General features: G+C 50.2%; 4 protein-coding genes and 1 long non-coding RNA gene across 17 annotated transcripts; 3 read left to right on the forward strand and 2 right to left on the reverse strand.

Annotated features, from left to right (window-relative positions):
• Positions 1-1830: 1830 nt before the first annotated feature.
• Positions 1831-14938, forward strand: BCL2L11 (BCL2 like 11). Of its 3 annotated transcripts, none has more exons than XM_054195448.1 (4): positions 1831-1952; positions 2191-2566; positions 7509-7621; positions 7857-14938. In XM_054195448.1, the coding sequence occupies exons 2-4, from the start codon at positions 2200-2202 to the stop codon at positions 7905-7907; spliced, it is 531 nt and encodes a 176-aa protein (XP_054051423.1). In that variant the 5' UTR covers positions 1831-1952; positions 2191-2199; the 3' UTR covers positions 7908-14938. The 3 variants fall into 3 exon arrangements, with proteins under 3 accessions (XP_054051423.1, XP_054051421.1, XP_054051422.1); XM_054195446.1 differs by having other exon boundaries at positions 11262-14938; XM_054195447.1 differs by having other exon boundaries at positions 1844-1964; positions 11262-14938.
• On the reverse strand, positions 13286-36889 carry LOC128907063 (uncharacterized). 4 transcript variants are annotated; one of them, XR_008465452.1, is made up of 4 exons: positions 36777-36889; positions 30388-30526; positions 30132-30172; positions 13286-13425 (listed from the first exon to the last, which is right to left on the reverse strand). It is a non-coding gene; the product is annotated as an uncharacterized LOC128907063 (long non-coding RNA). The 4 variants fall into 4 exon arrangements; XR_008465453.1 differs by lacking the exon at positions 36777-36889 and adding an exon at positions 32015-32036; XR_008465450.1 differs by lacking the exon at positions 36777-36889 and adding an exon at positions 31236-31308.
• Positions 36890-39455: 2566 nt separating this feature from the next.
• On the reverse strand, positions 39456-74732 carry ANAPC1 (anaphase promoting complex subunit 1). 5 transcript variants are annotated; one of them, XM_054195512.1, is made up of 47 exons: positions 74348-74732; positions 74031-74192; positions 73806-73857; positions 73495-73604; positions 73014-73096; positions 71776-71849; positions 71361-71506; positions 70622-70842; positions 69774-69983; positions 69109-69204; positions 68559-68649; positions 68377-68442; positions 67514-67651; positions 67041-67181; positions 66610-66670; positions 65878-66065; positions 64972-65046; positions 63686-63951; positions 62624-62715; positions 61519-61667; positions 59778-59856; positions 59645-59681; positions 59468-59538; positions 59162-59340; positions 55174-55400; positions 53820-53938; positions 53008-53279; positions 52450-52684; positions 51168-51259; positions 50860-50994; positions 50599-50681; positions 50365-50443; positions 49693-49767; positions 48916-48992; positions 48591-48681; positions 48446-48499; positions 47949-48142; positions 47489-47575; positions 46856-46973; positions 45908-45985; positions 45408-45475; positions 43645-43783; positions 43166-43252; positions 42496-42591; positions 41956-42154; positions 40864-40998; positions 39456-39812 (listed from the first exon to the last, which is right to left on the reverse strand). In XM_054195512.1, exons 1-47 carry the CDS (start codon positions 74558-74560, stop codon positions 39697-39699), a joined length of 5856 nt encoding a protein of 1951 aa, XP_054051487.1. In that variant the 5' UTR covers positions 74561-74732; the 3' UTR covers positions 39456-39696. The 5 variants fall into 5 exon arrangements, 3 of the variants coding, with proteins under 3 accessions (XP_054051487.1, XP_054051488.1, XP_054051486.1); XM_054195513.1 differs by having other exon boundaries at positions 61519-61658; positions 71361-71509; XM_054195511.1 differs by having other exon boundaries at positions 71361-71509.
• Positions 74733-85392: 10660 nt separating this feature from the next.
• Positions 85393-107545, forward strand: MERTK (MER proto-oncogene, tyrosine kinase). Of its 4 annotated transcripts, none has more exons than XM_054196914.1 (19): positions 85393-85519; positions 89131-89494; positions 89793-89893; positions 90666-90839; positions 92523-92609; positions 93321-93436; positions 96256-96439; positions 96746-96897; positions 100037-100190; positions 100544-100697; positions 102099-102184; positions 102291-102386; positions 102690-102770; positions 103086-103178; positions 103322-103440; positions 104344-104453; positions 104655-104814; positions 105205-105341; positions 107005-107545. In XM_054196914.1, exons 1-19 carry the CDS (start codon positions 85450-85452, stop codon positions 107471-107473), a joined length of 2907 nt encoding a protein of 968 aa, XP_054052889.1. In that variant the 5' UTR covers positions 85393-85449; the 3' UTR covers positions 107474-107545. The 4 variants fall into 4 exon arrangements, with proteins under 4 accessions (XP_054052889.1, XP_054052892.1, XP_054052891.1 ...); XM_054196917.1 differs by having other exon boundaries at positions 100577-100697; XM_054196916.1 differs by having other exon boundaries at positions 100040-100190.
• Positions 107546-109174: 1629 nt separating this feature from the next.
• Positions 109175-115522, forward strand: FBLN7 (fibulin 7). Its single transcript, XM_054195641.1, has 8 exons — positions 109175-109351; positions 110675-110834; positions 111392-111562; positions 112086-112211; positions 112343-112480; positions 112583-112720; positions 113704-113842; positions 114021-115522. Exons 1-8 carry the CDS (start codon positions 109265-109267, stop codon positions 114391-114393), a joined length of 1332 nt encoding a protein of 443 aa, XP_054051616.1. The 5' UTR covers positions 109175-109264; the 3' UTR covers positions 114394-115522.
• Positions 115523-115902: the final 380 nt, after the last annotated feature.

Consider the following 115902-nt stretch of genomic DNA (forward strand, 5'->3'; position numbering starts at 1 on the left):
GCGGCTGTGCCCAGTCCCCCTCCTCTGCGCTGCGGTGGGTCCAGCTGGTGATGCTGCTGCTCGAAGGATGCCCCAGCTCCCATCCCCGCACCAGGCTGGGGTGTTCCGGGGTGCTACCCCTGCACCATCCCCCTCTCCAGCCAGTGCCTTTATTTGAAGCCTCGTGTCCCATGCCACCTGCCAGCGTGATGGACCCACGGAAGGAGAGGTAGAAGATGGAGTGGCGTGGCCCCGATCACCTCCCGACGCGGGCGATGGGGCTGGAGGAAGCTGTGGTCGGTAGCTCCCGGCTGCCAGGGCGCAGGTTTGAGTTAGTCACCACAAAATAATATTGTGATTGTTCATGCAAAACATATCGTAAATGAGGCTTCTGGGTGGTGGTGGTTTGTTGTGTGTTTTTTTTTTTTCTTTCTATTTTTTTTTTTTTTTTTCTTCCATGGTAAAATCAGGCTCCGCTGGGTGACACTGATTGCCGGGGCTGCTGGCCTCCCTCCTGCCCCGGGAACGCTGGCACCGTGTGGGAGCCGAGGCGGATGCCATGCGCCCACAGCCTGGACGAGGTGGGGAGCAGGGGGGTGCACACACGTCCGTGTGTGTGTGTGTGCGCGCAGTGCAAAGGGGGGCAGTGGGAAGGGGGCGCGGTGCAGGGGGTGCACCAGGCAGCGTACGGAGCTGGGTGTTTGCAGGGTGCAAGAAGGGCGCACCTTCAAGGCTGGGGGGGGGGTGTGTGTGTGTTTGTGTGTGTGCACAGTGCTGGGGAGTCGTCCACGGGCTGTGTGTGTGCGTGGGGCTGTGTGCGGGTGTTACACGTGTGTGTGCACGGGGCTGTGTGTCTTCAAGGAGCTGCCTACAGGCACGCGTAATGCATGCGCGTGCCAGGGGCCGCGTGTGTGCACAGGGCTGTGGGCAGGCGTGTGTAATGTGTGTGTGTGTGCGTGCGTGCAAGGGTCTGTGGGCAGGCGTGTGTAATGTGTGTGTGTGTGCAAGGGGCTGTGGGCAGGCGTGTGTAACGCTTGTGTGTGCACGGGCAGCGTGTGTGTGAGGGGCTGCAGGCAGGTATGCGTAAGACGTGCGTGTGCCCTGGGCTGCGTGCGTGCACGGGGCTGTGGACGCCCATGTGTAACGTGTGCGTGCAAGGGGCTGTGTGTGTCTGCGGTGTGTGGGGGGGCCGTGTACAGGTGTGTGCGCAGAGCACACAGCGTGCGGCGCCGGGTGTGCACACGCAGCGGGGGGGGTGCGCGACAAGGCGCGCCTGGGGGCGCGTGCGGTGCGTATGTACAGAGCGAGCCCGCGTAAGGGGCGCGCACACGGCGCGTGCCAAGGGGCTGCGAGCGCGCGGTGCGAGGCCGGGGGGTGTCCCTGGATGTACGTGTGCACAGTGCAAGGCGGGGGGGGGGGGTGTGGGGGTGCGAGTGGACGAGAGGGGTGTCGAGGCGCGCGTTCCCCAGCGCAAGGGGGGTTGTGTAGAGATGGGGGCGCGCAGTGCAAGGGGGGGTGTGTGTGTGTGTGTGTGTGAATGGACGTTCGCACAGTGCGAGGGGGGACACGTGAAGGTGCGAGCGCGCTGCACAGCGGGGGGTGTAAGGGTGCGAGTGCACGAGGGGTGCGTGAACGCTGCAAGGCGGCGGGGGCGGGGGGGGTGCGGTGTGAGCGCACACGGCGGGGTGCGGGGCTGCGAGCGCACGGGGCCCGGGGGGGGGGGGACAGGGCGGAGGGCAGCGCCGGGGCAGCCGGCCGCTCGGTCGGTGGGTCTGTCGGTCGGCGGGGCGGGGCGGGGCGGGGCGGGGCGCGGCGGCGCTGTAAACACGGGGCGGGGCGGCGGCGGTGGAGGCGGTGCAGGGCCCGGGGCAGCGCCGGGGCAGGCCCGCCGCGCACACCGCCGCTAGCCCGCGGCCGGGCGCCCCGCTCCGCCGCTGCCGGGGAGTACCGTGAAGAGAGGAGGAGGAGAGGGGGTGTGTGCGCGGGTGAGGCGAGGCGGGGGGCGGTGGCGGCGGGAACGGCGGCGGCGGGGGGCGGCGCGGCGCGGTGCGGCGCGGAGCTGCCGCCTCAGCACTTTCGGCAGAACAATGGGGCCGGGCGGGGGGGGCGGGAGGGGCCGGGACGGGGCCGCCGGCGGCGGCGGCGGCGGCGGCTCCGCTCCTCCTTGCCTCACGCCGCTCCTTGCCTCACGCCGTCCCGCTCCGCCCGCAGGCAGCCCCGATGGCCAAGCAGCCCCCTGAAGTGAAGGCGCAACGCGACGGCGAGGGCGGGCGGCTGCCGCCGGCGGCGGCGGAGGGGCCGGGCCCGGCCGCGCAGCTGCGCCCCGGAGCTCCCGCCGCCTTGCCCGGCTCCGCTGCCGCCGCCACGGCGGGGCCTCCGCCGCGGGGCCCGCCCGCCAGCCCCGGGCCCTTCGCCACCCGCTCACCCCTCTTCATCTTCGTGCGGAGATCGCCGCTGCTGTCGCGCTCCTCCAGCGGGTACTTCTCCTTCGACGCCGAGCGCAGCCCCGCACCCCTCAGCTGCGACAAGGCCACGCAGACCCCCAGCCCGCCCTGCCAGGCCCTCAGCCACTGCCTCAGCGCCATGGGTAAGATGCCTGGGGTGAGGGGGCTATCGGAGGGCATGAAACCGTCCCGCCGGGCTCCCATCATCATCCTTCTTCATGAGCAACGCCTTTCCCCTCCTCGCCATGTACGTTTCCCCTTCCAAAGATGCAGAATGCAGCTTTTTGTAGCTGTGCACCTGCAGCAACACCTCCTCCATCCCGCCGTCTTGGTTTTTTTTGGGATGCCGTCCGCAATCGAGCGCCCTGCTGCCATGCTGGAGGGGCACCCTGCCCCGCTGCCGCCCTGCCTGAGCGCCCGCTGGACGGTCGCGAAAGGCCTTGAGCCCCCGCCAGGGCAAGGCAGGGGGTGTACGGGGGGCTGGCGGCGGGCAGCCCAGCCGATTGAGGGCTGGCGGTGGGCTGGATGCTCGCCCAGCCAGCCAGGGTGTGGGATTTTTGCAAGCTGGCTGGGCCCGCTGAGCAAACGTGCTGCTGGGGAACACCCGCTTGTCTAGCACTTTTTTTTAATTATTATTACTTGTATTCTTTTCCGGGATGGGTCAGTCACTGCCTGGGGAGGAGGGGATAAAGTTGTTTAATCCAGCTTCCTAGTCAGGGCTTGCTTCTTGTGAGGCTTTACGTGCTGCTTTTTGCCAGGGTTTCTGTGGTGCTGCGAGGTAAGTGACTTGTCACTCGTTTTTTTTCCTCCCATTTCTTTCTCAACAAGCTATGCGGTGTCATAGGTGCTAGGGTCACAAAACTCCCGCTTGTTTTGGTGAAACCTGAAATTGGTGCTTTAAAGCAGCATGGCGGCAGGCGGGCGTGTGTTTACATGTGGCTTACCAGGTAAGGCTGGGTTGAAGCCTCTAGTGGTGGGGAAAACATGCCTGCTGGAGCTGCTTAAGCCATCCAGTGATGCTTTTCCCCTCTCATGATTAATTCCCCTTAATTGGAGGAAACCTTTTTAACTTCCGCCATCTGAAACTGGGAAAGGTGGGAGCGAGACAGGTACCACATCGGTAGCCCTCCTTGGGGGATAACAAACACCCAACTCCAAGCTTTACATGATCAAAACATCTTTTTTTTTTGTTGTTTTTTTTTCCTCCCTGGTTAATGGCTGTGGTTACAGCTGCAGAGGACTTACTGTAATATGCCCTTAGGAAAGATTTTCTGACATTATTGCAGTAATTACAGCTTAATGCAAGTTTCACAACCTTGCATAGCGCAAACACACGTGGCACAGGCAAGGATGCTGGGGTTCCTCAGCAGGGAGAGCTGTAGCCAAGGTTTTAGCGGCATGTGACTTTTTTTTTTTTTTTGGTGCTCCAGGAAGAAATTGAAGTTTTCCCTGATTTTTCTGAGCTCCTGCTTTTTCATTGCCATAGAAAAGCTGTTGAAATGCTGGTTTTACTGGAGCCTTTGTTCTGTTATTGTTGCTAGGGGCATCATCCTAAACAACTATAAGCAAATGGAAAATACTCGAGCAATTTAAATGGGACCCTTGGCTCCTGTCAAGCACGATTAAGCTGGGATTGCGGAGCTGTTTTATCCCTGGTCAGGGACTGCAGCTCCCAGACTGTCATTTATATGCAGCTTGCCTCGACAAAGGGCTGTGGGCTTGCTCTGCACACCTCTTCCTCGGTCCCCTTGCCTTGGCTGTGTCCCGCCGGATGCGTGCCATTAAGTTTTCCGCACGGAAACGGGTCAGTCCCTCTGCAAGGAAGCAAAGGGTATAATTTTTTTGTTGTGTTTTTATGTGCTGATTTTTATCTCGTAAGGCACTGACTGCGGGCAGAGAGATGGAGAGCTTCTCTAGGAAGCATAAGCATGTGGTCTATAATAATAATAATAATAAACAGGCGTTTCCTGTAAGCAAGAGCAGTTTGTGTGTGATAGGTGCTCTCAGCCTCTCCCGTGGGCAGCGCTGGACTGTTTCCGAGGCTGGTTGAGCAAAGCAAGCTCATGCTCTGCCCTGAAGCTGCCTCTTCTAAATATTGTAAAACCTTCCCCGAAGTTTCTGGTAATGATGTCCCAAATAATAATAAAGTGCTGAAAGTGCCCCTGGTAGACAAAAAAGGTGGAGGTGGCCCTGGGGAATTACGGGGTGCCTTTGGTTGTGTGCGAGTGAGCGCTAATTGCTGGAGGAAGACTTGTTCCTGGCATAGGGCAATGCTTTTGAGCTGTCTCACTTCTCTGGCAGTGCAAGGGGGTACAGATGCCTCCAAACTCATGTTGTTTTGTTTTGGTTTTTTTTGGGGGGGGAAATGAGATGAAAGTGCTGAGGGGATGCTCTTGGATGGGGAGTAGGAAGGGTTGCGGCGCTGGCTCGGCATATCCGGGAAGATGCGTTTGGAGATGAGTAGGAGAGGAGCAGGGATGAGTTTATTTGACCGTGTCAGGGAAGATACGGAGGAAAAAAGATGAGCCTGCTTTTTGCAGAAGAGTATGGCAGGGGTGGTGGTTGCCCTGCTGGGAGTGCTTGCCATGAGGTCACCCAAGACAAGAAGCCCACCCTTTGTTAGGGTTGTGTGAATTTTAGACTGGTACTTCAAGTCTTTGGCTCTTAGCAGGAGCTGATAGTTTTCTTTTGTTGTGTTTTTTGTTCAAAGAGCAGCTCTGTCTAAAGGCACAGGAGTGCAGGCTTTGCATGCGCGTTTTGGGGATGTATTTGGAGCAGGTGCATGCAAGTGCCCTGTAAATGGGTTTTCACGGTGCTGTTTTGATCCTGGTCTGTTTCTCTGCACTGTGGAAGAGGGGAGAGAAGCAGCATGAACCTCTCATAGCCTGCAAAGGTAGATCCTCTGGGTGTAGTAGGTGAATTTAAGGGGGAAACCTTGAGCTAAGAAGCTGGCGGCGTTGGTCCTGTTGCGCTCGTTTTGGAGCTGCTGCTGTTCTCTCCCTGAGCTTTGTGTGCAGTTCATCTGAAGCCATCCTCCAAGGAGGTTTTCTCTGGGGGGTTTGGGTCACCAAGCCTGGGAGGTGGAGGTGCAATTCGGGGTTGGTTTGGGGTTTTTTGGGGGGTTTTTTGTTTGTTTGTTTTTATTGTTGTTTTTTTTTTTTACTTCTAAGCAAGATCGCAGCACCACCGTGGCAGTCCCCGTCTCTAGCATCTTCTGGGCTAGAGAGAGACGCAGTCATCGCGGGGGTGCCTCTCGGTTTGTCCCCATCCCCACGGCAGCTGTCTCGCCATCAGTGGCGGGCGCCAGCTTGTGGTATGACTGGGGGCCCCCCGAAAGCACTTCTGACTGGTTTTGGGACCGGTTATGACTGGACCCTTTTGACACCACTGTTTAGCAGCGCCACAGAAAGTCCTTTCTGAAAACCTCAGCCCAATTTCACTCTCAGCCACCAACCCCAGCCTTCCTATCTTGAGCGGATGAGCTCTTGGGTGCAATGCTGGGGCAGGGGGAAAGGATGGAGAAGGAGCGGTACCTTTCTCCCATGCAGTTTTCTCTGCATCCCTGGGTCTCTTTGCATGCTTTTGTCCTATCTTCTTTTTTTTTTTTGGTGGCTTTTTTTTTTTTTTTCCCTAGATTATCTCTTGCTGGGGAAGGCAGTCCGGGGCCGGCTCTGGTGACGGTGGTGGGATTTTTGGATGGTTGCCCCGCCCCAGCTGAGATCCTGTTTGCATTCCCGGAGCATTGGGGTGGAGTATCGCGAGGGCTCCGCTGCGTTTCATTCACCAGTGAGGAAAATAAATATGCCAGGGCCGTCCCTGGGCAGGCAGCGGGTACTACTGCGCTACTACAGCATGAAAACAAAACAGATCCTCGAGCCAAGAAGTGCTAGTTTGGCTCAGAAATACATTTTCCAGTCAGGTTGGAGCCAGACTTTTATTTAAACTTTTTTTTTTTTACTGCCCCACTAATCCTTTGAATATTTTGAGATTGGAAGCTATGTCTATTCCCTTGTGATTCCTTCTAAGCTGTTGTGCCAAAATGCTCTGTTTTGTTTTGTGTGGGGTTGTTTTGGTTTTTTTGTTTGGGTTGTTGTTTTGGTTGTTGGTTTTTTTTTCCCCTTAAGGCTCTGATTTGTGCTCAGATCCTACACTTGGGTTTGCAGGAAGGGAAAGAGGTGGTGCAGGTACCACACAGGGTCTTGCGTGGGTCACAGGCTGCTCCTTTCTCCCCCAGCTATTTAGGGGATTGTACGGTGGCTTTATCACATGTCTGATGACCTCTTAAAATGGAGACTAAACTAGCTATCTATAGTAGAGTATAATTGGTGCACTAGCTCTTTTTTTTTCTTTTATAAGCCAGCACTGTTTTCTTGCATTGGGTTTGTTTTCTGCTGAAGTGCAAGAAGATGCTGTTTGAGAGGTGAGCGCCGCAGTTCCCTCCTGCAGATGGAAAGTCCCTCACATTGCTGGAAGCATCATTTCTTGGCGTACAAATCCAATTGTGGCTTTCTTCTCAGTACGACAAAACCGATCGTTTGCCTTTTCTCATTGAGCACTTCAGAACTGTTTGGGGAAGAAATGTGAGAATTCAGTTTAACTGTCCAGACAGAGGTTTTTTAAGGTTAGAGAAGCAATTGCTGCTATGCCTGCAAGAAAAGAAAATTGTTTAGAAAGAGGGGGAACAGAAGGTTTTGCTAGGGAAAGAAATCGGAGAGTAGCATCTCAGCATTCCTCCCTATTTAAGAGTGGACCAAGGCTTGGATATGCCAGAGGAGGTGCTCCTAAGGGAAGCCTATAATTAAAAAATGAACGAATAAAAGCCTAATAATGTAAAAATAATAAGGAATAAAAGCCTCTCCTGCAATACACATCTTAAGCAACAAGTCCCATTTGCACTGCATAGCGTGTGCAGGCCCTAAGCAGCCTGGCATCTGCATAACTCCTATGGACTGTATTTAAAAAACTTAAAAAATAGTAACAATAAAAAAAACAGTACTAGTCTATTGACTCTTGCCAAGTTGAATAGAGTATTTATTTTTTTGTTGTTCCTGTATTTCAACTGCTCCGTTTTCTTATTCCGTGCAGCTTCCCGGTGGCAGTCTCACTCGCTAGCAGAAGACGTACAGCCCGAAATCTGGATTGCACAGGAGCTGCGGCGAATCGGAGATGAGTTCAATGCCTCCTATTGTCCAAGAAGGGTAACTTTCATCTTTTTACTTTCCATTTCTTTATGCACGGTCTCTAAAAGGGAAAAGCTTAATCATCTCTGAAAACTAGTTCTGCGGTGAATGTTTCGTTCACTCAAATGTAGAAAAGGATGCGCGGGTGGCTGTGTTTGCCTGGACGCAGGGGTGTGCTGCCTGCGCCAGCAAGTCGTCTGCTGCTGCAGCGTCATTAAATCAATTAAAAATAACCTTTCAACTGGGACTTGAGGTTTTCAGGTACGAAGTTCGCAGTATCTTTCGTAGCACCCAGGGCCCATAAAGCGTGTTGCTGGATTGGGACTGGACCTGACAGTAATGAGGAAGAAACTTCTAAAAAGTAAGAGGCAGAGAAAGTCTGTGTGTGTTGGGGTATTTTTGGGGTGGTGTTGGGAAGAACCTCTCTGGAAGCGGTGCCCAGCTGGGAGCTGGGGAGCAGTCAGATGCCCACTAGAGCGTTTTTAGAAAAATGGGCAGGGAGTGAATGTAGTGGGTTTCTGTGCCCAGCTCCCACGTTCCTGCTGACAAGGATTGCATGCATGGAAGTGTAGTTGCAAATAAGAAACAGGGAATTACTTGGTCTGATGACTTTTTTTTTTCTTACAAAAGAATCAGCCAGAGCTGTTTTGAAACTCGTGTATTTATAAGGCTGTAAACTCTCTCACCTTTGAGTGTTGCAAGAAAAATAGGTGGCACTAATGCAAAAAAAAAAAAACCCAACCAAAAAAAACCCAAAACAAACCAACCCAGAGAGATGAAGTAACAGTAGTTTTCAGCAGAGCATCGTTAGCCAAATGTTCTTGATGGCTGCATGTCTGTGCATGTGGCTTCTGATCCATCAACTCGCACTTGTGCTTGTCTGTGGGAAGAAGAGTCAGAAGCACGTTAGGTAGCAACGTTGGTGATGAAGTGCTGACTGTCCGGATCTTTATCCGTCTTCCCCAGCTGATGAGTCACTCCTGCAGCGTGTTTCCTTGCCGCTCCCAGGGTCCGTTTCGCAGATGCCTGTAGGCAGGGTCTCTCCCCCGAAACAGTTGCCAGGCTGCTGTGGTCTGGTTTCTTCTGCACAGCTCTTTGCCTTATCTTGCTGGAGACTTCTTCATTGTCTCCATTTTCTTTCCCAACGCTCTGGTGTCTTTCCTTACCCGCAACAAACTGGAGATAAGCTGTGTTTTATCCTGAATCCAGAACATGTATCTTCTGACCTCACCCATCCAGACTGATCCCTCATGATGCGAAATACCTGCTTTTTTTTTTTGGTTGGTTTGTTTGTTTAAAGGACATTTTTTCAATGAAAGGTAGGGACTAAGCTAATCCTATCAGTGTTCAGAAAGCTGAAGGCACCTGGTAGTGGTGAGCTGATCCAGAAGGGCTGGCAGAAGCACGGAGTGCCATGCCATCCCTTCTCTTTGCTGCCTCTTGGAGCAGTGCCTTAAACTTGGAGTGCAGGCAAGCCCTTTGAGTGCCTTCTGGGAACTGGTTTGTGATGAGCAGGAATGTCCTCCCGGCCTGATCTCGTGGGGAGCAGCTCCCTCAGTGCTGCCCCTGGTGGGACCTTGCACACTGGAAATCTGTGCCAGGCACGTCGCGCTGCCCCATACAAAACCACAGTGCATACTGCCTGGTGGGCAGCATAAGAGGGCGTGAATTTAATGGGGGGCTGAGAAGGGGTGGGAAAAGATTTTCCCCAGGCGTCCGAGAGGGTGAGTGTGAGCAGTATGGGACACAGGTGGCCTGGTCAAATCGCACAGGTTTGCACAAGGTGGTTTCCAGCACCACGGCTGAGCTTCCACCTTTCTGCCCAGGCGAAAGAACTGAAACGCGGAGGACCACGTCCTCCTTGCCAGGTGACATGAGCAGAGGCTGTCATGTGTGACCCAAAAACACTTTGTACCTGGCTTAATTAGTGTCTGCCAAATTCTCACTAGTTGTACCTAGCCAGAAACAAGGGGATTTTCAGAGCACTTGAGCAATTGCAGTAGAATTATTGTCCCTGATGTGCTGCTTTGTAGAAAGGTGTCTTTTCTTTCTGCAAGCGGTCTGGCTGCTGTGGAGGAATGGTGGTCTCTGCAGAGCTGGAGCCCTTCGGCAGGAGGGGTAGGTAGGATGCTTTACCGGCACGCCTGGCTCTGCTGCTCGCTGGGGTTTGCCCTTTAAGAGCGAGGTTAGAAATGGGGAACTGAGAGCCCTGCCAAAACGGCACTTGCCGGGCAGGTCGGAGCTGTCGGACGGGTCGGAGCCTCCTGTTCTCCATCATGTTCCCCATCAGTTCGCCCTGCACATCACACCCTGGGGACCATCTGTTGGTCAAGAAAATGGGGAATCGGACAACTTGCCATCCAGCCCCGCTTTGCCCTGACGAAGCTTATGGATCCAGCGAGCAGAGGTGGGCATAGGACTCTCCAGCCATAGAGACCAGCTCCACGCCAAGGCTTTTGTTGGCAGAGGGTGCATCGCTTGGCCAATGTCGCGTGCCCCAAGCTTGCTGCCCACACCCAAGCTGCCTGTAGAGGTGGAAAATGTCTTGTTTCAACTCCTTAATTTTTATTTTTTTTTATACCTAGAAAACTTAATTTTGGCATTGCTCTTCCATCCTTCTCTAAGCCTGTTCGGGTTTTTTGTTTATTTTTTTCCTTGCTCTCTGCTTCATTGGCAGTCAGGCAGTACAGTGGGCTTAGCGTTGTGCTGGTGGGGGGCAGCTCCCGGGTGGGTAAATCCCACTCGTGTGGGGACCCCATGCCCTGCCAGGGGATGCTCGAGCATCGTCTCTCCATGGCGACAGCATCCTGCTGCAGGACTGCCTGTGTTACACCCCGTAGAGGGGAGGGCAGTTTGCATATCAGTGTAAACAGCGTAATTTCCCTCTCTGGGGCACGCACAGGCACGATTTTACTGTACTAAATATAGCCCAAATTGGATTGCTTTGGGATGGTATAGAGAGGGCGGGATGTTTGGGCTGTTCTTTCGCCCTAAAAAAGGCTTTGCTCCCCTCTCTTTTCGTTGTATGCTATTACGATCTCTTGCTCCAGGGAGGAGTGTTCCGCTGCTGTGTGCGGCTTGTCGTGTTTTGTGAATGAGGTGGTGGTGGTTACGCCTGGAGTGATCTGAACTAAAATCCATGCGTCGTTGCCGCAGGCGGGCGACCTGTCTGTGCAGAGACCGGTGCTGCTCTCCCTGCTGAGGGATTCTTATTATTTTTTTAAATTATTTTTATTTTTTTCCTCTCAACCTTCCCACCCTGTGGTTTTTAAACCACCCTGACTCTGCTAGCAGGGCTTACTGCTCCTTTGCCATGTTTCAAACCCCCCGGCAGCATCATGTGCCTCCTGTGCCCACGCACAGGGACTTGCACGTGACCTCCCTGTTGACCGGCACTGCGGCAGTCACCTTTAAGGCAAACATGGCTGGGAGCACGCAGCTTCAACCATTTGAGTATTGTAAAGCTTTTTATTGAAGGAAAACATGAAAGGTTGTGGAGTTTACTTTCATTCTTCATAAAATGCGTGATTTCACACCTCTGAATTATTTGTGTGGCACCGCACAAGGTGTTTGTAGCACAGGGGCTTTGCACTGGAAATTAAAGTCACAGTCTTGTTTGTTTTTCTTTTATTATTTTTTTTCTCACCTTTCATTTTAGGGTTTCTTGGATAACCAGGTGGGAAACCCCCAGATCGTCATTTTGCGCCTCCTGCGTTACATCATCCGTCTCATCTGGAGGATGCAGTGAGCGCCGGCTGCATCCCAATGTGCAGGAACTTGCTTACTCGTTGGGAAATCCCAGGGAGGACGGACAGACACGGGGCTCCCTGTGCTGACCAGCTCTTACCCTGCCTCTCCCCCAGGATGTGTGGTGGGGGCCGTCAGATGAGGGTGGACATTCCACGCTGACCTGCTGGGAATCTCCGATGCAGGATTTTGTCAGAGAGTGGTGTTTACTGCGTTTCTCTCAACTCTTTTATTATTTTTCACTTTTCCAATAGAGTCTCAGAGAAAATATTCAATGGCAGTGGAATAATTTTTGTGTCATCATTTCTGGAAACCTGTCGGCTCATCTGGGATAAACCCTCCAGCGAGGAAAAGGAAAACCTGAGCCAGCTGATGGGCAGAGCTGCCTTAGTTTGCCTTGCAGACCTTATTGCAGAGACTCGTGGAGCCTTCCCCTCTCCCGTTGCCTCCTGGGCATTTGCCCACAAAAAAAAGATGGCAATGATGGAAGAAGGGCAGAGGGATTTCAATCAGCACTTCTTTTACCTGTAAATACCTATTGCTACCCCAAATCCACCTTCATTTGCATCATGCAAATAGCCTATTTCCTGCTGACTGATTTTTTTTTTTATTTTTTTTAATTTTTTTTCCTACACTCTGAATTTCAAGACTTAGCTGTCAGACTCCCAGGGTCCAAAATATCACAACCAACCAACCAAACAAAAAACCAATCCACCAGGTTGCCTTTTTTTAGAAATTCTTTCTATAAAATGTGTGAAAACGCTTACATATTGTATAATATTATATATAATATATAATGATGGTGACTGAGTAATTCAGCAATAAAACGTTCTCGGAGGCAGGTAGAAACAGTTCCCAGCACACTGCAGCTTTGCACCCGGACACAACAGCTCCTGCTGCGTAACTTCAGGAACTGTTTTAAGGTGTGGCTTCTACCTTGCTGTTGAAGGTTTTTAAGGTGCTGGATTTTTTTTTTTTTTCCTGGGATTCTCTCTGTGTTCGGACAGGACAGTCTGGAGCAGGGGGATGAGCGGGACAGGGCCAGCGGCATGAAGACCCCAGATGCTGGCGTGCAGGGATGCAGCTGGAAGAGGCGCCAAAGGATGCCAACCTGCTATGGATCTGCCCAGGGATTTGCTGCGTGGGGCTCTCTCACCACGGACTGCCATGTCTCCTTCCAACCTGTCCCTGTTCCCCGGGAAGATCTGACCAGGTGCTCGATGCTGTCCCAGGGCATCTCCCCTTTCACCTGGAGACCCCACAGCCTTGCTGGAGGAGCCCCGAGAGCTTGTCGGAAGAAGCAGGTCTGTCTCCTCGGAGGCCCCCCATTGTTTCCGGTTCATCTCACGGGTGGGCGGCTGCTGCACAGCGGGCGCTTTCAGGGGGGTGGCTGCTCTGGCCACCTCTGTATCTATGCACAAATGTACCCCTCCCTGCCTCCGGACCTGTCCCTTTCCTCTGGCTGGTGCCGGTGGTCCTCAAACCCACTTCCAAAAGCTGCGGTTTTATTTCTGGTTTCACCAGCACCGGGGGGGGGGGGGGGAATAAAGACAAGAAAAAACAAACCCAAGCCCATGATAGGGTTTTTTCCTGCAATACGCACGCAGGGAGAAGCTGTTGAGTGCCATGTATGATCGTGAGTGTTTTCAATGATGGACAAACTGTACAATCTGACCTCTGTGCACTGGCTGGCTGCGCCTGCCAGGCAGGCGAAGAGCTGCGGTGTCGGTGCAGGGCTGCATGCCTCCAGTTGCCCTCCTCTGGAGGATTATGGAGCGATTTTAAATTTTTATTTTAAAACTTTTTATAATATTTTTTTTTTTTGGACCTGCAAGATGAGCATCGGTTGCAGGAGTTGGCCTCAGCTGTAGGAGCAGGGGATGGTTTGGAAAAGGTATTTTGGAGAAGGTGCTGCGAGAACTTTTGCACTGGTGGAGACTGAGTGGTTAAAATACCTGGTGAGCTTGGCCAGGGCAGGTTCCTGCTCCTCATCCCCTTGGTTTTGGCTCCCTGTAGCTGTGCTTTTTCTTCGGTAGGGTTTATATAGAAAACCCCAGCAGGCTGGAATTGCAGGGCTGTTGATTAAAAAAAATTTAAAAAAAAAAAAAAATAAAATAGTATTTGGCAGCAGAGGTGGAAACCAAATGAGCTTTTTTTTTTTTTCCCCATTTGAGTTTCATCTGTCTTTGATGGATGAAATGGTGCTTCCGGGTCTCGCAGCCTTACAGCATCCTGGCACTGCACTGCCCAGAATGTGTCCCTTGGAGTACGCCAAAGAAATGCTGAGCACTTTACTCTGTCCTCCCCACCAGGCCACCCCAGCCAACCATGGAGACAAAAATTGTATTGATTTTAAGGGGGGGAAAAAAAAAATCCAAGTATTGGCACCATCTGCCTGGAACTTCTCCACAGGAGGTGTGTTCCTGGCCAAAAGGTAGACATAGGAAAACTATCCCCCAAAAAAGCAGGTTTTGCCCCTGTAGAGTTGTGAGGTTTGGGGGGGGAAGCCAAGCAAAAAGCATCTAAACCAGAAGAATGATGTTTTTAAATAGGGATTACGATGATTTTAGCTGTGTTGGCTGACTGCTGTGGCTCATTTTAAGCATAACCTGTGGTCTCTGTTCTAACAAAAGAATGTGATGAAGAGTTTTCCTTGGTTGCGGGGAAACCAGATTTATTCCCGGGCGATCTCCCACAGCGTGTTAAAGCTTCTCCTCTTTTCTGTAACTGTAAATACCCAAATATTTATTAGAATAGGGCGCCATATTATTTTCATCATCTGAGCCAAATATCTGTGTGCAATGTATTTCCTTTCCTTTCTCTCATGTAAGTTTTGTACAGCTTATAAATAGTAAAAAAAAAAAAAAAAACTTCTAAACTTTTTTAGAGTTGAACTTGGTAAATACTGTAGATTCTTTTCCCCCCACCCCGTGTAATTAATGCACTCTACTGTTCCATAATGCTGTAACTTGTAGAAATGTTGTATATTTATTTTCTGCTTATTTAAGTTCCTGTAAAGATTTTGTTTACCCCTTCACTCCTCCCTGCCCCTGCAATAAGTGATGGATCACCTTCCAAAGCACTGTCTTCTCCTGGCAGTGCAGCCAATGTGGTTTGGATAATGAAATTTATAATTTTTTTTTTTCCTCAAAGTGCCTAAGTCCCACTTTCCAGTAGTGATTTAGGCACATCAGAGACTTCAGCATTAGTGACATTCAGTGGGAATTTGGCTTTTACATCCCTGTGATTTTTGATTTTTTTTTTTTTTTTGCCACCCTCCTTTTAAAGCCACGTTTTCCTCCATCTCAGCCACTTTCCCTGGACCAGCTTTAACATCAGGTACCGCCCAGCGCACAGGGATGTGCTGATGAATCACTAACTCGTTTCACAGGACCCAGCGTATGTAGCATTTTTACTGCAATTTCCCTGGCTTACTTGTGTTTTGCACTGATGAATTTTGGACAGGGTAATTGCCACTTTACTTGTGCAATACTGCTGTAAATAATTGCAGATCTTTTTTTTTTTTTTAAGATGCAATCTTTTATGTTCTTAATATGAGTTTTATATGAATAAAAACTTTCAACTATTTGTTATGAATGCTGTTTTCTTTGGGGGCTCGAGGATCAACTGAGGAAGGGCTGGGGAGGGAATGTTTGCTGCTTTATCACCCTTCCTCCCTGTTTTATCACCTGTTCTCCCCTGGGTCCAGGATGCGGGGGCGTACCCTGCGTTTCCTTCTGCTCCAAGGTGCTCTGAAGTTCCCGGGACGCTAAACTGCATCTGTTCAGTGAAACAAACTGGTTTATAAAATGTTGTCTTGAGTGTTTCCAAATCCAAATGCAGCGTTTCTGCCACCCCGGCTGGGCCTGGTTTGGGTTTTGGTTGCCTTTGGGGTTTTTGTTTTTGTTTTTTTTTTTCTTTTCCCCCCATTTATGGAGCTCTGCAGACATGGGCTGCATCAATGGGCTCAAAACCAACTGCTGGGCCCCTTCCTGCTCCATCAGGGCACTCCCTGTCCCCAGTCGCTTTTCATAGGTATTGCACCAAGGTTGGGGAAAAAGGGGGGTTTATTTTATTATTTGTGTATTAACTTATTATTTTTCACTTTAATCATTCTATGTTATTCTTTTGTATTTCGTTATTTTAAAGTTGAATCAAAACCGGCTCCTAAAAACTGCCCTCCCACCTTCCTTCTGCCTTGACTCTCCATCCCATTTCTGCACCCCTTCTGCTGGCCGGGTGCTTGGGGGAGGAGGGAGGGGATGCTTCCAGCCCTGCCTACCCCTCCACTTCTCTTGCTTTTATTTCCCTGTAGGTAATAGGTGTAGGTAATTTAGGTCCCTAAATTAAGTGTGGGGGGGGTGGGGGTGGCAGGAAGGAGCCTGGGCTTGAGCTGGGCCAGCTAGGGCACGCAGGGATGGCTTGCGTCGCTCCCCTTGGACCAGGGAAGACCCCGATAAGTTGTTTTGAAGGCAAGTAAGAGGATCGATACGGTTGTCACAGGTGGAAGGAGAGCGTTGTGTGCCAAAAATGGGGCAGCAGGGGGAAGGCGGGACCTGCAGAAACATCCTATATTTTATGAGATGCTGAGCGCCTGCATCCCTGGGCTGATGCTGCTTTCCCCCCTCCTTGCCTGGCATCCCAATTAATTTCCATTTCAAAGGTCTGCGGTGATGCCGCAGACACAAAGCGAGCTGTTAAGCAATGGTTGCCGGGTCCGTGTTTGATTTTTATTATTTTTTTTTTTTTCCTTTTGCTCAAAGGTGACCGGCCCACCCTGTGCACCAGGCGCAGGGCAGGGGGATATTTTTAGCCGCTTTCTTCCGAAATATCAGCTGGGCGGCTGGGGTTTGGGTTGCATGACGCAACGCAGTGGGACCGTGCGTCAGCTGGAAAGGCTGAAAGGCAGGAAGAATTTGGGGGGGAAAAGCAGACTGAGAAGTCCCCAGGAAGCCGCAGCCTGGGCCGGGTGCCACTGTGCCGATCACTCCTTGCACCCACCAGCTGAAATGTATTGAAAAACAAACCCAAAAGTCCTACTTGACAAACAACTTAAAAAAAAAAATTCTGGATATTTTTTTTGTTCTTGTGTGTGTTTCAAATTACAGAAGTTCCTGAAAGGGAAGTTTATTGGTTTCAGGTGCTATTTTGGGGGCTTCTTTAACTCAAAAAAAAAAAAGGCTTTATTGCCCAGACGAGCCTCTGGCATCTGCCGGCCCTGCTCTGCCCGTGGCATTTTGGTCCCATCGGCATTTGGGAGCCCACTGGCCCATGCAGGCAAGTTGTCACACACTGTGCTCTCCATTTATCTTTGCCGTGACTCATGTTGGAAGGAGCTCATCATCTGCCTGAACTCGGTGACCTTGGCAAGACAATAGGGAAGAGAAACACTGCCCCGCTGGCAACGTGCAGTGGTGCAGAACGCTGGTGGGATCTCTGGGCACATGCTTGGCCATCTCCGGGTCTAGGTTGGCCATGGCCAAGCCAAAGATGGGCATGGCCCAGGTTGGCCATGCCCAAGATCACAGGTGGGCATGGTCCAGGTTGGCATCCATGGCTAAGAGCAAAGGTAGTCATGGCCCAGGTTGGTCGTGGCCAAGATGAAGGTGGGCATGGCCCAGGTTGGCCATGGTGAGGTTCAGGTTGGCCATTGTCCAGGCTGGCCATGGATAAGTCCAAGGTGGTCATGGCTCAGGTCCACCAAAGACACATCATCTGGGTCCTCCTCCTTTCTTTCTGTGGTCTTAAATTTTTGCTTTAGTAACTAATTAAAACCACGTGTGATTTTTGTTTTAAGGATGACAAACTTCCTTTATGCCTTGAAAAAGAAAAAAGAAATAAAAATCGGCTCACGGAAAAAGCCGCCCAAAGGTCTCACTGACACAGAGCCTGCATCCATTGGAAGGAAGCCTTCCTGCGCTCGCCCCCTCGCTCATGACTGCCTTGTGCACACACTGTTGAGGGCACAGAAGACCTCAGCCCCGCCAGACCACTTCCAAGCCAACCCAGGATGTTCTCACATCCCTTAATCCCTGCCTATCTCGGGAATGACGAGCAACCAAAGCCAACGATGAGATCTGTGGTTGGGTGCTAACATTGTCTGTTGCAATTGCTGGGGAGCAGTCGGGGCCGGCGGGTGGGGGCACACAAGCCAAAGCACCCATCAGATGTGGGCTGAACATTTCGGCTTTAGCAGAGCCGAACAGCCGACAGCTGCCACACCATGGCCATCCAGTGCCACAGGAGCGCCAACGCCATGCTGCCAGGCGCTCGCTCTCTCTATATATATTTTATTTTTTTTTTTTCCAATGACTCGCATCTGACCTTTCAAACACCTGTTCAGCCTTAAACAGCTAAAAATACCCACCGAGCTTTGCATCTGATTTTCATATTGCAACAAAGCTCACTGTTTCCAGCGTGTTTTCTCGTGTTTCTGGCAGGTTCTAGGATGGTCAACCTCTCCTCTGGTCAAACTCAGCATAGACGGGCATGAGAGATGGCTGGCTGCAGGCAGGGTTGCGCGGTCTGCCCCGGCGCATGGCCAGAGAGGTCCTTAGAAGCAATAAAGGGGCATTATGGATGGTATAATGGGGCTGGGCATATTATTTATATGGTGTACGACAATCCCAAGGATGGTAGGACCAAGGGGACCTTCCCACCGCCCTCTCGGAGGCCTCTGCAATGTCCCTACAAGCCACTACCACTACCCAGCCTCCGCTGCCCTTCCTGAGCATCCCAAACCTATTCTGGGTCATTTCTTGGGGAATTTGAAAATTAAGACCTACAGCGTTTAAGCTGTCATGTAAAAGCAAGGCTCTTGGGTTCTTCCTGCTGGGGACACCACTGTACCTACAAAGGCTTGTCCTGTGGCGCCAAGAAGACCTCAGATGTTGCAGCAACGTCTTGCTTGGTGTTGCATGGCTCGTTGGGGCCGGGGCTGGGTGAGGGCAGGGACCCTCGTGGGGATACAGGGCCTTTTCTTCCCTGATTTGATGAATTTCTCCTCGCTGGCCGTTTGACAGGCTCGTCCATTAATTTTCCCGGGAGGGCATGTGGGAAGCCTTCGCTTCCTGGCCTGGTGGGGCTGCTGCTAATTAAAACACACTTCATCTCTGCACGATTATGGATGTTGCGCGCCCAGTGAAAAATTTTTTTGACAAAGACATAATTATCTTGGATATTAATTAGGGGAAATAAAGTTGGAAGATGGCACGATAGCCCTTCCCTAAGCGGGCAAACGCGCACAGCAGCAAACCGCATCTTCCCTGAGCATCCTCTCCGCTGCCCGGGCTGGCAGGCGGCTCCGGCACTAATTGGCTCTAATTGGCATCTCTGTAACAGCGCGGGCTGGAGGATGGCATGCAAGGAAATATGGGAAGAGCTGAGGAGCAAGGGCGAAGGAAAAGGGCAGTGAGAGCCGCAGCTCTGCCTCACCGCAGCCCAGCCCGTCCCCGTGCCACCGCCGCGACTCATGGGATGGCTGCAGGTGGCCCCATATTAAAAAAAAAATATAGGATTTTCTGATTTTTTTTTAGTGGTTTTTTTTTTTTTTCCTGAAACACACAAATAAACCCCCTGACCGTCGGAGGAGGACACATGGGGGTGCTGGGTCCCCCCCTTCCCCCGCCCCAGACCTCGGCGTGTGCTGATGGCGCAGCATCCCGGCGCCCATCCCTCCCAGGGCCGGCAGCGGCAGCAGAGCCCTCTCGTCAGCCAGGGAGGGGGGAACAGCCACGAGCACCTGACATTAAACATTCAAATTACTTTTTGGCAGAAATAGGTTTAAAAATAGGTTTTTTTATGATAAACAAACTAACCTCATACAGGAAGTGAGCTGCAAATACTAAAAACTAGTATGTTGTAAGAGAGCTGGTAACAGAGCTGCCCCGCAGAACCAAAAAAAACAACAACAAAAAAAAGAAGCAGTCAGGGTTTTTTAAATATTTTCTTGGGGTTTTTTTTGTGTTTTTCTTTTTTTTTTTATGTTTTCCCTCCCGGCACGGGGAACAGGGCAGAATTGTGGGGAGGAAAGGCAGGAGGACCCTGTGCTGCTGGGGGATGAGGTGATTTCTTCTCTCCTCGTGGCCCCTAAATTAAAGGTAAAGCCCGGCGACGCGCAACCAGATTCACGATGTGAACCCCAGGTTTTAGCACGCCTGGACTTCAAAAAGCGTTTACTTCTGCTGCTGAAAAGGTTAAGCAGTTTTCCTACCGAAACCCCGAGTGTGGGCTGTGAAAGAACATGTTAATGAAGAAAATTTCCCCAGGGCTGCTCTTTTATTATCACCAAAGCCATCGAGTTTCAGTTTGAGTTATTTGTATTTATTTATAAAAACAAAGATTAAATAAGTAGAACAAAAACAAAAACCTCATCCTAATTTCTGAGCTAAGCCTGATTTATTCAAACAAAGAATTCCCCACACACACCACCACCACCACCCCCCCCCGCCCCAGGCAGGTAGCTGAAGGCTGTTTTCCCCTTCGCTTTGAGAACCAAAAAGAAAAAAAAAAAAAACACCAAAAAAACCCCCAACGCTGAGTTACCGGTGTGCTGCATGTGAAATATATTTCAGGTTTTAAAAAAAAAACAAAAACAAAAACAAAAACAAAAAAAAAAAAACAAAACAAAACCCAAACCAGCCCTCGTTGGCTGCAAAAATGAAGATTTCAAAGTCACCGGGGGGGTGGGGGGGAGGCTGGGGGCCGACGGTGCAGACGGCCGGGGCAGGTGCCCCCAGGAGGTGCCGGCAGCGCGGCCCCCAGCCCGGCCACCGGCTTCAGCCATGGTTTGGGGAGGGAGCATCTGATTGAAGAGAGAAAAAAGAAAAAAAGGCATTTCTCTTTTCATGTGTTTTCCCATCCATCGCGAAAGAACTGGTTAAAAAACACATAAAAAAAGGCGCCCTTCAGTGGTCTTGTAGCCTTTAACGTGTTGTTTTTCTACATATTTTATGTTGTTGGCTTTTGTTATCAGCCTCATCTGCAATTTGTGGCCAATTCTGTCATGCTTTAGGCAGACATCTTGTTCCCAAAACTGTTTGCAACCTTTCAGCGACGGTACAGCCTCGAATACAGGCAGAGAAAAGCCACAGCGCAACGAGAAAAAGGGCAGATTTAACCCCAAAATGATCATTTGGCCAAATTGTTGTTCCAAAGGCAGGGACGAGCCCCAAGGCACTGACAGGCGGTGCTGAGCCAGCCCCAGCCCACCCTTCTGCCCTGCCCGAGCATCCTCGCTTTAATTTGAATTATTTGCATTTCCCCATCCCAGGAGAAGCCAAATCCATCCCTACGTAACCCGTCGGATTTTTTTTTTTCCCCCCATCCCGAACAGCGTTTTCCGCCGTATTTTCCCAGCCGTGGGCACGAAGCCATCCCGGCCATCCCGGCTGAGCCCTCCTTTTCTAAGCACGGCGTGAATTAAATCAGTTGAGCTGTTATTCACCACCGAAAACGAACGCAGCCAATCTAGCACCTATTTGATATTAATAGCGAAACCAAAAAAGCAAATTAATACCGCAGGATGAAGGCATTTTAAAAAAATAAAATGAAAGTCATTCAAGTGCCCGATGGACTCAGAGAGCAAAGCTGGAGCGTGGGAGCCGATTTCGGCCACCGCCAGCCCACGTGGACCAAGGTGGCTGAAATGTGGCAGTTTTGGGGGAGTAGTTAAACTGAAAGGAAAGGCTCGTGGCCGTGCGCCCCCCCCCTCCACCCCAGGTTTGGCAGGGTTTATGGCCGGGGCAGCGCAATGCTCTCCCGGCAGCCCGGAGAGGGAAGTGATGCGCTGCATCCCCGGCGAACCCCCGGCTTTGAAATAACCAATTTTGGGGTTTTTCAAAGAATTAGCACGCCCGGCGGGGCAGCCCGGCTGGGGGAGGAATGAGACATTGTGAAACCCAGCTCCTTTTCCTGAGGCTGCCGCTGCCGTCAGCGCCGGAGCCCAAGCCCTGCCCGAAAAAAAGCTTAAACGGTTTCCCAAAGCAGAGGCGCCAAAGGGGAACTCGCCCCTCGCCGGGAGCTGGCCACAATTTTGGCCTCCCCAAAGCGGGGCACGGTTGCCGGCTGCCCCCCCAGGAAGGGCTGCCTTCCCTTGCCGGACCACCGCAGCCCCGAGCCTCCCGTTCCCCCGGGATGCTTGGGGAAGGGGGGTCCCCTCGCCCCACTTCCCCCCCTCCAAATTTACCCCCTATTTACGCCAGACACAAATAACATCGTATTTTTTCAGCCAGAATATATAGCTATAGATACAGATATATTTTAAAGTCAATCTCTCAGGGCTCTCCCAATGCTCTCTCCACTTCCTGTGACAAAACAAAAACACGCTTCGTTTGAAACTTATCCTTCCTCTATTAAGCACCGAGAAATAATGACCAAAGGCACCCAAAAAAAATCCCCCCACACTGCACCCCACTCATGCTCTGCAGCCGCTGCCCCCTTCCCACGCCTTCACCCTCCGGGCAGAGGAGGGACCCGGGCACGCCGGGCTGAAACAGCATCACCCAGGCGAAGAATAGAACCACTTATCAAAATATTTAATTCAAAATCTCGCCCGCGGAGGGGCTGGATCTCGAGCCGAAGGTGAATTTCCACTTCGCTATTTTCGTCCCGCTGCTGTTCAAGTCAAACGCTCCCCCTCTCCACGTCATCATTTTAAAACCGGAGTCAAAAAAGCAGCTAAAATAGGTAGGGTTCGGTAAATTCATATTTTGACTCATCCATTTCTCTTCGGCACGATTAAACACCCCGTCGGTCGCAGTAATATTTGCCACTCGGCGAAGGGGAGCACAAACCCCACTTGCAAGATTGAGAAAAAAAAAAAAATCATTTTAGTTTGACTCATGTGGAAAGAGTGAAACACAGAGAGTGCCCTGAAATTGGGCTACGCACCAGGCTTTTACTACACCATTTACCACAAGGGAAGAAACCAGAATATTGGACAATTTCAGCCACTAATTCAAGAGCATTTCGAGGCGGCCGTGGGCTGCAGGCTCCCCCTCGGCAAACACACCCGGTTTTGCTGCTGTTTGAGCATCCTTTTGGGCAGACGGATGAAAGAAGACGGGGCGGGGGGGGGGGAAAAACCTGAATTTGTGGTTGAGCTGATTTTGCTCCATCATAATTTTGCCAAACGATGCTCAGTCTGGTCGGCGGGGATCGCCTCCTACCTCGGCGAGAGAGGGGTTTTACCCGAAGCCGATAAAATGGTAACAGCTGGCTTGAAAACGAAACCCACCTGGAAAATCATAGGGGGACTTTCAGGCGGGTTTGGCAATTTGCCTCGCTGAGAATTAATCTGAAAAAAATAAATAATTAATAAACGAGCCCCAGGAGGAATTTTGGAGGCTGGTCGCCGCGATGTGCTGGGTGAAACCTAAGCCTGGATAGCATAAAATGGGGGTTTTCTCTGCCCCGGCCCCCAGCAAGGAGGGCTCCTGAGGGAAATCCCGACCCCGCTCCAGCAGGATGGTCGGGCGGGAGCACCGATTCCCTTCCGTGCTGCATCCCGCCTGGATGCTCCTGGTATCCCCAGCTCATCCCCCGGCTCAGCCTCTCACCACCACCTGAGCCGGGCGATGCCAATCTTTTCATCAAAGCTCGCTGAAAACAAAACTGAGAAACAGCCTTGTGGTTTGACAAGAATGTATTTACATAAAAATATATATTTTAAAAAAAACCTTTGGGGATGGTGAGAGAAGGCACTCGCCGTGTTTGTGAGGTCCCTGACATTTAAGCGAGGCTCGCCGAGCGTGGCGGCCTCACGTGTTACCCACGCCGAACCCCACATGGGAGCCAAAGCTCCTCCTCGGGCCCGGCTTAAATTTAGAAAGGCTTTTTATTATCTCCCCATCACTTCCCTCAGCCCTCGCCAGACGGGACAAACAGGGGCCATTCAGGAGGAGCAAGGAATTAAAGCCCAGGCATGCATAAGATAAGGGAGCTGCATCCATTTCTTTGCATTCCGGCCCAAAAAGCCGGGCACAGCCGAAGAAAAAAAAAAAAACAACCCCCAAAAAACAGCCCAAAAGTCATGTTTTTGGCAGCTCCCCTGCTGCCAGCCAGCCACGGTGCTTTCCTCGTTTGCTTCGGCACCGCGACGGTACGCATCAAACCCAAGCGCGCTTGCATTTAGCCGCACGGCTTGCCTTCGCTTGCAAGGCTCGGATTTGTTGGCACTGTTGTGTTTCTTCGCCGCGCTTGTATTTAGTCGCCGCGCTTCTATTTGTTTGCGACGTCTGCATTCCTTTGCAAGCTTTGTGCTTGTTTGCGACGTGTGCTATTTGCTGGCAAGCCCCGAATTCTTTGCTTTCCAAAAATTAATTAATTAATTAATTAATTAAATAAAAAATAGGGTGAGAAGGTGTTGCCCGCCCCCGGCGAGGCAACCGGAGGGACACGCCAGCCAGGGCCACTGCCCGTGCTGTGCCTGCTGGCCCTCGAGTGGCGGGGAGCCGCTGGCAAGCGCCCTGCCCTGGCTGTACGGACCGGTGGTTTCTTTCAGCACGCCTATTCCCTCTTTTCTGAGTCATTCTGAGATCGCTCGACATCTCTAGCTCGCAGGCAGCGAAAATACGCTTTTAGTGCGCAATTTGGCAGAGTGAGTCGGTCCCGCGTAGCGGCACGTGCCGGGCGCGCCTCGCCGTCTGCCGGCGCGGGCTCCCCGCCAAGCAGGCGCTTGGGGCTCCCCGCGTCCCGGCAAACGCCTGACGTAGGGCGGCGAGCGCCGGCGAGCCCTCAGGAACAGCACCGAGCGCAAGGAAACACAAAGTCGGCTTTGAAACCCTCCCATCAAGCAACATCTCCGAGGGCCTCATGCGCCAAAAACCCTCGAGACGTGCGGCCACAGCATCCCTCCCACACCCCCGGCATCCCTCCCGCACTCTGTCCCCGTGCGGGGACGTGCTCCCCATCCCAGAGGGCTCGCAGACTGCCCCGGTGAGAGCTTTTGGGAAAGGGCAACAACGCTCCCGGGAGATGCCAGGCCCAGGCCCTTTGTGGGCCGGGGAGGGGGGCGGTGGAGGACCCCGGCGCTGCCAGCCCTGCCGAGACCTCTGGCCTCGGTGGGCACAGCTGTTGGCAATGCCCAGCGGTGACTTGGCTCTGGTGGGCGTTTGGGATGCCGAGCCCAGGGAAACCGGCCAAAAACACTCATTTCAGGCAAGGCTATGCAAATAAATGGTGTATCAGGCTAAACCCTCCCACTTGGGGTCAAACCACAGCCCATTATAGAGCATCGCCACCCCGGGGCCCTGCTCCCAAAACCCCGGCGCCTTCCCCGTCTCGTAGCCCAAAGGGGAGCAGGGTGATCCCCAGCGCAGGGGCTGCCTTCAGACCTAAGGAGAGCTGGCGGGAAGGGCCCGGAAAGTTCAACCTCCCCAAAAAAACCCCAGTGCCCACGCTGGGCTGGAGCCCTCCCTCGCTTCAGCTCCCATGAAAAAGCATTTGCTCAGCACTTCTGCTGCGCCGGTTTCGCTGCTGGAAGCTACAAATCACGTCTGTCAGGTGGGGAACGGGGCTCACTGGCCTCTTCCCACCCATTTTTATTTTTTTTTTTTATTATTATCATCGCAGGAGAACATCCTCGCCAGCAGGAAAAACCTCGCAGCAAGCCGCCCAAACTCTCTGCCTCAAGCAGGTGCCGAGCCTTCAGCCTCCTGCTTCACCCCTGAGCCGTGCCGCCACCGCCTTTCCCGGCGGAGCGTCGCTTAGGCGCGTAACGCCCAGCACAGCCCACGCGGGCCGAGCAAACGCCGGCCCGCGTTTCCATTGCCGCAGCTCCCGTCCCCGCAAAACCCAGTGGGGCCGGTGACCCCTTCAGCACTCGCACTTAATAAAGGGCTTTTATTCAGGGCATCGAGAGAGACACCAACCCCCCCCCACCCCCAGCCCAGGCAGTCCCAGAGGGATGCAGTGGCGAGAGGGGCGTATATTTTGGGATCCCAGCTGGGCGTTTGGACCCAAGGAGCCCTGAGCCACTCGGCTACCAAAAAAGCTCAAGCATAGAAAATATTTACGCGTAGGAAGGAGGAACGACGGGTGGCAGCTACCTCGAAAGCATCCATTTGGCCTCACCAGGGTGCCAAGCGAGCCGGCGACACCCCCGTCCTCCCCCCCTTCCCTCTCTCGCAGGTCTTCGAAAAAAGCACGGGGGCTCGAGAAAGATCAGTACCAGAAACCAGCGCGTCTCCATCGTGACCCGCAGGAGGCCGGCGGGGACAGCACCGTCCCCGCGAGCCCCAAACCTCCTTCCCTTGCCCACACCCCCCGAAACCCCCAACCACGCCACCACGTCAAAGCCTTGGGGCGCTGCGGGCACGCCAGGATCGGGGCGCGGGTAAGGGCGAAACCAGTGCGAAGCTCTGAATGGGATGGCCCTGGGGGTGGGATGGGGGCACTGGCCCTCCCGGTTCCTATTTTAATAGCCACAGCGGTGAAGCTGAGGGTCAACCCGGGCTGGGGCCGAGCCGCCGCGGCTCCATCCTGCCGCCGCTAAGGGGGCAAATTAACGAAACCGCTGAAAAACGCTATGAAAAAAATATCAAAGATGTTGAAGGTGTTGCCGAGATTAAAAATATTTTTTTAAACCCTGAGAAACGGTCGAAAACGTTTAAAAAAGATTTTTTTTTTCCAGTCTTGAAAAGCACCTTAAAAAAAAAAAAAAAAATATTTGGAAAGCCTTTTAAATGTTGAAAACGGGGAGGGGGGGGGAAATAGGGAGGATATTGAGGCTACCGGGGCGGGCCGGAGGAGCCGCTGGTGCGCGGGAGAGCCGGCGGGGAGGCGCGGAGCCGGCGCGGAGCCTCCCCCCGGCCCTGCGCCCCCGCGGGCCCCGCATTTCCTTCTAACCAACCCCCCCTGCAGCCCTCGGCGGGAACTGCCCCGCGCAGAAAGTGCTGGAAGACGGGTTGGTTTTTTGGTTTTGGGTTGTTTTTTTTGTTTTTTTTGTTTTTTTTTTCACAAAAACAGACCCCCAAACCCCACCGAATAAAGGCAAAGCGGCTTCCCCCCCTCCCTCCGGCCCCCCCCCCCCTTTTTTTCCCTGTTGTCAAAATATTTTTTTTTCCGTTAGCAAAATAATATTTATTTTTTTCCCCCTGTTGTCAAAATATTTTTTTTCTGTCATCAAAAAATTTTTTTTTTTTTTTTTTTTTTTACGTTAAAACCCCAGCTGGCTTAATTTATACCTCTATTTATCAGGACACGCGCTACCTTTGCCCATGAAAAACGCCCAATTGTCTGAATTAACGACTGGATTTGGAGCGGAGGTTGCCACACAAGCCAGGACTGACGGAGCGCGACATTAAACGGGAATAACTGAAACTTTCTCACCTCTAAGCTGCTGCTGCACTTTTTTTTTTCTTTTTTTTTCTTTTTTTTTTTTTTTCCCCCGAGCACGCCAGCGCGCTGCCCAAAGCCCCTCATTTCGAGACTTTTATTGGGAGAAAACGGAGTGGCTGTGTGTCATCAAAACTAATGGGGGAAAGAAAAGGAAAAAAAAAAAAAAAAAAAAAATCCGACAGTCTGGTGATAAGTGAGGCGAACCAGGAAAATGCATCCGAAGAAGATTCTTTGCATTCCCGTATCATTTTAAAATGTATGTTATCAGAAAATAACGTGTGTTAGAAGACGCTTATCAGAAAATGAAGGGAATAACCCGGCAGGGGTTATAACACCACCAGTAAACAACATATAAATATATTAATTATATAAACAACACCGTTTCAAACAGGTTTCACAGCCTCTGTAAATTCCTAAAAGAGCCATAAATCTCCCGCGGGGGAAAAAAAAACAGATTCGATGCTCTGAGTTCCTCTGTCTTTCCCCGTTTCAGGATTACGGAGTGTGGGGGGCGCAGGACCCCTCTCTGGCTCACCAGAGGACGAGCAGCCGGGGCCGGACGGGCTTTGCTGAATTGTATACATCGCGTGCCTTGTTTTATTTTATGAGTGATAACGAAAGTAAGAAAAGTGCTTTGGGGGTTTTGCAAAGTTCTGCCACTGACATGCTTTGGGAATGACTTGCTGTGACGCTTTGGGAATTCCTTTCCATTTGGGGGGAGCGCTGCAGCACAGCCAGCGTGGGAAAGTGCACTCATCTCCCCTGCCTAAACCTGCCAGCAGCAAAAAACAAAACAAAACAAAAAACCCAGCGTATTTTGTACTTCGCTTTACCAGGAATCTCTGAAAACCCCCACCCCTGCTCACGAACAACAATTTCTCCTGTTGCTGAAGACGAAGCGTGCTTGAGCAGTTCGGTTTTTCCTGGGACCCACGCTTTTACACAAGCCGCCGCGCCTTGGATGTCCCGATTTTTCTAGCGACCGAATTCTTGATGCAAACAAGAGGGGACGCCAGCTGCCCACCACCGGCCGCAGGGACTGGCCTTCCTGCAGGTGTGAATTTTGTTACACCTGGAAATGAGTACTCTGCGTAGGAACGAAATGATCGCTGCCCCTGAGACGGCAGACCATCAAATCTGTCACGTGCGCGGTTGGTAAATGTGAGTTTTTTGAAAATACGGCATAAAATACTATTACGAAGGTAGGGGAAATATTCTCCATGGGTAGAAAAAAAAATATATATTTAGGGATTTCTCAAAGCAGCGCAACGGTCAGAGGAAAGACCTGCTTGTCTGTGCGTGCAGTTGAGGAGCCCAGCAAGTACAGGGAGGGGCGCCTTCATGCCAGGTTTTTTGTCCCAAACGGCGAATCTTTTTTAAAAACCGTAACCCTCTAAAATCTGCAAGGCCCCAAACTTCTGGAAAGCTGCACACTGTGCCCTTTCCCAGCCGGAGCCTTCCCGGGAAGCCCAGCCCGGCTGGCGGAGAGCGGCTGGGTGGGCGGCGGGGCCACAGCCACCCACCTCCCCACCTGGCCACCTCCTGCCTACCGGCTGGCTTGCGGGCAGGGGCGCAGGCAGCACGTTGGCGGGGGCCAGGCTGGAAGGCTGCTTTGCCGCTCAGAGAGAAATCCCCACCTACGGAGAGCATGGGTTTCAGTTTCGAGGCGTGACAAACGGCGTGGTACGAGCTCTTTCCTCCGCCGCCACCGCCGCCGCCTTCATCGTCGTGCTGTGGGGCTGCAGGGGAGGGGACGGGCGGGCAGCTGCCATCTCGGGGGGGTGCATGGTGGAACGTGCCAGGGATGGGACCGTGACACGCGCGCGGTGGCACGGGCGGGAGGTTTCCAGCCGAAATCGGCTCCCTGCATCCCTTCACGGCTCCCGGCAACGCCATCTGGCACGGCGAGCCAAAGTGATGCTGATGCCTTTACTCATGGTTTCCAATCCCAAACGAGAGGGGAGCAGGGCGAGCTGTCACCCGGCACTGGGAATGGCAATATAAACCCAGTCGTAGAAAATACGGACTTGGCATCCCTGGAGGTATCCAGACCAGGGCTGGATACGGCCCCGAGCCCCTCAGGTCTGCTTGGAGCGGGCAGGGAGGCAGTCGCGGCCGGGGCTACCCACGTCTTCATCTCAAGACTCGATACCCTGCCTGGGTTTAATCCTTTGCCTCATCTCAGTTCTTCAAACCCATTTCCCTGTAAGTTCTCACGAAGGAACAGTTCCTGTTTCTCCGCCTCGGCCGCGACCACGCTTTTTTCTGCCCAGCCCCAGGCACAGCCCTCATCCCACAGCTCCGCCAGGAGCCTTCGCTACAGCCCCACGGGAAAACCAGGGATTTAAAAGATACTCAGCTTTGCTCTAATTCAGAGCTTGCCAGTGGTTTTGGTGGGTTTTTTTTTTTGTTTTTTTTTTTTTAAATCTCCGTGAGCTGAAATTCCATGGGGATGTTGGGTTTGGAAACCCGTCCCCCACCAACCTGCACCCAGCCCCAGGGCTGCGGCGTGACTCCGGCGATGGAGACCCCTGTCAGAGCCGTACCGCCCCCCTCCCGCTGCCACCCCTGCAAGCCGGACACATCGCTTTAGTCTTTAGTCCCGCAGACACCATTAACCCCTTTTGTCAGCACAACGCAACTGCGCGCTCAAGCTTAAAAGTGGGTTTTGTGGTTGATGTAAGGATGCTGTGATTAACATGCGCCTGGGTTCAAAAAAAAATCATTTTTCTTCCTCTGCCATGCAGGCATGGGGACACCCAGGCGCTTCCCCAGAGAAAACCGGGGCTACCCTAAAGGCTACAGGGACGGGCAGCCCCACTTGCATCCACGCGGGTGTCTTCAGCCCCCGGGGCTGCCTCTCTGCAGGAGGATGAGGAGAGGGCGGCAGAGGCGAAAGCTGATGCCTGGGCGAGACGCTGCATCCCTGCGTGGCCCCAGGCGGCACAAGCAGCATCACCAGCACCACCAGCACCAGCACCAGCATCACCACCAGCAGCAGAGGGGGAAGAGTTATCCCAGGAGCGCTGCTCTCCCCTCTCCTTCAGCAGCCGCGCTCGCTGCTGATTCATTTTTGGCCGGTGAGCCCACGCGAGGCGCAGCGCCTCCCGCCACTCCGTGGGGTTTTGCCTTTCTTCTTTTTCGTCAAACGGGCGCCAAGTTACCAAAAAAACCCTCGTCACGTGGCTGCGATACGGCAGCCCCGCTTTCATTTACTGGAACTGCACAGCCTCGAAAAAACACAAGTTTCCAGCAGCCCGGACGAGCCACTGATGCTCTTAGAGGGCCCCCCCAGGCACCCAGGGCTTTGAAGGTAAGGAGCTGCTGCGCGGGTGCTTTCCCCGTCCGGGCGGTCCTCCTCAGCTCAGTGCCTTGCAGGGTGCGCTGGGTACCCCAAACCACCGTCCCAAAGCCGTGCCGCCCATCCCGTGGAGACACTCACCCGAACCGTGGCTGCTTCCCCGCATCCTCCAGAGCCAGCGTCTGCGATGGGGAGAGAAAACATCAGAGCTGGGTATGTTTTCATGGGAACGGGTTAAAAAAAAAAAACAAAACCCCAAAGTGCTGGCTGCAGGGGCGCAAATGTCACTTATTTCCCACCATTAAGGGATGCCCAAGATAATTAGGAGGGGAAAAAGAACCCGGACCCCGCCTTGGTCCCTTCTCCAAGCAGGACAGCTGTGCTCCTGCTGACTCACCCGCTGTTGCCTCCTCCAGTGACACCGGATGGCCCGGCAGGGTCTGCTGCCCTGCAGAAAAATAGGCTTTTTTTCATTTAGGCTGCTTGAAAAAAACCTCTTCTGCTTCTTGCGTTTCAGCAAAGGGGCAGGGAATCACCTATGGAGGAACGAGACCTTCATGAGTGGTAAGGGGAACACTGGATGCAGGACCACAGCCGGACCCCGCGCGTGGAGGTTTCGCCCTGTTGCCTCCAAGTTTCCACCGGCGTGGTTTTGTGCCACAGGGTGGAAATCGGCCGGAGTTTCGTGCCAGCTTGGATGCCGGCGGTGTGTGCCTAGGGCAGGATGCTCAACCACAGGGGCTTTGCCCCAGGGATTCATCCCTGCGCTTCCCCCGCTTCCCCTTTCACAGGCATGTAGTGACAAGGGTTTAATATCAGCTTCTCTGGGGAAAGCTCACAGCCCAAACCTGCATGGTTTCTGCTTGGATGGCGTTAATGCTTAAATATTAAGCATTAATGGAAATAATGGGGGGAATGTCAGGGAAACAGAGGAAAGCTAGGCTTTAGCATCCTTCCCCGGGCTGCGAGAGCGGTCCACACATGTGAAGGACAGCGCGTGTCCTCAGGGCAGGTAAAAATTCCATCAGCCAGGGCAAATTGTAGCCCATCAAGTGCAGAGTCTCCGCTTTACCCTGCTGTCCGGGTACCAGCATCCCCTCTCGGCGCAGAGCCCCCCGCTTCCCAGGTGCAGGCATATCCTCCCGTAGCAAACCCCACGCGCGGCAGTTTCCGACGCCAGCACTGAGAGCCGCGCGCGGATCCCCTGTACCTCTCGGACCATAACAAATCTGTCTGACGTCCTACCTGGCTTCTCCTCGCTGCAGCTCCCAGCCCGGGATGTGCCGATGGGTTTATACGGCCCCCCCATCACCCCCCCGCTGAGATGTGGGGAAGGGAGAGTTTCCCACGGCCGATGGCTGCTCCTGCTTCCCCCGAAGCAGTTGGCTGCACCCATTGGGAAAGGCTCAGGGGTTTTTCCCATCGGAAAGGGCCTTTGCTGGGAAAAGTCTCATTTCCCAGGGCTTTCAGCCAAACCCACGGGGACCATGGCAGCAGCAGGGGGCTGGGGAGGGGATGACATACAGGCACCAAAATCCACTATCCCAGGGGGTGGCGGGAGGCTCTGCCGAGTGGCCCCCAACCCTCCAGGCTTTTAGCCAGGTGATGCATCCCCAAACTTTTGGGCTCCTGGTTGCTCTTCCAGCCTGTCCGCTGGGAAGCACTCTGCTTTTTCCCCTACTTCCATCAGCCGGGCTAAAAAAAGCTGTGACCTCCCTGCAGACCTCATGGGAAAGGCTGTTGGCTGCCACCCGGGTGATGGAAACCATCCCTGTTCCCCCGGGAACAGCTCAGGCAAACAACCATCCGAGTTGCTCACCCCACTCCAAGCCCTTTCCCCCGCCGCTGAGGGACCCTTTCCCTCTCTCCTGCTGTGGGGGGGGGGGAGGGGGCGGCTGGCACCCTGCTCGTGTCCCACCCCCTGCTTTTTCACACAATTTCTGTTTTTCGCGATTTCAGCGTGGCCAGCAGCGCGGTTCTTATGTGTGTCAAGAAAACGAACCAACCCGAAAAAGGCGGCTTACCGGCAGGTTTGTGCTCCCTGATTCAGCTGGAGTTCAGAGATGAGTCAGGCAGCGGTGAACAGCCCCAGAAGGGAATAAAACGAGGGCTGCTTTCATCAGCCTTTCGCAAATTCATGCTATTTTAAAAAAAACAGGTTTGTGACACTGGAGTGGCTGCGGCGGCAGCTTGGATCTGGTGGGGTTTGGTGACCCCGGGTGCCCTTGTGGCTGTGGCTCCCCATCGGTGCCCCAGCCTCGCTGAGGCTCTGCCCGAGCATCCCAGGGACCATCCACGAAGTCGGTCCCTCCACACCTCCAGCCAGTGCTCCCCGGCATCCCCAACACTCTAGCGGTGGCTTTAACCCTTCCAGCGCCACCACTGCCAGCTCCTAACCTCAGGTTCGCCACGGTCGCCTCAGTGACAACCCGTGCGGCCGCAGCGCCGGGCAGAACCGGCTGCTCAACCATCCCTTGTTGAGGACAGCCGGGCCGCAGACGGTGCTCTGGCTTATCTGATGAGCGTGATTGCCCACAGGCCAGGGAAAAAACACCAAAACACCAGCACCCTTCGTGTTCTCATATGTGGCTTTCACCGATTTCTCATACGAGAAGCAAAAGTCACCCGCACCGAGATGTCGGCAGCCACCCTTGCGGTGGCAGCCCGTAAGAGAGGCCGGCTGCGGTGATGACGCTTTTTCTAACATGTAAAGGGAAAACCAAGGGTTAATGATATATTTCTGCGCATCGCCCCGTGTGGCTTTTTGAACTGCTCCATCCCTGCAGAACCCTCAGGCTCTTTCACGACCCATTACTGAGTCTCGTGCCGTTTAGAGGTGAATTCCTCTCTGCTAAAGCGTGGCTCCTGCGCACTGCCAGCTCCTGCTCTCCCTTTCGACTTTTCCCTGGGGCAGCAGAAAGGGAAGCGGGGCGAGGGACCGGCGCACGATCCCTCCTCCCTAATTATTTCAGTATGCGGCCGCAGGAGCCTGGCGCTGGAAGCGGCGTGTCGTTCCGTGGCCAACTTGGCTGGGACTCGAGGGATTGCAAGCCCCCGGGTGAACCCAGGAGGTGTGGAGGTCTGGAGGCATTGGAGCCCAGCGGCAGCTACCCGGCAGCAGCATCAACCGCTCGCTGTGCCATGGTCCCTAATGCTTGGATATTGCCCCAAAAAGCAAGGGGATGGGTGATCCTCTCGATCCAGCGCTCCCTCCTCGGGGACGATGCTGGACCTCGCCCCAGCAGAGCACGAGCCAGTGGGAAATGCCCTCCCTGGAGGGACAGCAGAAGAAACGACCCTATGAGCATCCCACAGGCAGGAGGAGGAGGAGAAGGAAGAGGGCTGGCATGCGCGCATGTGGTTGGAAAACACTCGTCCTGCTCCCCTCCCGCTCCCCTCCCCTCCCCCCCCCCCCCAAAATATTGCAACAAAAACGGAAAATGTGCTGGCAGTGATTAGCAGCTCCCTGGAAAAAGCTGGTTTGCTGGCCCGGCTTCAAAATCCAGTTTGCCAGAAACCCCCGGGCTTCTCCAACATGCGACTGCGAGTTTTATGGAAAGCCAGAGTTTTCTGCAGAAAGGGGGTTGTGGGCTTTTTTTTTCTTTTTTTTTTTTTTGGTGAATTTTTGTCATTGTCAAAAATCCAATTTTCCTTCTAAAAAGAAAATAAGAAGCTGGGCCCAGGGCAGCGCAGGGAACAGGGCGGGGGGGACCACTGGATTCACAGAGCGTCAGCCCTCACAGCGCCACGGGACGGTGATGGAAGAAAAAAACAGGTAGGGAAGAAAATTCGCAAAAAAAAAAAAAGAGGAAAATAAACCTGGAAATGCTGCCCTGGCTTCATTTTTCTGCCAAACCCTGCTGCCAGGGAGCACGGGGTAAAGACGCCTTTGAGGAAGCAGCAGCGGCAAGAGGTTTGGGTTCGTCTTTTGTTTTGGCACTGGTGGCGTGTGTGTTCTTGGAGCACAAAGCCCTGCGGAGAAATCCTTTGCAGTTGGATTTTCATGGTGGGACCAAGCACCCGGCCATGCCCTGGGGGATGCTTGGTCCCTGCTGCTGCTGTCGCCGCTGCACCCCGGGGAGATGTGGGTCCCATGGGACCACACAGCACCACCCGTGGGGTTCAGCTGCACAAATCAGTACAGGCAAAAATAATCACCCCCCGGAGACATCCCAGCAGCCGGCCGGGATGGCCGGGATCCCGTGGGATGACCGATTTTGCTGGGCATGCCGGCACCTGCCTTCCCGCAGAGCAAAAAAACAACTTGCTAAGTCACAGCAAAACCATGAAAGCAAAACCACAGAGCCCCAAAGCGCCTCTGAGTCACTCCCCCGGCCGCCGCCACGGCCCCACAGCCCTCCAAAACTCGCCGCCACCTGCAGCCGGCCCCCAAGCCGCTGAGCCACGCCGGCATGGCACGGCACCCCACGGATCAGACTGCCATATGGGTGCTGGCAACAGCTTGCAGGTGGCAAAGCCCCTCTGCCTGAGCAGGCAGGGGCACAGGCAGCAATTGCCATCTCACGGACAGAGGAGCTTACAGCAAAGAGGAGCGACAGCGACCATTCCCGCCGGCTCAGCAGCCTCTGCTGAGCCAAAACCAACCCAGCAGCCCCTGCTCGCCGGCACCGCTTCGCAGCCAAAACACTTCCTTCCCCTCTTTCCTGTAAAATCGCCCGTATGTTTTATTATTATTATTTTAAAATTGTGAAAAATACTCATTTGAAATGTGAATGGAGATGAAACATTCACAGAAAGTGCTACTGGGATTAGTCACCAGTTGTAACATCTCTATTTACATGAGTCACGGAGGTTGGCCGCACAGCTCTTAAATTAAATCCCCGCCGGGTTTTCAGGTTTTGGGCTGTCCTCGGGAGACCTTTCGGTAACTTTTCTCCGGTTCTGAGCAGAGCTGGTAGCTGCCTTCCAGCACGCGTGCTTACCGAAACACCGGCAGTAGCTGCAAGGGCTTTGCCGTGCCATCGCATGGCAGCCAGGGCTGGGAGGCGATGCTCGGTGGGCGGGATTTGTCCCTGCTAACCAAGTTATTTCCCCGTTTGTGCCAAAGATGGGAAGAGTGAGAGAGGCAGCAGGCGCTGGGGACGGTGATGGACGGGTGGGATGCAGCCGGGTGACGGCGGGGGCCAAGCCGGTGGCACCGGGCCCCGGCGGTGATGCCGACAGAGGTCACTGTTGCCAAAAAACTGCGTGCCCCAGCCGAAAAAGGGAACTCGGCGGGTAGAAGGCGGCGATGGGGCAGGCCCAGTTTTGAAGAGGCGCCGCGCTCCAGCGGCCACGAGGCCACCGAGCCGGGGACCTCCGGGGCAGTGGCAAAGGGCCAGGGCAACGCACGGGGTGACAGAGCTGGCATGGTGGTCTGCGGGATGGCCTGGAGAAGCCGTGCTCTCCCCCACAGCCACACTGGGGACTATACCAAGGGTACCAACCGAGTGAGATTAAAAGAAAAAAAAATATCAACGAGGAAAGGAAACAGCCTCGGCGTGGAGCTGGAGAGGGAAGAACAGCCTCTGCGTGGAGCTGGAGGGGGAACGCGCTGCCGTGGGCCGCCTCTGAGGTTGAAAGCTGAGCGAGGGAAGGGGGACCCTGGGCTTCCACAGGCATTCCTCGGGCTGCTAAACTCCTCACAGAGTCACTCGGTTCCAGGACGGCCATAGGGAAAGATGAGCAGACCTCAAGGAAGCGTGGTTTGGGATGCACTGGATGGATGCGTTTGCTTTCCATGGCAAAAAATGGCAGGTCCTGCGTGGCAGGACCCTGGGAGGTGCAGGAGGACACTTCTCTGCTGCCTCTCCTCGCCCAAAGCCCAAGGGAGGGCATGCAAACAGCTTGTGAACACACAGCATAAAAATAAAACCCCAGAAAGGTGACTAAGCACTCTGGGTACCGAGGCATGACGCCAGAGGAGCCCAGCCTCCATCCCCAGCTGCACCAGGCTCGCGCCGGGAGCTGCCGCCTGCGGTTATCGGGGCCACAGGACCCCAGCGTGGGCGGAGGAGCCGCAGGGGCGCCGCTGATGGGTGGCAGGGAGCTTCCATGTCCCATCTCCCCCATCACCATGCCGTGGCCGAGGGGAGCTGCTGCTGGCCGCAAAGCCCTCCAAGGGGCTGAGCAGCCTGACTCGCACCCGCAACCAGAGCAGGTCCCAGGGCTACCCCGAGGACCTCCCCTCCCCACCCTCCCGCCCCCAGACTGGGGCTTGCCGGGGCTTGCTGGGGCTTGCCAGGGGCAGGCTGGGTGCGTCCCCTTTGCCAGCAGGGTGCTCGCCCATCCACGGCAGGGGCAAGCTGGGGCAGGCTTGGAGGTGCCGGGATGCTGGGCACAGGGCATCCTGCCAGGAGAGGCTGGGGGGGACGCTGCAGGGGCGCCCCTCTTAGCCAGGCAGAGAGGGCGGGGGTCCCCCATGTGCTAAGACTGTCCCTGCCTCGCCCCCCCGCACCTCCCAGGGCACCCCCCACACCAAGCAGAGCACCCCCCCTTCACTGCCCAGGGGTGGCACACGCTCCATGGGCGCTCTGGGACCCGCAGGGGGATGAGGCAAAGCCCAAAACCCAACCAGCCGCCAGCGCTCAGTTTAAATGTGCAATATTTAAAACAGTCACCCTGTGAGAGCCCGGCACCAAGCAACACAAAGCAGCGCGAGGACCGTGAGGTGTCGCAAAAGCTATCGCATAGATGTATTTTTTGCAATTCGCAGCCAGCAGCTAAAGCAACCGGCATCTTAAACAACTCACAAAGCCTTGCCCGCAGCAGTAAATAGCACCTTACCCTGGCAGGCCGGGGGGAGCCCGGCGCTGAGGCAGCTCCCCAGGGCCGGAGGGAGCGCGGGGGCCCCGTGTGAGGCCGGGAGAGCGAAGCTGGCATTCGTAACGGGCGCCAGGCACCCCGAGACACAACTCCTCCGCCGCTCTGCCCAGATCATTGGTCCAGGTCGTGGCGGCGGCTGCTTTCAAATTCTGTTAAACCTTAAAAAGGAAACAGGAAGCCTCTCGGCTCTTGACTTCATGCAGCTCTAGAGGTTTGCACACCCACACGCCCTCCTTCCTACCCCCCCAGGCTAAAGCAATGGCAGGCAGGGCACTGGGGAGGTGGCAGAGCCGTGACCTGGGCACGTTGCACTCCAGGCATCAAGCTGGACCCGCGAGCATCCCAACCCCAGCTGCACGGGGAGACGCTTCCTCCAACCCCAGGGAAGCTGCACTTTGCACCTCCTTGCAAGGGGCTTGCTTAGAGCCTGCTTCGGTTTTTCGTTTTGTTCTTGGTTCCTTCATCGTCATCTTCCAGCTTCCCAAGCCACCAGGCAGCATGAGGCCGATGCCAGCGGGAGCGTGGACCCCGGGCGCCAGGCTGCTGTCCAAAACTCCTCGGAACATAGGGCAAACCCCCGCTTATCCAGCAGGAGAGCACATCTTCGGTTCAGGTTCCTCAGCTCCTCGCTCAACATCCAGCATTTGCATTTTCTGCTCTTCCTCCCGCGAGCGTGCACAGGGCAAAAAAGTAACCGCGCAACTTGTCCTCTTCATGGTTTTGGGTTCTGTTTGGGGCTTTCAGTGGCTAAAAATCATTCCTCCGCAGAAAAGTCAGGGATGGGGAAAGCAGTTTCATTAGCTTCGGGAAGCGAATGTTTAACGCTTCACATTTCTCCAATTTAGGAGGAAGAAAATGACTTCCCCAAACTGCAGCCAAGGGAGGAGGTATGCACACCCCCAAGCCTGGCACGAACCCCTGTCCCAAGGGAAGGAACAGCCAGGATCTCCCAGTGGCAGGAGCAGGGTTTTCCATACCTGGTAACAGGTTTATTTAATTCACACAAAAAAGAAGGTACCCTTTGGGGTAGGTGTTTTTTGTTTTGTTTTTTTTAAAAGACCGAACCCCACTGCCTGCAGGCTCCAGCTGTGTGAGAGGCACCACTTGGTGCTCCCTCTCCTTTCCAAAATCTCCAACACAAACCCACGGCCCCCAGGAGCGAGGCACAGGAGTTCCTGCGAACGCTGCGCAGGAACTTTCCTCAGGACACGTCCGATTTCCCCTTGCCCTCGCTGCTCCACCCATGAGCATGTTGCCTGCAGGGCTCCTCCTTTTTTGCAACCCGTGTCCTCAGCCAGAGCCAGCAGCAGGACAGACACAGGAGATCTTCAGGCCCAGGTCACTCGACCGAGCTCGAGCTTGCAATGAAAACCCCATCTGCTCACTTGCTATCATCGAGGCGGGGAGCCACACAACCCCCCCACAGGATAGCCCAGGGGGCTAGCGTCAGAGCTACAGCTCCAAAGCAGCAGCCTTTGAGGTCTTTGTCCATTAATTTGGGTAAAGATTTCACCTCCCCTGAGACAGAACACCCTATGTGGGTGCTCAAGGAAATGAGATCAACTTCGGAGCAGCTTCAAAAACAGGGATGAGGGTTGGGATTTGTTACAGGCCCCACATGGTTGGGACTCAGGTCCTTCCTTCAGGACATTAGGTTAATACACATTAAATGCACTCATTTTAATAACAGTTAGAAGGTTTGTAAGTGTTCTACTTTTGCTTTCTTCGTAATCACTCTCTGTTGTCTTCCTCTGTCCGTTCATCCCCTCCCTAAAAATCCTTTGGCTCCTCTACTTGAGGGCTTGGAAAAAGAAAAGGGGACCAGGATTAGGACAAGTCCCATAGAACAAGATCAAATTTGAAATTTCAGAATAAGCGCAGTCCAACAGCTTGGCTCTAGGCTGCTTTGCTAGTAGTAATCATTCAACCCCTGGCGGCTGCTTTTGTTGGAGTAACTCCACCTGTTTTATGAAAAATTAAGTGCCTGGCCTGCCCAGAACAAATATGGAACCAGCCACGCTCCAAGTTCAGTGCTCTGGGGAAATACATGAGGCAGCACAGCAGAGATGAAGGAAACACAAACGAATGCCCAATTATTTAAATTGCCTGTAAGTAGTTTCAGTTCTTGCCCAGACATAACGTAACGTAGTGGAGGCAGGTGTTTTCTCAGCAGCCACTGACTAATTGCAGAACAAAGATGAGAAAAGAAAAAAAAAAATCAACAAAAAGACGTAAACAGTGCAGTAGTGAGTATATCGTGGATAAGTCGGAGCAGGGCAATTTATACTCACAGAGCATGTATGCTTATGGAGGAGAAATACAGTAGTCTTTATGAAACAAAAAAAAAAAAAATAAATACTGCACGAATGAGACTGAAAGATCCTGCCAGTTCTTGAAAAGCATACTTGGCCCGATGTGAGTGGCGCAGCAGGTGGCTTGCTTTCCCTTCCAGCCTGAGACCCAAGAGGAAAAGCAAGTTTGGCATCTTCTGGGCTGCCTATCTCCTAAAATCTACAGTACCTCTTGGAAGTGGATTAAGATACATCACAAGCAAAGAAGTTTGAAAACCAAGGAAATCGTACAGTTCCCAGCCAAGGTCTTTTCAGAATTCACCACAGAAGACATATTTGTAAACAATCCTTAGTTACAAAAGTAAATTTATTATTAGTTCACTTTTACAATTTATTTTTTTAATTCATTGTAACAATTTATAAATAACTCCTGGCCATAGCCACCACAGCCAGGGACAAGCCTGAAGTTTTACGTTGTTCGAGAAGTTACAAAATCCAGTACATTTTACCTGTACGTTTTTGAGAAGCATGAAACAAGATACAGCGGGCTCTGTCATTCCGTAATCACATGCAGAACGAATGCCACAGACCTACAGCACCATAGACTGCGGATTTCTAAGCAACAGAGGAGCCAGCCTTAGCAACGCACGAACTGGCATATTCAACTGCTTGAACTTCAAAAGCAGCTCAGAGAAGCTGGCGGTTCCTAAAGAGATTAAAGAAAGAAAGAGAATGAGCACATATTGGTGTAACACTTGCCCAATAAAAGAACTGTCAATAGAGGAAGGACAGCCTGTCAGTGTGCAGGGTGTATCTCTGGAGATGTGCTTCCTGCTACTCGTTTTGCTGCAACGCTGGTTAAAAAGTAAATTTTTATATTAGACTTTTAAGAAACCCCAAATTCAGCTCATGTGGCAGGAGCTGTCAGAATAGAGGGGTGTAACAGGTAAAGAGGACACAGAAAACCAGGATTTCCATAAAGGTCTTTTGACCTGAACAGATACCCAGGCACCTGACTGGAAAACATCCAAGACGAGACACATAAGCTTATACGTTGAGGGTGTCATCACCGGCAGAGGACTCCTGTGCCGGGACTGCGGCCTCTGCAGAGCTTTCAGCAACAGATTCCTCTCATCACTGAGGTGGTAACGTTCATGCCCGTCACACCCCTAAGTAATCCACAGAGTCCCTTAAATCAAAGCCCAGCTGCATTTCTCTTGCAACCCGAGATACCTTAGGCAAACAGAGGAGCCCCGGCATATCCCCAGCCTGAGCTGATGGAGAGCAAGAGAAAAAGCTGCTGAGTGAAAGGGCCCAGAATTTCCCTGGATCCCAAATCAGATTACCACTGGAAGACTAGAAGAGCAGGTGATCACTCTAAGTAGGTACTTATAGGAAACAGATTTAAGGACATTCAGGATACTGCTAACCCAAGAAAAAAAAAACACTTTCCCCTGTCACAGCTCATCTTACATGGTCTTAATGCCTGCGAGAACATCATTACCTGCAGATCAGAAAAGACCTAAGACTTTTTTTATAAAGGCCAATTCTGGCTTCTTTAGTCCTGCGTAAAGCTTCTACCGTTTCTGTCCAGACTCAAGAGAATTAACACAGAATAAAAATCGATGAAACAGCTTTCAGAGGAAATACAGGCTGTCACATAATTTACAGGATATACTTCTTTTAGTATTCAAGGCCAAATCCAGAAGCGTCTGTCCATGCAAGTCTGGAGCGCTGTCCTGCACTCCAGGTCTTACCTTCCAAGCCTCCAGCTGCCAGCTGACCTGGCATTGGGACAGAGTGGTAAATAAGGAAGCAAGCCAGCATGCTCAGCTGAGATTCCTCCGCGGGCTGCCCACTTAGGTAGGAATGCAGAGAGACATCCCCTCCAGCTGTAATATACAGGAGACACTGATGAAATTTAGGGAGCATTTGTGGGAGGAAACAGAAAGGCAAGACAACAGCATTTCCACAGAAGCAGCCCACTGAAAAGAGTCTCCATCTCCCCACAGAAGGTGGGCTAGGGGTTTGCTTGCAAACCTTATTCCTTCTGCCACAGCCACCCTACAACCTGTTCTCTCCTGTGGTCACCTCTCGCTTTTGCTCCTAGAAAATTCTCCCAGTGTGATATTAGGAAAGCATTTCCTCTGGGAAACACAACCTTCCACGTTGGCCTTCCAGGGCCACAAAGATGATCCGAGGGCTGGAGCACCTCTGCTATGAGGACAGGCTGAGAGAGTTGGGGTTGTTAAGCCTGGAGAAGAGAAAGCTCCGGGGAGACCTTATAGCAGCCTTCCGGTACCTGGAGGGGGCCTACAGGAAAGCTGGGGAGGGGCTGTTTGCAAGGGCATGTAGCGATAGGACGAGGGGCAATGGCTTTAAACTAGAGCAGGGCAGGTTTAGATTAGACATTCGGAAGAAGTTCTTTACAGTGAGGGTGGTGAGGCACTGGCCCAGGTTGCCCAGAGAGGTGGTGGAGGCCCCATCCCTGGAGACATTCAAGGCCAGGGTTGATGAGGCTCTGAGGAACCTGGTCTATTCCCTGCTTACTGCCGGGGGGTTGGACTAGATGACCTTCAAAGGTCCCTTCCAACCCAACGGATTCTATCATTCTACGATTCTACGTTACCTAAACTTCCCACCAATATAGCCAATCGTAATTCTTCAGTGAATGTTTCACACCAAAGACGCTAAACTGAAAGCAAGTCGTTTTGTGCTAACATGCATGTGCTTTCCCTTCTGTTACCATTTTCCAGTAATTTTGAGGCAAAAGTCAAGCCAGATCAGTAAGAACACAAGAACGCTAAACTGCGATCATGGCTCTAGGATTAAAGGTATCTTCTCTGTACCTTGAAGCCACTGGTCCAAAGTATTATCAATAGTGCACTTCATCACAGGCAAAAATTCAGAGTTCATGAAGAGTCCTCGGTTTGGATTCCTGCTCATCCTCTCCTGGTGACTTCTGGAACTGAAAAATTCTAACACCAGCTTTATCTGCCACAGCTCAAATGTCTCAGACATTTCTCTTCTTTCTAATCTCCTGACAGCCTAGCAGAGGGGAAATACAAAGTGACTGTGAGAATGTGAACTGGAGGAGGAAAGAAACATTGCTGCCATAAACATGAAGTAAATGAATCCTAAACCCCACCTTGCCAAGGGCTGCCCTTCTGAGCACCTACTGAGAAAATCTGCCAGCTAATGCTTCTGGTGTAATTTTAGTCTTCATTAACTTAGGTTACTTTCCAATTTGCTTTTAAAATCTCTGCTATCTCCCTGTAAGCTCGCTAATATCCCCTTCTTCCTTTCTGTCTTTACAAAAATCACACACAAGGAACAACATTCTTATGCCAAAGTGTAGCTTTAAAAAAGGAAAAAAGTGTTTACTCCACCTGATCTATCGCTATGTACGTGGGCAGCATCTCTGGATTTTCTTGGGTAACGCACTCATAAAGGATTGAGGAGAAAAGATCCAGGATTTCCTGTTTCTGATAAAAGACACATGTTTAACAAAGCACACATGCTAGATACAATTTCTTTCAGGTTCTCGCATTGCTCACATTTCCTTCCATTAAAGTTAACCCATGCACTGACATTACATAAATTAGTGATAGCTAACCATGCTACACAGCTTCCTTTCATTCTTGGGCTTATTAAAACTAGGCATAACGCAGCTATATTTTCTCCCTCCCTTAAGTCATTTAGTGCAGAGAAATATAGTGCAAAACACCCCAACCCTTCTGCAGCGACTTCACCTAAATGCTTCAGGACACTGAACAGGGGTCTCAGTATTTGCTAAACACATTCTGCAATAAATACCACCAGTGTCGACAACTAGCAGCAACTGTGATGTAACCAATGGTTAAAAAACAAAACAAAACCAACAAAAACTACAGGTCAACACTGTTTTACACCTCTGCATTACAAAACATCCCTTAGAATATTCCCTGTTCCCACTACTTGAAGGACCGAATTCTGTTCCTCAGTTTAATGTAGGTTTTTTCCCCCACCTTTTATTCACGTAAGCAAGAAACCATGCTAGTTCACATCTAGACATCATACCTGGCCCATGTTCACAGTTGGTTTGCAGAAGTAATCAGCGAATGAAAACAGAGCAGGATCAGAAGTGAAAGCTGAAATTGCTTCTGGCTAAAAAACAGATTAAAACACCCTCTTAAAATGATCTTACTGGTTTTACTGCACAAACGTACTAGCGATTTATACCCAACCCTTCCTTCCCCGGCACAGAAACAAGAAAATTGTAACCTACATAAAGCACATCATGGGCAAAACGTGTCCCAACGCTTCTGTCTGCCCACGACAAACGTACATTCACATAGCTGCTCTTAGCTTAAGCTCATTGCATGCCCTGTGAAAGCCACTAGACTTCCTTTCCCTCAAGCAAAGCAAGTCACTTCAGTACTCATAACCATGTGGCAGAGCTAGGTGCTGGAAATAAATAACACAACACAACCTGCTGTGCTTCCCTCAGCCTTTCTAGAGACAGCATTCCTGGCAGGAACCCAGTTTGGGAGCGATACCTTGAATGCCCGAGCTTCAGAGTTTCGGTGAGTAACAGTTTGTGCTAAGAGACTGCGCCAGCCCATCGGGTCCTCCTTGTAGGAGAGCTGCCCAGCTCTTAGCTTCACATACAAGACACCACCTTTGGAAAGAATTGATCTGAAACAACAACAACAGTGCTTACTTTAGATTGACACATATACACAATGAGGCAGATCTGTAAAGGAAATGTGAACTCCAACAGCTCATGTGCAATAATATGCCTGTTTAAGGCTTTGTCCTGATTATTTAAACCCTGCCTCACTTGCATATGCATAGAAATCTTGGTATCTTCAGGGCAGGCTGCTACCAAAACGTGATGTGATGGCAGGCAATGGTGATGAAAGAGGGCTGAGCCCTAGTAATACAAGGAATCTAACTTCCTGAAGCCACTGCGGGTTCTTGTTAGACTCTCTAGGATGAGCTCCCAGCACCAAGGAAAACCATGCAAGTTGGTATCCACAGTTTTAAAGGCATGCTGTGATGGTCCTTCCTCCATGTAAAAAAATCCCCAAGCCACCACAAAACAAAAAAAAAAAAACCCCAAACCACCACAAAACCCCACTATTCCTGACCCAGCCTACAAACAGAAGTATGCAGCAGTTCAGAGTTACACCACTGCAAAGCAGCTGTATGTTTACCTGATTCAGAGTATCAGTTGCACTATTAACTGTAGGCATTGCGCATCTTTAAAATAATTAAGTTATCTGTACTGAAACTAACTGCTTAGCATAGCAATATTGCAGCAATTCACATGCAGTAAGTAAGATAGGGAAAATTATTTCTCACACATGCATTTATCTCCAAAACACTGCCACCCAGATCTCTATCATCTTAAAGGTCTGAGGACAAGATGTTGTGACATGAGAGCTGGCAGATTCAAAGCATCTGGAGACCCAGATAACAGGTAAGTCCCAAAGGCAGCAAGCTCCTCAGTCACCCACGCTGGTTTCTGCTGCAGCAGCACAGGAAGGCTCTTTTGGACAAACAAGTGCTCAAGTGTGGTAAAGGCTCAACCCAGGAGAACAAAGCTGGCTTCTGCCAGCGCTGGTGCAGCAGTTACATCAGTACGTGCCTCCTGATCTGGAGGAATCTGCGCTAGATGCTGCATTGTGGTGCCTAATTTAATCTCAATAGTGGCATTTAAATTAACTAGAAAAAACACGCTACTGATGAAAGATGCAGCTGGCTTCTTCTATGCTGCTCACAGCAACAAGTTACACTGTAGGCTGTTAAGTGCAAAGATGAGAATGATTTTGCCCACAGATACTGTATTCCGGTAAGATTTCTGTTTTTCACAGTTGCCTGACGGAGAGTTAAAATGCAGTAAGCAGCACCTTGTATACTTCACGTAACATGAGAAAAATAGTATTTCACAAAACAGTAACAGTTAGCTACAGTCTGGGAAACATGACATCACATCAACTCAAAACTAAACTAAAACCATGAGTTTAAGATGGTTTCTGGTACTGCTCAATCCTGCTGCCAATATCTGCGGTTTTTACTATCAGGTTTTCCCCTGCCCTGTTTTTGCATGAATTATTCACATCAATAGGTGAAACCAACTACGCAGTTTCTTTCTTCACCCTAAAGTGCTATCAAGTGCACAACAGCGAACCGATCAAAACCAGACTTCTTTCCAAACTGTAGGTGTTACAAGTACAGGAGGTTTTAAAAAAAAAAAAAATTAAAAAAATATTACTACAATGTTATTATTCAGTTAGGCACTATAAAGAATACTTACTTTAGATGATTCGTTCCCTTGCTTAAATCTATTAATAATTCCCAGTACCGTGGTCCCTTCACTCTGATCTGTCAATGTAAGCATTTTTATTACTAGATATAAACAAAACCATAAAATTAAGTTTTCTACATAAGTTAAGTTCTTTCTGGGCTCTTACAAGGGCATGTGCCCTTTTGCAGTGTTACCCACCCTGAACACCAAGGAAGAGCACCTAGCTTTGTCTCTCCTACAGTGAAGCTTTCTGGCACAGGGAACTCCCTACTACACCAGATCTTGAAAGCATTATGATCAAGACTGAAGAGAACGGTGTTGCATAATTTAACAAGTGCTCCATAGTGACAGAATTGCCTTCAGAACCATTACTATGAGACAGCATTGTCCAGAGTCTGGCCAAGGTAGGACAGGGAAACAAAGAAAAGTCACTAAATCTCTGTTCTGACACTGTTTTGTGACACAAACTGGGCGATTAAATTCCCCATTAAAATGGAGACTTCCTTTACCTGCTTCAATAAGTGAAGCTCTGGAAGAAGCGTGGGTGCCATCAGTTCCTCGGTGGCTTCTGTATACCACTGTGTGCCCTTCAAAATGCCAGCAGTATTCATGTATTAGTAAAGGTCATTTTCATGCGAAAAGACAGACAACGTGCATCTCATTTATAACAACTCCATTGGTAGAAGTCAGTCAGTTTCTGTTCCTGAGTTCTGAGTAAATACATGACTTAGCATTGCCTTTAATGTCAGGAAACATAAGCCTAAATTGAAGGTATATTTCCCCCATGGACGAAGCAACACATAACATTGTGCAAGTCGGGCATCCTTCAACTGAAATCTGAAGATTGAGAAGTAAACTATATTATGAACATGCAGAACTCTCTGCCAGAACCACAAGGCATCCATGCTGCACCTCTTCTCTCCCGAAATCCCAACAACCCTTTCTTTAGTCCTTTCATGAGCACCACCTGTCTCACCTAAGCCTGTACAAAATAAATCCTGCAGAAAGGACTCTTCCCCAAAGGACACACAATACAGGCACCAAGGACAAACATCAGTTTGCTTATTTCAGCAGATTTAGGAGAAGGCTTTTAAAAGCACGGATGGTTCCAACCACCTCTGTGTCTTTGAAAGCTCTTCCTCTTTAGAAAGAGGAGAATTATGACCCTGGGTCAGTCATGACACTCTCGACTGTTTGAAGACTTTGTGGTGTCTTTTACTTGTCCTGTATTCTGCTCACGTGTGCTTTGATGTCACCTTGAAAGGTGTGAGTGGGCTGAGCACAACCCTTCAATTATTTGCGTAGAATTTGTCTTGTCTCCACCACAACTTGAAAACAAACCCAAGTCTGCTGGCCACAACAATGAAAATAGTGTGCCTTTGGTATATCAGAGTCTTCAGTTGTCTCCCACACTTTCTCGAAGGCCTTTGCTCCTTACTGACTCCCAGACACATTACCTTGTATGTAACCTCTATCAGTGCGTAACAGGGAGTGTTTGTATCCACATCAACGGGTGTTAAGAGCCTTGGTTCTGCCGCCAGCACGTACAGGTGACGCAAAGCCTGAAGATGGTACCTGTGTGTGGGAATAAAGAATTCAGCACTGTGCAGTACAGGCAGGGAATAACCCCTAAATACCAAACCACACACAGCCCAATACCCAAATACAGATGTTAATTAAACTAAATAGAAATTTGTAGTAATGTTGTAGGTTTCATATTTTTTTTTAACACGTACGGGTTAGCTAACAGAACAGGGCTTAATGAATTGTAACCAAAACTGATTAAGAATCATAGATGGACAGATCTTCCATGAAAATCTTTACAGCTGAGTAAACTGGAACAGTCACGTCATAGGAGTACAACGTGGAGCCTCAGGAAACCTGCTTGCATTTTCTCACTGATCAAAGGTCACTACCATCATCTTGTATCTTTACTTATTTCTTCTGCTTTCCGTTTTTTTTTTTTTTAAACCTTCAAAAATTTATTTACAGAGTGCCTAGGTAGAAATTCTAGATCATTTGTCTCTAGATAACCTCTGTTGTAAGAAGATGATTTAGCTTAAGGAAATATGAACCTAGTAAACGCTTACCGATTGTCTGTGCTGTGAACAGGGAAGTGAGGGTACAGAGCACAAAGGAGAGCAGCAATCGAAGAATTTGAAGTGCTCAGTGAATATCTGTAGAAAAACATTATCTGTTAGTTTCAGTGCTAACAAAGGCTGACCACTAGCAAAGGTGTTCAAAATATTCCGGTGTTCCAGGGAAGGGAAAGACAAAGTGCATACAAGCAAGGAATTTAACAATGTGTTCCCACAGCAGTCAAAATAAACACGTAGCAGTAGGAGATAAACACAAGCCAGAAACATTCCTATGGCATTCAAGTAACACAGTATCCAGGAAACAGAACTTTCATTTGCAATAGAAGACGTCTTTATGCATCCGTACGTTATTTAAAAAAAAAAATAAAAATCGAGTAAATTGCACACTGCTCCGGCTTTTGCAAGACAGGTGAACAAAGAAAAAAACCTGCCTTTGGAAACGGCAAGTTACCTTCCTCCTCCCAGAAAGAGAAGTCCCAAAGCCATGTGGTGAGCCAAGTGGAACCCATAGTTCATCTCTCCACCTGTCTTCTTGTGCATGAAACGGCAAAGCTGAAGGACTTTGAGGTTTCCAGAGCCAGCCATCACCATTGCGAGAGACAGCAGCAAGACGCTCAAGCACGTTTCGAGATTATAGTGACCTGTCTTCAAGTAGAATAGGAAAGGCATTATTACACTTCTGTGGTCAAACGCACGCCTCTGGTCGGCCTAATGCGCTGCTTTCTACCCCGGAGTTTGAAAACCACATTCCACAGAAAGAGGGAGAGCGGAGAATCAGTGAAGTCCTAAGCAAAAATGATTCACAGCCCTGCCACTTTCTATAAATAGTCTGTAGTATAGAAAAGTAAAAGGGATGTTTTTGTATCCATTATGGTTTTGGTGACGGTAATCACAGCACGTTACACACAAAGCCTCTTTTTCATTGAGGGAAAACTAGAAAGAACTTACTATTGAAGCTGTTGGTGCTGACAAACATTTCAGAAAATCTGTTGCATATTTGTACTGGAAAGAAAAGAAATGCATACTAAATACAGATACAAAAGATACGTTACAGCTCTATGGAAATTGAAAGGAAAAAATAAAAACCTCTTACCAAGCACTTAAATGCTGCCAGATTTTCTGAACCAGCAAATCGAAATCCCAGTGACAAACACGCTCCAGCAATGATGTAAACATGAGCTTGCCTAATAAGCAACATAAACAGGAAATGACTAAATGTTTCTCTTTTCCTCATCTGAATACGCATCACAAACTCCTTTATAATTAAAGAAAGGGAAAACTGGAAAGAAAGACTTATCCTTTACTGAAAACAGAGAATAAAATTTCCTAAATATCAAGGGAGAGATTTTTTTGCATACTGGTATCTCCATAAAGAGTTCAGCTGCATTTTTCAGAAGAATTTTTTACATGTTACTTACGCCAATGTTTCTAAACTCAGGTCTTCAGATGAAGGCAGCTCCGTTGCATGAAGAGATATACTGTTCTCTCTTATGATCTACAAAAAAAACCATAAGAGATTGCAAAATTCACCTGGGGAAACTGATTAATCAATTGAAACTCTGGGCATTGAGCGTTCATTAAGTGATACAAAACAGGCCTGTTTCACATGCATATAAAAGCTGGGCTTTTTTCCACATGCTATTGCTCCTTTGTACTTCTGATCCAAAAGGGACACCTTTCAATACTCCTGGATCTGGATCCCTTAAAGATTTCTAAAACAATGTCAAGACTGTGTCAGAAGCACGACGTTATCGCATCTACCCAAATATGAGAGAAAACAGAACAGGATGAGACCTCAAGAGGCTCTGTAGTCCATCAACATCCTGTATTTCTGATAGATATTTATCTAAGTTACTCATAATGCCCAACTGAAACCTCCTTGCAGCAATTTTGCACCTGGTTTCAAGCTTGGGCAATCTGGAGGAAAGTCTAATCCCTATCTCTCTCTGGCACCATTTTACGTCTTCAACAGTTGTATCCCTCCTCAGTCTTCTCTCTAGCATGACGGGATGGGAGTCTCCAGTGCTCCTACGTAACAGTCCAGGAATCCAATGTACACATCATCTCTGTCACGTGAACACAATTAACAGATTGTCTTGTGCAGCTCACGTGACTAAGGAAACATTCGCAGGCAGAACAATCCGGCGAGATGTATAAAACCGGGAAGTATAAACACATTAAGTGTAAATACTTACTTGAGGCACGTTGCTATTAACCCACTTGGAATTGGGCAAGATGTCATCCCACAAAATCAGGCATCGAGCCAAGGTCTAAAAGAGTGAGAAAGCCAAAACATAAGGAAGTAAAACAACCCAACACAAACGGTATTTTTAGTGTGCTAAATGCATCCAGAAATGCAGACAATCCAACTACACACTAGCAGCTTCTTCACTATTTCTCAGCCTTCAAAACAGAAATTACAAAATCGCTTTTATTTTAAGAGATGCAAATTCTGCTTGCAGAAAAAAAGAACTACAGAATAAATCCTTGCAAGGTATGTATCTTTAGCTGGTAAACAGATGAAAATTCACTATGTACTTGTAACAGCTGCTGAGACTTAACTTATTTTTTATCTGTGAAATTAATTTGGGAAAAGCTATAAATATTTACCTAAACATTTAACATTCCCCATAAAACGTATCATTCAAATATTTCTCAATAAATTCTGTCTCTAGTGCTGAAGGACAAGCAAGCTGCCTTACTACAAGCAGAAATTGTTTGAAATTATGAGTTTGGCTGGCAAGCAACAGGGTTACCAGCTTTCTAAAGGATTCTACCTGATAGACATCTAGGCTGGATTAAAAACTAAAAAAAGATTAAAAAAAATTTAAATAGACTGAGAAATGAAACAAACAAACAAATCTTACCCTCAATAAAAGGAACTCTGGTTTTACAAAGTCCAGCAAATACATGGTATCTGGTGCTTGAAGCCAGTCAGCAATTGATCTGTAGGAAACAGTAAAGGAACAGGGTTTCCAGATCATATTTCAGCAACGCACAAAATTGAGCAAGCCACACAGAACAGAGGCAACATTACGGCAGTTTCAACCACCGCTACTGCAAGTTACTGCAAAATGTCTGAGCAATTACAAGGTTAATACCTGTTATTAGTCTTTAGGTAGATCATAGCAAGTGCAAGCGTGGCACCCGGGCAAGTAACATCCACATTTATGGTGTCTCCCTCCTGTGAAAACACAACGCATACTTTCAGGCCAGCTGACTAAGAAGGCAACAGCCTGTAGTGATGTGTATGTAGTGTAGCGATGCGTTCAAAGTCAGCAGGTGCATAGAGACACACACTTGTCAGACTTCCAGCTATTGCTATTTTCAGCTTAAATGAGCAAAAAATCATGAAGACGTACCTTGATTTGATAACTGGGAGACTTGTGCTTCTCTCTGTGCATTCCTGCCTGGAATCGCCTGTGACCCCCAACCATGTACTGGTAAAGCTGCTCGGGAACATTGAGGTCTGACATGCCTATCAAGTTACTGCCATGCTACGGAATGAAGAAGAGAAGAAATAATATGGAAGTGCCTTCCTATATGAGAAAAAAAAATGCTTTCAGCCAAAGGCAGTTGGGAGTCAAGGATGAAACAGCTCTTATTACCCCCACCCCAATATAGAATGATTCTTCTACTAGTTGCAGTTGAAACGAAGAGAGGCACTTACCCCTAGGCAAACCATGCCTAAGGCTAGCCCAGATGCAAGTGAATAGGACTCTCTGTCTGTGCAGTACTCCATTTCTGGTCCAGGGGGTCGTCCTGCAGAAAATAAAAATCAGTGAAATTAATCTTTTAAAATTCCAACTAAGTAAATGTTGTTTAATTAAGTACTACATTCCTAATGAAATGAGAAAAAAAAAAATCCGCCCCTTCTCAACAGAGTCAGGAAAGTTCTGAGTGGAATTACAAATATTTGTCACTTAACCCATTCATCACCAAACGGTGAATCCCTCCAGGAGCAGTACATATTGCTAAATGATATGTTTGGAGTTCAGAGAGACAGCGAAAATGCCGTGTTACAACTGTGTATACTTTAAGACCTCTCAATCTATTCAAATGTTTTCAGCAGAATTCAAAAGCTGTTACGAGAAAAGCTCGCACACATCAAATTCCCAGAAACAGATACAATTTCCCCCTTAAAATTTATACCAATTTTCTAATAAATTATACAGTCTCTTTTAACTAAAGTTACATATAAATGTGAATAAGAACCTACCTGTTACAACTAAAATCAGAAGAACTATGCACAGAACGAGGACACAATTCAGGTAAGAAATTTACCATTCAGAAACATCTCTTAAAGACTGCTCTTTAGGAGGACTTAAATAAAATTCGCAACAGAATTTAGGACACAGCCGCTGTACTTCCAGCAACGTAGTGAGTCAAGAAGACTGTCCTTGCAAGCGGAAAACATTTTTTCCCCTATCCCTTGTCTCCATATCTGGTTTCTACAGTGGCAGCTACCTCACGGACAGACATGAGAAACAACAAATGTCTGGGAATCATCAGATGCGCTGGGAATACAAGTGTGCAATGGATCTGCTCAAAAGCTATAGAGGGTCAAGATCTCTGCAGATACAGCAGATACGGTCAGGAGGAACGTGTAGTTCCTGCAGTCCTTTTACCAAGCACCTGGCAACCCCAGAAATCCCAGAACAGCTCTCATCAAACAAAATTTCCAGACGGGAAGTATGTGGGTCCAGCAACAATGCTGCCACATTTCTACTAAATTAAACAGTTGTTCTACGCTATGCAAACACACAGTCCACAGTAACTTCTGCTCCTCTGAAAACAGAAGACGGGGTTTGGAAAATGAGGGGTGAATATTGTGGTGGCAGATATATAGTTAAAAATGTTAAAATTCTCAGCTCCACGATGCATTGTGCAAATCATTCACATGTTGCGATTCTCCCAGTCCTCATCCCAGTTTTTTCCGTGTTGGCACCTACCTATTTCAGCCAGCAGAACCTCAGCTGTGTGCCTGTGAGCAGTGCCCTGATAGACAAGGCCTATTCCTATCACAGCAGCCACCTGCACATTGTGGGGGACATCCAGCTCTGTTGAAGTTGGTGGCAGGAGGGCAGGTATGTGGATACTCAGGAGGCGCGTAATGGCCATATCCATTGTGCCCAGCTTGGCGGCAGAAACGCCAAGCAACAGCCCAATACTTGTCATTTCATGGCCCTAAGAAACGAAACAAATATCAACAACCAAAGAAAGCAGACCTGTTCAGAAAGGGAAAAACGCTTGTCCCAGTGTTCCATTTACCTCTCCCAATGAGCTGTGCACAATATGGAAACATTAAGTGATAATACTGCTGGAAATCTTTCAAACAGAAAAAAAGTCCTGCGCTACTAACATTAATGAATAACAGTGATATTCTTTCACACCAGGCAACTTCCAATTCAGTGTTTCAAAGAAATATTCTGACTTTTCTTTCTTGTTTTGTCTAAAGAATTCAAGTCCTGTAGATATTTCTCTCTGTTGCTTATGAAAAAACATCTCACCTTTGTTAGGTAGTCATGTATATTGAGCGTGGCAAGTTTTGTGAGGTGCCCGTTGAGACCCAGAGCCATGAGGAAGCCTGCATATTCATTTGCTAGTTCAGCAATTTTGGGCTTGTTGTAGACAATCCAAGCAGAGTCGATCTGTGAAGCAGGTGCTATCTTCAGGCCGGCGGCTACCCCGTTGTGAAAGCTGGCCCAGCAAGCCATGTTAGGAGGCACATCGATGTTCCCACTGTTCAGATCAACAGTGGTGTTCCTAGGAGGAGCACGGCCTGCCCATGACAAAAATCATGAAAAGCACTTAGGTGAATCCAAACCACTTCAGAAACACCTCTCAGCTTCAGTTAGGTGCCATGTGAATAAACACTGACAGCACACTAGGTAACACTTCTGATCTGAGACAGCCTCCAGCATCTTCACGCATGTCAGAAGACAGACGCACAGTATACTAGATAAACAAGCGATGTGGACTTGTATGGGTCATACCCAACACAGACCAGCTGTGTGTCCTTAGGCAATTTATGTCACTTTTCTCTGCTTCTCAGAATACACCTGATATAAAGTCTCAGCGTTAGATAGTAACACTGGCCTTGACCATTCCAGGACAAGAAACTAGTAGGTGGCAGATTCAAAACCAGAGTCACTTCTCCACAAGAAACACACTTCAGCTATGAAACTCTGCGCAGAAAGACACAGAAGATACTACAAACATTATAAGAGGTTCAGAAAGAAATAGAATAACAATTGAAAGAAACTCCATCATGTTCTGTTGAACACTGAATTTATTTGGAATAAAACAATGACCAACGTACCAGTTAGATTCAGCTTAGGGATAGGTAACTGCTCCGTTGGAACAGGATGATATGAGAACAAAGTGAACATTCCTCGTCCAACAGGCAGTGCCATGGTTCGCTGGCACAGCTGTAACAACCTGTCGGGGAGATGAAACAAACCAAGCCAATTGCTTAATACAGGAAATTTTTCCAAATACTTGACAAAAAACAAACCTACAGACAACAGGCACTGGCATTTTTTTCCCCGACTACAAGATAGCACGCTGTCTTTCATTTTTTAGTAGGCCAAACTTTGGTCCTTAAAAGATTAATCATAAAGATATACTTTAGCTGACATCATGGTGAAACTTGCCACTATTTTTCCCTGGTTTTGCTGGTTAGACAAATCTGCGCTACGGACAATTTAGCAGCCATATCAGAAACAAGGTGAAAGGAGAAAGCAAAACAAAGCTGATTGCCGTATGGGATCTTGCTATGACTAGTGATCACATCTAGTAATAACCTGTGTGTCAGAATTAATAATGTGCTTCCAAGAATGCTGACCACAATTCTCTATGATTTACTCTGGAAACACTTTCTAGACTTGTTAGATTACTCAGCTTGTTAGTTCAGACAATAATTTGATGCATTCCTTTAGCTTTTTAGCTTCCTACTTCTGCAGAGCGTTCTGCATGTTAATGATGCTCTGAAGTGTTTTGGTTTTTTTTTTGGTTTGTTTTTTAAAGCAGATACTTTTAACACCCTCAAAATAAGTGAGCAAAGAAGCAGGAAGGGAGCAATTGTGAGGCCACTGGGCATATAACAGCTCTGATAGGAGATTTCAAAATAGAGAGGGATGGGACTGTGAATTTGCTTTCTGTAGAATTAATTAGGTCCCCTGACCCAAGCCTTACTTAGACCTAAGATCAGACCTGAACAAAGGGCTCTCCAGTTTTAGGCAGGGGATGGACGACGCTTTGTTCTCTACAGAGGCATTTTCTCTAGAGAGTAAATCCTCCTTATATTTCTTACTTTTTAGGTGGGATAAAAAAAATGTTACAATCTGCTTTCAAACCCTAACTGATCTCAACATGCTGTTTGGGATTCACACTAACAGTCTTTCCCATACACTGCTCCAACGTGGAGAGCCCTCCAACTCAAATACAGCAGAGTTTTTACGTACACTGAGCTTCAAAGACTTGGATTATGAAGACCAACACCCTTCTATGTGTCCTTCACTCAGGCCTGAGTACGTTAGTGCTCAGGTCGGACTAAAATAAATTGCACTGTTTGGTTAGACATACTTAACTTTAAGCCACTAAAAATACTCAAACAATTTTTCACCCGAGTGAAACACTAACAAAATACTGCTAGAAATGGAGACAGTGTTTACCGGTTTTCTTTCTCTTCTATGTATTCATGGTCACTGGCTTCTGGCATCTGCACTACATTGACACGTACAGGACGGGCACTCTGAAGGAGCCTGCGTACTTCCTGCACTCTCAAATCCTCGCTCCATATTAGTGACATCACTTCCTCATTCATGTCATTCATGCCATCCTCATCCTCTTCTGATTCGGTTCCGGAGGGAATATCAGAGGACAGCACTTGACCCACAGACTGCAAGGGAAAGAGAAAGGAAAGAAGTAGTTTCCAGTAGTGCACATGGATATTGATAACTGTCAGAAAGCCAGCAAATACCAGCACCACAATTAATTGCACCAAGATGTGTCTGTAAATAGACTCAGATTTATGCAATTATGAATGATGGTGTTCATCCACTCCTTACGCTAATTTAGAAGGACACAAGGATTTCTGAACATTTTACTCAACTTTTTTTGCACATTTAAATTAGATAAATAACTATCAAGACAAGAGGAGATGACACCTCAAATGCATCAAAGATGTAGCAAAGGCTGTTGAGCAAGGACTGACAAGCGGGAGCTTACAGAGGTGACATATGAAATAAGAGAATCATAGAATGGTTTGGGTTGGAAGGGACCTTAAAGATTATCTAGTTCCAACCCCCCTGCCAAGGGCAGGGACACCTCCCACTAGACCAGGCTGCTCAAAGCCCCATCCAGCCTGGCCTTGAACACTTCCAGGGATGGGGCATCCACAACTTCTCTGGGCAACCTGTTCCAGTGCCTCACCACCCTCACAGTAAAGAATTTCTTCCTGATATCTAATCTAAATCTCCCCTCTTTCAGTTTGAAACCATTGCCCCTTGTCCTATCGCTACATACCCTTGCAAACAGCCCCTCCCCATCCTTCCTCTAGGCCCCCTTTAGGTACTGGAAGGCTGCTATAAGGTTTCCCTGGAGCCTTCTCTTCTCCAGGCTGAACAAGCCCAACTCTCTCACTCTGTCCTCATAGCAGAGGTGCTCCAGCCCTCGCATCATCTTCATGACCTTCTGCTGGACCCGTTCCAACAGGTCCATGTCTTTATTGCGCTGAGGGCTCCAGAGCTGCATGCAGTACTCCAGGTGGGGTCTCACCAGAGCACAGTAGAGGGGCAGAATCACCTCCCTGGACCTGCTGGCCAGGCCACACTTCTTTTGATGCAGCCCAGGATGCGGTTGGCTTTCTGGGCTGCAAGCGCACGTTGCTGGCTCATGTGGAGCTTCTCGTCCACCAGCACCCCCAAGTCCTTCTCCTCAGGGCTGCTCTCAAGCCGTTCTCTGCCCAACCTGTATTTGTGCCTGGGATTGCCATGACCCAGGTGCAGGACCTTGCACTTGGCCTGGTTGAATTTCATGAGGTTCACACAGGCCCACCTCTCAAGCCTGTCCAGGTCCCTCTGGATGGCATCCCTTCCCTCCAGTGTGTCGACTGCGCCACACAGCTTGGTGTCATCGGCAAACTTGCTGAGGGTGCGCTCAATCCCACTGTCCATGTCTCCGACAAAGATGTTAAACAGCACTGGTCCCAGTACTGACCCCTGAGGAATGCCACTTGTCACTGGTCTCCACTTGGACATTGAGCCATTGACCCCAACCCTTTGAGTGCGGCTGTCTAGCCAGTTCCTTATCCACCAAGTGGTCCATCCGTCAAATCCATGCCTTTCCAATTTAGAGACCCGGATGTCATGCGGGACAGTGTCTAAATGCTTTGCATGAGTCCAGGTAGATGATGTTGGTCTCTCTCCCCTTATCTACCAATGCTGTGGCAACAAAACCAAATTTGTTGAGCATCATTTGCCTTTGGTGAAGCATTTCAATGTATATTAAAACAGAGGTTAAACTCCAGAAGGCACAGAGTCTCCTGGTGAAAACCTGCTTTTAGAAGCGCCAAGACCTACTGACCCTCAACCCAATCAGGGCTGCTGTTCCGTGTATTCTGTTCATAAACCTGTGTTATTTTTCTAAACATTGATGTTTTGATGAATCACGGCTATAATTCGGATTCCCCCTTCCCAAAAACCTTGGAAAAACCAAGATATATGTTAAAATAAACAGTCAGCCTGAATGGTAGTAAATTCCAAATGTTTGTTGCTGTCAGCCAACCTGGTTTTCACCACAGCACCAGAACGTTTTTTGAACTTCCACACCAGAGCTACATGACCAGAAAAATACTGAAGCATTTAATTGCTTAGAAGCACTGTGGAAAAGCCCTCTTCCTAGGCAAGATTTATGAAATCCTCGTTTAAGACCCTGTCCTCCCCTGTTGGTTCACATCACAGAAGGGATGCACAGGACCACCGACAAGAACGGTAGGGATATCATAGGTCGGGATGCAAGAGAATACGTCCACAATCTGCTTGCTCTACACTTGTTTCAGAAAGGCTGTCACTCTATCTGAAGCATGGTTCATTTTATTTTTAAAGGGTTCTTCAGAAATAAGCTTTCCTGCAGAATATACAGGTTCCTTATGGTCTGACAAAATAATCTGGATGTTGACCCTAAGGTGGGCCAGTATATTCTTCTTTCTGTTCCATCTTTCACAGATGAGAGATTAATTTAAAAAATAACAAGGCAAGTGATGACAAATATTGTTATGATAAATCTAGGAACAAAAAAATCCCACACCTCTTTCTGAACTGGTCATTTTTCCTGTTCTATACCTCAGAATTTCAGCAAGCTGAAAGATACAGAATCACACAAACTAGATCAAACACAGGGTCTTCCTAAGGCTCACCGGTTATACATGACACCAGGCAAGTAAATTAACAGCTGATGAATGAAACCCAATTTCTTCTGATAAATATGCAGTAAAATCTCAATACATAACTGCACCACCCATATAGCCAGCGTCCGTTTTGAAACAGGAAACTCCACCCTACCCTCCTCAGAAATGACAAACAATTTGGTGTTTGAAGATCACTTTATCCTTTTAAGGCAACATATATTCGAGGCATTGTTATAAAGTAAGTGATAAAATCAAATTTATCATCATTTTAGGATTCAGTACTGTTACAGTTGGGCAAAAGTTCACCAGCAGAAAATAAAATGGATTTTTAATGAGTGGTGAGACATGGGATTTGAACATGTTGAACATTTTTCTGCTAAATGAATTAACTTTTTTTCATACGTAGTTAGTCGTGAAGCCTCTGTTAAAAAATTGGACTAATTTTAATATCTCTCCCAAACTTCAGACAGCAAAAAGGATCTTGACCAAGATGTGCTTGAGACTACAAACCCCTCTTCCTGACTTCTGAAAAGGCTACAGACAATCTGGTACTATTAGGTGTTTTATGCATGCCACTAGCCAGCTTTCAAGAAGAATTCTGGCTTCCAGAGTGTTCTCAATAAAAAACACTTACATGAGCTACAACTCTATTGCTAGTGACTCCCACCATCAGAAGAAAATAATTAAGAGAAACACACTTTTTCATTTTACTTCAGGATACAAATAACTAAACCCTTTTTGAGATAAAAGAGAAATATGAAAAGCTTATTTCAGAAAGCAATGCAGTTCTTCCAGAGGAGAGGGAGGTGCCAGCCATGCCAACCCAAGAAGCAGCCAGACTAATGAATACCCTCTTCCTCTCCCTGTGCCTCTGCTGTTTTGATGGCAGAGCTTCTGGACAGAATACCTCTCTAACACCTCTCAAAGGTACAGCCATTCTGGAGAGAAGGAGAACTTACAATTACAACAGGCAATCGAATAGCTCTGTAGGCAAACCAATTGAGCACCATGCCTAAATTAAGTTTAAAATCTGTTTTATATTGACAGTTTGCACAGCTATGCATGTGCTCTTTCAGTGCCAGATGGTGTTTTTTATACCGATACCCTCGCATACATGTAAGCCCTGTGTTGCCCTCAATCTTGAATTCTGCGCTTTCTGATGCCCTGAGCATCAGTAGATGGTGGGGAAGTTTCTGAACAGAGTGCTCTGTGCAATACCCAGTATCGTGAAATCCACTTATGCCCATACTCACAGATTTACCCTTTTGCAGGTTCCCTTCACACGCCTGTTTGGACAGATCCTGGCGCCCAATCAAGAGACAAACTGCTTCTGGCCAGTCTGAGGCAGGCTGCTCTCGGCAATAATATATTGCATCTCTAATAGGAAGAGCTACACCAAAGGGGAGAGACTCCAGATCTCTTAAGGTGAAACCTTAAAATTAACGAGAAAAAAAACCCTGTTTTATCAAAACTAGATAAAGTGTATTTCATATTATGCAAGCACAAGACTATTACATATGATTGTTAACATTTTGCACAATGATAAAAGCTGCTCTTACCAACATTAGTCATCCAAATAACTAACTTTTCAGCCAGGCTGGAAACAGATGTGCTCTGTCTGAAACTGCATCTGTAAAATAAAAAGGAATAAAGGAGAAGCCAATAAAAGCTAGCCCAAAAGTCAGCAGAAAGTCAAAAGCTCTCGAGTTTAAAATAATACTAAAAAAACTCCATACCGATTGTCATCCGGTTCTATTTGCTGTTTTCGTTGCCCTAGGAAAGACAAGGCCACATTACTTCCACATTCTCCAAACAACAGAATAGCACAAGACACTAGAAGATACTATGATGGCATCAAAGCATCATTACCTGATGTAATCTTGTACAAATAATGGGAGGCTTCATTAGATACAGCACTCTCATCACCAAGTATATACAGAGCCACACTCTGGATAGGAAAGAGACACCATAATAAATAGTCACTTAGTGTGCAGCTACTGCCATACTGCCTAGCAAAGCAGGCAGAAGATAACTTCAATAACTTAAACAGTGAGACAGGTTTATTAAGAAAACATTATTAGTAAAAGGAGACTGAAACAACTGCAGCAAGTAACAAACTCTTCACTTTATATTTTTATCCTGGAGTTTGGAAAAAATAAATCCTGAAACAATTAATTCAATTTTCCCTAATAATTGTTTCAAAGGTAAAAAGAAAAAGATCTTCTGAACACAAAAACATGTTCCTAGTGTATTTCCCATGCTTCTCATTTCATTTTATTTCTCTTGCAAAACACACACACCTTCTACAGACACCATTTTTTCCACTTAGTTTTCTCCACATCTTGTATACTGGCTACTTTGTGAAGGCTTTGAGTGAAAAGTTGTTCCCGATTCAAAGCAGGGTCCGCTTCAGCTATATAGCCAGCAAAATCAAAGTGATCTGTCATCCTATTTACTTTTTTGATACTGACAGACAAGCTGGCATGCCAAAGGTAAAAAACACAAGTAAAAATCTTTCGTGTTTTTCATTAAGATTTTCGGCTAAGATACACTGCTAACATGCCAGCTCTGACCTCCGTATAGGCAAGTCACGCAGAGGTAGGAAAAAAGACGGAGCTGGATGGACAGACACAGGTGACATCCCGAGGAAAAGTCTACAGTTCTTTAGAGCTTGAATGCAGAAGCAAATTTTAAGTGAAAGCATCAGCACTTTAACCAGTCTCAGTGCTGCTGCTTCAACCCTCCACACTCTGAGGCAGAGGACAGGCTGACTCCTAGCAGCTCATACTAGAGACTCTGTAACTCATCTTGGACGCTTGGGTCAGAGCAGAGTCTCTCCTCCCTGTTTTGCTCTTCAACCACCCCAGGCTCAAGGCCTCCGCTCTGAACCCTGTATTGGCATGTTTTCTCCGTAAGCGCTTTGTGAATAAGCGAGCAAGGCTGACCAGGAGATAACATCAGCACTTATAACTACTCATGCGACTAAATGCTTATGTTGATACATGCCCAAGAAGAAAGCCGGGAAATTCTCACTCACAAAATACAGTTAGCTTTGAGTTACATTATTACTTCGCACATGCCACTACTGCAAACCACAAAAAAAAACATAAGCAGTGAAGCATAGGATACTCACTCTGCACTCATGAGCTCTCCTTCCCAACCTCAAATACCTCCTCCCACCTGCTAAAACCCATCCACACCCTTCAGTAATATTAAAGTAATAAAAGAGAAGAGGTGATTCACAGGGATTTCTCTCTGCTAAATACATATTATTCTCCATGTGGAGAGGCTGACACTGCACAGTTTACTATACTTCAGGGATACTCAAGAGAATTTCATGCAGACCGATGAGGTCTACTTCGTATGGAGCATCAACGCTTGGAGATGCTTAAGTCTCCAAACAGCACAGTTACAGCAAAGCTATTTATCGCAGGCTTAATAACCCTCCAGTATGCCCCTGTGGCTCCACACAGTACAATTAAACCCTCTGTTATTTGACTTCACATTGGGGACGCTTCACTCCCAGGAAATTAAGAAGCTGAGGCAAACCCTGGCCACAGTACTGCTATACTGACAGAATAAAGCATATTCTTTTTACCAAAGTACATACCACTACTACTAGTTTGCTCCTTTCACAAATTCCTGGTAAGTAAGGATAAGGCTGCACTGCTTCTCCCTTCAGACAGGAACTCAGCCACTGAAAGATACTTGGAGGCTCAGCAGAAAAAAATGAGGGCTGGTGCATGAAACCTGTTTGGACTTAATCATATGAACAGCAATGACACTGAGTTCATGGCAAACACAAAAATTCTCCACTATTCCCAAAGCAAGCCCTACAGTACTTCTATTTTACTACAAACCCACAGCATTTCCCCAAAACGTTACAGATCACATCTCCCTCCTATTAGATGGAAGTTTATAGCTAGACAGTAATGACAACATGAGACACTTATTTGTCTTTCAAGAACAAAAACTATCTCAGCCCACACTGAAAAGGAAAACATATAAAATTAGTAATTCTCCAAAACCTCACTGGAACAGTCTTGTAATTAAACAACAATAAATTGCTTAAGTGAGAGGACAACCTAACTATAACGTCTTTGCCTTCCCTGATCAGAACATGAGTAGCAAAGCCTGGCCAATCATATGAGATTATTTTTTTTTTGTCAGGAGGAACTACTAGTAGTTTGTGTTGCGTGATTAGCAAATTTCAGCTGGTAGCACATTAAACAGGTGCACAGATGACACAGGACCTTATTTTAACTTTAAGTTTTGTGGTTTTAGCTCTGATTTAGTTTTTATGAACTTTAAACTGAGAGCCTGCCAGTCTAGCAATGCTTTCCTCAAGAGAGGCACGTCTCACTACCAAGCTTTTCCACAGTTGTCTGCTAACATTTCTTAGCCAGCCTGAGCTGGGAGTTTGCCAAGGTGAAACCATCATTCCCTCCCAAGTTCTTGTTCTGTGGAGTGTCCCATGAGGCGCTGGACTGAAGGCACCAGCTCATGACTATACTATGCTAACGTCACTCCAGTCTTCTTAGGAGGCTATTAAAAACAAAGGAACAAGGCAACTTCGGCACTATGAACGCAGCTTTGCATATTGAGATTAAGTCCTGACCAGCTTCAAATGGAACAGTTACCAACGTGCTCAGTATTAGAGATAATTTGCACATCATTATCACTGAATATCCAGCTTTGCAAAGCCTTAAACTCACCTTGATCAATTACGCATGTCTGTCTTGAGGTTTTTACAAGGGCTGGATAGTCTCTGTAGTAATAATCTATATAAGCTTCAAGTTTTAAGTCCCTAGAACGAGAGACAGGTGAATCACATTAGAGGGGAAAAAAACCCAACACTTCACCTTCCTGCATTTCTGTGTCATTTTTTGTTGAGTTTTTTTTTTGTTTAATGTTTGTGTCCACACCAGATATAAGGAGGGAAGTTTTGACTTCCTTAACTAAGGCTGCCCGTGGGCACTGCCCATTCCCTCAGCAGAGAATCTGCATGTTTAATTTTTCCCCAGTGCATTTCTCTTCAGTTGTCATTCTGCTTTGTCCCACACCTCCACCACGGCCTAAAGCGTGACCACTGTCACTACAGTTTCCTCCAAATTCCAATTGTTAAAGCTAGATAACCTGCTGGGTTATCTGCAATACATGAATGCATATAACAGCTGCCACCTCAAAAGACACCGTCTTTCATTCCAGGCCAACATTTTCAGCATGAAGGACCGGATGCCACTTCTGGGAACCATTTAGCCAGCCGGCTATAGTACGTGCCACTGGGGAAGAATCTATAGCCATGTAAAAAAATTGGTAGAAATAGCAAATACAACTCAGGGAGATGTTAGTGGATCTTTTACTTAAACACGTACCTGTATCTATCTATCTATATGCATGCAATGCAACTTGAAGGCGGCTGTGGAAGACGTGAAGATGCAGTCACTGGCTGCAGGGAAGATGCCATAACAAACAAGAATATTTGACAGATCTCATGAGCTGAGCTGTGACAATACAGTAGAAAAAACACAAGCTGCAGCATCTAAGGTTTGTGAATCACGCTGATTTTGGGATGTGGCCAGAACCATACAAGAGATTTGCTACAGCAAATATCTTTAAGCACAATGAGGTTTTAAAGATTCATTCATTTCCTTCAAACACATGAAAAGTTTGCTCCACGTTGGACAACCCCCAAAGTTCCCATAAAAATAATACGTACCCATCACCAAGACACACTGCACAATACACAAAATCTGTGATTTGTCAGTTGGGCTTACCTGGCCAGCTGAACCAGAAGAACAACAAGCGAACGAATTCCTTCTCCCATTAGACTATTCAGCTTGAGCTCCTCATAGATCAGATGAAGAACAAAGAAAACAGCAGGAATATGGGTGAACAGGAGGGTTGAGGAATCCAAACTAAGGCTATGTGAAAAGTCATCCTTCGGAGCTGAAGCTTCCAGAGGGTCCAGTCGCAAAGCTTTGGCTACAGGATGAGACTCAAAATTCCTATGGTAATCAGAGCCCAAGAGATATTCCCAGTCCTAGACCAAACAAAACAGGAAAGAGAGGCAGAGGTTCCACAGTGAACATGACCTTCCAGCAAGAGAACTCCAGAGTACTGCTACAGAGGAGTTTTTTTCCTTATAGACCAATACAAACGTGATTGTTGTATGGTAAATGCACTGCACAAACCCTGAAAGCCAGAGACTCAATTGTTAAGTTGAATCCTTTTTTTTTTCCCCCGCATGTTGTGCATAAAAGAGTCAATGCCTTATATTTAAGAGAACAAGACAAAAGAAAGCCAAGAGTGACTTCTTTGCACCAATATTCTGTACATAAGACCTCACTGAGTATTTATGCAATTCACCTAGTGCTCTCAGCCTTCTTTGTACCTCCCTTATCGCAGCACATCAGGAATTAGATCCTGACCTTTGTTCCATGTAGACTGTAGTCCATAACCCCATGGGCTCACTGAGCTGTCAACCCACAAAAAACTAATAGCGCGACCGGACCATCATAGCTTGTAAGCGTCTTGTGATAGGATGACAGTAAGCCTCATCGACTTCACTGTTCGACCATGTGAAAGCTTCCTGTCCCTGTCTAGGCAAAACCCAGTAAACCAATCTTAAACGCTCCCCTAAATTTGGAGAAAATCAGTGCATTCAGTGAGGTATATAATTTGATGGTCCTAACTTCCTAACTAAAGGTGCTGAGTAGCCATGAGAGTGAGACAACCTCATTTTAAAGGGATGAAACTAGGAGTGAAATCTAGGAGACATTTCACTTTGTCAGAAGACTCTCTGGGATTGCTTTGTGATCCTTCTTAAATTCATTCCTGAGTCTAATCTACTCCTCTGGAAGTGAGAACCCTGACAGGCAAGGTCATGTGATGCCACTACACAGGACAAAATAAATGCACTAATCAGAGGATTTCTCCTCTGGTTTGCCTTTAAAAAAAAAAACAAAAACCAAAAACCACCCAAAACAAAACACAAACCAACCTAGCCCCTCCAAGGCGGGGGGGGGCTGTCTTTTATTTATAAAAGAAAAGCATTTCTTACTTCATCTGACCCTGTTTCTGATGGTCTAGCCTTCTTCGGAGCAATAACTGGTGAAAGTGATCCTTCAAAATCAAGCTGCAAGAAATAAAAAGATCAGAAGTAGCTCAGTATTGAAATTCCAAAGTTTGCATAAGCGAATCACCAATCGTAACGTCTGAATTCAAACCAAGCACCACATGACATTGCTTTAGGTACTTCTATACTTCGCTTTCATATAAGACAAATACTGCAATTAGATTTTTCTATACACACCTAGTTATTCTAGTGCATGGTGCGTAATTTCAGTTCGACTGCCTAACATCTGTTATTTACTAGGGCAGAGGAAATACTGTGGATGAGCTAATGCTAGTAATGTAGATACACTGTAATTGCTTTCATTTCAGTTGTATGCATATCCATGCTGTTTGTTTTTTTTTCCTTCAAGTACCACAGGAAATCCACTTACAGAAAACTCCAAATACATTCAGTAAAACAGTTGAGGGGGGGTGGGGTGGGTGGAAGAACTTTAAACACTATAATTCAAAATCTACATGGAAATCCTCATTAGGAAACAGGAATCTGAGCCGTGAACTGTGTTTCTAGTGAAAACAGGCTTAATATGGATTAGGTGAATCAAATCCTTAATGCATCAGTGTTAGTCATTAAATGTAGTAAAATCGTCATAATCTATTTTTATTTGACCAAGATAGTTGGTGGCAAGTATCTTATAAATAGATTTTATGATAAACACAGGGTAAAGTGTACACCTTAAATTTAGAAATATAGAATTGACTCGATGGCATCTTGTGATTTAAGACAAGATACAACCTATTTCTTACTTCAGTGCCTCTCTAACCATTTTGAACCTTGAAGAATTATCAGTAGTGTTAATGTAAGCTAGGAAAACAAACATATGAGATTGCTCACATTACGGGTCCAAGACAGTCTCTCTGTGTTGTAACCCATCATATTCATGAGACACGTTACAAACAAATTCCATTCTGAGTGATAGCTTGGTCCTCCTGGAGCATTATAAGCATTGTACCACTTGACAAGCATCTGTACCGCTATCTCCTTGGGCAGGATAGCTTTGATGCCTTGCAGGCATCTTTTCACTGTTGGAAAAGAAAAAAAAATTAAAAAATAAAAAAAAAAAAAGTGAGTTTTCCATCTTACCTCCTGGTACTTCTTCCAGTCAGTGCTATAAATCTCTACAGTTCTTGGACCTCCTTTTGACTCTCCAGCAACTCTTCCAATAAAAGCCACACCACACAAACTCCAACAACTGTTCCTTTAGTTCTGGTTTAAGCACAGCCCCTCTAAATCACCACACAAAGTGGAAAAAAGTTCCTTTTTTGCTCATTACTGAAACTAGCTTGTGTCTTAACTGGCATCTCAGCCCTTCTTCAATCAAGAGCAAACATAACAGTAGAGAGCAAACCAATTTAAAGGACAAAGGAAATTTTAAGAGCGCGGCAGGTAAAGCACTAAAAGCAAGAGCGCACACCTAAATAAATGGCAGCACCTCTAGAAGGTAAGTTAATAGAGCCTGGAATATGTGATACTGAATCATTACGTCTAAGCTACGCATAAGCTACTTCAAAAATGAACCCTCAAAAATCAGGAAACATATTTCACGTGATGGATTCTGAATCATACCTAGTTCCGAAGTTGCGATTTCAGGAATTGTAATCCGAATCATTGTATTATTGCTGAGTTCCTGAAAAATGAAAGAGGAAAATTATGAAATGCATAAAATAAAGCCAGGGTCCTTTTCTATGAACTCAGAACTCATTATGTATTAAGCACATTCCTAATTCCTGGCTATTTGCTACACTAAAGATTTGCAACCTCAGACGCTAGTTCCATGAAACACTTGAAATAGATCTTGAACTGAATCACTTGAGGGAATCAATTAAATTCGGTGACTTCCTACAGAGAGAAAGATATGGAGCCACCAACGCACAGATGTGATATTTTGCTGTTGATCAGGAGCTGCCAGCAACATCTCACTATCCAGTAGAAGTAAACTTGACCCTCACTTTGCTTTGCTAACAAAGCATTGACTCAAATTACAGGATAATACCTACTAAAGTTACTCTGTTGTGGACAGGATCTCTCAGAGCATGAATGAAAGTCCCATGCTGCTGGAAAGTACAGTCTTCAACATAAGTTGAGTCATGAAGTTTGGAAGAATCCCTTAGCTCTGGAACTGGTGACAAAAGCACACCCTGAAAAGTGGTAAAAACGATTGCTTAGAATTGTTGAAATAAAAGGATCTGAGCAAAGGACAGCTAAAATTACCATTCTTAATGTACTAATAAGTATTTTGAAAACAACCGTAAATATCTTTCCGATCTCTGCCTCAGGCTTTTTACAGAAATCACAAATAAATGACTAGGACAGCACTAAATAGATCTTATTTAAACACTGTTTATATTCAGGGGCTTTACAGAAGAAAAATAAGACTTAGCTGCAAAAGATATCTTTAAAGTTAAAATCAAACAATCATTTGAAGCTGTTACAACTAAACCCTTTCCGAGGCAGACTTCTTTCTTCTTACCTCTTCTAGGGGCCCCAGGTGCTTATTCAAAGGCTTGGATGGAGTGCTGACACTGTCCAAGGGAGTACTTGGCCGAGGCATTTGGTTGGACATCGTCAGGGATGGAGCAGGCAGCCCAGGAATAAAAACCTTCCCTACCTTTTTGTGAACAATATAAAGGAAAACAAATAGCTGGTTTTCATGCCTGTGCTTCCAGGAGCTTGCTTACGTATACAGACATTATCAGATTTTAACACCTTAAAGGAAAATTTTTAAGAAAAGTGGATAGGTATTTAAACTAAAGTCTCTGAAGAGATTAAAGATTACTTCATGTAATTACTTTCCTCAGGTGATGACACAGTGAAAAACCTACCATACAAATTGCAGTGTCTAAGGTTTCTGCGTACACACAGAGAACATAGAGCATCTCCATAGAATTTAAGAAGTTTTAATTATTTTGGATGAATCACGTCTATCCTAATAGCCCTTTGTAAAGCAAAATAATTTGACATTTAAAACTATCTGGCATGCTACAGAGAAGTTTAAGTTTTTTGTTCTGGAACAATTCTTATTTTCCATATTCCTGAAGTTTTCTTTCTTTGAAAGCATTATATTATTTCAGTATTTTACTATCGCTGAAAATAAAGTCAAGAGATTGTTTAAGTGTACAACAAGGTGCCACTCATTTTTCAGAGCTACCTTTCCAGCACTGCACGTAAACTACACTTGGTATGTGAGCACAGCCACCTTCCCAAGCAAGCAGCAGTCTACAGTACCTTACAATGATACCTTGTAAGTACGAGGCACACAGGATCCCTCTGTACAGCCCAGCTTGTAACCAAAGATTCAAACACTTATTTTGGGATAGAAAAACTGTTACTCACCCGAACCACTCCAGAATAAAGCACTAGATTTCCACTGCCTTCCAGAACCAGCAGTGTATCAATGCCCTACAAGAATCAAGCAGCATACTCAGCTTCTTGTATTTAAGTAAACTTACCACAGTTGGATGACGAGTGACAAAGCAGGATACTCCACGGTTAATAGTCCATACAGAGGTACATACCTGCACCGGAGCTGCATCCTTTGCTTGAATATTGGTAACAGAACCAAAGATCAGCTGCGACTTATCATTGCTCTCTTGAAATTTTACACACCTAGAGATTTGAGAAAACAACAGGAAACATAAAAGGACTGTCCTATCTGCTGTTACAGAAAGAAGACAGAAAAGTAAAACTATGTTGCATGGCGCAGCTACTCTTATTGTGGTACACCTGGTTCCTTCCTCCTTCCTTTGCTCGTTTTGCCCTGCTAGGCAACTTATTTTCACTCTGCTAGTTTAATTAAACACCCCAATGTACTTCTAAAGGGTAAAGATAAGAATAAATAAGGATACCATTCAAATTAGAGTAAACATTCTCTCACAACTTCCGTTTTATTTAAACAGCTCAAATCATCTATGCCACCACAGTTAAAAACACGTCACTAAAGCCACATGTCACATGACATAACAGATTCCACTAGCTGGAGTAATAAGTATGTTAAAACCCGCATCTAGCTGGTAATTTCTGGAGCGCTCCTCTTTGTTCACCTGCCCCCAAGACAGGGATGCTCACCGCAGCTGGAGCTGGGATTCCACTAAAAAGCACAAGAACTTCTGCCCACAAAGGTCAGTGGTAATAAACACTTTTGATGCTTGGGAATTCTTCTCTCTGTAAGAGAGACACAACCATCAGTTCACCATTTGGTCTACTACAAAAATTTTAACGAAGGAAAACACAGTGCCCACAAGCTGTAGGATCACACTAGACTTCAATTAGAAATGCATCGAGTTACTAGAATGCACCAGTCTCAGCTTCAGTCATTACTCTTGAAATTGATTTTCTAGCACTTCAATCTCCACATTCCCCACTTTTTGGCATGCAGAGCACATGCTATTTGGCTTGGTTCTCCTGCTCAATCTTAGGTTTTATGCTGCGTTTTGCTCCTTTTGATGGTAACACAGAAAGAGATACTCCCCCTAGAAGACCAAAAAAATCCCCAAAGCAATGACCAGGTTAGAACCTACTTTGCTTTAGAGATCTCATTAAACCATTCCCCAGCTCAGAGGGCTACAAATAACTCAGCAGGTTAAACTGTTACAAGTGTCCAATTGCCTTTTCAAGCGCTGCACCATCAGTGAGCATCACACTAAAATAACCTGTTATTTTACTTTATTTCCACCCCCACCTCCCCACAACCGACATCCAGAACTACTCACATCCCAGTACAAGCACCTAACCTCATGTTTGTGACTGTTTCTGTCCACAGATGATCTATACACAGCTCAGGAACAATTGGTTCAGTTTCTGGTATAAGGAAGGAATCGCTGGAAGTGCTGTTTGGCGAATGGGTAATACTGTGCCTCTTCGGTGACTGAGCATTACTGGAAAAGTTGAACCTCTGCACTCCTGAGAAAGAATGCACTCCCAGGGCAGGGGAATGAGAGCGACTGCAGAGACATAAGACATTATTGAAAGGCGGATTTTCAAAATCAGGTATAGAATCCCAGGCAGCTTCTACAGTGGTAGAGACTTTAAAAACAAACCCAAACCATCCTAAACCAGTAGCTAGTTCCGTATTAGTTTCCTTTAGTAATACAATCCAGCATAGAAAAACAATTCTCTAATTGATTTCCAATCATCTCTTGTCAGAATTCAAGAGATGAGATTTCAAAAGGAAGAAAACCAACACTTCAATGGACATTGCATGGTCCATGCCATCAAAAATTTCTCCCAATGTGTTCCCGCTAAACACGGCTTTCTTTAGAAAAGCTAACTGAAAACACTCCTGGGACTGAAAAGACCTGCAGACAGTCCCTGACTCCACTACAGACTGGCTGTATGATGACAGAAGAGCCTCTTTGGCTTCTACCCCAGTTACCCTCTTGTGCTATAGGGATAATAGCACACCAAGTGTCACAAAGGCATTCGAAGAGGGCTTTCAGATGCCGTAACACAGGAGGCACCTGCACCTTAGATTGTCCCTACCGTTACAAGTCTGTCTGAGACAGCAATTCCAGATGTACATCCTATTCTATAGCTTGCATTCTTTGATATTGTTTGTCTATGCATCATGTTCAGCACCCACCTCAAAGCAGCCATGTTGGAGATAGACGGTGAGCGGGACTGCATGCTGGGCGATGACACTGATCTGCTCTGGCTATGGATAGATGAGTAGTTCTGGAAAGGGGAGCCGACAGGAGAGTCTCCTTTTGAGAAGCTTCTGAGATGAGCGGTCAAAGAGCTGCTAGTGGCCACGTGCTGCGGTGTGCCCATCTGCTCCGAGAACTTCAGCACTGTGTTCTGCTCCTGGGAGAGAAAACACAGCTGTCTACGCACAAACAGCACATGGGTAATAACAGCTGGGAAGACGCTCAAATAGCTTGTTTCATCAGTTAGGTGTTAAAAATTTATGCCTAGCTAGGTGCTTAGCATTAAAAGTCATTCCTACTGACCATACTCTCTCACTCCCAGGCATAGTCACACTCCTGTGGTTTTCAGGGCACTAAGTTGTCTGTCACTTTTCTTACAGAACACAACAGTTTAAGCAGAGTCAAAACCTCCTGGTACAATATAAGGAATATCATGATAAGCACAGCATACTTTGTGACCATCACCATCGTGTGATCTCCCCTGACTCTGGTACATGCAAATACATGAAAGAAACTACTTTTAAAAAACAACAAAACATACCAACAAACATCTTACTCTTTTATAAGTGAAATAAATCACAAATATCTGGCATTTGTAACACGCACAGCCATAAGGGCACATAAACACACACAAAAAATTTTGATAATGATATTTAGTCGACAATGAATTCGTACCTCCGGCTTTACTCTCCGAAGAGCCCAAACAGTATGTAAACTCTGCACAGTATCGTATGTCATCACAATGGAAGGTTCAGCATTGAGAAACACGATCCTCAAGGTGTAATCAGCAACATACTGCACTCTAGCAGAACCAAACACACCTGCTAAAGAAGCAGTTAACTTCAGTTAAGGCAAATGGATCATTTGTACAGCCATTGTTATCTGTTACACGGTTAGCATTTTTCATACCCTCTTTCTTCTGCAATTCCCAAGTTTCCCTGTTCATGAAGCAGCTAAAACACCCCGCTTCTGAATTACTGAAAGTGACCATTTGCAAGTTTTGTAATACCGAAAACTCTGAAGTGACACATTAAGCATTTGATGCCATACTGATGGACTTCAAGTGACACACCTAAAGATGTAAACCTACCTCCAGACTTACAGACGAGAGGTGTTATCTCATCTAATGGATGTAGCATGCTGAACATGGTAGGCAAAGGTTCCCTAGAAAGAAACCAAACAAAGCATGTTCAAAAACCAAAGGCTAGCAAGCGTAATTGTTCTCTCTTGTAGCTGGTACATGTGCTGCCATCCCAAAACAGCTCCTCAGACCTTAAAAAAAAAAATAAATAATCAGAGCCTGAAATCTAACAGTAGTGACATATATTCCATTCACAGAAGTTTTTGGATTAACCGAGTAGAATCAAACAAAGGCTCGTGTATCAAACAGGAAGATTAGGTCTTGTTTTTACGTTTTTCCAGAGCGCTTGAGAATGACACCCCCTGGTGGCCCCGCGACAGACTTTGGCTGGCACGAGTGAACAGAGCTGGCACCAGCTAAATCAGGAGGAGGAGTAGGAAGGGGAGAGAGCCCTTAACCCAGACTCAGTTTAGGTTCCACAGGTCCCAGATAAGCAGAGAGCCATCAGGTCATTCGTATCCATCACAGAGAAGCAATCAAGCCACCCATCTGTGGTGGCAGTAGCAAAAGGAAGAATTTTCATAGTAGGCCAGCTTCAGTAGGGTCAATCATGACTTTTGCAACGTACCCTCTCAAACATTTTCAGGACCTCTATTTCTAATCCCAACTCTTCTGAGGACTAGAGAATCACAAGTGCCTGGAATGCACATATAAAGCCCAAGAGAGAGCAAGTGGCTCTATTAAAGCTGCTCATCAGCATACCATCCATCTCCTTACACTGCTTCTCAGCTGTACGCCCAGCCACAGAGCACAGGGTCTAGGATCCACATGAAATAGGTAACAAGATACTCCATACTTTTAAAGCTGAGAGATACATCCTGCAGCTGAGAGAAAACGTCTCAATGACAATCCCAACCCTACCATTCTGTGAAATCCCTCAGTGAACCTCCCAGTCGTCCATCACAGCCTGGAACCAATTCCCAGGACAAACCTTAATGAAATCAGGCTAGTAACACCCATATCGTGCCTTCCATGTCCTATCCAGAATCACCACTCCCAACCATTTCTTAACAGAGGAATATAATAGACTAACAGTAACCATCCCCTTCCTGCTATTTCCTGATGTTTCACCTGATTTCACTCATCCCTGTCACAAAAACACAGCTCCTTTCATTATTGCTCTTGCATCCCTGTATTAGATTAGCAAACAGTCTATAATGAAACAAACAAAGCCACTCATTACATACCTGGGTGGACTTGGCGGTACTTCATGTGAAGAACTGCTGCGCTCAAATAACAAACCATATTTTGTTGGCCAGACGTTTGCAACCTATAAAAATTACAAATAGATTTATGACCAAAAAATCCCCAAAACAACAAGTACTTACTATGTTGATTATGCTTCATGTTTGAGTATTTCATTGTAGCAAAATAAGATATTTAGGCCTTTTCTTGAGAGAAGGGTAATGTAAATCAGAGCAAGTTCTCAGACTACGAAGTGGTCATACCCATACCATCACGCATCTTACAACTGGCTGCTACTACTTTCAAAAGTATTCAATGTCCTGATCGCACAGCTGCACTTTCATCAGCTTTGTCCCTTTCACCCATAGAGTGAAGAACTCAGGCAGCCACCGTCAGCAGTGTTTTATGCATACCTCCCCACACCAACACAGCGTGCAAACAGATAACAAGCCCATTTGTGGACAAAAAAAGGACAGCACTTACCTGAAAAGGTAAAGCAGCAATGTAATCCTTTCCCTCTATGCTATGCACATTTATACATGAATTCTGCAATATGCAGATACATTTCTCTACTACTTCATCACTGCCTGAAACTAGGGAAAGAAAAAAAAAAACAAACAAAGTAAACACACAGTGAAGGTTCTTTCTTTCCTTAGACATCCCCTATACACAAAATGTAAATTTGAAAGGAGGATGGCTGTCTTAACACAGCAAGTCTCGATGACTAAACTTCTCATGACAGTAGAGCTGAACTCAAAGCATTCGTTTGACATTACAGTAAGCAGGAAACTTACCATCAGATTTTTCAGATTTTTCTTGGGGTATAGTGAAGTCGCACCATAAGGCCTAAAACCAAACACGGTATAATTATTTCTGAAGATCCAGCTGATGCCACTACACAGTATCATCTTTCTGTATTTCCCAAAATAACCCCACCTCAGAACACTGTTTGAAAACAGCAAGTATTTTTTATAGCTAACGTGCATTCATTCAGTTGCCACCTCTTCACATTTTCATACCTGCAGAACAGGGCTGTCGACAGTGAAAGCCTTATAAACAGTAGATGCTTGGTTTTTGCTTCCTTTGCTCCAGATGACCATATTGCTGGCCACATACAGCTCTTCATCGTAGTCCACCTCTTCCCCGACATCACTGATACCTTTCCTCAACTGCCAACTTTCCTGAAAGCCAAGATTTTTTTTAAGGAAAAGTTACAAGACCTGCTAGTGCAGTCACAACAGCCAGTCATAGCTCAGCGGTCACGGTTTGGCCAATTTATTTAGGAAGCCAGAAAGCCAGGCCAGGGCCCCCCTTGCCCTCGCCGCCACGATCGTACCCGCTGCCGCTCGTGGATGGTCACCTCCCGGAGGGACCCCACCAGGCCGGCCGCCCCGTCGGAGGAGCAGAGCTCGGAGGCGGGCTGCAGCCGCCGCAGCTGGAGGGTGAGGGCGCTAGGATGGCGCCGGCAGTGCTCGCGTCCCCGGGGGGCGAACTCCTGCAGGTCGCCGGCCGCAATCATCGTCGCCCTCTCGTCAGAGTGGTCCGACATGGGGGCCCGATATCCTCATTATTTCTGGGACGGACACACACCCGCCACGACCGGGCTGCGGCTCCCGCGCCACCCGGGGGGCCACGCGGGAAGCGGCAGCGCGGCTGAGGCGAGCACGGACGCCGGCGGCGGCAGCTCCTCACACGGGCGCGGCCATCTTGTCGCTCCCGCCCTGCCCCGCGGCGCCGCGCGGGGGACGCCGGGAGCGAAATGGCGGCGGGCGGCGGCGGGGAGTTACTCACTCAATCCCCACAAGGGCTTCGGGCTGGGCCCGAGGGGGCGTTTGGCGGTGTCTCCTGAGGGGAACCCTGCTCAGAACGCCGTATTGGGGTGGTGCGGTCACACTGATCTTTAAAACAAAATCGCTGGTGTGTGGGTGTTCAGGCCCTCGGCAGCTCAGTGTCCCGCTGTCACCTCAGCCTGCTGGAGCCTCCTCCCGTTCCTCCCTCCTAAGGGACCTTTCTTTATGAACTTGGACCTGTCTCACCCCTTACGAGCCAAATTGTCACTCTGTGCCTTCTCTTATTACTGTAGCCAGCAGACAGCCAAAGGACTGTTCTCTAAACGTGGGGCCTGTGACAAAATCCACCTTTACAACCAGGCCTGTATATTTCTGCAGTTAAATATTTTAACAGCTTCTACACTGAGGCTTCAGTGTCGTTTCGCTTTAAGGTGTAAAAGTTTATGCAGCATGCAATTCATTTAACTGTACAGTTTGAGCAGTACACGCGAGCAGTTACTTTCCAAAGGCAGGCACGGTGCTTAGGAAGCAGGAAACACGTTAGACCATTTCATAGGACTGGCAGTGCCTTCCGGACGGCTGTCACTCTCCAGTCACCAACAGGTGTGTTGTACAACCCTCTCATCACGAATGAGATTTAGGAGCCTGCCAACTACACCAATTTGCTGCAAAGGAAAGGTTATGGATCCTATACAACTTTGACGTAGCAGCAATTTAAGATTTATCAACACAGATCAGGCTGTATGATTTTTAACAATACTTAAGCATCAGCCAATTATCAGAGTGATTTAATAAAATTTGCTATAATAGACACAGCAACTTAGTTAAAGATTCAGGAATGGCAAGGTTCACACAAGACTTAGGACAGTTTCCTAAATCAAATCATGCACACACACAGATACAGAGGTTAACCCGCGTAATCCAGATGTTTCTGCAAATAGTGGTAAATTATTGTTAGCAAGCGATCTTTGAAACTCGAGAAATCTAATTGTAGGAAATTGCTCACTCTTTTCCTTTGTTGGCATTTGTCAGCAGATGACCTTTGAACCCTTTGTCATCTGTCAGGATGATCTTTGGAACCTGGTGAAATCTCCCCTGAGAGATGTCCCAACTCGGGGAGATACTCGGTCACCGCCTGCTGTGATCCCAGAGAGCTCATAGGGTCTCACTTAGGATCACTATTTATAGAATTGCGAGATGATTGACTTTGGTCAGTGTTTTTCCATTTTGGCCACAATTCGTTTCGGGTAATTCTGTACCTTCCAGATCGGGCTATGATCCAGGCAGCAGGAGTTTCAGGTATGGTAAGGGAGTGCCTAAACATCCCAACTCACTGTACTTGTAACCAGGACAAGAAAGTAATAAATTGTCCCAATTTACTGCACTTGTAACCAAGATAAGAAAAGGACAGATCATCCCAACTCACTGCACTCATAACTAAGACAAGGCATGGCAATGTAGCCCAGGGGGGAGTGTACCACGACACCCCTTCACAAAATTTCAGATGCTTGTGTGATACGGATTAGCATAACTCATTGGAAGGCTCCACTGACTTACACCAGCTAAAAACCCAGCTCCTGATGCGCTGGTCGTCAGTGCCCGAGGCGACTGTTCTCCTGTCTTGAGTGCGGAGAGGTTGTATCATCCACTGTCCCTCCTGAATGGGTGCAGGGACAGCCTGCCACACTTGTAAAGGCTAAGGCTGTGGGTGCCGAAACCTTTGCAACTGCATCACTGACTACCAGCACTAGGTGTCAGGCAGTTAGCCTGGCTTTTCTGGTGAGAACCGCCAGATTTTTCCAAAGGAAGGACGCCTTGACGTGCATTTCTGTATAATCAAATGTCACCCATGTGTAATCAGGCCATTTGGGTTCCAGGATCTGCTGTTCTGCCGTGGTCGTGGTGTCACAGCAAAACATGCAGAATTAGTGCTCTGGGATGTACTCAGCTGCCAAAATTTGGTGGGAGAATCAGACTATTTTTATTCTTTTAAGAACAAGTTTCACTGATGAGATCAGCACCGTGCTGTTAATCTGCCCATCTTGCAGGCGCTGTAGCACACGCAGGCATCTGTATCACGCAGGCATCTGTATCACGCAGACATCTTGGCAGTGAGCAAGCTTATCCTGTGGTCTTTTCAACAATTCATACATTGCAAAACGAGCTCTTTTCTTTACCTCTCACCTTTATGATTGCTTACCTAAACAAGAGGGTGTTGCTGGCTATAGATCACAGCCAGTTACTAGCTTTGAGCATGGTGCCGTTCCTGCGACGGCGTACTTTCTCCATTTGTGTCCAAGTAGCATACCAGAAAATGCCTTTTTTTTCTTTTTTTTTGTAATTAGTACCTATGACATGAAGTTCAAAAGGAGCCTGTGTTTGTCTGACAGGCAACAATAACAGAACAAAACCTGTATGAATTACCCCGATGGGAACTGGAAGGGTAGTGCATTCTGATGAGGATGACTTTTTTTCAAGATCTTAGTTTCACATGAGAAATCAAAGGAGAATGGAGAAGCTGGTGAAGAATTGAAAACATATTTGAAACCATTCTTCCAGCGTGTGGTTTGGGGAATCCTTGGCTCCCCAATGACAATAAGCACTATCGTTTTCTCAGAAACGAGAAGAAGCCTGCTGGGGAAAGCCAGGCTTAGGAAAAGGAAGAATTCACTGAGCTGCAGATGCTTTCAAATTCTATCACGGCTTCTGTCAGGAAGACAACTGGAAGAAATGGTAACTTGGATCTACTGATCCACCCAGCGACCAAATTTCCATTTGGAGACAAATCATAGAATCATAGAATGGTTTGGGTTGGAAGGGACCTTAAAGACCATCTAGTTCCAACCCCCCTGCCCTGGGCAGGGACACCTCCCACTAGACCAGGCTGCTCAAAGCCCCATCCAGCCTGGCCTTGAACACTTCCAGGGATGGGGCATCCACAACTTCTCTGGGCAACCTGTTCCAGTGCCTCAGCACCCTCACAGTAAAGAATTTCTTCCTAATATCTAACCTAAATCTCCCCTCTTTCAGTTTAAAACCCTTGCCCCCTGTCCTATTGCTGCATACCCTTGCAAACAGCCCCTCCCCATCCTTCCTGTAGGCCCCCTTTAGGTACTGGAAGGCTGCTATAAGGTCTCCTTGGAGCCTTCTCTTCTCCAGGCTGAACAAGCCCAACTCTCTCAGCCTGTCCTCATAGCAGAGGTGCTCCAGCCCTCGCATCATCTTCGTGGCCTTCCGCTGGACCCGTTCCAGCAGGTCCATGTCCTTCTTGTGCCGAGGGCTCCAGAGCTGCATGCAGTACTCCAGGTGGGGTCTCACCAGAGCACAGTAGAGGGGCAGAATCACCTCCCTGGACCTGCTGGCCATACTTAGAAGGTCCATACTTCTTTTGATGCAGCCCAGGATGCGGTTGGCTTTCTGGGCTGCAAGCGCGCATCGCCAGCTCATGTTAAGGTTCTCGTCCACCAGCACCCCCAAGTCCTTCTCCTCAGGGCTGCTCTCAAGCCATTCTCTGCCCAACCTGTATTTGTGCCTGGGATTGCCATGACCCAGGTGCAGGACCTTGCACTTGGCCTGGTTGGACTTCATGAGGTTCACACAGGCCCACCTCTCCAGCCTGTCCAGGTCCCTCTGGATGGCATCCCTTCCCTCCAGTGTGTCGACTGCGCCACACAGCTTGGTGTCATCGGCAAACTTGCTGAGGGTGCGCTCAATCCCACTGTCCATGTCTCCGACAAAGATGTTAAACAGCACTGGTCCCAGTACTGACCCCTGAGGAATGCCACTTGTCACTGGTCTCCACTTGGACATTGAGCCATTGACCCCAACCCTTTGAGTGCGGCCGTCTAGCCAGTTCCTTATCCACCAAGTGGTCCATCCATCAAATCCATGCCTTTCCAATTTAGAGACCCGGATGTCATGCGGGACAGTGTCTAAATGCTTTGCATGAGTCCAGGTAGATGATGTTGGTCTCTCTCCCCTTATCTACCAATGCTGTGGCAACAAAACCAAATTTGTCAGGCATGATTTGCCTTTGGTGAAACCATGTTGGCTGTCACCAATCACCTCCTTGTTTTCCATGTGCCTTAGCAGAGGTTCCAGTAGGATCTGCTCCATGATCTTGCCAGGCACAGAGGTGAGACTGACCGGTCTGTAGTTCCCTGGGTCTTCCTTTTTTCCCTTTTTGAAAATGGGGGTTATTTTTCCCCTTTTCCAGTCAGCAGGAACTTCACCAGACTGCCACGACTTTTCAAATCTAATGGAAAGCGGCTTAGCAACTTCATCTGCCAGCTCCCTCAGGACCCATAGATGGATTTCATCAGGTCCCATGGATTTACCTACCTTGAGGTTCCTCAGATGGTCTTGAACCTGATCTTCTACAGCAGGCGTTTCTTCATTCTCATAGCCCCTGCCTTTGCCTTCTGCAACTTGGGTGGTGTGGTTGGAGCCCTTGCTGGTGAAGACCAAGGCAAAAAAGTCATTCAGTACCTCAGGCTTCTCCATATCCTGGGTGACCAGGTTTCCTTCTGGAGAGGCCCACATCTTCCCTAGTCTTGCCTTTATCCCTGACATAGAAGTTTTTCTTGTTATCCTTGATGTCCTTAGCCAGATTTAATTCTATCTGGGCTTTAGCTTGCCTAATCTGGTTCCTGGCCACTCGGACAGTTTCTCTGTATTCCACCAAGTTTACCCGTCCTTGCTTCCACCATCTGTAGGCCTCCTTTTTCCTTTTGAGCTTGTCCAGGAGCTCCTTGTTAATCCAGGCAGCCCTCCTGGCATTTTTGCCTGACTACTTCTTTCTTGGGATGCATCGCTCCTGATCTTGGAGGAGGTGATCCTTGAATACTAACCAGCTTTCTTGGGCTGCTCTTCCCTCCAGTACTTTTTCCCATGTTACCCTGCCAAGCAGGTCCCTGAAGAGGCTGAAGTCTGCTCTCCTGAAGTCCAGGGTAGTGAGCTTGCTGCATACCATCCTCGCTGCCCAAAGGATCTTGAATTTTACTGTTTCATGATCACTGCAGCCAAGGCTACCCTTGAGCTTGGCGTTCCCCACCAGCCCCTCCTTGTTGGTAAGGACAAGGTCCAGCATAGTTCCTCTCCTCATTGGCTCCTCTACCATTTGAAGAAGAAAGTTGTCATCGAAACATTCCAAGAACTTCCTGTATTTCTTGTGCCCTGCTGTGTTGTCCATCCAACAGATATTGGGGTGGTTGAAGTTCCCTGTGCGGACCAGGGTCTGTGAATGTGATGCTGCTCCTGTCTGTCTGTGGAGGGCCTCATCTGCTCTGTCATCCTGATCAGGTGGCCTGTAGCAGGCTCCTACTGTAATGTCACCTGCCCCTGTGTTCCCTTTAATCTTGACCCATAAGCTCTCCATTGGGTCTTTATCCATCCCCAGGTGGAGCACCATGGACTCCAGCTGTTCATTGACATAGAGGGCAACACGCCCTCCTCGTCTCCCCAGCCTGTCCTTCCTGAAGAGTCTGTATCCCTCCATTCCAACAATCCAATCGTAAGAGCCATCCCACCATGTCTCTGTGATGCCAATAAGATCATAGCCCTGGAGGCGTGCGCACATCTCCAACTCCTCTTGCTTGTTTCCCATGCTACGTGCAGTTGCATAAAGGCACTTCAGCTGGGCACCTGATGAAGCTGACTCACTGGCTGGAGCAGCTGCATTTCCCTCATGCTGCTCTTCAGGTAGTCTTCCTTTGAGGTGTTTTATCTGTGACTCCCTGGTTCCTATTGCCTCAGGAGCCCCTGGCTCGTCCCCAGAAGACTTTGAGTGTGCTGCAGCGTACCCAGCAAATCTCGGAGCAACAAGTTGAGGGCCTTCGCTAGTGACCCACCCCTCAGACCTTGGAGCATCGTCCCTTGTCTTGTCACGATCAAGCCGGGTAATATTCCCCTCCCCCAACAAGCCTAGTTTAAAGCTTGGTCAATGAGCCCCGCTAGCTCATGAGCAAACACCCTCTTCCCCCTTTCAGAAAGATGAGCCCCATCTAATGCCAATGAGCCTGATGCCGTGTAGGCCATCCCATTTTTGAAAAACCCAACGCTGTGGCGGTGACACCAGCCACGGAGCCATGACAGACTGCACACATCTGTTTCTTTCAGAGTCCCTACCTGTAACTGGGAGAACAGAAGAAAAGATAACCTGCACCCCAGACCCCCTTATTAACCTTCCCAAGGCCCTGAAGTCTCTTTTGATTGTTCTTGGGCTATGCGTTGCCACCTCATCACCACCCATGTGAAAGAGGGGGTATTTACACAAATATGACTGTGAAATACAAACAGCAGTTTTGTGGGCAAGTAAGAATGCCCAGGGCTCAAAATGAGGAAGGTTCAAGCCAGTGTCCAACCTTTGGAGATGGCTTTCTGCTTTTACAAAATAATTTGCAGACCAGGAGGAATTGTCCTAGGAAGAAACAGCTGAGCCAAGGGACAGAATGTGCCTGGTAAGAGACATAGCATGTACCACGTGCCCAAAGAAAGCAGCGCAAGAAAAAGGGCATTTTAGTAGCACCAGAAAATGTTCAGTTTTCTCTGCAAATCGTTTGCAAGCTGCATCCTGTGACCGGGGTATAACATTTAGCACAAACGGGCCATCTGCCTTGAGCTAAAACCATGTTGCCAAAATAATTTGGTATTTAAAAGAACAGGAGCCCCTGCAAACAGAAATAAAAATAGACACAAAGAGGAAGCAGAAATAAAGGAAAGAATAGATTTAGCAAAATGAAAATAAAAATACAGAAATAGCAAAGGGGAAAAAAAAATCTCAGCAGATAACGGCCCAACACCCGATTGCCAAGTACCGTTTCTGCTAAATGGTCCAATTTCACAAGTATGATGTTGCCTCCAAAGTCTCTGACTAGTCTTGTGAAGAAATGCTGTCAATGCTCTGAAATGAAACTGCAGAAAACATAAAGGGTCAAGTTCAGGCTCTAGTTTGGCACCGCGACGCTCTGGGGTGCCTCTGAGAGCACCTACGGCACTTACGGATCCTGCTAAGAGAAGGCTGGGAATACCTGTGGAGCTGCTGATGTTATCGTGAGGGCCTTACAACTTCTCGTAGAGGCAGGAGAAGCCCGTGACGATAAAGATACGCACCTTTGTGCTCTTGAGCAGGACTCTGCGTGCATAAGTATACAAACGCAGCAGGAAAGCATGGACTCAAAGGGCAGTGGTCCCTTGTCGGAGGGACGGCCTGGGCGATGCATCTGATAACCTTTGCCCTGGAGAGCCACCGGCTGAAAGCGTGGCTCAGAAACGGCCGGTACCTGTACAGTGTTACCCGCACTCTGCTTTGCCCCGCGCCTGCGGAAGGGGAGAGGTAGACGCTCCCTCCAGTGTGGTCTGTGCTGTGCTACAGCAGCTGGAGAGCTGTGAGCCTGACTGGTTTAGCTGGTTCAGGCTCAGATCCTGGCGATCAGACAGAGGAGAGACAGGCAGCCTTTGTTTCCAATTAAAGGTTCTCCCTTTGTTTTGATCCTCCTTCCGTTGACATCAGCTGCCTTTTTTCCTCTCCCACTGCCCTGGGAGGACCGTGAGGTATTTCTAAGGCCAAATGCCAACTGATGCCCAGCCCCAGGCAGCAAGAGCAGGGGATGCTTGTGAGTCTGGCCACACATGTACTTTGGGACCAAAAAACACAAACCGTTTGTGTGCAGACCCCAGCAACTGTTGACTTTGGGCTCCGAGGTATGGAAATACGTAATCTGCTCGGAGGAAGGCCATGGAGACTGCTTCTGAACCTATATTCTATACGCTGTCGGAAGGAGACCGAGGACAGCAGTATGCTGGGCAAGGTGGATGCTGCGTGTCACCAATTCAAGGGCAGTGAAAGTGGTCAGACTGTCTCCTGCCTTCCAGACCTTTCCTATCACGAAGCTGGCCTGAGAGTTTCTCCTGTCCCTGTTTCTTCCTCCCCCTCCATGCACCAGCCCCTTCCTCACATCAAGCTGTGCCCAAATAAACTGCAACAAACGCTATTGAGCTGGAGACTAGTTTACACCAGTGCTGAGCAGAAACCAACCTACTGTGAAGAAATGACCCAAATTAGGGGATTTTAGAGAGCTGCTTAAATCCTCTTTACCTGCCCATGTGTTCTTATTGTTTGTTTTTTTTTTTCTCTTCTTTCGTAGAAATTGCTCCTGCTTCCTTGTGTTAGTGGGGCAATTATATGGCATTATCCCAATGCAAGGGGCTGTTTTCACTCTGCAGCCCACAATGTACAAAGGCCCTTCCATTGCTTTGTTCCCCAAAATCTCAAAGCCAGCAGCAACGGGGAACACAGCCAGATGAAAGCGCACCCGTGTGGCAAAGGCTGACCACAAACGACAGCCTCATATCAAGAGCCAGCCTGGAGAGGCAGAGGGACAAATGCCTGTCCCCCGGTCTCCTCCTACTCCCTGAATGACATTGGATGCATGGGGAATACACTCAAAATCTGGAGAAAAAGCAGCGCTGGTGGAACTGCATGGAAGACGCTGGCTCTTAGGCACCACTGAAGACGCTCAGTCTTCCTGCAGTGGCTTTTTTCTTCTCCCCTTTAATCTGGGCCTCTAGCGACACGTGCCCTTCCTCAGCTGCTGATCACTTCAAGATGTGAGAAGCTGGTCTGGAGCGAAAGAGGCGGCAAGGGGGGAAACTCAATCTCTGTCACCAGGGCCTGGGAATATGCAGTGAATAAGCAGCTTTGCAAGTCAAAGAAGTCTGGGAGTGATTTGTTCTTTTTTCACTGAATTTAGGTTGTGTTTTTTTTTCCCAATTGGAAAAGATTTCAGACTGGATTTGTGTGGTTCTTTTCTTTCTAACAGCCAGAGAAGCCCTTCCCAGCTCTCGTTATGAATTATACCCAGAAGCAGCTTCAACCCAGAGCTGTCTTCTTGCCTCATCTCTGTTTCCACAATGTGCTGATGTTTACCTAGTGCTAGTTGAACAAAATTTACATCTCTTTTCCTAACTTCACTCTTCTGCAAGGCTTTGGTAAGACTATAGCAGGCTGCCACAAAAAAACCCAAAAGTTACGCTTGTGTCATAGTTTCAAAGAATTTTATGTGCAGGGAGCAGAATGGTTTCAGCAGAGACATACACTGAGTCTCATCAAGTCAGACTGGCTGCTGGTTCCCTGAATCCCAGTCCCTTCCCATTTGGGGTGGGGGAGATGCTGATGGCCTCAATACGGCTTGATCTCAAACCTCTTCAAGCATCGCCAGCATTCTGGTCAGGTTCTGAATACCCAGAAACTCCCTCATTTCCTTCCTGTGCTATAGGGAGACTTGTTCTGTTTCACTCTTTACATGAAATGGCTTATGTTGAACACTGGTTTCACTTGGATCTTCCTCCTTTTCTCATTGTGGCTTGGTTTTGTCTCCATCCCCTCTTGTCCTGCTGTTCTGGTCCAGGCAAACAAGGAGGAACAGTGCTTTCATCTCACCATGCTGTTCCTAGCATGCCAAGTGCATGGCCCTGCTCGTGGGGCAGCCCTCGGTGTCAATACAGGCTGGGAGATGAAGGGATTGAGAGCAGCCCTGCCAAGAAGCGCTTGGGGTACTGGTGGATGAAAAGCTGGACACGAGCTGGCAATGCGTGCTCGCAGGCCAGGCGGCCAACTGCGTCCCGGGCTGCATCAAAAGCAGCGCGGCCAGCAGTGCGAGGGAGGTGATTCTGCTCCTCTGCTCCGCTCTGGTGAGACCCCACCTGCAGTACTGCATCCAGCTCTGGGGCCCTTAGCACAGGAAAGACAGGGACCTGTTGGAGTAGGTCCAGAGGAGGGCCACAAAAATGATGAGGGGGCCTGGAGCACCTCTGCTATGAGGACAGGCTGAGAGAGTTGGGGTTGTTTAGCCTGGAGAAGAGAAGGCTGCGGGGAAACTTTATTGTGGCCTTTCAGTACTTAAAGGGGCCTTATAAGAAAGACGCTGGCAAACTTTTTAGCAGGGTCTGTTGCGATAGGACAAGGGGTAATGGCTTTAAACTAAAAGAGGGAAGATTTAGACTAGATAGAAGGAAATTTTTACGAAGAGGGTGGTGAAACACTGGAACAGGTTGCCCAGAGAGGCGGTAGATGCCCTGGAAACATTCAAGATCAGGTTGGACGATGCCCTGAGCAACTTGATCCAGCTGAAGATGTCCTCGCTCATTGCAGTGGGGGGCTGAACCAGATGGCCTTCAAAGGTCCCTTACAACCCAAATGATTCTGTGAACACTGGGTCCTGTAACCTTGCCCCCCAGGCAGCAGCGGTGTCCCCATCTTCTCGGTGTGGGGCTCTGCAGGAAGGGGAGGCTGGGAGGAAAGGAGCCGTTCCTCAGAACGTGCAAGCGCAGCCCTAAAACACCTTCCTGGAGATAAATCCAGCCCTGCGCAAAGTTGTCCATCCGTGGAAAACGGAAAGACAAGCTCTACCGCTAAGCAGCAGCGATTGCACCTTTCCGACCTGCCGGCTCGGCCCGCTGGGCTTTGCGGGGCAGGAGCGAAACCCCGGAGCTCAGAGCAGCGTCCCCCGGTGCTGCCCCGTCCCGCCCTGCGCCCAGCGCGGCCCCGCGGGCGGGAGGCGGACCGCGGCCGTGCCGGGGCGGGGCGGCAGCGCTCTGGAGGCGCCGAAGCGCGGCGGAGCGGAGCCGGTGCCGGTGGCGGTGGCGGGCGATGGGCGGCGGGCGATGGGCGCTGCTCTGGGCGCTGTTGGCGGCCCTGCGCCCGCCCCGCGGCGGGGCCGGTGAGTCCGCGGGGAGCCGCCGGGCGGGGGGGAGCCCTGGGTGTCCCCGGGCAGGGCTGCTCGCGTGCCGGTGGGGGCGGCGGGGGTCCGGCGAGGGGTGTTTGACCGGGGCGCTTTTATCTGCAGATGCTGCTTCGTTTCGCCCTGCCGGCGGCTGGGGCGTCGCATGGGCACCTCGGTACCCCCGCACTCCTCCGCCGCTCGCCGGGCCTGCAGACCTCAGCAAAGCTTCGGTCCTGGGGGGAAGCTCGGCAGCGATTTCGCTGCGGGTTTCTGGCGGCAGGGACATCTCTGCCAGCCTCAGGGAGAGCGTGTTTTGCTGTCCTGGGACACATCTCTGCCCCTCCAGCCTGGTCGCGTTGGCAGCACTTTGCTGTTCCATGCGCCCCTGCTTCCTTGGGGGCATCACGGCAGGCAGGGACCAAAAGCTGTGACAGATCAGCGGGTCTGGGGTTTATCCCGTTAGCCGTGAGCCAGCTGCGTGCTTGGTGGTGGGACAAATTGCTGTGAAAAACTGCAGTTGGTGGCACAGGGGTGTGCTTTCTGGTGCTGTCGGTCTGCTGGCTTTTCAGCTCCACGTGTTTAGTTACCTGCAAAAAGAAATGCAAAGAGGCAAAAAAAGTAGTTTTTGGACTTAAAGCGTGCCATTGTCGGGGCTGCCTAATGCTTGGTCACAGGCTGCTAGCTGCTGGGGGTTTACAGCCCGTGCTCGGGGTGCTGGGGGGTCGTGGAGTCGGAGTCGGTGTGCAGACGGGGTTTAGCAGGGAAGGCAGGAATGCGAGTGTTGGCTTTGGGCAGGGTGGAGTTAAAAGCTTGGCTCTCTAACAGCAGGAATCTGCAGTGGATTTAATGAGGAATCCTGGACTGGTTTATACCAAAGGTGTTTGAACACTGAGAGTGTCTTTGGCAGTCAGGTGTGGCCCCAGGGGAAACTCACTTCTGACAAGCTCGCAGGGGATGGGGAGGTAGGAAACCCCACAGGCGGAGATTCAGGGGCTCTTGATCCCTCCTCATGTCACGCTCCTGCCCTGTCAGCGTGAAGATAACGCTCAACAAGTGCCTGAGCAGAAAACTGTTGTCAGCAGGTGAATTACTTCCAGTAATGGGAAATCCAGGGCTAGGGATGTAGGGAGCTTTTTGGCAGACCTGGGTGTTTTCTAATACCTTCCTCCCTGGGACTGCAGCAGAATGACTTGCTGTTACAGCCGTGGGGTGTGCAACTCCCTGCGTTTTGTTTTCATCCATCATGAAGTATCCTGCCTCTAAGAGCAGGCAGATTTTCTTGCTAAATCTCCATTCTCCGTGGACAGTAGTGGAGAAAGGCATGTGGGACCTGCTGGGACTTTGCTAGCGCTTTAGTTTTGTTTTGATCCCGGGCGTTTCAAGAGAGCAGCGCTGTGCTGCAAGTGGATTTATTTCCACGCCAGCTTTTTCCTCAGGCCAAGCTGCGGTTAGTGAGGGGAGCTGCTCCAGTGTGGCAGGCACCCACGCGTGCCTGCCCGGCTCTAGCGTGGGCTTTTAGAGCCAGCCTAAGCAAATCGCTCTGGACACAGGTAAGGGGTGTCCTGCCACACACAGCAAATCCCTTCGAAGACACCGTGAAGATATCCGCATCCCAAACAGCTGGGGACGGAAGGGGTACCCAACAGGTAGCGCTAGATATGAAAAAATTCCTGTTGTCACGTGAGTCAGAGAGGAAAGTATTTCATTCCTCGGCCAGCAAACACCTCTCTCCGCTTAATCGGTACAGAAAAGGAGGCTAAGATCACCTTTGCTCTTTGCCTTTAAACTTGAAGCAGCCTTGGGGAGCAGAAATCATCCCAGAGCGGGCAGAGTGCCGGCACTTGTCCGTATCCTCCCCAGTCAGGGGTCCCCGCCAGGGAAGCTGCTCTGGCCAGAGCAGGAAAGCTTCCAAACGGAGCATGAAAACAGCTGTTTGAGGTCGGATTGTGCCAGGCATCGAGTGGCTCCAGCCTGGGTAACCTCTGGGAAGAGCAGGGGAGGGGAAGGGATTTGGTGTCGCTCTGTTTGTTTGCATTTGACAAATCTTTTTGGAGCTGCCTGGCTGTTGGAGCGCTGGTGACCCGGTCCGCAAGTAAATGGCACTCGGCTGCATTTTGCAGCGGTCACGTGGCTTTTGTTTGTGTTGGGATGGGAAAGCTTAGGAAGCAGGTTGGAAAAGCTTAGGGTCTTTTTTTTTTTTTTTTTTTTTTTCTAAAAGGGAAACCCATTGTTTTGTGGGAGAGCCAGGGAGAGCCTTGCGCTTTCCTCTGCACCACCAGACCGGGGGAAACTTAAAAACCCTTCTCAAATTTCTGTCTAGAAGTAGCATTTCTGGAGGCTTAAAAATAGTGAGCAATTTAGCAAAGGAGTATATCCAGCCTCAAAATGAGGTTGTGTTTCTTGGCTCTCAGGAAAGAGCACTAGGCTCGCGCTCCATTCCTCACAATAGTAATGACGTAGCTTTAAAAACTTGTCGTTTGACGCTTGAGGACTAAGAACTGCCTCAAAACAAACTCAGCTGAACTCCGGTTAAATAAAAAGGTTGTGCTTTCTACCTGTGGTATTACCTTTTAAATTGTCTGGCACAACGCCTTTGCTTGCTGAAAGCAGCAAGGGAGATTTACCACTCTACGTGGGATTTCTGTACGCCCACGGAAGCCTCAGGAAGCTCAGAAACAGCCTAGTGAAAGCATCTACTTGTGGTATATTTTCTAGATCTTATCTTTTCAAAATATACAGGTTTTTTTGGGAGGAACTGCTTTATATGGAGCTGCTCTTCATCTTGTTTGTGGCTGGGGTGGGAAGTGCTGGGAGGGTGAGGGGGAATGCCGTTACAGGACTGGTATGTTAAGTGATTTGGGGGGGGGGGCATGAAGCCCTCAGAAAGAGCTGGTAAATAGTCTTCCCTTGGGAAAAATGTCTGGGAAAAGACCCTGGGACAAGAACACTAAACAGTAGCCGGCTCCTACACATCGTCTGAAGGCATTTCTTCATCTGTCTGCAGCTGTTTTCCCGAGAAAAGCGGCTCAGTGGAGGCACTTAACTTAGCAAGAGGGTTTGTGGTTGACTCAGAGAGCATCTCCCTCTTTCAGAGCAGCTCACCCTGTCCTGGAATGGGAGCAGCGTCACCAACAAAGAGCCTAAAATCAGAGAAATCCCCGCCGAGGACTCTTTCTCTGGCCCAGCTGAAAATGCTTGAGATGAGGCTCCCAAAAGGGGTTTACTGGAGTAAAGTCCCAAATTCCTCCTGCCCGGAGATCCTTATATATTCCAGTCCCAGGAGCGCAATGCAGCAGAAATAGCTCCTGCCTCTCCCCTGACGAAACAGAAGCAGCAGAGTGCTTTCTTTAGCCCAGGCTGCTCCAGTTTGTTTTAAAAAAAATTTTTTTTGGCGGTGCTGGTTGTACATATTCTGTCTTGGGGCAGCCCCCTGCTCCATGTTTCCTCCTTGGGGCTCTTGCGAGAGGTGTCAGAGATTTTTGAATTTTTGGAGCATCTGCCAATGAACTGCCTGTAATTATTAATGGAAGCTATGGGGCTGTGCAGGATGTTGTTGTAAGAGGGCACTTGCTGGCTGGTGATAGCAAAACCAAGGTCTTCTCTTGCAGGTGATGCTGACCGAAATCGAGATCCAAGGCTGTACCTGTTGGCAGAGTCCCGCCGCCCCGGGCAAAGCGTGGCCACTGTTGGCCATTGGCCTCACCAGAACACAGAGCAGCCCAGGGAGGTGCCCTCAGCCAGTTCTCTAGGAAAGATTAAGTTTAACCCCACAGTGCGACACATCATGATTAACGAGCACAAGGATGTCACATTTAATTGCTCCATCAAAGTACCTCAGCTGCTGCTCAGGCCGGACACCCCTGGCATTTCCTTGTGGAAGGATGGGAGGGAGCTGGACGTGCTGGACCGCATTGCCACCAGCCACTTTGAGATCTCTGACGAGGAGGAGGTGGCAATGACCTCCACCTTCAGGTAACTGGTGCCATCTTTCCTGGAGGGATTCCCTGAACATTGGCTCCCAGGGAAAGATAGGAGGTCAGATGGCTAGCAGGAGCTTGGGACTGGGACAACAACAGGCAGATGCTCCCTAGCCCCTAAAGCCTGGTTTTGCAAGCCCAGCTTCTGCTTGGCGTGTGTTATGGGGTGGGTGGTACTGATGATTGAAACTCACCCCCAGGCTGGCAGTTTTGCCATGTCCTCCTGTGGGAGCGCTGTGCGGGGCAAGGCTCCCTTCCAAAGCCCTGACATAAGTCTCCGTTCTCTCTGGCAGCATCCTTGCAGCCCAGCGCTCGGATAATGGCACCTACGTCTGCAAACTCAGCATCTCTGGCATGGAGGTGGTGTCAGATCCGATCTTGGTGCAGCTGGAAGGTGAGATGGAGGAGGGGTAGGGTGGATGTGCTGGAGACATGGGGCGTTGCGTCCTGGCTGAGTGAGAGCCCTGGGGACCGTGACCTGGGACCTGTGAGCTGTTCTCCAGAAATGGGGAGGCCTGGATGGAAAGGGGCTTGTTGCCAGAGCTGGGCATAGCCCCTGGTAGGAAGTTTGGGGTTGTTGATAGGGCTGTGTTGCCAAGCTCTCTGAATCTGGAGTGCTGTGTCCATCTCTGGAGCCCTCAGCACAAGAAGGACATGGACCTGTTGGAGCGGGTCCAGAGGAGGGCCACGAAGATGATGCGAGGGCTGGAGCACCTCTGCTACGAGGACAGGCTGAGAGAGTTGGGGTTGTTCAGCCTGGAGAAGAAAAGGCTCCGGGGAGACCTTATAGCGGCCTTCCAGTACCTGGAGGGGGCCTACAAGAAAGCTGGGGAGGGGCTGTTTGCAAGGGCATGTAGCGATAGGACGAGGGGCAATGGCTTTAAACTAGAGCAGGGCAGGTTTAGATTAGACATTTGGAAGAAGTTCTTTACAGTGAGGGTGGTGAGGCACTGGCCCAGGTTGCCCAGAGAGGCGGTGGAGGCCCCATCCCTGGAGACATTCAAGGCCAGGGTTGATGAGGCTCTGAGCAACCTGATCTATTCCCTGCTTACTGCCGGGGGGTTGGACTAGATGACCTTCAAAGGTCCCTTCCAACCCAACACATTCTGTCATTCTATGATTCTATGATTCTATGATCTCTTGCTTCCCTGCTTGTTTCTGTGCAGGGCTCCCGCACTTCATTCGTCAGCCTGAGAAGCTGAATGTCACCAAGAACAGTCCCTTCAATCTCACGTGCCAAGCCGTGGGCCCGCCAGAGCCTGTGGAGATCTACTGGTTTCGCAACAATGTCAAAGTCAATGAGAAGCCCCACATCTCCCCATCAGTCCTGACCGTGCCAGGTGAGCACGGCAGCATCCTTGCCACAGCCAGCTGGGACACCTCTGTGTGGCTACTGGGAAGGGCAGGGTGGGAAGGTGTCTTGTGCCATCTCACAGCCTATCCCCTTGGCCTTGCACCTCCTGTTGGGCAGGGACTGTGGTCCCGTGCACCATCACAAGGTCGTTGCAGCGTGCTTCATTTTTGTGTGGCACTGTGCATTGCTGATTGCTTGGCTGGAAAGCTCAGCACAGATACATTTCCCAGGACATTTGGCATAAAATACAGCTATCAAATTTTATACAGTGGGACACGGGTCCAGCTTTGCAAAAGGGGTACCACAGAGGTACCGGTTTGCAAAAATGAGTCTCAGCCTGTTACTGCTCCGTCCTCAGCACTGGGAGCACAGCTTTGCCCAGCACTGTCTGTGCCGCTTGTTTGGCAGCCCTGGGGACCACTCTGTCAGGGATGATTTGGGGGCAGGAACTCTCATCTGATCCTCTCTGGCTGCTGCTTTAAATTTCTTCCTTGGAGGGGGCAGGACACTCAAACCCCTCTTTCCTAAGCAAGAGGCAGATTTTTCCTCTACTGTGTGGCCATGCCAACAAGTACAGTGCTGCTCTTATGGGCTGTTTTACTGGTAGCCCCCTCTTAATATCTCTGTAAGACCTTGGGTTGGCCCCTGCAGCGAGTCTCCATGCCAGCCTCATGGAGCACAGGGAGAAAAATCCTTCATGTATCATAAAACCCATCATGGTTTTGATGCAGAGGCAAAAAAAAAGAGGGGTTTCTTGATTTGCTCATGAGAAGGCCGCTAGCTAATTAGCAACCAAACTATAACTGACTCGTCTTGGCATCCAAAGGCAGGCTTTAAAAGGCAGTGAAAGCTGGAAGAAGTGACTCATTCCTCTTGGATGTTCTTGCATCCGGCTGGCAGACGCTGGGTTGGGTCATTTGAGCAGTCCCCCTCCTGGCCTAGGAGTGCTGTCGCACTGAGAGGCGCTTCTGCTGGTGCGAGCAAATGCTCGGCGTGTCCAGTGCGCCGTGGTGAGCCCTTGGCCTTGCAGCAGCAGCAAGCAATGCGCCCAGGAGGTGCCCTGCACCTCCAGTAGAGTCCTTTGCATGAGGTGAAAGTCCTGAGCACTGTTGCTCCCCAGGGTGGTCTTGCACTAGCCATGCCAACGCCCCAGGGGAAGCAAGCAGCCATCCTCACTCGGGTATTTCCAGTGGCCCCCAAAAGCAGTCATTCTCCATTAGCATCTGGGAGATTTGAGCAATCCTCGAAAAGCAATAGGTCATCTGATTCGAGCTGTGGTGGTGGGCTCTTCTGCTTTCTGCCTCGTCTTTTTTGAACGCCCAACAAGTGCTTACTCAGGAGGTTGTGCAACGGTGCCATGGAAACGTGCGGTCCTGCCCGCTGTGCCGTGTCTCGCACTGACAGCACGCTCGTGCTCACAGCGTGGAAAGGGGGTGGTGAGCTGGATGGCAGGGGTCACCCCCGGGCAGTCAAGTGAAGAAATGCCACGAAGGGAAGCGACAAGTTCGAAATAAAAGGTCTTCTGTGTTGCTGGGGAAAAAAAAATAATAAAGCAACAATGCCAGAAAGGAAGCCGCAAGGGTTTTCTGTGAGCAGCAGGTAGAGAATTGGTGGGATTTGGGCATTTTGTGCGGGTCCGGTGAACAGGTCCTTGTTTTTCCCCTTGCAGGTCTTAATGAAGCGGCGCTGTTCAGTTGCGAGGCTCACAACAGTAAAGGGCTGACAGCGTCCAGCCCGGGGCAGGTCAATGTGAAAGGTAAGAGGAAACGTGATACTCACTTTTATCTGTTGGCTACATGTGTCCAAGCAGGAGATTTCCTGGTCTCCGCACTTCCAAGCACTCACTTGTGCTGTGAGTTGAAGGAGATGTTTTTAGGACTCCCGTAATTATTTTTCCTTGGTTTAAACCCATATGTAAAATCAAGCGGGATGCACATAGTAGCACGGTCACCCAATGCAGTTCTGTCATCCCAGTATCGCTGCTGTGGGAGGACACACCAACAAAGCACATTTGAAAGCAGAACTGTCAGCCCCAGTGCAGGTTTTGGAAGGGCTGTGTCACTCTTTTCCTTCCTTCACAACCAGGGTGGTGTTCACAATTTTCCACAGGAAATGGTGAAAATTCTCGACATTCCTGACGGGAGCCACTCCGGCAATGTGTGGAAGGTGTTCCCCAAAATACGTCATTAGAAGCGATGACATATTTCACAACGCAGAGTGCTGTTTCAGCTCACAAATATAGAACATGGTCAAAATAGTCCTGCAAATGACTTTTTTCTGCTTCCTTGTCCAGTGGTCTGAAACATCCCGCAATACACAGCTAGAGGATGCCGCTGCGGCTGTAGCCAGGGCAGTACCTGGGGTTCACACACAGTCGGACTGAGCCCCCGGAGCTGCCAGGGGGAAGCCAGCCGTGCCGCGTTTATACTTAGGCCTCCAGCTGACTGCCCTTGGCTTTTCCCTGCAGGAATACCATCCGCACCTGACAGCGTGCGTGTCCTCAACAGAACAGGTCATGGTATCGTGATATCCTGGGTGCCAGGCTTTGATGCATTCTCTGCCTTGAACAGCTGCAGCGTCCAGGTAAACATCCATAACCCCCCTTTGCCCCTGCAACGTCCCTCACACAGACACTCCAAGGCAGGTGGAAATCTGTGTTGTTTGGCGTGAACCACCCGGATTTGACCAGGGTGTTGGTTTGGACAAATTGAGTTGGACTTTGGGGAGTCCCTGGGGAGGGACTCTTTATCAGGGAGTGTAATGATAGGACACGGGGTAACGGCCTCAAGTTGAGAGAGGGTAGATTTAGATTGGGTATCAGGAAAAAATTCTTTCCTGTGAGGGTGGTGAGGCACTGGAACAGGTTGCCCAGGGAAGCTGTGGCTGCCCCATCCCTGGAGGTGTTCAAGGCCAGGCTGGATGGGGCTTTGAGCAGCCTGGTCTAGTGGGAGGTGTCCCTGCCCAGGGCAGGGGGGTTGGAACTGGATGATCTTTAAGGTCCCTTCCAACCTGAACCATTCTGTGATTCTGTGATTCTGTGACTTTCCCAGCAGCATTGAAGGGGGAAGCTGGCGTGCTGTCCCACCCGCACCCTATGGTCCAGGTGGCTGGGGAATTGGTGAGGCATGATGTTGAGGAGTCCAAGTTGAGCAGTGAGCAGAGTCCCCAGATTTTGGGACCTGGGGCAGCTGGTGCACCACCAAGGTGGACAGGAGGCTTGGAAGGAGGTGCTGGAGACCAACTTGGCGGTGTCTGCTCACGAAAAGCAGCTTTGCTCTGACCACTGCAAGAGGGAGTAGTCAGTGGCAGGGGTCCCACAGAGAGAATGACGTAGGGAGCATGAAGCAGGCTTTTGTCCTGGGAGTGGGGTGGTTGAGTGGGGGCAGAAACAAGGGGTGATGAGAGCAGGTGAGCCACCTGCCTGGAAGACTCCATCCGGGCTCGTGCCTGTGAAGTGTGCGGGAACAAACTGTGAGAATCTTTCCCCTCGGGCGAGACAGTCAGGTTGTCATCATGAGGCTTCATGGAGAGATGCCCAGAACCGCTCCAAGTAGCTCTTTGGGAGACTTTGTGAGCTTTGAGTTGCTGCAGGTGCACCCTTGTCTCTACTTTTACCTCCTGGTCAAACACTTCCGAACCAAGCAGTCTTCCTGCTGGGGTTTGGAGGTGGAGGTTTCTCGCGGCTCTCCGCTCCTTGCAAACACTGGGAAGGAGCTGAGGGATTGCCTGTCTCCTGGACAAGTCAAGGAGTGCCATCTCCATGGGTACAGCCCTGCAAGTAGTTTCCAACTGCTCTTTCTGTTTGATGTTGCTGGGTTACACAGTTCAAGCCCGTTGCTTGCTCTCTTGTGGGTATGTTTTTTTTACTGGCTAATCTATACTCCAGCTGAGATAACGTGTGGAGAGAGGCAATGTTTGAAGCCAGGTAAAAGTGAAAGGAGTTACAGGGAGGAAAGGTACCAGAGCTAATATTAGCGACGTGTCCACTGCTGCCTTCCAGCTGGAGCTGGGGAAGTGGGGTGGAGAGCCAAGGAATTTCCTATGACTTAACGTTCACAGTCTGTCATTAGGAAATAGCCTTTCAAACTGGAAAACAAGACAGGACTTCTGGCAAAAACACAGCTGTGACTAAGCCTTTTTTCTCCTGTCCCCTTTGATAACCCCCTCGCTTGAGTAGCGTGGCCCACCGACCAAGTGACTCATTTCTGAGCACACTGGTGCTTAAAAGGGAAGCCATTGCTGTCATACCTGGCAAGTTCAAGCTGTTTAAATTTGCAAAAAGCCTGATTTTTTAGAAATACATAAGTCTGGTGGATTCACCCCAGAAGACAAGTTGAGGATCAAGATAGCTGAGCTGGGCTCGATGCTCAGGAGAACAGCCAGTCCCAGTGGCGCTTTCAGAAGCGGCTTGCCTGTTCATCTGATTGCTGCTCACCTCCCTCAAAGCATCTAGCAACGGCTCGGGGATCTTCTCAGTTTTATGAGGTTGAGGGCTATTCTCTTTCATTTTTGCTGGTGTTGATGCTGAGACCATCCTGAGCACCCTGAGCTACCCAGAGGGTACGGTTGTTCCTCAAGCAGAAGGGCAGCTCTCCTGCCACCCCCAAATCACTCATGGAGGCTTTTGAGAGGACTGTATGACTTTCTGATTGTGGTTCATGCTGAAACATGTCCTGTGGGTTGTCTTCCGAGTTATCTGTCTTGCTTGTGCTGGCAACCCTCGTTCTTGCTCTTGCCTCTTTCCTCTCCCTGTCCCGGCCCAGGCCACTCATGGTGTTTCCCATGAAATGAGATGCTTTCCGGAGAGCTGCAAGGGCTGTGTGGGCAGCTACGTGGGCGCTTAACAGCCATCCCATTGGGAAGAGAGCAATTTCTTTTTGTGTGAAATATGTGACTTGTTTTTAGGACGTTGAATTCGTCCATGCTACTAAATGTAATGATGGAGTCTGACGAAGTCTGTGATTAGTTCTGCAACATCTGATGGCGAAAAGTCCTGCAGTCTAACGATGTGTTGCATGAAAAAGGACTTCCCTTTATTTATTTGGGACTTGCTGCCTGGAAATGTTATTGGGTGCTTCTTTTGCTCCGTGCCACAAGAAACAGCAAATCATCCCTCCCTCTTCCTTTCTGCAGTGATGGCGATTTCACATGTCTCTGCCCTGTTCCCACCGCAACTCTTTCTCTGCATGCACTGGAGTCCTCGTCCTTGGCCCCATGAAGGGCCTGCCGTCAGCTTTCTGCTTGGCAGAGACGAGCCACCGTGCAGGAACAAGGTCCTGCAAGTGTTTGGATGGGGGGCAGGGCTCTGGATCCTGTTTACAGACATAAAATTCCTGCCATGCATCTCACCCTGCAGGTTGTTGCTGACTAATCCCTGTTTGTGGACTGATTTTTCAATTAAGGTCAAGGAAGCCGTTCCACGAAGCAACGTCTCACTTCTGCTCTTCAACACCTCAGTGCCTCCCCACGTGTATCACATCCAGCAGCTGGGGCCCATGGCGGACTATAACATCCGCGTTTCCTGCAGAAATGAAGTCGGCTGGTCGGCGTTTAGCCCCTGGATAATTGCCAGCACCACTGAGGAAGGTAGGAAATGAGTAGCAAAGACTGAAAAGGGATTCCCTGCCTCGGCCTTGCGGCTGTGCGTTGTGCAGGACTCTCTGGATGAGACGCTTGTCTAGAGCCATGGTTGCTTACGGGGTGGGACATCTTGACTCTGTTAATTGGGGAAAGGAAATTTACCCATGGGTGGTCACCTGCTGGAAATATTAAAGACTGTAGGAAATACTGTGTGCTTTCTGGTTGAGCTGCAGCTCATTTTCTATCAGCCTGCCGTGTCCCTGCACCCGTCCACCTGGCTCCCCTCACCTTATTTCTCTTTGATTCCTGCAGCTCCGACCACCCCACCGCTGAATGTCACAGTGTCATTCAATGAATCCAGCTCCTCCCTGGAGATCCGATGGGTGAAGCCCCCCCTGGGGAGAATCCATGGAGAACTGCAGGGCTATCACATCTGGTACAGGTGGCAGAACTCCAAGGGGTTGGTAAGTCACCAGGGGGTGGGGAAGCATGGCTAAAGCCTAAAAAAATCCCAGCAGGCATCAAGCAGGGATGTCCAGTTTGGTCTTGGTGCTTCCGTATATTCTTTCTGAGCTTGTTTGTCTACTGTCTTGTGCTTTCATCGGGGCTTTTTTAATACAAGTGGTCTCTCTCATGTGTGTTTACATAACTCTCAGTAATGCCCTAAGTCATTAATATTGGGATGAAGCAGTTCTGCTTGAAGGAGACAAGAGGTTTGCTGCCACGGCTCCTGTTCTCTAAAATAGAAGTGAGATGCTCTTCCTGGTGGTGACAATCTTTGGTGTGGCCTTTGGAGTGGCAGTCGAGGTTTGGCAGCATCTCTTGGTACTTTCAGCAGTGGAGTCAATCGTAAGATATTTGGGAGAATTTGTTCCCTGGGTTTTGAATTGTTCCTTACTCTGATGGGATTTATTCCGTGCATGAACTCATCTGCAAACCCATGGCACCAGAGTTTCGTAGCTCAAGGAACATTTTGGGATGGGGGGCCTGTCCGTGAGCGTATGAAGTCATCTGGCATAACCTTGCTTGCCTTTCCCAGGATTTGGGAAGTAACGTTCAGGAATGTGCTAGGGTAAGGTTGGCCTGACCTCTCGGGCAGTCCTGGCTCATCTCAGCTACTGGGCAAAAGAGCATCCTGTCCGGGTTCTGCCAGTGGTCGGGGAACCTCTGGATAATTGCACAGATGTATCCAGCTGTTGCCTCTGCGCTGTGGTTTGGTCTTCCTCTGTCCCAGGCTGAAAGCACAGAGAGGCACTGGTGGCCTGAACCCGGTGTGGAAAAAGTGACTCACACCCTATTTTTTGTAGGATGCTGCATTTTCTGTTCTCGTTTTGCGCCTCTGAAAAAGAGCATGTATAGATCCAGACTGAATGAACTCAGGGAAACAATATTATGGTCTTGTGACTAGCATTGGGAAAAAAAAAACCTGCTGACACATTTGTTGTCTCTCAAGCAGGAAGCAAAAAACAGGACTTGCCCTTTAAGCCCTGTGAGACTATGTTTTTTTGTTGTTGTTTTTTATTAATTTCCCCTGTCAAATGCTTATGGGGTGAAATTTCTGCTCTGGTGCCTGGTCAATAACTGTTCTCATTAACGCTGGCTTTCAGGAGGCTCAAAAAACCCATCAAGCTCAGGAGGGAGGTAGCCGTGCAAGGGACCTTGGCTCTTTGCAGACTGAAGGAAGCAGTTGCGTTTGCTGCTGATACATTTTGTCAGCCTCCAGGTTTTATGGAAGGCAAAAACGTGTGTCAGAGCCAGCCGAGGGCAGGGGCCAGCATGTCTTTTTATAAGGGCTCTTGCAGAATTAAGAGGCACGGGAACGGCTGGAGCCTGTGCCGTAACCTTTCTGCAGAGCACCGTGGGCTGATGTGGTGCCCCGTTCTCCCGTGCCACCGCCAAGGGTCTCCTGAGCCGAGGGACAGACAGTCTGAAGCACAAGAGCAACGCGCAGCGTGCTTGCTGTCAAGTGGAGCTCTGATTTCTCAGAAATAAAGTTTCTGAGTTTTGGGCCTTCACAGGCTAAATATGAAATGCCCCAGAATAACCATTGGTTTAACAACCAGTAAAGGTGTGTGCATGGGGGGTGTCCTGTATTTCTGTGTCAGCAGGGCCACCTGCAGGCCTTTTCTTTCTCCACAACCAGCTTTAAAACGATTTTAAAAACTTCAAAAAAGTTATTTTATTTTATTCTTAAACCAGCAGCTCTTGTTTGAGCCAAGGCTGCCAGAGCTGGGACGTGAAGAAATTCCTCAACTACCGCAAGACTCATAAAAAAACCATTAACTTTGGCAGTTCTGTCCTGCCAGAACGGCTGTCTGCTTTGCCAGCGTGCTCATGCTGTCCACAGTCTGTTTGATAGCAGCTGGGCTCTGTCCTCAGATGACACAGCAGAGCCGCGTGCGATATGAAAGGATCCCAGGGCGTTTTTAGGCTGGCGGTAGGGAAAGGATCTCATGTGCGTTTCTGCCGAAGGATGCCGTGAACGTGAGGTAGAGGAAAGCAGGAGTGCGGGAACAGAGGCGGCAGCAGGTATCAGCTCACGCTGCTGCCTGATGGCACAGACACGCTCCTGGGGCCGGGGTGTGCTTCACATCCATTTCTGTGGCTTTTTTATGACTGTGAACAGAAACCGGTTCCCTCTGTGCAGCTCCGATTTCCTCCTCCTTGCTCACCGATCCCCCTCGGCTGCTGCTCTTTCTCGGCTGTGTGACGTTCAGCCAGGGTAGGGAGCTGGGCTCTGCCGGCCGCAGCAGCCCACCAGATATTTTGGATGCCACTGGGCAGCTGTTTTGCACTGGGGGTTGGCGGAGAGCAGCAGCAGCACTTTCTCAGATGAAGAAGACCGGGAAACAACAGGGAATTTGCAGGGAAAGACTCACTGGTGTTTTTACCAAGGAAAAAGGTGCATGGGGCATGCTGACTCCTGCCTTGTTACCAGGCAAGGAAGCATGCCCTTAAAACTGGAAATATTATTAGCTTGACACAAAACCACAGCTGGAAAATATCTGCCCTAAGATCTGCTTTCTGCGGCAGGGCACTTGAACAACCAAACCATGAGCGCTGTAGCTGAAAGCGAACAGAGCTGCTCTGTGGAGGAGCAGTGGTGGCAAGTGCCGAGGCTTTGCGGCTGCCGAGGCTTGTGGGGCTGCCTGGCACGAGCCACAGGCATCCCTGGCCGGCAGCAAAGAGGGGTGCGAGCCTCCGCTGGCTAAGCCGATCGCAACGAAGGCTGGGGATGAAAATGCACGTTACCTGTAGTGCATGAAATGCCTTTCCCCCTTCCTTGTGAGATTGCTTTCCTGCCTTTTTTCTGGCTCAGGCTGCTGGTCCGACTGCTGTTGACAAGCAAAGAGCGGCGGCAGCATGAGGTTTGAGTGGGAAGCACTGCTCAGCCCCTTTCCAGATCCCATCTGGCTCTTGCAGGCAGGGCTATTATTCTCTGTAAATAGCTTGATGCTGCATTTCCTCTGGGCTTGTGAAAGCAAAGCAATGCAGAAGTTTGACAAGGGGACAATTCTCAATAAATCTTCAGGTTTCCGCCCCGCTGTAGGGATGGGCCGCCGTCTCTCCCAGCCCAAGCTTTTCTTCCCTTCCTTTCTCCAGCAGAACGTCTCCGCCGAAGCCTGGCAGAACGCCAGCGTGGCCGTCCTTCCTGTGGTGGCCACCAATGCCACCTGCTCCGTCCGTGTGGCTGCCGTCACCAAGGGGGGAGTGGGACCTTTCAGCAGCCCCGTGGAGGTCTTCATCCCTGGCAGCGGTAAGGAGACGCGTGTCTCCGCCCATGCGGCATTCACGCAGGGGAGGATGACGGGGAAGTGCGCAGGCTGTGCTTTCCTTGCCCAGCCAAGGCCATTTGGTATCCCTCCATCCTCCTTCAGATGCTTTCCCTGTCGGCCGGGCTATCAGCCAAGAATCTGGGACCTTTGGTGTGCTTTGGTAGCCAGGAGAGACCTGCTCTCGGCATGCAACCTTGGTCCTCATGCCCTCTTCTCCCACGTAACCCTTTGGGCTTTACTGGGTTTGGCTTCAGGCCTTGGGAAATCCTTCCCCAGTCCCTGGGTGCTGCAGGCTGACTCTTTCACTGGCTTCATTAATGGGATATTTTCTTAGGGTTAATAACCTCAGCCCCCTCTTCGACTCCAGCCTCCGGGAATGCGGACTCCTTTATCGTAGCCCTGGGCTTTATCTGTGGGACAATTGCCGTCGGGCTGATCCTCTGCTTGACTGTGGTCATCCAGAAAAGATGCGTGGAAACAAAATATGGGTAAGCCGAAGGTAAAACAGTTTGTAGAGGTGCCCTGAGCTGGGCAGGTGGCAGGTGTGTGGGGCACAGGCAGGCAGGGTGGGTGGCCAGCAGCCCACACTGGACGTGGGTGGAAGACTTCTGCCTCTAGTACTGACATCGTTCCCACAAATGGCATTTTTTTTATGCCCATGGTGAGGGACTGAGTGTATTTTTACTGCAGCGATGGTAATTCCCCTTCCTTCTTTAGCCCAGTAGTTCACCTTTCACTCATTATTCCTATTTTTAAAGGGAAGTAAACTTGTGCAACTTGGTGTGGGAGGGTGGCTTTGGCATTTTGTCACAGAGGTGAGAGAGCAGAGATGTATAATATCCTGTTTCCTGTGGCCTAGAGAAACATCTTCTGCCTCATGACCCGCCAAATCTGTCTGTGTCCGATGGCTAAGTGTGGCACCAGCCCCGCCGGGCAGAGAAACTGCCACTGGGCTGCATAAGTGGTGTTTTAATGATGTGGACAAAGGACCGTTTTCTGCTACAATAAGCCAATGCTGCTCACTCATCCTTGTGACTTTCTAAGTGGCATTTAACTGCCCTTTGCTACTGTTTTTGTTCAACAATTGTGGTGCGAGCTGCTTTTCTTTTAAGCGCTACCACTTGGGTGTCTGTTGCCAAACTGGAAACGTGATATAATTAACTCCTTTGGACAAGCATCATTTCAGCAAGGGAGTTTATTGAGCTGGTGAAGGAATCCCACCTACTCTGATCTCCCATGGCATCACCCCCATCCCGGTTTGGAAACTGGTAGTATGTAAGGATGCCTTTCCTAGCTGGTGGAGCATTGTCACTCTTCCCTTGCGATGCTAGCTCCCTGGGAGCTCTTGAGTGTCCACTGTGGTTTTGTTTCCCGAAGCTGGACATGGTCCTATACCAGAGGGGTTGCATAGCATCTCCCAGCAGCATGGCCATCACCACTGTTTCGGGGCCATGGTGTGAAGCTCCCTTTGGTTTCTTTTTGGCTAAAGGATAGGGGTTGCACATGCCAACAGAGAGCTGGAGTTGTGCATCAGGCAAGAGAAGAGACCACTTTAGGACGTGGTAGATCTGGGCACCATAATTCTACCGGTACAGGCTGCACTCTGAGTAGGAAATGAGTATCCCATTTCCTCCCCCCAAAAAACCTCTGTGAATCACTCCTTGACAGATCAGCCTTGTTTATCAAGTGACTGTTTTGCTCGGACGTTGTAAGCAATGGCACTGATCCAGTAAGAGGGAAATGAAAAAGATTAGGGTGAACGTGCATTTCCTCCTTCACTACCGATACCCCTAGTGGCACCGTGGTCGCCCGCCCCTGCAGCGGCAGTTCCTTCAGCGGAGGAGAAGCAGCTCCATGTGGCCCAGCATGGTCTGTTTCTGTCCCTCCAGGAATGCTTTCAGCAGGAACAACTCAGAGCTGGCAGTGAACTATACGGCCAAGAAGTCCTACTGCCGGAGAGCTGTAGAACTTACACGTAAGTATACATTTTATCCCTCTGCAAGGAGGTTGATGGGGTTATCACAGCAGTGATATGTCTGCAGGTTGGAGGTGACCTGAGCTTCTGTTCCCCTCTCCCACAGTCGGTAGCCTGGGCGTCAGCAGCGAGCTCCAGCAGAAGCTGCAGGATGTTGTTGTGGACAGAAACGCCCTCAGCCTGGGGAAGGTGCTAGGAGAGGGTGAGTGCTGGGGCTGGAGAGCTGGGGATGGACGTAAGGGATAGGGGCTGCCACTGTTGCATCATCCCCCAGCTCCAGGCCCAGGGTATGTGGGGGAGATGGTGGGTCAGGATGACCAAGTGCTAGGACCCCTGGGTCCATGTTCTCCTTCTGCCACTGATGAGATGCAAGCCTCCCCCTCATAGACATTTGGGGTTGAGGTCTCCATCTTAGAGCATTTCAGATCTTCAGTGACATACGGGTGCACTGAAAGGTGGTGCTCTGGGCTGTGGGTAAAGTGCTTGCTTCTTTCCCGTGGTGCAGGGGAGTTTGGGTCAGTGATGGAGGGGCATCTCAGCCAGCCCGAAGGCATCCCACAGAAGGTGGCTGTGAAGACCATGAAGCGTAAGTCATCAACCTGGCCTCGCAGAACTTGATGCTGTTTGTCCCGGTGGGTGCCAGCGCTCCTGTTACCCATCTCAGGTGGTGCTCTCTCTGCATCCTGGCACCATTTTGTGGGAACGCTGGCCGCTCTGCCACAGCTCCTGGTGCCAGTCAGGAAAGGGCATTCGTGTCAGACAGCTAAGAACGGCAGAGACATCCTTGGTCCCTTCCCCCTGGCCCATGCAGGAGCTGTGCTGTGAAGGGACATGGCAGGAGTGATTTGGGGTGTTAAAGCTCTCGGGGTTTTAAACCTCCTCCTTTTTCTCTGCTTCCCAGTGGATAACTTTTCCCAAAGGGAGATAGAAGAGTTCCTCAGTGAAGCAGCATGCATGAAGGACTTTGACCATCCCAATGTCATCAAGCTCCTAGGTATGGGCTGTCACTCCCCGCCCTCCAGCTGGGATTTGGACAGAGGAGCCGGACTGGGGACTGCACAGGTCCCCCACAGATGTCTGCGGTGGGAGTGTGGTGCGTTTGCCCACGGGGCTGTGCAACCTCTTGGTGTTTTCCAGGCGTGTGCATCGAGCTGAGCTCCCAGCAGGTCCCCAAGCCCATGGTGATTCTCCCGTTCATGAAATACGGTGACCTGCACAGCTTCCTGCTTCGCTCACGGCTGGAGATGGCCCCCCAGGTAACAAACGCAGGGAACAGAGGGCCCTCCGTCTGCGAGGAGCAAGGTGGGACTGTGCCTCTACTGGGGACAAACCTGCCTTTGTTTTTCGAGAACATCAAGGGGAGTTGATTGTAGTCCCGCTTCCTGCCTTTGTAAGGTGGCAGCAATGGGATCCAGCTCCACAAAAGCCTGTGGAATTCTTGCCTTCCCTTCTCCAGGCTGATCAAGCCCAACCATCTCAGCTTTTCCTTGTACACTATCTCCTCTAGCCTCATCTTAGCGGTCTCCTCTGGGCTTGCTCCAACGTGGCTCCTACTGAGGAGCCCCAGATGGGACTCAGCATCCAAATGTGGCCCCCTGAGTGCCAAATTAAGGGGAAGAGTAGCTTCTCGCAACCTGCTGGCTGCACTCTTGCTAATGCAGCCTGCTCTAGGTTGGCCTTTGTTGGCACAAAGGCACGCTGCTGGACCATGGTCAGCTTGCTCGACACCTGAGTCCTTTTCTGCAGAGCTGTTTTCTAGCCAAAAATATGTGACCTGAAGGAAAGGCAAGAAGGAAGGAGTGTCTAGTTGCAGACTGCACGCCAGAGGTGTGGAAGGAGGAGGTGGGGGTGCGAAGGGTTGTCCACTGCTACAGCAAACCACAGCGAGACAATGCTTGGTGTTCTTTCTAAAATAACTGCCCCCGCATCTGCAGCTTCTGCGGGCTTGTGAATCAGTACATTTTACGGTCTGAGGCTGTTAGCCCAATGTGGATGAGAGAGCCCGTGGTGGCTGCTGCTGTGGGCTTCTTGTATTCTCTGAGGCTAGTGAGACCACTAGGACGTCAGCTGGCAGCCCTGGACGAGGGAAGCCTTTCAGGTCAAGCTAAATATGCTTCCCAAAGGTATTGCACTGTCTAACCTGCACCTTCCCTTCCCAGTTTGTGCCCCTGCAGATGCTGGTGAAGTTCATGGTCGATATCGCGCTGGGGATGGAGTATCTGAGCAGTCGGCACTTTCTCCACCGGGATTTGGCGGCTCGAAACTGCATGTGAGTGTGTTTTCCTCTGTTTCGTCCTGGATAGATGAACAGCAGGGCAAGCCCTGTGGTTTTACAGCACAATTTGTCTTCCTTCAGTAAAACCTCCTGCTGTCTTGAGAGACATGGGAAAAGAGCTCAGCCTCAGGTTTCTGCTTCAGAATTTGGCACGACAAACTTTTCTGTCTTGTCATCCCTGTTTCCGCCTGGCAGGTTACGAGATGACATGACGGTGTGCGTGGCAGACTTCGGTTTGTCAAAGAAGATTTACAGCGGCGATTACTACCGTCAGGGCCGAATAGCAAAAATGCCAGTGAAGTGGATTGCCATTGAGTCCCTGGCTGACCGCGTCTACACCACCAAGAGCGATGTGGTAGGTCCACGTGGCTGGGTAGCCAGGTGGCAGGAGGAGAGAGTTGGGGACCGATCGCGGGGTTGAGTGGTCGGCCCTCGCTGCACTCTGTTATGGCTGGTCTTGTACCCTGAAGTGCAAAGCCAGAGGAGAGGGAAGCTGTCAGTAACAGGACGCGCTGACCTTTTGCTGCCTGCCCAGTGTCCTGGAGTAGGTTTATTGAGTGGGCCGCTTGCCTCTTCTATGGCACTGCTGATTATTTCCAATTTTGGGGAGGGCAGGGCTGGAGCGACAACTCTTAGCATTGTGTGAGGGCCCACTGGACACTGGGCAGTGACCTTTCCCCATGAAAAGACTCATTCATTCCTCCTGGAAATGTCCTTTCAGTGTGCTTTCCCTTTGTCCTCGCAGTGGGCATTTGGCGTTACCATGTGGGAGATAGCAACCAGAGGGATGACGCCCTACCCAGGAGTGCAGAACCACGAGATCTACGAGTACCTCTTCCACGGGCAGCGCCTGAAAAAGCCCGAGGGCTGCTTGGATGAGCTGTGAGTATTGTGACCCTGGCTCCGAGCTCTAGCACAGCCCTTCTGCTCTCTGTCTGCCTGCAAACCGCCTGCGCGTCGCTTGCCCTTAGCTGAGGTGGTGTCTGGGGGGTGCTGCGCTTTGTGGCTCTCGCTTGCTCGTGTCCTCTCTTTAAGGACACGACGACGGCTGGGGCTGTGGATTTAGGCGCTGAGCGCTGAATGTGGCTGAAAGCCTGCAAAGCTGTGCATCACGGTGCAATTAAAGACCACGCCGGTCTCCCACCCTGCTCCCACCTAGCTGCAAACCTGCTTCTCCAAGTGGAGTAAGACAGGTCTGTTCCAGAGAGGGAGTCACCTTCAGACTCACCCCCTCCATTTCTCCCACAGCCTCCAGAAACAACAGTTATTAAAGACTGATTTAAAAAAAAAAAGAAATGGCAAGGATTTAACCTTTTCTTCCTTTTTTCTTCCTTATGGGGTTGACAGGGAGCTTACAGGAACGCACGTGCGGGTTTGCTCTCAAAGGAAAGCTGGCCAGGCTAATGGAATGGGTCAAATTTTAAACGAAAGTGTCACATAAACAAAAACTTCAAAGCCTTTAATGTTTGTGTAATCTCCAGAGTTTTCACGTGCCTGGTAAAAGCCAAATCCCGGGGCAGCCTATCACCCGGGGAGGAAAAAAGCGTCTTCTTAACTCCAGGCAAACTGGCGCACAGAAATCCCAACGCATGTCCTGTGAGAAAGCGGCGGTTTGCAGGGCTGGCGCAGAGGCCCGATGAGCCGGGCCGTTGGCAGCTGGTGGGAAGTGCCGAGGTCACCCCACTGGGCCTGCGAGGACAGGAGCAGTGCCCTCTGCAGTTTGTGGTGGAGGAATCAGACTTTTTAGTATTTTTATGTATTTATTTATTTATTTATTTATTTTAAGATAGTACGTGTTAGCCTGAAGGTCTTGGCTCGCGAGGCTTTTCTCTGCCCCACAAAATACCCCCTTGTCACTCAGGGCCCCTCAGTGCCTAAAATCTATTCATCTGGAAGGGGAAAATGTGGGACCCTCAAAACAAAACTGCGTTTCTGAGCAGCTCAGCGAGAGTTTTTCTCCTGAGTTTTCTTCCTGAGTTTTTCTCCAGTGCCATTACAGCTCAAAATGTTTAACTCCCCCCGTGGCGAAGAGCTGCGAATACAAAAACAGTTCAACTAGCAAAGCTGCTTGGGGTGGCACAGCATTCCTCCAACACCTGTCCCTGAAGGAAGCAGCAAAGAAACCTTTTATCGGATCCAGCCTGCTAGAGGGCAGAGGAGATGGTGTGTGCCCAGCAGTGATGTGCTTGCTGGGACTTCCCAGTGTGCCCTGACATCCAGCCGGGGTGCAGGCACCTGCGGGAAGGACAAGAGAAGGACTCGGCGTCCTGGGAGCAGAACCGGGATGTTCCCAGGGGGCGATCACAGGGCTGCAGCTGGCTGCCTCTGCCCGACCCTCAGTGAGTGCCAGGCGCTGGAGGAGACTTGGAACAGCAGCTTGGGCTGATCAGTCCCTGACGTTGGGCAAACAGCCTAAGGGGAAAGTTGGTTTTGCTTTGTTTTGTTTTAATGCAGAGCAGCTCAGGGCTTGCCCAGTTTGGAGAGAAGCAGGGAATCAGCCTGGGAACATCCTCCATGATAACCGGGCTCCTCTTTCGATTTCCAGGTATGAAATAATGTCTGCGTGCTGGAGAGCTGACCCAGCCGCCCGCCCAACATTCCCACAGCTGAAGGTCCATCTGGAGAAGCTGCTGGAAAACCTGCCCGCCGTCAGGGGATCCAGGGACGTCATCTACATCAACACCAGCCTGCCCGAGGAGAGCCCGGACTCCACCCAGGATTCAGGCTTCCCCCAAGCGGACTCTGATTTGGACCCCGGGGACGTTGCCGAGCCTTGCTCTCCTGGAGCGGAGGCGGCGCTGGTGGCTGTAGATGTCCACCACAACGAGCGATGGGGGACGAGGTACATCCTGGAGGAGCAGCTTGGCAGTCCTGCAGAGGAGGCCTATGTCCCGCTGCTGCCCGACGGGGCGGCCAGCGAGAGCCCAGCGTGGACCCAGGCCAGCACCTTGCCCGCCGGCAGCTCGCTTGCACCGGGGCTGCCGCGCGCCGATAGCTGTGAAGTGCTGCTGTGAAAGGGGGAGCCTGTGCAGAGTGGGGTGTAAATGGGCTCTGAGAGAAGGACAGAGAGGGTGTATTTTAATAAACAGTCGTCTGTTTTATTTCTTCCTGCATGATTCTCATGGCAGAGTCCGGCCCTTCCCACGAGGTCTTTCCTGGCCTGAAGTCACAGGGATTTGTAGTTAAATGTTGTAACTATTTTTTCTGTATTCGGTATTTGAGCTCCCCACAGCTCACAGGGAGGGAGCAGCCCCTGATCCACCCAGGGGTGACAGAGCATGGCCAGGACGTGCTGAGGTCTGGGGGCACGCAGTGGGCACACACGAGCTCCCCTCTGCCACGCCGTGTGGGGTTGCCTTCCCACTGTCTGCGCTGTGCTGGCGCCAAAAGGCAAGGGTGCATCTGGCCTCGCGTGGCCGCCTTTTTCCCGGTTTCACCGTTTGCTGTGGCTTTTGTGATGGGCAGCACTGTGGATGGTCTGGCCCCCTGCTGCATGGCCCGCTGGGGGATTTCACGCTGTAAAACATCCCTGTTGAAAATTGCAAGCCGAGCCCAAACAGGAACAAAAATCCCTTCAAAATCCCCTTCTCCCAGACAGCGGGTTTCTGTCTGTCTTGGCCGTGCGCTGAGAAAACCGTCGGTCCCGTTGCAACAACGGGGAAACAGGGGTCTGTAAAGGGGGGGTCCCCGGTGGATGGAGCCACCCTGCGATAACCTGGCCCTTCCCAGCTGCCCCTTTTCCGTTTGGGGGGGAGGATTTCTGCTCTTTCCATACCAGGGGCTGCTCTACAGCAACCCGGCCGCCCCGCCGTGCCCAGCAGATGGAGCTGGGACCCCGCGCACTGCCCGGCTGCCTCTCGCCTCCCCTGCGGGGGTGCCGGGCTAGGGAGGGGGTGCAGGGGCCGGGGGGGACGGGCTGGGGACGGGGTGCAGGGGCTGGGGAGAGCTACAGGGGGCGGGGAGTGGTGCGGGAGCTGGGGAGGGGTGCTGGGCTGGGGAGGGGGTATAAGGAAGGGGGTGCAGGGGCTGGGGAAGGGGTGCGGGGGTTGGGGAAGGGGTGCAGCGATGGGGAAGGGGGTGCAGGGGCTGCAGAGGTGTGCAGTGATGGGGAGGGGGATGCAGAGGATGAGGAAGAGGTGCAGGGGCTGGGGAAGGGGTGCCGCGATGGGGAAGGGGGTGCAGGGGCTGCAGAGGTATGCAGTGATGGGGAGGGGGTGCAGAGGATGAGGAAGGGGTGCAGGGGCTGGGGAAGGAGGGCCGGGCAGGGGAAGGTGGTCCCGGCCCAGCTGGAGCGGTGGGCTGGCGGTGGGTTCCTGCACGGTGCTCGCTCGTCCTGACAGCGGCAGAAACAACTTTTCTGAAAAAAAACAAAAACAAAAACAAACCCGAACCCACCCCCCCCCGCCCCCCCCCCCCGCAACGCACTGCAGAGAGCATCGTGACGGGGCGCTGGCTTTGCGGGGGGGGGGCTGCGCAGGGTGGTACCCCGCGTGGCCTCGGGGTCACGGCGGGGGATGCCCGAAGCGGGACCGGAGCTCTGCCGCGTGTCCCAAGGGGATGCGGCGGGAGCGGCCGGGATGCGCCGCAAGCATCCCCCCCCGGAAAAAAAAGGCCGGCGCCGGGGCGGTGGGGGGGGGGGACCCTTCTCCCCGGGGCGGGGAAGGTCCACGGGGGAGCGTGGCCGCGCGTGGGGCGGGGGCGGCGTGGGAGGGAGAGCTCGCCCGCAGCCGGGGCGGGGAGAGGCGGTTGCCGGCGCCCGGGAGAGCCCTTCCTCGGCGGACGACAGCCGCGGCGGTCGCCGGACCATGCCGGGGGAGCGGGGCCGCTTCCCGCTGCTGCTGCTGCTGCCGCCGCTGTTGCTGCTGCTGCTCCCGGCGGCGCCGGCGCCCCAGGTGAGCCGGGGGGATCCGGGGGAGGGGGGCACGGAAAGGCTTTCCCGGGGTGGGGGGGAGGCTCCTCTCCTCTTTCCTCCCCCCTCCCCGTGCCGGTGCGCTGTGTGTCCGTCTGCCCGCCCTTACTCCGGCGGCGCACACCGCGCTCCTGCCCCGGCAAACAGGTGGGCAAAAGCCCGGGGGGGGTGTGGGGGGGTGGAGGGCGGGGGCTGGGCGGGGGGGAGCATAAACAGGGCTTAAACCGGGCCCGGTTTCTTTTGAGCTCTATTTTTTCCTTCTTACCCTGCACCTGAAGTCGCCACCGAGCACACGGGGGGCAAAGAATCCCCCCGGGTTTACGGGAGAGCGGGGGTTTGCCGTGGCTCAGCATCCCGCGGGGAGATCCCGCTGGCTCGCGAAGTTAAAACCAGCCCTAACAAAGAGCTGTTTATTAAAGCGAGCTGCACGCCGGGCATCTCTTTGCTTTTGCCTCCCTCCCTCTCGGCGTGGGGCGCCCCAGAGCTGCGGGCACAGCCCGGCTCATCCCCACCAGCAGCCCGTGACCCCCTGAAATTGCACCAAGGGACGGCACACCACTGGGGCTGGCTTTTATTTCATCTTTGTAAAGCCTCAGTAGCTATTTGGAAAGGAGAATAACTTCACGCCTGCAGAGTATAGGGGGGGAAAGAAATCCCTCGGGCCAGGTGGGCTGGAACCCAGCAGCTCTGCTCTTCTCCTGGAGCTCCTTTGCCCCCAGCCTCACATCACCCAGCCCAGACCCTGTGCGCTCTCCTCCATGCACTCTGTGAACCTCTGAGCTCTAAAATTGGCTTGGCTTTGCTCAGCCCTTGTTCTTTTTCTTTGGTTTTAAGTCAATTCCACAGGAAACCTATAATAATGATGCCCGCCTCCTGCATGAGTCAGTCCCGTGGTAGCGATCGGTTTGTAGGCAGGAGTCCCACCAGTGTCCCTGGCCTCAGCAGAACTCACAAGACAGCTGTTTTCCTCTTATTTTGTAATGTGGAAGTGGGACAGGGCTCTAGCTCCAGCAGGATGAAACATGAGTTATGGCATCTCTCCCAGGGCTAACAAAACGATTACAGCCATGCTTGTAGCACTGCGTTACCCATTTAGATGTAGGAGACCACGGCTGAGCTAAGAAACTTCTCCCGTAGGCTAAAAAACCTCCTGCATCTGGCTAAATGGGGAGGGGGAAAAAAATAACCAAATATCCCAGGAGACCTTTGATGCTGCAGAGCTCCTGCACGAGCATCCCTCTACGGCCGGGGCATGGCAGCATGGGGCTAGAGAGATGTCCCCCTGCTGACATCCCCGTCCCCACAGAGCTGCCTCAGCAGGCAGCAGCTCCTGGCCGCCATCCGACAGATGCAGCAGCTGCTGAAGGGGCAGGAGACGCGTTTTGCCGAGGGCCTCCGAGTGATGAAGAGCCGCCTGAGCACCCTGCACGCCTCCCTGGCCAAAGCTGCCCCTGAGCCGCCGGCCGGTGAGTCCTCCCTGGGTCCCAGCAGTTGCTTTTATGGCCTCAGAGGATGCTGGGGTGGGCAGGTCGGGATGCTCAGGGCACGTCACGGGTGGAGGTGTGGGCATCTCCATGGATGGAGATACCCGTTCCCATGTTAGCAATTCGTGCTGGTGAATTAGAGCGCTTCTCCAGCCTGGTAAGGCACGGTGAAGCTCAAAAGCCCGTAGCTGCAAAGCAGAGGAGGTCCTGGCAAACCACTGGAGGCGAGTGCGCTGGAAAACCATGTCTCCAGCAAAAGACCCAGAGTCCTGTGCTGGGAGCGGGAGAGGGGTGGCAAGAATGCCACCAAACCCCTTGCCAGTGACGCTCAGCATCCCTTCCGGAGTTTCGCTGTGGGGCTGGGTGTTACTGATTAACGTTAGTAGGCCAATAGTCGAGGAAAATAACAGTTAAAGAGGAGGTGTTGGAGAAACTGGGTGGACCATGGCCCAGGTAGAGCTGGGGGCAGGAAAGATAAGGCAGTGCTCCCCCAAAGCACATACCTGAACACTGACCTCCTCCCCACGGTGCTCTTGCAGCCTCCTGCCCTGCCCTCCAAGCCCCCGCGGACGGGAAGAAGTTTGGCACCAAGTATTTGGTGGAGCACGAGGTTCACTTCACTTGCGACCCGGGTTTCCAGCTCCTGGGGTCCAGCACACGGACGTGCCAGGCCAACGGCAGCTGGACCGGGCAGGAACCCCACTGCGCAGGTAGTGCTCTGGGCTGCCACGGCTGCGGCCGTGGGGCTGCTTCATGCCCCGTGTCTGCCCGCGGGCAACATTTGCAAGAGTGGGATACGATTTGGGTTTGTTTAAACCTGGGGGAATTATTGGGGTTCACCAAACAGGGGGGTATCGCAGCTGTCCCTGACTCCCCGACAGCCGACATCCCATGGATGCTACAGCTCCCGCGGCTGGTACTTGGGGGTTTCTCCTCCTCAAGGAAAGCTGGAAATTACAGCTGGAGCCTCAGCTGGTGTTCAGCAGCACAGAGGAGGGGAAAAGGCATCGGTGCTACGACGGCTCCCCGCGTCACAGCAAACCTTTGCACTGGGGCACAGCCGCAGCATCGCCAACAGCCGGTGTCCCAGTTCGGCAAAAGAAACGGTTATGACATGCCGTGGGGTACCGGCATGGCCCAGTGCCTGCGGCGTTTCTGGGGCTTACTTCCCAAAATAAAATAAAATAAATGAAATGTGGCTGCTTTTTTTTTTTTTTTTTCCCCCTCCCGCAGAGATCAGCGAGTGCTCCAGCAGCCCCTGCCAGAACGGCGGGACGTGCCTGGAGGGGCTGAACCAGTACAAGTGCCTCTGCCCCCAGCAGTGGACTGGGGCCACCTGCCAGTACCAGGCGCAGACGGGTGGGTGACCCCCTGCCAGGGTGGGTGACCCACCACCCTCCAGGCGTGTTTCAGCACCCCATCCCACCATGTCCAACCCCATCCCGCGGTGTGTGTGTCTGTGTGTCTGTGTGTGTGTGTCCCTCCCCCAGCTCCCCCCACCTGGAGCGTGACGGACGACCCGGCCTTCAGCCGCCAGCCCCGCTGCGCCCAGATCGACCGGACCCAGCACTGCAGCTGCGAGCCCGGCTTCCACATGAGTGGCACGGCCGCCAACGGCCTCTGCCAGGGTGAGCCACCCCCCGGGGTGGGGACATGACGGGGGACAGGGACACGGTGGGGTGGGCTGGGGGGGTCTCGGCTGTGCACCCGCTCCCCTCCTCTCTCCACAGACCTCAACGAGTGCGAGGTGTACAAGCGGGAGGGGGGTCCCCGGCTCTGCGCCCACGCCTGCGTCAACCTCCCCGGCTCCTACCGCTGCGCCTGCCCCGGCGGATACGTCCTCCTGGGCGACGGCAAGAGCTGTGAAGGTGAGGGGGTTTGGGGGGGGAGGCTGGAAACCCGCGCGTTTTAAGACTTTTCCCCAACTAGCACCGTTGCTTTTTTATTTTTTTTTTTGTTTCCCTTTTTTTCTCCTTGCTTGCAAGCATTTCTGCATGCAGAAATCCCAGTGGGTTTGCGTACGGTACCCGTGCTGGAGGGGGAGGAAAACGACGGAGGTCCAAGCGCTGGCAAACCCCTGCGATGCTTCGGGGGGGGGCCGCGTCTCCCTGAAAAAGAGCACGGGAGCCCCACTGCCATGATGGAGCCGTGCCCCTGTGAACGGGGCATCGCTGAGACGAAACACAAATAGCATTAAAACCCACGAATTAGACGGGGAGGGGTCAGTTCGGAGGCTGGCAGCCCTTCCTAAAACAGGGGAGCCGGGGTGGGGGTTTTGGCAGCAGGGCAAAGCGACAGCAGGTCAGGACGGTGGGTGGCTGGAACTGCTCGTATGAAAGTCTCCTCCTGAAAAACAGGGATGTTTTTTGCGCTTTAAAATGTTGGTTATTGCAGCTCACGGTGAGAAAGCTCGCGCTTTCTCCTCTTCTCCCCGATGGCTGCGTGTTTCACAGCGTCTTGCTAACGCTCCCAGCAAATACCTGCATTCAAAGCTCCTGATTTCATTGTCGGGTATCTTACTGGGTTACACAGGTGTTTAGTAAATAAAAAAAGAGATTTTTGTTTTCAACCAGCTTAGTAGAAAGTTAGGAAAATAAGCTGCCCTCCTGCTGTGAGACTGCTGCCACTGTTTGCTAGCCCAAGGCAAAGATCGGGGGAGGAGAGCAGGCACAGAACAGGATTTTAGACAATTTAGGTGTTTTCAGCCATCTTTCTCACTTTTTTGGGTCGTGTTTGGCGTTTGATGCGTTTCAAGGCGCTTTTGCCTATTTTCCGCCAAAAAAGAACCCCTCAATGGGGTCAGTTTGAGGTCTCTGGTCAGCTTCACCCGCTGCCCGCCGCTGTTTTGCAGACATTGACGAGTGCGCCCTGTCCCAGGACAACTGCACCAGGGGGACCACCTGCATCAACACGGGGGGGGGCTTCCAGTGCGTCAGCCCCCAGTGCCCCCAGCCCGCCGGCAACGTCACCTATGTCAAAACATCACCCTTGTAAGTGCGGTGGGGGGGCGGGGGGCAAAACCTGGCCCTACTTTGTTTTTTTGGGTGCTGGGTCCCAAAAATATGTGCATGGCACCCAGATGGCTCCAATGCCACCAAGGCAGGGGGGACACGCACCCCATATCCCTGGGGTTCCCTGAAAACCTCACCCCGACTTTTGCCTTCGCAGCCAGTGCGAGCGCAACCCCTGTCCGATGGAGAGCCGGTCGTGCCACCAAGCACCCAAAACCATCTCCTTCCACTACCTTCCCCTGCCATCCAACCTGCTGACCCCCACCCCCCTCTTCCGCATGGCCACGGCAGCGGCGCCCGGCCGGCCGGGACCCGACAGCCTGCGCTTCGGCATCGTTGGGGGCAACAATCGCGGCCACTTCGTGATGCAGCGCTCGGATCGGCAGACCGGGGAGCTCATCCTGGTGCAGAGCCTCAAGGGTCCCCAGACGATCCAAGTGGACGTGGACATGTCCGAGTACCTGGATCGCGTCTTCCAGGCCAAGCACGTGTCCAAAATCACCGTCTTTGTCTCCGCCTATGAGTTTTAGGGGAGGCGGCAGCTGGGGCGGCTTCCCTGATGGTGACGGTCCCTGCTCAGCATCCTTCACCTGAAAGCGCCAGCCCTGGAGGCAGGCGTGTAATGGGAGCTCCAGGTGACATCCCATGCCGAAGCCTCTCTGCAGTCAACCATCCTCCCCTCTGCCTTAAGGTTGTTCTGCCCGGGCGGCTTTTACACCACCCATGTGGGGAAAAATGCAAACGAGGTGCAAAAGAAATCAGGTGCAGGGGTTCCCCGCTCACCGGGCCGCGGGAGCAGGGCATCATCCTCACCCAAGGCTCCAGGAGGATGATGTCTCACAGCCTCGGTGCCTACGTAGCGCAGAAAACAGCGGCTAGAAACCACAGCCCGTATTTCCTTTTTAATTCCTTTTTTTCTTTAGGGAAGAAGTTATGCTGGTCTGTGCGGGAGGAGGGAGGCTCAGAGCGGCTGCCGCTCTCCTCCCCGCTGGCCTGGGCTTGCTTGCGCTGATCCCAGCCCCGCACAGGCGTGCCTCCTCTCCCCTTGGGATGCCGAGAAAACCCACGGCAGCCCGCGGGGAGGGGGCTGGTCCAGCATCTCAATCCCTCAGGATTGCCTGGGAGCGGAAAAATCCTTGAACATGCATCCCTGCAAGACGTGGCTGTCTCTCGGTGCCCTCCTTGGCAAGCGGGACGTCGCTGCCGGGCAAAGGAGGAGTCCCGGTGCCCTGCCGATGGGCACTGGCAATGGGCTAGGGCCATCCCGTGCTTCAGCCTGTGGGCAGCAGCTCCTTCAACCTCCTGAACTGGGCTGCGCGTGGGCATCCCCCCCCCCCCCCCCCCGGCAAAGACCTCAGGGCGGTCTTTGGCCACGCTCGGTGCTGGCGTCGAGGGGGCCCGAGGTGTGAATATTTTCATTTTTCAGTCAGCCTCAGCCTCCGCCCCACTGTGTGTCGGCAGCTCCAGGAGCAGCTGGGGTTCAGCTGTAACACACGCCGGGGGGGTGCGTGTGTGTGTGGGGGCGACACACGCTTCCCTGGTCTTGCACCCTTCCCCGTTGGTACCTGTTCCTCAGTGCGGCGCTTGTGCATGTTAACCACAACCCCCCGACGTTATGCATGTTTCTCCATTATGTTGGTTTTAGTACAATTAAACGACGCTATAGCCTCTGAGCAAAGTACCCGACACGCGTGCGGCGGGGGACAACGCTCACCCAGAGCTCTCCCGGGGCCGGGGGGGGGACCTCAGGGTCCGTGTGGCAAGAACCTGCCTCCATTAGTTTTATTTTTCCGCCTTAACGTTTCTTGGAAGGGGATGGCTGCCAGCGGGGTGGCTCATCCCCAAGCATCCTTCCCCCCCAACCCCGAGCATCCTCCAGAGGATCCATCCTTCTATCCTCAAGGAAGCGGAGCCTGCTGCTGCCCTTCCACAAAAGGCAGCGGGGCAGAGTCCCCTCAGGGGGCACAGCGTGTGCCGAGCTGCACCCACTAAAATCCTTCCCACTCCTTGACCCAGGGGAAGAGACTCCATGAGACCCA

This window comes from Rissa tridactyla, chromosome 3, assembly GCF_028500815.1.
Source record: "Rissa tridactyla isolate bRisTri1 chromosome 3, bRisTri1.patW.cur.20221130, whole genome shotgun sequence".
Taxonomy (NCBI): domain Eukaryota; kingdom Metazoa; phylum Chordata; class Aves; order Charadriiformes; family Laridae; genus Rissa; species Rissa tridactyla.

Excerpts from the sequence above, each read along its gene's own strand:
- BCL2L11 (XM_054195446.1), top strand. The coding sequence starts at position 2,200 with ATGGCCAAGCAGCCCCCTGAAGTGAAGGCGCAACGCGACGGCGAGGGC. Across the intron at positions 2,567-7,508 it reads CCACTGCCTCAGCGCCATGG|CTTCCCGGTGGCAGTCTCAC; the intron begins GTAAGATGCCTG and ends TATTCCGTGCAG. Across the intron at positions 7,622-11,261 it reads CCTCCTATTGTCCAAGAAGG|GGTTTCTTGGATAACCAGGT; the intron begins GTAACTTTCATC and ends CTTTCATTTTAG.
- ANAPC1 (XM_054195511.1), bottom strand. The coding sequence starts at position 74,560 with ATGTCGGACCACTCTGACGAGAGGGCGACGATGATTGCGGCCGGCGAC. Across the intron at positions 66,671-67,040 it reads TCCACAACAGAGTAACTTTA|GAACTCAGCAATAATACAAT; the intron begins GTAGGTATTATC and ends TTCATTTTTCAG. Across the intron at positions 47,576-47,948 it reads CTCTTTCTGGGAGGAGGAAG|ATATTCACTGAGCACTTCAA; the intron begins GTAACTTGCCGT and ends GTTTTTCTACAG.
- MERTK (XM_054196914.1), top strand. The coding sequence starts at position 85,450 with ATGGGCGGCGGGCGATGGGCGCTGCTCTGGGCGCTGTTGGCGGCCCTG. Across the intron at positions 85,520-89,130 it reads CCCGCCCCGCGGCGGGGCCG|GTGATGCTGACCGAAATCGA; the intron begins GTGAGTCCGCGG and ends CTTCTCTTGCAG. Across the intron at positions 90,840-92,522 it reads ATCAGTCCTGACCGTGCCAG|GTCTTAATGAAGCGGCGCTG; the intron begins GTGAGCACGGCA and ends TTCCCCTTGCAG.
- FBLN7 (XM_054195641.1), top strand. The coding sequence starts at position 109,265 with ATGCCGGGGGAGCGGGGCCGCTTCCCGCTGCTGCTGCTGCTGCCGCCG. Across the intron at positions 109,352-110,674 it reads CGGCGGCGCCGGCGCCCCAG|AGCTGCCTCAGCAGGCAGCA; the intron begins GTGAGCCGGGGG and ends CCGTCCCCACAG. Across the intron at positions 111,563-112,085 it reads GCAGGAACCCCACTGCGCAG|AGATCAGCGAGTGCTCCAGC; the intron begins GTAGTGCTCTGG and ends CCCCTCCCGCAG.